The sequence below is a fragment of the Talpa europaea genome (assembly GCF_964194135.1).
Source record: "Talpa europaea genome assembly, chromosome: 9".
Taxonomy (NCBI): Eukaryota; Metazoa; Chordata; class Mammalia; order Eulipotyphla; family Talpidae; genus Talpa; species Talpa europaea.
The window spans coordinates 105935931-106043677 of record NC_140076.1 but is presented as its reverse complement, the minus strand read 5'-3'; the positions used below and the strand labels follow the sequence as shown (position 1 = coordinate 106043677).

Below are 107747 nucleotides of genomic sequence, written 5' to 3'. Positions count from 1 at the left end.
GTTCTTGTTCCAATACCATGCAGTTTTGATGATTATGGCTTTGTAGTATAGTTTGAAGTCTGGGAGTGTGATGCCTCCATTCCCTTCTTTTTTTTTCAGGAGAGCTTTGGCTATTCGGGGTTTTTTGTGATTCCATATGAATTTCATCGATAATTGTTCTATTTCTGTGGAAAGCTGTGTGGAGATTTCTGGACCTACTAAACATAGAGCTTCCATATGATCCAGCAATTCCACTCCTAGGTATTTACCCAAAGGACACAGAAACATCAATTCCAAAGAACACCTGCACCCCTATGTTTATAGCAGCACTGTTTACAATAGCTAAGCTTTGGAAACAACCCAAATGCCCAAAAATAGATGACTGGATCAAGAAGATGTGGTACATATATACCATGGAATATTACTCAGCATTCAAAAAAGATAAAACACATGCAATTTGCAGCAACATGGATGGCGCTGGAAGGGATCATGCTCAGCGAAATAAGCCAAAAAGAAAAAGAAAAATACTGGATGGTCTCACTCATAGCAGGAATCTAGAAAACTTAAATAAGGGACCAGGAAAATGAATATAAGAAAGTGAAAATCAAAATCAACAAAAAACTATGAACCAGAGACACTTTTAGGGGGGCGGGGGCGGGAGGGGAGGGATTGGGGTCAGAATGGGAGGGCTGCAATTGTATGGGGAATATAACAATAAAATTTATAAAATAAAAAAAAAAAGGACTTGTCAATCCATCCTTTCCCCCTAACATGAGGAGAATTTTCCAAGGGGAACACTATTTAATAGATTTTGAAGGCAGTTCAAAGTACTAAGGTCATGTCTTAGGATGATTTGAAAACCTGAACAAAGATTTCATCATAATTTAAATTCGTTGTGTTCAGGCCTTTATGGTGAAATATTCTGGTTGCTGAGTGGAGCCGAAGTTATTAAGGAATCTTCCTGATAATAAGAGGGTATTTGGAGGATTTGGGAACAGGTCTTTTGTCCCCTTCCTCCTGCCTGCCCCCCATCTTCCACTTAATAGAGACTTTAGAACCTCAGTGCCCCAAAGCTAGCTGTGCGGAGACCCTCTTGGTCCTACGCCACTCACATGGGCTTCTGTAATGAGAATATGACTTTGATTTCTCTACTCCCCAGCAAACCTCTGCCAAGCCAAGTCTGAGGTGTAGGACAGGGGGCTCACTGTTGGGGAAGCTGACAAGTAGAGATCCAGAGGGAGGCTTAGGAAATGGGCTGTCTGCTTTTGTTTCCCTAGGTTCATCTGCCTAGGATGTTAGATATGAAACCAGCGGAAAGGAAGTCTAGGGAACTAATTTCTGAAGAGAGCATGGAAGATTGTCTTCTAAACCTTGGGTTCCCTGAAATCTTTTGAGAGCAAGGTCTGTGATGGGGTGCTAACTGCTTCTGTGTCGTTGAAGACACTGCCAGAATGTACTGTGCACCAAGTTTCAAAAGCTGAAGACCCCACAGTGGCTCAGGGTTAGGAGCAGAGGGCCACTGGGCCTATTCTGTAAGAAGGTCACAGTGTATTTGGAAGGATGACCTTAAAGTTCTGGTTGCTCCAAATTTCCACCATTATGTTATTTGATATTGTTTTGTTTTGTTTTTTTTTTAAAGATTTATTTATTTATTTCTACAAGAACCGGGGTACAGGCCAGATGTGCGGGAGGGTGAGAGGATTCACCAGAGTCAGAGCAGGGAACAGAACAGGCAGACTGACGAAATACACTGCTGAGGGGAGCAGTGGGCAAGACAGGAGAGGTCTGCCGCGCCATGTGGGACCCTCACCAGCGGCCGGGATCAAACCAGTGCTGCAGAGGCTGTGGACAACTTCACAGCGCTGCACTCAACCTCCTGCGCCACCAGGGGAGGCCCTATGTCATTTGATATTGTATTACTTGATAAGTATAACAAATGAACATAAAAGCATACTTCACTTATCAGCTTAGAGTCTCAGCTTAGAGGATTTTTAGAGCTGGAGGTGAATCTTAACTATCTGCTAGTCTAATAATTCCTAATCTTTTCACCACCCAATCCCCCAAGATTTGAAGTATTCTTGTCTAACAAACAAAATTAAAAAAAAATAATGTTCCCTTCTTACTAATCAGATATACAAGGTTGCCAGCTAGAATTTCCCATCAGCAGGAAATGCACAGTGTTAATACTCTAAATAATTCCTGCCAGAAGCTAATACAAAAACAAATCAACATAATACTTCATACCTCTTTTGGATATGTGATTTCTGTTAGTCTTTTTTTTTTTTTAAAGATTTATTTATTTATGCATACAAGAACTGGGTTACGGGCCAGAGGTACGGGGTGGGGTGGTGGCGTGAGAGGATTTACCAGACAGATTGGGAAACAGAACAGGCGGATTGACTGAAATACACTGCTGAGGAGAGCAACAGGAGAGACAGGAGAGGTCTGCTGCGCTTTGTGGGTCAGCTCCCTGGCGGAGGATCCAACCCATCCTTCAGTGGCTGCAGATAGCTGCAGTGACTGCGGATAGCTTCATAGTGCTGAGACTTAACCCCTTGTGCCACCAGGGAGGCCGATTTCTGTTAGCCTTTACAACTAAGACTAGCTCTTGGGTGCTGCATTTGAGGACTCAGGGGTTCAAGGAACCCCAATTGGAAAAATAGCTATTCCAATCTCTTTATCTTCTATATGAGGAAACTGAGGCCCAGGGAATTTAAGCCATGGAACTAAAACCTGATTACTGCTCAGTGTCTAAGGTAGTCTTATGTTTGGGATTGTCCCATTGTTAACATTCTTTACCAGAAAACAGGGCTTTTTAGGAACTTGGCTAGAAAATGTGTCTTTTTCTTACAGGGCAGAAACCATGGGATATTGGCATCTATATCGCCACAGGACCTAGCACATTGCCTGGTAAGCACCTTAGTAGATGCTTATTATATAACGCTTATTATATACATTGCATTGCATGAGTGAATTGCAGGAATTAGACTGAGGGGTTAGAAGCTTACTGCAGGTACAGAGAGCAGAATTACAGGTGAGAAATTACCTTGGGGCCCTGGGGAGCTATTGGGAGCCCAGAGGGAATGAGTAACTGCAAGTGTTATTGGACAGAGTAAGGGGTACCCCGGGAACCCCAAACCTGCACACTCTAAATGGATTCTGCCACCTGCCACATCAAGACAAAACATACTCTAGTACATAAGTCCTTCAGTAGAAAATAACTTTAATACAAATAGTGTGCAATAGAGAGAAGAAAAGAGAAAGAATCTAGTTTCAAGTAGTTCCAAATCAAGCACCCAAAGTTACCCATCCCCTTGTGGGCAAATGCCCAACCAAATAGGGTTAGCCCAAAGCAGGGCCGCTGAGGCCCAAAAGCCTGCCACAAGTCTGAGGCACCTTCTGGTGGAGACACATAGGAAAGCAGCAGAAGGGGCCAGGCAAGTCTGGAAGAAAAAGAGCAAAATCAAAATCAAGGTAAAAACTGCCATTGTTAATCACCCACAGGTCCCTCACCCACGTCTGTTTCAAGTATCTCCTACCATGTTCCCCAGGTCCCTAGTATCAGTCCAAGGCCAAGAAGCCAACACAGCTTCTTTACATGCCTCTCTGCCCCATGTGCCTCCTCCAGGTCCTCTCCTTTCTCCCAGTCTTCTCTAGCTTCTTCTCCCTACTCAGCTCCACCCTTACTTAGGGTGCGGCAGGGAACCTGGAACCTCACCTTTCCCTATGGATTACCCTATTAAACAAGGAGGAAGCAAGAAAAGAGGGGTGCACCCAGCCATAGATGTCCTCCTCAGTTTTTACTAGCTCAGCACTGGCTGACGTGGGAAGGTTCTCTTGGGCCTCACTGCATTCTTCTTCTTCTTCTTCTTCTTTTTTTTTTTAAAGATTTATTTATGGGCCTCCCCGGTGGCGCAGCGGTTGAGCGCTGGCTTGCGAAGCCTCTGCGGCCTCTGCGGCGCCGGTTCGATCCCTGGCTGCTCCCCGGCCACCAGAGGAGGGTCCCACATGGCGCACGGACCTCTCCTGCCGCCCGCTGCTCCCTTCAGCAGTGTACTTCGGTCCTTCTGCCTGCTCTGCTCCCCGCTCTGGCTCTGGTGAATTCTCTCACCCTCCCGCGCTTCTGACTGTACCCAGTGCATGTATAAACAAACAAACAAACAAATAAATAAATAATAATTAAAAAATAATAATTAAAAATTAATTAAAAAAAAATAAAAGATTTATTTATGCATATAAGAGCTGGAGTACAGGCCAGAGGTGTGGGGGTGGGTGGTGAGAAGATTCACTAGAGACAGAGTGGGGAATAGAACAGGCAGATTGACTGAAACCCACTGCTGAGGGGAGCATCGGGCGAGACAGGAGAGGTCTGCCACACCATGTGGGCTGCTCCCTGGCCTTGGATCGAACTCATGCTGCAGAGGCTGAGGACAGCCTCATAGGTTGCGTCTCAACACCCTGGCCACCAGGGAGGCCCTGCATTCCTCTTTTTGCCTTGGATTTGGAGTAGGGTTTGTCAGTGTTTGACAAGCAAGCTCCATCCTCTGACTCCCCTGCTAGTGATGTCGTTTTGTGAAGTTGTGGGGTCCTTGGGTTCACTCTGGGAAAGGTTTCACCAGAGCTCCCGTTTCAGCAGCACGTGGCGAGTTTCCCAGGCGTGTTTCTCCATGAGACAGAGACGTTAGTTATATTTAAAGAGCAGGTTTATTAGGGAAAAGAAAAGGGACAGGTTTTGCTAAGAGAGGCCTGCATGGTTGCAGGCAGGCGGCCTTGAGGAGAGCTGCCTCCGCTGAGGGAGGTCAGTGAAGACAAGTCCTGGCATGGGACAGATCCCGGGCAGGCAGGAGGCTGCTGCCCTGCAGAGGGAGAGAGTTGGTAAAAGGAAGCACCTGCATAGTCACAGGTGGGTAGTGGGAGTGCTGCACCGAACCTGTGCGGATACTGCACTGATATAGTCCTTTTCTCTTTGGGAGGGGTCACTCCTCCGTGGAGTGGTTGCTTGTAGCTACTGTTGGGTAACAGGCAAAACTAGAAAGGGACCAGAGGGCCTCCCCGGTGGCGCAGCGGTTGAGCGCTGGGTTGCGAAGCTGCCCGCAGCCTTTGCAGCGTCAGTTCGATCCCCCTCGGCCGTATGAGGGTCCCACATGGTGCACAGACCTCTCCTGACGCCCGCTGCTCCTCTCAGCAGTGTACTTCGTCAGTCTGCATGCTCTGCTCCCCGCTCTGTCTCTGGTGAATCCTCTCACCTTCCCACGCTTCTGATTGTACCCAGTGCTTGTATAAATTAAAAAAGAAGAAGAAGAAGAAGAAAGGGACCAGAGATTCCAGGGTGGGCCCAATCTCCTTATCTTTACTCTTAGGCCTGAGCTCCACTCCCTATAGCATCTGATCCTGCTTGGGTCTCCTGCCTTGTGATAAGGCACTGGTGCCTAAGGGTCAAGACCCTTACAGCTGGGTTAATGGTCCTGTTATTCCCCTCGACCCCCACCTCCTTGTATGAGTCAGGTTTTAGTCTTGTGAGGCCTCCTTTCCAGTCTTTCTGATCTTGTTCTTCATCACTAGCAGCCCTCCATGATTACCCATTGCCCTTGATTACCCCTTGCAGAGTCCTTGATTTACCCTTACCAGTTTTGTTATAGGACAGCCCCGATATTGAACGGGTTGCCTGGCTGTGGGTCCTCACCCGCGCTCTTAAAAGGGACTTATGAATACTCTACTGCAGGCACACACAAAAGGTTAATAAAAGGTTTATTTACAGGGGAAAAGGAATTAAGGAAAATGTACAACTCAGGGAGAAAATAGGGAAATAGTCTTTTTTTTTTTTTCAAAGATTTATTTATTTATTTAAGCACTGGGTACAGTCAGAAGCGCGGGAGGGTGAGAGAATTCACCAGAGCCAGAGCGGGGAGCAGAGCAGGCAGAAGGACCGAAGTATACTGCTGAGGGGAGCAGCGGGCGGCAGGAGAGGTCTGCGCACCATGTGGGACCCGGGAAATAAAGTCTTTAATACCTCCTATCCGATCTGCTGACCTGGAAACCCAAAGTCACTCTCAGAGCTGGCCAGCTGCGAGCTGGCGGGGAGCCAAAATGGGGGACCCTCCCACCAAAGCCCACGTGTCTGTCTTTATACTCACTTGGCTGCTTAACCCCACCCTCAGGTCCCAGCCACCTTCCCTTCGGTGGTGATGGGATTTGGAGTTCCCAGTGTCTTTGGCTTTGGCCTGGGGTGGGGGTGGAGTCCACAAAGCCTGTATGGAATTAGCTTTAGGACAGCCTTTCCCCCTAACAGTTTCTCTCCCATGTTCCCTCTATCTCTTGATATCCCCCCCCTCACATTCTCCAGACAAAATATTTGTGGCTTCCCTTTCTTGCCTCTGAGCCTTGTACAAGCTCCTTCACCTGCACCTCCTTTCCTTCTCCTGTTCCTCCAAACTGGCTAATTCCCCTTCTTCCCAGAAGCTTCCTCTGGCACCCTCTTGACCCCTCCCCCAGATTGGTCTGGCATCCTCCTAGGTTCCCACAGTACAATAGCATTTATCATTTGGTTTCAGGAAGAACTGACAATCCCATGGCAGCTCCAGGCTGCCTGCCCCCTTCGATCAGAGACACAGGAACAAAGGAAGCTGACGTTGCTGCCCTTGGGCAACCAAGGAAGAATCATTTAAAAAGAGCTTAGGTCAGAGCTAGCCTCTAGGATGGGCTGAGGGTGGGGACTTTGATCTGGCCTCTCCCTCTGTTGGAAAAAGTCACTTCTACCACATTGTACTCTGTGAGGAGTTGCATTTTATGTGGAATTGCTAATGTCAGCCCTAACATGCTGTTTCTGTTCCGGAAGCTCCTCGCATAGGTTATATTACCAATAAATTTCTTTGTACACAGCCCTTCATACATCCTCTCTCTGCAGTGGTCATTGTTGCTCTGTGGTTCTTAAGTGTCTTTTTCAAGGGTTAGACCAAGTTATTAGGATCTTCTTGCCTGGTTACCTGTTAGTGTGTTTCGCTCCTTTCTGTCAGTGGTTGGGGAGCCCTGAAAATCATTCACACATTTCTTCCCCTCACTTCAAGCTCGGTCATGTTTGCTGCGTGTCTGCTGCCCTGGAACACTGCACAGTGTATGGCCGGAATCCTGTAAATTAACTGCAATGTCCCCAAGTAATTGTTTCTTCACTATTGTATCCCCATCGGTGATCCAGGGACGGTTTCACAGTGGGGTGGCTTTGAAGGTTGATTTGTCCAGTGTAAGGGAGGTGGAGGGATAGATGCAGTCAGATGCCAAGGCAGGAGGTGCTTATCACTGGGGGACAGTCATAAGTTCTGTGTGGTTATGTTGTAGGACAGCCCCGATATTGAACGGGTTGCCTGGCTGTGGGTCCTCACCCGCGAGCTTAAAAGGGACTTATGAATACTCCACTACAGGCACACACAAAAGGTTAATAAAAGGTTTATTTACAAGGGAAAAGGAAATAAGGAAAATGGACAACTCAGGGAGAAAATAGGGAAGTAAAGTCTTTAATGCGTCCTACCCGATCCGCCAACCTGGAAACCCAAAGTCACTCTCAGCTGCGAGCTGGCAGAGAGCCAAAATGGGGGACCCCTCCAAAGCCCACGTGTCTGGCTTTATCCCATCCTGGCTGCTTAACCCCACCCTCAGGTCCCAGCCACCTTCCCTTTGGTGGTGATGGGATTTGGAGTTCCCAGTGTCTTTGGCTTTGGCCTGGGGTGGGGGTGGAGTCCACAAAACCTGTATGAAATTAGCTTTAGGACATCCTTTCCCCACCACCCCTGAACAGTTAGAGTATCAGCAATGTGGGGAGAGGGGGGGCAGGCTGCTAAGGACCTTGTACATCATGTTCCTAATACTGTAGGAGGTGCAGTTTCTTCATCTCTTATAATGGGATTGTTAGGGGGAAAGGATGTCCTAAGCTAATTTCATACAGGCTTTGTGGACTCCACCCCCACTCCAGACCAAAGCCATCAGGACATTGGGAAAGACAAATCCCATCACCACCAAAGGGAAGGTTGCTGGAACCTGAGGGTGGAGTGGAGTGAAGCAGCCAGGTTTGGTATAAAACTAGACACGTGGGCCTTGGGGGGTTTCTTTTTGGCTCTCCACCAGCTCTCTGCTCTTGGCCAGCTCTCAGAGTGTCATTGGGTTTCCAGGTCGGCAGATCAGGTGCGAAGCATTTAAGACTTTATTTCCCTATTTTTTCCCTGAGTTGTACATTTTCTCATTTTCCCTTCCCTTGTAAATAAACCTTTGATTAACCTTTTGTGTGTGCCTGCAGTGGAGTATTAGTAAGTCCCTTTTAAGCGTGCGGGTGGGGACCCACAGCCAGGCAACCCGTTTTATATTGGGGTTGCTCTGTAACAGTATCATACCATTATATCATAAAATGGGTTCAAGGGCAATGCTGTGAGCATGAATTTAGATTCGGCACTTAATTTAGATGCAAAATTCCTTGGAGTTTTGGTTCCTACTTTCTTAAAGGTTTGGGCTTTACCCTGTCAGTAGGGGCGATACTTCGTACAATCCAGGTACACCCAATCAAAGCAGATGTGGGTCACAGCCAACCAGCTGTAGCAGTTCATTTTAGGGGATCAACTGTTCTTGACGAGAGCATGTTTTGTCTTGATGCGGCGGGTGGCAGAACCTATTTAGAGCAGGCAGGTTTGGGGGTTCTGGGGTGCCCCTCACCCTGCCCAGTTAACGGAAGGAAACAAACATGTGAGGTGTTTTATGTGTTGCCTCTTTGGATCATCACTGCATCTTGGGAGACAAGATCTTGGGTAACAATAGATGCATTTTATTATTGTGGAAACCGAGGCTTTGGCTGATTCTACAACAGATGGTGAGAGGCTTCCAAGTCTAGGCCCATGTTGCTCAAAGTATATTCTTTTCTTTATCATTCTAGAGACTTGGGATCCTCCTTCTCCTCAGCTTCAAGGACACAGTATTTCTCACGTACCCATTGAGCCCATTCAAGAAGAACAACTTGAAAGGTATGTTTTTATTTCTCTCTCTCTCTCACACACACACAAACACACACACACACACACAGAATGTGACATGCAATGCCCATTCCCTAACAAACTACAAACTCTTGGAATACACAGTAAAAAGGAAATCCAACCAGTCTTGAGGAGACAGAAAGCTGAAAAATCCAATACAAAGTCTCTGTTGTATATAGTAAGTCTTATCTTTAAGGTAGAGACAGACCAAAAAAACAAAAAAAAACAAAAAACAGGTCTTATTGGCTTAAGAAATCCTGGTCCTTGAATATATCCCAGTCTTCATTTGTATTCTCAGTCAAATACAGGTAATGCCCACACGAGGAATGTCACTTGTGTGTTCCTGGCCTCTAGGTGACAGTGTGGGATTCAAACATTTTCTCTCCTGAGTCCATATTCCCTCCCTCAATAGCTTGTGCAAAACTTATAATGTTAGTTTAAGGATGAAAGGCTTTTATCCCATATAAAAGCTACCATGTGTCTGTTTTAAGATTGATTGTGGTGTTAGATGCACAACTCTGAATATACTAAAGTCCATGGAATTGTACATTTAAAATGAGTGAATTGTATGGTATGCGTTATATTGTGATAGAACTGTTAGACATTATCTGACATGTGTCTAAGTTACTAGAGGGACAACAGGAGACCCCCACAGCATACCTTAGGAGTGTGGCAGGTAACAGGGATGGTCTCCCAAAGTCAGTACACTAAGGGGCAGGAAAAGAGAGATCCCAAAGGTATTATGACTAAATCAGTGGAGTTTAAGGTTGCTCTGAAGGCACCCCATTTCATGATGTCAGAATAAAGAACAGCCCTCCAGAATAGGCCAAAGACCTTCTGTGGTCTTTGTCACCAAAGAAAATTATTTGGTGGCAGGGCAGTAGCCCATAGTGATCCTGAGGCCACAGGAACTTACGACCGGAGCTCAGCCATCCCATGGGAGCACCCCAACATGGCCGCAGGTTCTGAGAGCCCAACTTCCTCAAGAGGAGGGAGAATTTGGATGTGCAAAGAAAAGGTTCTGGATCTGTTGAACCAAAGGGTCTGCCCGAGTGCTGCTGCTGTTGGCCAGAAGTCAGGCAGGGCCCTTGTTCTCAGCATTGATGAGACCACTGCCAGGGCAACGATGGGGAATTAGGTCAGCAAACCATTTTGTAGCACACAAGCCACTTAGAAATGCCATCTCCACTCTATACCTACTACCTGGTCATCAAATAGCCATTCAAAAAAGGAAATTGGCACAAACCATGGGCATCTGGGCCCTTGACCATGGAATGGTTACTTCTAGCTTGAGCTTGAGGGAGGAAGAATTGCCAGTAGTAGAAAGAAGGGAATGTAAACTCTTGTTCTGGCTTTACCATTCTGAACTTGAAGTTCATCAATTGCATTTGGTGTAGAAGTGGAGAAAAGAGTGGATATTTACTCTACTCACCCTTTCAAAAGGGGAGATGGCCAGAAATCAGGACCAGAAGTTTTTTCTTTAGTATTTTTTTTTTTTAAAGCACACAAATGAAATGAGAACAGGCAAAAGGAAGAGAAAGGGGCATAAAAGTGTGAAGTGACCCAGTTTGGTGAACACCTGGTTCGACTTCCCAAGTCTTTTCTTCTTGGAGGCTGATCTGGTTCTGCCACTGGGGTGTGGCCCTGGGAGGTGATTCCTTCTTTGGCCATCCTAGAAATTTCCATTCTGAGGCCAAGCAGGGGACTTAAACTGAGAGGCAGACATCCTGGCCACCTCTAATCCCAGTGCGGGCTGGATTCCCCCAGGATGGCTCATTAAAACTGTGGGCCCCTTGTGTTCTTTCAAAATAAGATACCTCTGCTCTGTGACACGGCCCTAGCCTCTAGGAAAGGGGCACTCAAGGCTGGGGACTTCCTACTTGGTAGGGATTGTCATCTTTGTGCATAAAGTGCATAGAGAATAAGGGTGGAATACCCAGGGCTGGGGCTTACCTGGTTCTCTGTCATGGGGAGATGCTGTGAGGCTCTGGGATAAAGGGGAGAATAGATCCACCAGGCCTTTGGGCATTTTCTCAGTGAACTTTTCCCTTTGCCTCCAGTGAGGCAAAGAAAAGGGAATGAAGCTCCTAGTTTAAAAAAAAATACCCAAAAAACCTTCTTTGTTGCTTCTTCTTGTGCTTTTCAAGTCTGTTCCTGCCCAGCCCTTACTCACCTCGCCCTCAGACAATCCTTTCCACTCAGTTTGAGCTGTCATCCAGGAAGGTGAACCCAGGCTACCATGCAGATGGGGCACTGAGGAAGAACAGCACCTACTCCCCCATTTGCTTCCCCAAATTGATCATGAGCTGAGGGAAACCCCCTGGGTTGCTTCTGCCCTTAAGTAAGAGGGTGGAGGAAGGAGTTTCTGTGCTTAAGGAGAGAGAAATGTTTTCATTGCAGAACTGCAGGTGAAGCGATGGTTCCAGCGAGTGGACCATTTTGGGAATTAAGATGCAAGCAAGGGAGTAATGTAACAAACAAAGTGTGGGTATATTTGGCAGATTTGAGGCAAGCAGAAAGAAGGGTTTGGGTACTTTCTATAAAAAAAAAAAAACAACAAAATCTGAAATTCAAACTTCTTCTGATAAGGCCACAATGAAGAGCTTTCCAGCAGTGGGTGTTGCAGGAAGCTGGCACCCAAATCGCCACAGTCTTGCAAGGTGAGGTGCCAAGGTGAGGAGGCAAGGCAGGGCAGGGCAGTGCCTCTCACAGGTCCATTTCTGGGCCTCCTGAGGATGTCTTCAGTGGTACCGAGTCAAATCCATCAGGAGTCCTCTGAAAGAGAGATGGTGACAGGAGCTGGCTGCTGCACAGAGGTATGTTTTGGGAACAAAGAAGAGAAATGGAAAATAGATGACAGAAGGAACCCTTATGGCATCCTGCTTTCAGTTGTTTTGTAGAAACACAGATATAAATTATCCCCTATTTTTCTTGTTCCCTTCAGTCAATCAGAGGAAAGAAAAGTCTTTAGCCCCCACTTTGCATGTTGGCTGAATTCTAGAAGCTCCAGGGAGATGCTAGGGTCCTGGCATGCACTGTTCTCCCAATGGTTGTGTATGTGTATACATAGCAATATCTCAGGAGGCCTAGGGCGTCACCCAGGCAGGTCAGCACAAAGAATGAGATGCAACCACCTGGACACCTCCTTGCTTCCTTGCTGCACCATCCCTCCTGTCCTCTCTTCTTTTGCCACCTTGTGGGCCCACACCTGTTTGGGTGAACTGGTTCAGGGCAGCAGTGGGGTATGGGTGCTGGCAGCATGGGACTGTAGAGGGTTGTCCCTGGAGGAGCTGCTGGGATGCTCTCTGCTGGCCCCATGCCCAGGATAGCGCTGTCTGTATTGCATTTATGAGCTTCAGACTCACTCAGTCACCCACCCACACAGAGCTGCCTCTCCCAGGTCAGAACTGCTCAGTGGCGGACAGCTCAGACTTAACTATGACTCAGCCCCCAAAGCACCAGGCCCAGACATCTGGGGTACAGCACCCTCCACTGGTCAGAGGAGAGCCTTGCTTCTGTCACAAGTTGATTTTGGACCTCGCCTCTTCCCCTCCCTCAAAAAAAAAAGAAAGAAAAAGAAAAAGAGGGCGCAAGGGTTTAAGAACAGCACTGGGAAGCTATCCACAGCCTCTGCAGTACGAGTTCGAACCCCGGCCAGCCAGGGAGCAACCCACATGGCATAACAGACCTATCCTGTCTTGCCCACTGCTCTCCTCAGCAGTGGATTTCAGTCAGTCTGCCTGTTCTGTTCCCACTCTGACTCTGGTGAATCATCTCACCCCCCGGATCTCTGGCCTGTACCCCAGCTCTTATATGCATAAATAAATCTTTTTTAAAGAGAAAGGGGAGGAGGGAACTATTCTTACAAGATGGATGGTTCACTATGCCTTCTGGAAGTTAAAAGGCCCAAATAGTCCATCAACTGGAGTGCAGGTTGGGAGAGAAGGACCCCAGTCAAGAGCAGCCTTGGGCCCCAGGGAAAGAGCGCTGGTTTGGAAATGCAGAATGCAGAAGCCAGGATTTTCAGGGTGGGAGACAGAGTAGCATGGAGGGTGGGGAGCAGAGCAGTGGTCCATGAACAGTGTGGGGCCCTTCAGTGTCTTAGGGTTGGTATCTTCTCCAGTCCTCCAGGCTGACCTCTCTGCACTGGCCAGGCTCCCTACCTTGGAGGTAAATGATTTGATCTTCCCAAAGAGTGACTTCTTGCTGGTAAAGATGAGGTCATCCTCCACGTCCTCGCCTTCCATGATGGCACAGCTGTCGGCTGCCGGCAGGTCGCAGTCCTTGAGGGTCGCGTTCATCACCAGCTTGGAGTACTTGTACTCCAGCCTATGAAGCAGGGGGTGGGAGAGACCAAAACGTGGAATCGGGGGGGAGGAAGAGGTTGGGCTATCAACAGGAGATTTATAATACAGATACCTGTTGATAGATACCGCTATCCATAAACAGACATCTGTCAGTATCTATAAGCAGATATTTCCATACAATGGGGAAGGAAATTGAAACACAGTAGAATGGTGTGAGGTTAAGGCCAGCTGTTTCATTATCTCAAAGCTTAATAGAAATATTAGAATCATAAAGTCGTTTTTAGCATTAACAGTAACAACAGATTAAGGCTACTCTTTGCTTTGCTTTTGAGACTGTCAGTCACATATAGACTGCCGCGTGGCATCACAGCTGCTCCAGAGTCAGGAGAAGCTGTACACTGGACCTCAGTGACTCCAGAGGTGTCTCACCAGAGCTGGTATCTGTGGCCCATTCCAGAAAAAAAAGCCCCATGAATTGATACTCCTTCCGGCTCAATGATCCAACCATGTCCACCCCCAAACTCCAGTACCCCACCATGTACTTTTGATTCTTTTTCCAAAAGTAACAGGTCAAGACAGTGAGCAGGATGGCAGTGCAGGTGCCTGCGGAGATGCCCACTTTCAGCCAGAAGTCTATGGTTTTGCAGATGGAGACCCTCTGCTCAGGCAGGGAGATGCCGCCCACACATTGCTTTGGTTCTCGCCATACATAAGTGGTCTTCTGTTGGGGAGGAAAACAGAAAACTCAGCTACCACATTCTTTTCTCCCCTTGGAAGCTCACAAGTAGAGAAACTTACCTGGATCCCAGCCACGCAGCTGCTGACGATGGCGTGGTAGTCGGCTGTGGAACAGAGCGGGCAGGCAGCCATGCTCTCCCACAGGAAGTGAAAGTTACAGCCATCACAGGTCCCTTCGGAGCACGTGCTGGCAGAGCAGAAAAGGAGACGGGAGCAGTCACTCGCTGGACAGACCGGTGAACAGGATCTGGGTGGAGTCCTGTCATTTCACAGCTTGCCTGACCCAGCCTCTCCTTGCCAAATGGTGAGCCCCATGGTCTGCCCAACTGGTTCTTAGCACAGGCTTGCTCTCCAAATTCTCTGCTTATGAAAGCCTTCCAGGCCCTCCTGGGTTCCCCACCCGCTGCAGATTATTTCTGCTGACATCGGTGGTGTGCAGTGCTTGAGCGTGTCTGTCTGCCCCAACTAAGGGGTCACTCAGAGGCGTCTGTCCTCCTGTGCCTGAGGGACATTCTGCAAAAGCCACTTGGATGCAGCTTCCTGGGAGTGGACATCTGGAATGGACACAGGTCGTGGATACCTGTCATGTACTTTATTGTGATATTTATGGCAAGAGTGATGATTTTACATTCCCAGACCCCTGCCAGGTCAACGTAGCCCAGCTTGCTCCTCTTGTGCCCCTTAATTAGAAGCAACATTTCTAAATCATCTTCTTCAAGACACTAGAATCCCTCGGGATGTTAGTTAGCTGGTATTATATGGGAAAAGGGAGGTGGGAAAGGGTGATAACTGTGTAATCACATTAGTTCCAGAATTCTCCATTTAATATACTCAACTCTTAAACCCGGAACTGGTTCTTTTAGTTATGAAGTCCCTAAACCTTTACTAATCCTAATAACAGTAAGTACGTGCCAGACCCCAGGAGAAGTTCTCAAGTCTCATTGTCTCATTTAATCCTCATAACACCCTCCTGAGGGAATTCATGATTTCCCCCATTTCGTAGATAAAGAAAGAAGTCTAGAAAAGGCAAGAAATGTCTAACAGAGCTAGCAAGTCTGGCCCTCAGCCCATCTCAGCCACTGTCTATAATGCTGCCTCCAAAATGGTCTGAGATATGAGGGTAGTTTTGACTCTTCCTCTTGCCCAATTCTTCACATCTGAAGATCAAGAGTCTGGAGCCATGTCTATGTCCCCAAGAATCCATTAATGGATCGCAGACTCTTTTCTCTTTTGATGGAATGAATCCAAGGAAGGGAGACTTGGTTACAGCCTTTTACCTGGGCAGTGACAGAGTTCCAGGGGCAGGCTTCAGTGGACTGCATCTGACCCGGATAGTAGTTGATCTCCCAGAACTGCAGGACTGGGTCACATCATTGGACCTGCAAAGAAAGCCACCCCCCCGTGGGGGCCAAGTCACTCATCCGTGCCACTGGAGAGCCACTAAGTGAAATCAACCTGGAGCGGTTCCCTTGCTGGGGAAATTCAGGACTTGGACTCTGGCCTGATGCATAGGGAGGTCATCCACCCTTGTTTATACCCAAAGAAAGCAGGGATCGGGAGCACTGGTCAAGAGGAAACGTGCTGGCCTAGAGAAGGCTAGCCAGTGAGCAATGCTGGAGACCTCTTAGATGGGAGGGGAAAACTGTCATTACTGCTCCCTGCCTCTAGGGCAGACTTGCCCCAGAAATACCCAAGAAGCAGGGATCAGGGAATTCCCCAGCCTTTAGCTCTCCTTGCCAGGCAGATCTTCTAGACCTCATACATGTTCTAGCTTGGTAAGCAGAGGATGGCCAGAGAGAGAGGGATACAGCAGAAATTGTGGAGGAGTTCTAGGATGCGCTTGCATTAGCCTGGCCTCTCATCTTCACCTGTAAAAGAAGATCACGTCCGGTATTCCCATGGACTCCGGGTGGAAAAGTTCAGCTGGGGAGGTGATTCCATCAAGAGTCATATCTGTTGTCACCCCTGCCAAATTAGAGCTCCTAATTAGTTCTCACCGGTAGCATTAGCTGGCAACCACTTCAATTCTTTCAATATACCTGTTAACATCCACCCTTCCTTCATCTCCTCACGTCCCTGAATGGCTCATCAAAGGGTGAGCCAGAGGTTTGTCAGAGGCCCCCAGGGGCACTTGGCAGCCCAGAATGGACTAGAAAACAGAGATCAGGAAGTGGTACCCCTCACCTGAAGCTACCTTGAGCCTGGTAGTTTTACTCTTTCTCGCACACATACATGTCTGCCCCGGCTGGCACACGGGGTCACTCACCTATAAGTCGATCCGCGAGACTGACAGGCTGCGAGGACACCCCGGCCTTGTAGCCTGTCACCTTCGGGGGAATGATGACGGCCTGGCAGACGTAGGCTGTGATGGATTTGGAGGAACCTGACTCACCATCAGGAACCCGGAGGTCGGTGACATTGTCAGTGCACACGGACATTTTCTTACCCTGGCAGGGAGGCGTGGGGAGGAAAGCAAGGTCACAAAGTCCCCAAAGGGGGCAGGGGACAGTTTTTAAGTCTCTAAAATGCCAGCACTTCAATGGTGTGTTGCAGTGGAGTGATTCACCCCACATCTAATTACGAAATAGATTTTTTTTTTTTCAGAAGCTAAAAATAAACTAGATGTCCTAGTTTCTGGAACTCTGGCCAGGGGTCCCTAGTCTTGTTTCTTTGGAGTCTCCTGGGAGCCCTAAAAGAGCAGGGTTGTGATGGTGGCTGCTGATTTGGAATCTTATCTACCAGTCTCCCAGTTAAGGGCCTTCCTTATCCTCGTCATTTCTCCAGACTCTGATGTATGTAACTGATCCCATGAGATATGTTGCACATCTGGCCCAGTTCACATTCCCTCTCTGTCTCCCTGGGTTCTGTGAACCCACCATACTTCTCCCTGAAACACCTTCTAGACAGAGACTCCCAGGGGTTAAAACAGACCCCATAACTAGCCCCCTCCCTGCCTTGAGGTGGGGTATTTTAGAACCTGTTCCTGTTTTTAAAAAATGTATCAAGAGAAGAAAGTATGCTTCTCCTCCAGTCTTTTAACAACCTACACTGTAGAGAATGCTATAAGGTGGTAGGAGTCTTTCTTTCTCCAGACTTTGTAATAGAGGAAATGTTGAGCTGTTGTTCCTCCCCAAATGTTAAATTTATAGAACATCAATACATAATTTGTTGGCTAATACAAAAATTATTTATTTAATATTTTAAATTTAAGTGGACTTAAAATATAGAATGTAGGATTTTCAGCATCATAAATTTTACTACAAATAGAGTTAAATTGCGAAATCTGGTTTCTCTATTTTCTAGATTGTAAGAAATAGATACCATGAGAACAGAAAAAAACCCTTTATGTTATCGTAAAACAAAGAGTTATTTTGTCTTTGAATTGAAATAGTATGACACTACACAGCAGGTATTTCTAAAAATAATAAAGGAACAAAGAAACAAAAAAGACATAATCTCTCCGAATTCCCCAGTTCCATCTCTTTCCCAACTCAATGACTGAAACGTTTGTTACACGGGGCTCAGGTGAGTCTCAATTCCTGACTGATCACCGTCACTTTTGAAGCTCTTTGTAACGTCTCCAAAGACTTAAAGACAAGATAGAGACATCTATGTCTGATCTTCTGCAGAGCAGTTTATAAACGCAAATCAAAGGGCTGAAATATTTCCTTTCACTTTATATAAACACAAATCTATATAAAAAAAATCAACTTTTGTGCACGCTGCAGTGGGCAGGGAAGAGCCACCACACACTGTCACAGGCTATATGCTCCAATGCTCTGTATCTTACAGCATTCAAAACTAACCTTCCCAATAAACATTATTAAAATGGCCATCCTTCCAAAAGCAATATACAGATTCAATGCTATTCCAATCAAAATTTCAATGTCATTCTTCAAAGAAATAGAACAATTATTGATGAAATTCATATGGAATCACAAAAAACCCCGAATAGCCAAAGCTCTCCTGAAAAAAAAAAGAAGGGAATGGAGGCATTACACTCCCAGACTTCAAACTATACTACAAAGCCATAATCATCAAAACTGCATGGTATTGGAACAAGAACAGACATACAGACCAATGGAATCGAATAGAAAATCCAGAAATAAACCCACAGATTTATGGTCAACTAATCTTTGACAAAGGAGCAAAGACTATGCATTGGAGCAAAGAAAGTTTGTTCAATAAATGGTGCTGGGAAAACTGGGTCGCTACATGCAAAAGAATGAAGCTTGACCACTACCTCACACCATACACAAAAATCAACTCAAAATGGATTAAAGAACTAGACATAAGACCTGAAACCATAAAATATATAGAAGGAAATATAGGCGAAACACTACGTGATTTGCACATCAAAGACATCTTTACAAACACATCACCCAAAGCAGTGATAGTGAAGGCAAAGATAAACAGCTGGGACTACATCAAATTAAAGAGCTTCTGCACAGCAAAAGAGACAATAACAAAAACAAAGAGAAACCCCACCAACTGGGAGAACATTTTTGCACCCAACACTAATGATAAAGGACTGATCACAAAAATCTGCAAAGAGCTGATGAGACTCAACAACAACAAAGAAAATAATCCAGTTAAAAAATGGGCAGAAGAGCTAAAAAGAAACTTCTCTGAAGAGGAAATGCAAATGGCCAACAGGCATATGAAAAAATGTTCAACATCACTTGCCATCAGGGAAATGCAAATCAAAACTACCATGAGATACCATCTTACACCAGTGAGAATGGCACATATTAAAAAAACTAGCAACAACAAATGCTGGCGAGGGTGTGGAGAAAAAGGAACTCTTCTACACTGTTGGTGGGAGTGCAAACTGGTCCAACCACTGTGGAAAGCTGTGTGGAGATTTCTGGACCTACTAAACATAGAGCTTCCATATGATCCAGCAATTCCACTCCTAGGTATTTACCCAAAGGACACAGAAACATCAATTCCAAAGAACACCTGCACCCCTATGTTTATAGCAGCACTGTTTACAATAGCTAAGCTTTGGAAACAACCCAAATGCCCAAAAATAGATGACTGGATCAAGAAGATGTGGTCCATATATACCATGGAATATTACTCAGCATTCAAAAAAGATAAACACATGCAATTTGCAGCAACATGGATGGCGCTGGAAGGGATCATGCTCAGCGAAATAAGCCAAAAAGAAAAAGAAAAATACCGGATGGTCTCACTCATAGCAGGAATCTAGAAAACTTAAATAAGGGACCAGGAAAATGAATAACTATAAGAAAGTGAAAATCAAAATCAACAAAAAACTATGAACCAGAGACACTTTTAGGGGGGCGGGGGCGGGAGGGGAGGGATTGGGGTCAGAATGGGGGGGCTGCAATTGTATGGGGAATATAACAATAAAATTTATTATTAAAAAAAAAAAAAACTAACCTTCCCACTGCTGATCCTGGTTGGTCTGTAATTTCCTCCCTGCAGTGATGGTGTGATTGCCCTATATATTTCTGCCTTTGAATTTTGGGTCTAACATATTTGCAGTAGCATGAAATGGTGGGTGGTGATATTCTTTCCTCACCATTGATGCCTTTACTTTCTTTTGCACTGTCATCAAAGATACATGTAGATGAACTAAGAACAGTTTATTTTATCCAGAAACTGTCTAGAAAACAAGTGCCGGGGCCTCCCTGGTGGCACAAGGGGTTAAGTCTCAGTACTATGAAGCAATCCACAGCCACTGCAGCACAAGTTCAATCCCCTCCAGGGATCTGACCCAAATGGCCAGCAGACCTCTCCTGTCTTGCCCGCTGCTCCCCTCAGCAGTGTATTTCAGTCAGTCTGCCTGTTCTGCTCCCCATTCTGTCGCTGGTAAATCCTTTCACTCCCCCCCCACCCCCCCTCTGGCTTGCATGCACCCCAGCTCTTGCATGCATAAATAAATAAAATAAATCTTAACAAAACAAAAAGCAAGTGCCAAGTGCTGTGATAGCTGAAGACTGCTACTTGGAGGGGAAATAAAAGCCACCACGTCCCTGCCTAGATTTTATATACTCATTTTGAAGGAATAAAGGCCAGGCAGGAGTAAATCACCATCTTATTTGAAGCATTTTGATTTTCCCAAATGTTTATGATCCAAATGATTGCATTTTAGAGGGAAGAAATCTCAGGGAAAATTATCATCAGGTCAGATCCCCTGTTCCTCCTCAGTACTCCCCGAAGGCTTTCTGTCTTTTCTTCATCATCCCTCCCTGGCCTCTGGGCCACTCTCGCCCCCTTTCAATTCTCACACTATCAGCACCTTCTCCCCTTACCTCGTTTCCACAGAGGCTGATGGTAAAGTGATGGAAATATTTCAGCCCTTTGGAAGTGAAGCTTGGCCCTCCGGCCAGAGAGATGGTGTTAGCCAAAGCCACAAAGTTGTAGTCCAAGTTCCTGTTGGACGTCCTGACTGAGAACGTGCAGTCGTTGTAGCACAGGGAGTGGACCTGGGCGGGAAGAGGACTGGTCAGGGCCAGGTGGCTCCTCAGACAGGAGCCAGGACCCCAAGAGGTTGCAGACGCACCAAGCAGTTATTCCTCCCAGCCAAGTCCAGCCCAATTGGGGTGAAAAAAGAGGAAGTAAGGATTGGGTGGGTAGGCAGGCATTAAGAGGAGCAAAAACAGGGAGTGTGAGGGGCTTATATATATTTGCCATTCAAATAGTAGCACATAAGGATATTTAAGCCCACACTTACTATTTTCCAGTATGGTTCAGTTGGATCCTATTGCCATGTCCCTATGCCTAGATTATAGAACCCTCTCAAGACACAAGAGAGCTCTTCACCATTCAAACAGAAGATGATGAGGTACTAACTGAAAGAAGGGGGGTCCAGGATAGCAGCAGACTCCCCTGCCCCCCATGTAAAACTCACTGAAGCCTGCCTCTCCCTTCCTAGGTTCTCTGTAGGAAACTAAATTTCAAACGGGCCTTAATTTCCCATGAACCCCTTCCTCACTCCTCTGGGCTCCCCTACTCAGCAGCAAGCTTACACAACTGTCATTCCTTCCCATGGCAGCAGGGGGAGCCCCAGGGGAAGGTTGTGGCAAAGATCTCAGGAACCCCTCAGAGGCCCCCAGGGTCTGTAGATGTGTTATACTTATTGAACAGCTGATCTGTGCAATACTTGCTGACTGCATAAATAATACCCCTGGGTACACGTGACTTTGACCAGCAGAACATGTGTCCATTTCATTTAGAAGCATTGACACCCACAAGTTTCAGTCACTGTCTTAGACTCAGACAGTACATGGGGCAACTGCCCTGTCTTCCCACTTTAGCAGAAAGCACTGAGCTAGAAGACAGTGGCACCAATTAACCATACATCCCAGAAAAGGTGGGTTACCTTCCCAAAGAGGCAGATTCCCATGATAACAGGCAGGGTTGAGGTTACTGAATTAGGACCCCTGGTCCCACGGTGCCCTCCTTTTAGGTGTCTACACAGATGGACCAGGTGACCATAGGTCCCCCTTACTCATCTCTTTAAGATGAGACTTGCCCCTGAACACTCACTGCTGTAATTAAGAGCTTGCCATCCACTGTCACAGCCTTGGAGGGGTGTCCAGCAGGACTCTGAGCTGGACGTGTGCTATGGGGAATGCTTGGGTGTGAGCCCCTCAAGACCCGAACTGTGGCTGGGCTACCCGGGAGGGGTCCAGGGAGGGAGCATGGCACATTGCTAGTACCTTGTTGCTCTTGGTTCCTGGACCGCAGGGCATGCAGGCTTGGATGCCATAAGGCTGGTGGGTTTTCAGGATTGTGTTAGGGGGACATGACTGGCAGGTACCCAAATCCCGATCGATGTAGTAGCCAGCAGGACAAGAGGTGCAGGAGGAGCCCAGGTCTGAGGCTTCCAGGGCACAGGGACGGCAGTAAGAGGCCACCCCGTCCATAACATTGGTGATGTTGATGGAGTAGATCTTGGCCATGTCATTGGTGTACTTTCTGCCCTGGAAGCAAGAGGAGAGAGGTGGGAATCTGAGGCAGCAGCAGCAATCGAATCCTCTAGAAAGACCTACCTTACCCTTTTTATCCTATGATACTTGGGAATAATCTTGAAGCACCCTATTCTCTTTGTGCATGACTGGAAGCTCTTTATATGCATTTTATATCATTTTAACCTATTTTAAATGACGTATAACATTATATAGTCCCAGGCAACCCCCTTGAGGCCCCTCTCTGTTCAGACGGCTTTCCTGTCCTTCTTATCTGGCAATAAATTTCTTACTTTTTTGTGTCATAAGGGAAATATGTAGTAGATATATGTCTTTTCCTCATCAAAGGAAAAAAAGAACTGTAGAGAAATAGAGGCTGTATGGGAGATATGGGTTACCTACGGGGAGTAGACTTAAGAGATGCTTCTTTCTATCTTCTAAGTTTCCTGTCATAAACTTGCATTACTGTGACTTAAGAACCAGAGCTATTATTATTAAAAACAATGACAGGGGCCTAGCATCACTCATGTCCTCAGACCAAGGGCTGATGGGAGCAGCAGGTCCTTTAAGGAGCCAGCAGAATCTTCTTCCCTGGGAGGCAACTGGACCAGGCCACTTGCTTCTCAGCAGCTGCCACAGCTCTCTCCTACTCCTTAAGGTCCCCTGACGCTTGGATTTAAGCTACTGCAGGGCATCCTTCCAGGCTCAGAGGGTCTCTCTTGGGAGTGTGAGGAATGGGAGGGCTTACTGTGTCATGGAAAGTGGTCCTCTGGAAGGCCCAGGTGAAGCTCATGGTGGCGTTCTCCTCAATGATGTAAGTGTAGGACTGTTTGCCTTTGGAACCTTTCCACGTCTCCACGGGAGTGTTGGTCCTAGAATTCATGCCCTGAACCCAAGACAGACAAGTGGAGAAGGCGCAGTGACTGGTGACGTGTGGGGAAAGGGTGGCCTCACCGCTGCCAGCCCCGGCTCCATCACAGCCGGCCAGACCCATGCTGGACTGCCGTTGCTAGAAGGTCTGGGCCCTTTCTCTGTGAATTTGCTCCAGGAGCGGGTGTGGTCTATGTTGATACACCAATGGGGCAGATGGAGCCAAACCCCCAAATAGTCCTGGGAAGCCCTGTAGCCGGCAGAGAAAGGCAAACGTACCACCATGAAGTAGAGCTCACAGTTCACAGAGCAGATGGTCTCAAAGACAAATGTGATCCTGGCCACCTCTTTGTTCTCTGTGTCTGCCATCTCCGACTGCAGAGATCTGTGGGAGAAGGAATGAAGGGTCAGTGACAGATCAGGCAGGGCTTATTGGAGAGCCCAGACAGCAGCAAAGGGTCTCCTGGGAGGACAGGAGTTAAGTCCCGAGTCTGTGGGAAAGAGCAGGGACTAAGCCTATGAGTCTGATTGGACCGTTTTCAGACCTATGGCTGACTGGATCGTAGCACCAACTGGCTCATAGCTTGCACCTGATCTGTCCATTCTGCCATCCAGGCACCAAATCCCCAGGCCTCTGTACTGCCTGCAGCTGGAGGAGCCAGAATACTGGAACTGGCTCCATGGGGCCCTATGCTCCGCCCTGCACCTGAAGCAGGGACTGCATGCTCTGGGGTGGCATAATAGGGGAACCATCATCACTGCTGGCCTCTGCCCGCAGCCTGGGCCCCAGTGGGGAACCTGGTGGCAGGTGGTAAAATGCCCTCCACCTGCTGCCACTTGCAGTGCCCAAAAGCAGTGCTCTGGCACCAAGCACTGGAGGGGGTGGAGGTGGACATTGCCCATAGGCAGCAACTCTGGAGCAGGTGGGAAACCACCACCACTTTTCCAACAGCTCCCGGGCCTCACTAGATTTTTGTTTGTTTGTTTGGTTTTTTTGGTTATTACGATAAATATGACTCTGAGAACAATTCTCCCAATCTTCTTGCCCCAAACAAAGACAACCTGTCTATGGGAACTTCTGGCCCCATTTAAAAGTTTTTTTTTTTTTTTTTAAATCTTCACTGATGCTGAGGAGGAAGAGTATGAGCAGCATGGGAGAAGCTGGATGGGACGAGGGAGCAGAGTCAGCGGGTCCCCAATTAAGCCCCTGGCTAGCAGGCAGCTAAGCCTGGTCAGACCATCACCATCACACTCTCTTCTGTTCAGAGGACATCCTTTAGGGGAGCCCTCTCCTGCCCGCGCCCCACCTTGGCTATGGTAAGGTGGCTTTGGCTCCTCACCTAAATCCTGACACAACCAGAGTGAGGATCATGAAGTCATTGTCCGAGGCTCCAACCGCTGTGTAAATGTGATCGCCAGCCACCTCCCAGCCTGCAAAAGGACAGGGAAGACTAAGCGTGGCATCCTCAGGGCAATGTGAAGACATGCTGGAAGAGAGGTTGTCCTCGAGGCGCCCAGAACCACCACTGCCCATGAACCTCGTTGCTCATCTGTTACTTTGGTCAAAGACCCCAGTGCTGAGAGCAAGACCTTTGGAGTGTGCCTCTATCTGCCTCTGAAACCAAGGACATATGGCCACGAGGCAGGGAATTTCTAAGGGAATGCATGGCATGATTAGCTCACTTTCCCCAGACTTTACTGTCATGAAGAAACATGAGGCTGAAGAGCCCCTGTGGCATGGAGGAGCTGACAGCTCACGTGAGGGGTGAGCACTTACCTGTCATGCCCTTGTACTCAAAGTTGATGCCACTGAGAACAGTGGTTTCCATGTTGGCAGGCAGCGTGTTCCACCATTTGTATTCAAATCCCATGGCAGGTTCAGTCCCGGCTGGGCAGTGGCTACAATCTGCAGAGACCACAAGATCCCCACCTTCAGCAAGAAGGTCCAACCTGGCCAAGCTGCTGTCATATGGTGGGTGACAGCAGTCATGGGTGGGCAGACAGGGTGGTGCTGGGCACCACAGCATGGCCATGTCAAGGAAACACCAAAACATTCTGATGGGACACGGCATGAACACAGACCCTTCATTCCAATTTTCCGGCTATCCCACCTACCCAGAGAACTTTCCATTTCACAACTTCAGTGTCTCTTCTAGAATGGCAGATGTAGTTGCAATTATTTGCCATCTTGTTGTCAGTAAATGCATTTGCATTAACAGGTCCACACGTTTCCCCCAACCCTGACTCTTTGCAGCACGCTCTCAGGTTCTGGCTGTGTCAAGCAGGCCATCCCAGCTCCCCAGACCTTTTGCTTAGCACCCTGGACACACCTGGGGACCTCTGTTTTGACTCTGACCTACAGACAGGGCCCTCCCTGACCTCTGTCTCCTGAGCTTAGTCCGCAGAGGTGTCCTGACCCTTACTGCCTCCCCTGGAAGGGCAGAGTCTACATTTAGCTGACCACATTGTGCCCAGGTGGCTCGCCCCGTGGGGGTGTGGGAATGGATAGGATGCAAGGGGTTACCAGAGCCATTGGAGTAGAAGCCATAAGGGCAAGCCTCGCAGGTGCTGCTGTTGGTCTTGAAGAAGCCGGGGTTGCAGGGTGGGCAGAGTGTCTTCACGCCGGAAGCAGGCAGCTTCACTGCCCCCTCCAGGTCCTCGCCACAGATCTTTGGCTGGGCCCATTTGTACATGAGCTGCGTCTGCAGAGATGGAGTAAGTGTAGCTTAGCCTGCGTGGGAGTTAGTGCATTGTCAGGAAGCTACCTCGAAGATGGGGGTGACAGTGGGGAGGAGGATCTAGGCTAGTATGACAAGGTGGGGAAGCTTTTTTATTCTAAGTCCCATGCCCAGTGCCTGGTACATGGCTGTGCTCAGCAACTCTCTGCAGGATGAACGCTGACTAAAGACAGAGACCACTAATGTGTGATGGAAGGAATGGGGTCAGGAGAGGTGTCTCCAGAAAAACCTCTGATTCCAATGTCGAGTCGTATTACTGCCACGGTCACAGGAAAAGCAGCTGCTGAAAACCCCAGAACACAAAAGGGCAGGGAGTAGAGGGGCCTGACATAAGCTCTGGGGAAAGAGGAGATGGTTGAGGTATCCCGGCGTGTCTTTCGGGTTGCTTTGCTTTTTCATTTATTCAGTGAGCATTTATAGACAGCCCAGTGCACCTACACGACAGACCTGGCAACTCAGAGATTACTGAGAGCAGAGTTTGGAGGACATGGCTGCCTTGGTGGTGGGTGTGGTAACATACACATGAAGGGGGTGATCTAGCACCTCTAAATCATGCACAATGTTGTAAACCAGTGTTACCCCGATGAAAAGAATAATAACGAGATTGAGCAGAACTGGGGTGGGAGTGAGGCACAAAGTGTGAGAGACTTCTCAGGCATTCCTGGTCAAGGTCATATCCACGTGCGCACCTTAACACCCGTGCTTGAGGGCTCCTCCCCTGAGGAGGCCCAACCCACATCTAGAGGCCCCCAAGGTCAGACGAGGGCAGAGGCCGGGTCACAGGCAGCAGAGCACACTGAAGATCTAGAAAGCTCGGCCCAAGTCTGGGAAGGGAGACAGAGGGGCACAAGGAAGTAAAGACAGTCACAGGTGATGGGGGTTCGGGGCTAAGGAAGGAGTGGGGTTGTCCCCTTTAATTAGTGACTCAACTGAGGCCAAGAAAACAAAAATGTTTACAAGGTCACAGAACTGAGCCTCAGATGCAATGACAAGACATTGTCCTTGGCTGCTGGGAAAGGGGAGGAGGCGCCACACACGAGTGTGGAGGGATTGGAGGGAAAATGCGATAACTATGAAAAACAATCACTAGTAAGGGCCATTCTTTATCCCATGATTAGTTAGCAAAGGGAGAATCCAGCCAGCCACCCCGGCAGCAGATGCACGTCCTAACAGCCCAGCACATGCTTAGCACTGAAGGCAGACGTCTGACTCCTAGTTCTCTTCTGCAGAGGCTCTGGGTAAGGACCAGGCATTTCAACTCAGCATGTCTGATCCAAGACAGGGCCCTCCACTTGTGTCCGTGAGCCAGCCCTGCTCCATCGCTGCTGTTCTTCCAGCTCCGCAGGTGCCGTCTTGCCCCCTCTGTACCCACTGTGCCCTCTGCCGAGAAAGTGCCATGGCTCCCTTTTCATCTCACCTCGTCAGAGAGGTCACCCCAGCCCTCTGTCACCCTCTGTCTCTTAATTCTTATTTTTTTCCTACTGCTTATTCCCATCTGATATAGTACACACCCAGTGTTGTTTATCTGTGGCCTCTCCCTCCCCAGCAAGGACTCAGCGCTGGGGGAGAAACTATCTCCTCGATTTCTGGAACGCAGTATGCCAGTGCCAGGAACAGTGACTGACAGAATGAATGATCTCCTCTGAGAGACTTTCCTGGGCCCCCAGTCCCTGTTCCTCTCCTCCCCTGCCCCCAGGCCCATCTTCCTCCTCTCCCCTCCTCTCTCCTGCAGTACCCTCCTTCCCCCTCACCCGCACCAGCTCCCAGGCCTTGAGGGCAGGCCCTGCCCCAGCCAACTGTAAGTCTCCAGCTGGACCCAGTACACCACATCTCAATTAATACTCAGAACATACTTGCTGACCCAATGATGAAAATGAAACCGCTGTTGGAAACAGATCATATATGAATGAGTGATGGAACTCATTGTGTTCTACCACTCAAATGTGGCAAAACCAGTTTCTGACCTGAAAATGAATGAGGTCACCTCATTTCGCCTCCCACTGCCCCCCCCCGGGGTCATTGCAGAAGGCTATAGGGGTTTCTCTGGTGCCAGCTCCACTGACTGCTAGAATCCAAATGTGGTAAAGCCCAAGGGGGTAAGCAAAGGGGGCTCTGAGAACTCACTACCCACCTCTCCGTTGGCATCGCAGGCTGTGTGAGTGTAGAAGTAATCTTTGTCTGTGCAGGCTGGGCGTACTTTGCAGGAGGAGGATCCTTTTTCTAAATTACAAAAGCAAAGACAAATATTTGGAGTTACATAAGAGCGCAGGGCTCTTGACCACTTGCTCAAGCCAATGGGGTGCAGCCAGACACAGACGCGGTGGGATACAGCAAATTCCGCACACCTAGCCTTCCGTTTGCCTCAGCAGCACCCTTCCCAGCCTCTAGAGCCCTGCCCCTGCCCCTGGTGCTGATAAGAAACCATCAGGCCCACAAGGAGAAATGGCTGGGCCAGAGGACCAGCAGGGAGGAGGTGCAGCACCAGCAGCCCAAGTTCCCTGAAATCTACCATCTTCCAGGTGCCTTCATATTCTTAATTCCAATTCTTTCTCTGAATTTCCTCTCCATAGACACCTAGAATGAAGGTCTTTCACTTTTGAAACTCCCCCTTCTCCATGTGTCCTTGCAACCATCCTATAAAAATAGGGTGATCATTTCCTCCACTTAAGACATAGCTTTTTCCTCCCTCCCCACCCCAAGCACCTCAGTCCTAGTGCTAAGTATACCTTGACCTGTACTGCATGAACAGTGTTGTTCACTGTCATTTTATTGATTCTGCTTTCTGCGTGTTCTCCTTATGTCTATGTAAGCTTTGTCTTAACTCGATGAGCCCCTGGATAACAAGGGCTAGTTCAGTGAACCCTCTTTAAAGCAACGGATTTCTGTGCTCACTTTGGCAGCACATATACTAAAGCAATGAATTTCACCTTTTTTGAATTACAAACCCTTTGGGGAATTTGAGAAAAGAACCTGTTTCCTTGTAACTGTGCCCTGATGGGTATTGACTAGACTTAGGGAGCTCACTTTGCAATATATACAAATATCAAATGGTATATCAAACCTGAAAAACTAATATAATGATATCGGTTGATTAGATCTTCATTTTAAAAAGACCTGTTTCCTCTATCCAGAAAAGTATCTGTAATTTTTAAGTTTTCAGTGAGTTTACTTTCTCCAGAATAACAACCAGTGCTTCATAGAGCATCAGTACACGTATACTACCACCACCACCACCACTGCTAATCTGACTCCTGTCACCTATAGGCAAGCACTTGCTAATGGTGAGGTGTACTCCATATTACCCAATAGGCTGTACAGTATAGCAGAATGAGATTTTAAGTCAGACAGATCTGGGGTTGGATTCCACTTCCTTTTTTAGTGGCTGTGTCCCCTTAGGCAAGTTACTTAACTTCTCTGAGCTTAGTGTTCTCACCTGTAGAGCTGGCTTGCTGGGAACCAGTACCTATTTGGCACATTGTAAGGAGGGACTCACTAGATACTGGTGACTACCATTGCCTGTGTTTGTGGGAATGATTTGTATTTGCTAAGTGTCACTGGATTTATGAGAAGGATTAGAAGTCTCTTCTCCCTTCCAGTTATGGGCTGTTTCTCAACTGATTCTTCTTCCCAAGGCAACAAATGAATTCCTAGATCAGACAATTTCCTAATTACAGCCTTGTTGGCCTGCCCTGGGGAGTCCCCTCAACTGCACATTTCCACACCTCTTCTGTCCCTGTCTTATTACCCTGGGTGAGAGGGAGCTTCCGGCTGAGAAACAGTTGGGGTCTTCACAGCTCATTTACTTGTTTAATAAGCAGATAAGGCCTCCTTCAGCATGGAGGACCCAGGGACTCCTGCTCTTGATGGACTTGACAGGGAGAAATTTGGGCAGAGATGCTGAAAACACACCCGTTCTCAGGACCTTGCATATTGGGTCTAGCAAATTGCAAGTTACGAGATAGACAACACATTCCTCACAAGGACCTTTCTCTGTTTAGCAAATATTTGCTTAACCTGATACTGTAGGTCCAGGTTTCAGCAAAAAAGGTCCCACTGTTTACATGCTGACAACTCCTAAGGCATTGTAATAAATGATTAACCCAAATGCTGAAGCAGACCTCACTTTCCTAGCTCAGTTTTCATCAAGGTGTTTAAGTTGGATTCGAGTCAAGTTTGAAAGATGTTGGCTGGGGAAGTACAAAGTCCTTGCAGGATTGGCCGTGGGCAAAACTGTAAAGAGATGAAGTTTATTTTGGGGACTCCAGCTCTTATTTCAGTACCTCCCTCCTCTTTCTAGCATGGTCTCCCCACCTCCAGCAGTACAAGACTCTCATTCTAACCCATTTCCTCAGAGGACATTTCCCCTGGGAATTTAAGTACCTACTGAACATCAGGCTCACCTCAGACTCTGGGAAGATCCTTTAATGTTTTTGAGCTACTTCTGTTCATTTGGGAATGGAGACCTCACTCTTGTGCTCAGTTATGAGTAATCCATGAGCTAGTGTGTTGTAAATGGCCAAGGGCTACACAAGTGACTTGTTATTGTAACTTATGGCAAGAGTATTTTCATAGTAGACGAGGATAGCTGGGGTGGGCCTCGATGGAAATGAATGGAATGGTGTGTAGTGCTCACCACATGCCAGACATTATTTGAATCCCTTTACCTCTATTAATCAATTAATCCATATAGTCACACTGCGAGGTAAATACAATTATGGTCATTCCCATTTTATAGATGAGGAAACTGAGGCACAGAGAAGTGACTTGCACTTGTCTAGTATGGGTAAAGCAGGGATTAGCACCTTGGTGATTTAGTTCTGACGCTCATGGTATCTCTCAGGTGTATCATGGTATCTATCAGGTGAAGCAGGGATTAGAACCTTGGTGGTTTAGTTCTGAAGCTCATGGTATTTCTCAGGAAACGGATCCCTTGCATTAAGTGGGATACAAAGGAATCAGTCTTAATGACCCCATTTTAAGTATTAATGGGAAAGATGCTTTTAGTCAAGGCTTTGTGTTTAAGCCTCTACCTCCACCAGCTCTGCCTTAGCTCCAGCACTCGGTCCCAGCAAGAGTCAGCTGCAAAACCTCCCAGTTGAGGCCTTCCCCTCCAGCTGTTCCTTCCCTCGTCCATTTTCTAAAAGGCAGTCAAAATAGTTTTTTGAAAACGCCAGCCACATGATGCCACATCCCAGATTAATATTCTTTAATGGCCCCCACTACAGATAGGATCAAGTCCCATTTTTTTAAGCAATGGTACAGAAGGGCTGGTCTCAGCCTGGCGTGCTACTTCTCTCTGTTTAAGCTCCAGCCATCTGAGTTACTCCACGTGCCTATGCCTTCTGCCCTTGGTTCATACTTCTTTCCAGAACATCCTAACTTACCAAATCACTAACTCATTTTTCAAAACCCAGTTCATCTTTTTTTTTTTTTAAGATTTATTTATTTATTTATACAAGAACTGGGTACAGGCCAGATGTGAGGGAGGGTAAGAGGATTCACCAAAGACAGAGAGGGGAACAGAACAGGCAGACTGATGAAACACACTGCTGAGGGGAGCAGCAGGCGAGATAGGAGAGGTCTGCCGCGCCTGGGATCGAACCGGCGCTGCAGAGGCTGTGGACAACTTCACAGCATTGCGCTCAACCGCCTGTGCCACCAGGGGAGGCCCCCAGTTCATCTTTTAAGACCATAGCTAGCAAAGCTTTTCCTTTTTTGCCTCTACTTCCCACTCCATTCAGGGCTCCTGTCCCAGCACCTGCTGCCCCATGGCACAGGAATAACAGCACTAGGGGCTTCTAGAACCATCTTTTGACTTTTTCACATAAGCTGCAAGGCAGGCCCCAGCTCGAACCCTAGCAGAAGGCCCAAGCCCTGGCACCAAGTGGCCCTCAGAATGTACTTATCAATGGATGACCAAACAGTCCCAGGGTCTTCTGTCACTGCCTCCATGCTCATCCCACAGTAGGCTCTCTTCAGGCTCTTTCTGCATTTTCCAACCTCCCACTGACCCTGTATTCTAAAGGAGTCAAGTCCCAAAGAAATGTGATTCTCTGTGAATCCCAAGCTGGAGAGGTGGTCGATATGCTGGCTGTCCTCTTTCTAATAAACACTCACTTCCCAGTCCAGGATTAGACCGAGAAGCTGGTAGCAGATGGAGAATGGGCTCCAAGAATTCCGACTTCCAAGCTAACACTTCCATAACAGTCTCTGGATAAAAAGAGTCATTCAGCTGACACAGAATTGATTAAAACGCTTCTAGGCAATTTTTCTAGAATAACCACTTTACCATTCAAACATTTGTGCCACTGCTGGGCTGGAAAGAGCTTAAATCTTAGACTAACAAAGACAGCCATTGAGAGAGCAGGGATGAGAAAGAAGGAATTCAAGTGGAAAACAGCAGTGTAGACTTATAGATAAAAACTCTCCACAAGACCTAAACATTCCTTGTTCTTACTGGAAACAATACCCATTTGGCAAGACCTGTGTAGATAAACAGGACTTCTGTTTTAGGAATAGTGTAGAAATAAGCAGTTCACTAGGTCAATGGCTGGTGTTGGCTGAGCAAACACAGGCTACAACACCTGTGTGAAGGGTGGGTGTGTCTGTATAGACACATGAGGGCCTGGTCTGCTGGAGAGAGAGCCTTGAGCTGGGTTTGTCTATGGTTCTATGTGAGAAAGGAAAACTGGGTTGGGTGTGAGTGTTTGCCGGGGAAGGGAGAATACTTGTTCTTTCCACACTTGTTTGTTTCAGAACCTGTCTGGGCGACCTTTGCTGTCCTTGAAACCCCCTCAAATGACCAGGTCCTTTTCCCCAAGTTGGGGTGCTTTAGGAAGCTACCAAGAGAACAGGTTGTTTCCAGTTGTCCTTTTATTTTCCTCTAGAGAGTATTTTTCAAACTGTGACCAGGGAACACTTTCATTTCCTGAGAATGCTTGCTTTCAATTCAGTGGCTGCTCAGGCTGAGAAAAGATTTTAATTTCCATCTTCAGCTTTTGCTACCAAAGTGTTTCACTCAGCAGCACAGCCTCATGGCTCTCCTAACTTAACTTGGATAATAACATATATTAAAATGTATAAATGTATACCCTTTTAGCCATAGTTATAATTACAATATTATAAGATTTTGTTAAAAAATATCACTGCTTAAAAAAATTGCAATTTCTTTCCCTAACTTTCTTAATCCCTCTAAATTTTGGGTTTTTGTTTATTTTTTTTTGCCACAGCACCACACACTTTTTATCAACTAACATACTATATAATTTATTATCTATTTATTGCTTATAATGCTTATTGTTCATTGTCCGTCCTTCCCCCACCAGAATGTAAGTTCTGTGGACAGAGCCTTTCTCTATTTGGTTCACTGATGATCCCAAGCACCTGGAATAGGGCCTGGCAGATAGTAGAGGGTCAATAAATATTTATTACATGATTTAAGGTTTATTTTTAGAGTGATTGATAAAATGTGCACTGGCAAGGCTCTTCCAGGGTCTAGGAAGCAAGGGTTTAAGAAGAATTATCATCAGCTTGGTCAGAAAGATGCCTCTCCTTCCTGTTTTACATGGTGTGTGTCTACACCGCCCCCACCCCTCCCATCAAACCCTCCTGGTCCCCCGAAACATCACCTGAGTATTTGTCAGCTTCACACTGGTGGCAAGAGGTTTCTCCCTTATTCGAGTAAGTGTTGGCCGGGCAAAGTTTGCAAGAAGAGGCGCCCGGCTTGTCCGCATAGGTGCCAGGCTTACAGGGGAAGCACTCAGAAGTGTAGGCCACTCCTAGGGAGTAAAAACAACATACAAGGGCAAGAAGTGAGTCTAGAGACAGAGGCCCTTAGAGACCAACCCCCGTGCTCCCCAGAGTCAGGAGGCCAGGGGCTCAGCAACCAACCCCAGCCCTGACCCTGCTCCCTACCTGTTATGGCGATGTTTCTCACCAGCACAGCATTGGAAACCTTGGCCCACACTGAGAATGCAGTGGTCCTCCAGTAGAGAATGTTATTGCCTCGATTTAGCTCAACCTGAAAGCCACAAACAGGAAGCGAGTCCAGTTGCAGAGACACCCATCTCTAATGCACTGGGTGAGCCTCTTGCTGAAAACCCTCCTGTGAGTGTCCACGGTGCCTATTCTGATCTCTCCCTCACCTTCCTCAGCTTTGCCCGCCCTCGAATATTGGCTTAGCTCCTCTCTCCTAATCCTTCTCTTCCAGCCTCTCCTCCCTCTGCTGCTTCTCTCTCAGTCACCTACACGTGAGGGACTGGAGGGTAATGACATCAGAGTGACTGGCGTTCCCTTCTTCTTCCCTCACTCTGTTTATCTACCACCCATACTCAGAAGCCCTGGCCCTTCAGGCAGCTGGGAAGATGTTGGTCCTTGTGGATCAAGACAGTGGAGCAAGAGGTCAGCCCCCACCCATATGTCAACTCGAGGAGAGGAATGATAGCATCCTTCTCCTGGGAGTTCCCGATTCTCTAGGGACATAGGAGTAGAGGCGCCCAGGTTGGGAGGGTGGGTCATTGCTCCCTCTTTTGGGGTCGCCTTGAAGGCCAGTGGCCTACTCACACTATGGAATTCCCATCCTTTATCCGTGGTTTTCATCCACCTGGAATCATCGGCGTTGGGCTGGCACTGGTCATTCTGAACCTGGGGCAGCAGGAGTGGGGGATCAGCCTCAGCTTTTTAAGGAAGCAAGTTCCTTACCTGGTCCTGCACCAGCCCTCCAGATGGTCCTGATTATGGAGAAGAGCTGCCCATTTCCTTGCAGGACGAGCTCAGAACACGATGAGCCTTGAAGTAGGGCGGGGGCTAGTCACACACAAGTTAGTGCGTTGATGCCACTGCAGTGATTGCAGCTCAGAAGCTATTTACGTGCTATTTCAAGACTGAGCAGCGCGAAACACCTATACTTTCCCCCAGACTCTCCCTTTGCATTTTGATGCTCAGCTCCTTCCCCGCCTCTGCCGCGCCCTCCCCCCCCACCCCCCCACCCCACCCCCAGTTCTCTCCAGTGGGAAAACCGCTGTGGAAATTTCCAATTCAGGACTATGTTTGTGATTCCTGTAAATGAATCTGAGTCCTCAGTCTGGGACAGTCTTTACCTCCCACCCACCTCCCCCAGCTTGGTTGGGGACTTACAAAAAACTCAAAGATGATGCTGGAGTCTGCGTAGTAGTACTCGAAGCTAACAGTCCCAGACTGCTTCAGGTTGACGGCATACATCAGCGTGGACATGCACTCGTCTGTGTTGGAGGAGATGTAGTCCCCTCGAGGAACCCACTTGGACCTGGGGGAGACAGGAGGTGTGGTCATCCACAGGGTGTGTGACCACGCAGGTCTGTCCTGCTAGGTCTCTGGGGGATACCAGGCTTGTGATTCATAAGCAGAGGCTCAGACCTGATAACTCTCAGTGAGGAATGACCCCAGATCAGGGTGCCGGGGGGTACCACCACCAAGACAGGGAGGTGGGTGCCCCTCCCCCACTATGCAGATCTAGCCAATAGATAGCAAGAAGGTGAGAGGAGGTGGATAACATTTATTAATTGCTCACTATTTCCCAGGTATTCTAGTACATGATTTCTTTTCCTTAGTGACAGGCTATTTTTTTTCCCCATTGAATGGGGAATGGCATTGAGGCTTGGCAGGTACCTTTCCCAAGATCACACAGCCAGCAAGTGGCAAGGCTGAGATACAAACCCAGGTCAGCCTGACTCCAAAGCTGTCATGGAAAGTCAGTAAATGAAGCTATTTTTCAGAACACGGAAGTCCAGCCAGCCTAGTACACTTGTTCTTCTGACAATGTCCACTTTTGGATGCTGGGCATAGCTAGCTGGTTTTTATGGGAAGGGGCAAGAACAGAGGATCCCAGACAACCAATCTAGTCTTGTTCATTTTATGTCCCATTATCAACTCTGGGTACCCCTGCTCAAGGGCCCTCCGTACGCCTCACCACCACCCCCTCAGCTCTGAACTGCGTCCTGAAGGTGTCTCACCATCCTACCTCCTCTAGTCCCTTCCCCCAGTGTGGCTCTAGAAACCCTACAGGGCCTCCAAGACTCCCTGGTGCCCTCAGGATGAGGCACAAATTCCTCACCCCATCTCTACTTTCCCCAGAATGTCTTTTATTTTCTCTGCCAAACTTTCTCTCACCCTTGGTTCTTCCCACATTCTGTTCTCCCTTGCTGGAACAAACATGCTCCCTCAGTTCAGTTCCTATTCTTGTCTGAGGACAAATGTCACCTAGCCTAGAAGTTCCTCTGGACTCCTTCCCCTGCCTCTGCTGTGTGCGCCCTCTGGGCAACCTGTTGCCCTTCTCCTAACCATGGTCTCACTCTAGTTCACTTGAATATATTATGACATTCTTAAGACCCAACACCCTGATTAAGACACTAAACCAAATGATGTTATTTGAGGACCAGAGTCTGTCTCTCTGAATAATATGCTGCTGTGCTTTGCATGTCTCAAAACTTGATGTAAATGCATCCTACTGATGTGTTCTGAAACTTGCCATTTTTTACTTCAATATAAATAATCATGGAATTCACTCATATTCATACATGTAGCTCTTCCCCTTTCATTTTTACTACTATATAATATTCCTCTGAATGGTTCTACTTTGCTTACTTACTTATGCATTACTTGTGGATGGGCATTTGGATTCCAGCTTTTTGCTATTGAATACACCCTATAAGAAACATTCTTGTTCCTGCCTCCTTTATCTGTATGTCTAAGTGGAATGCCTGGGCGTACTGGGTTAGAGGGCATGTGAGCCTTCAACTTAATCAGCTGCTGCTACTTTGTTCTCCAAAGTGGCCGTATCAGTTTACCCCAACCCGCAGCATACAAGAGTCCCCACTGAGCCATATCCTCCCCAGACTTGAAATGGGCAGACTTTAAAATTATTGTTAGTCTGATGTGGTAGGAAAGTATAGTGCATTGGGCTTTAAATCTTATCTCCTTGGTTATTAATGAGGTTGGGCATCTTTTCTTAGTGTATTTGGTTGCCTCTTCTGATCAGACTTTAATTTTTTAATTGTCTGTCTTCCTGGTTGGCTTGTAGATGGCATGAGGGCAGAGGCCAAACTTATTTTGATAATAACTTTTATATCCCCAGCACCAAACCCTGGACCTGGCAATAAAAGGGACTTGGGATTAAACAGATGAATGCAGGAAATGGGTGATCAGAACATTCGTATTATTTCACAGTTTTGCCTGAGACCAGTCCAGTTCGCTAATTGTTAATAATGACCCGTTCAGGGGACCTCTAATTAGCCCACTGGTTTCCTCTTGTCTTTATCAGAATAATATGGCCCTTTCAGCTCTTCAATAGTTAGTGTTATTCTCAAATGGAAGCACATCCAAAATACTTAAGCTGAGCTCATCCAAGATATCCCAGCTAACCTAATGGTATTGATTTCTTCTTGTTAATAGAGACAATACTTAATGCTGATGTACGCCATGGTGTCAGCTATAAATAACTTCTGAAGTTGGATGAATAATTAAAAGGATGCCATAAGTGGGCTACATTTGCAAAATGCACTACAATTCTGATTTTTGTCAGAACAGTCCCTGGCGAGGATCATTTCACATTCAACAATAACAACACAATTGATTTCTAGTGCTGGGCATCCCTCTAAGTTCTTTAGCAGTATCTCCTCATTTAATCCTCACCACCACCTATAAGAAAAGTATTATATTTATCACTTTTTTTTTTTTTAAGATGAAGAAACTGAGGAACAGTTTAGGAAACTTGTCCCAAGTCATCTAGTAGCGATTTGTTCATACCCACTGCTTTACCATGGCTCTAGGAAGGGAGACAAGTTTCCAGAGAAATCTTCCATGGCAGATACCCATATATCCTGCTTAGGGCCCACTATGGGGCAGTAATAAGTTACATATAAGTTCATGAGAGCAAGAAGAAACTGTGCTGGGAAACTTGCACATTTCCAGTGTTTGAGGCCCCTTTTCATGTTTATATCTGTTTCCCATTCTCGTTTCACTTTCACAGTATCTGGGCATCTGTTCTTTTTTCTCCACTAATACACAACATCCTTTCTATCATTCCTCTTCATACCCAGCCCCTCCTGCTCATCCTGTCTCTGATCTTAAGGCTGTTCCAGTGTCTTAGTCCTGGGACAGCTACTCAGCAACCACGGATGTGCCCCTGAAGGTTCAAGATCCTGTTACGAAAATGCCATCATTTGGTCTGTTTTGCTCCCAGTTATTTATTTTGGGTCAGTTTTATGCTGGGTGTTAGATGCTGGAGATGCAGCAGAGAACAAGACAGACCTGATTCCCTCCCTCTTAGGGCTTGCATTCTGTTTTCAGTTGTGGAGACAGAGACTTAACAAATCATAAAATTCATAGTGTGGTAACAACGGCGATAAACACTACAATGAGATGATGCAGGAGTGTGTAGTGGCATCTACAGGGTCAGGGATGCCATCTCCAGGGGCGTCTGGAGCACAGGAAGCCACAGGAGAGGTAATTGAGAGGCTGGAGGAGTGGGCAGAGGGCAGAGGCCATGTAGGCAGGGCTCTGTGGGCCATGGCAAAGTCCTGGGTTTTATACCAGAGCGACAGGACCAGAGAAGCGAAGGTTTTCAGTTGGAAAGTACTGTGATTGGATTTGTGTTTTATGAAGATCCATCTGGTTGCTGAGTGGACAGTGGAGGATGTGGGAGGGGAAATGTCACTGACTCGGGTCAGGATGGAGGCAGTGGGTTCAGGTAAATACATAGCAGAGCCAGAAAGTCAGATGCCTGATAATATTGTTATCAGCTCAATTATTACCTTTCTGAGGGGCAGGGGGAAACCATGAAACACTCTAGATAGCCTTTTCCTCTCCCTGTCCCTGTCCCTTAGGGATGCCATGGGACAGAGGAGAAACATTTTCACTCCTCCCACCCCCCAAAAAAGATGTCTTGTGACACCTTAAGATCCAGGCCCAGAAGCAGTATGTGCAGTGGAAATACACATTGTCATTAACAGGCCAACATCCTGCCTTGCTGAGAGATCACGATTTCTGAGCTCATCGAGGTCCCCAGAGAAGAGAAAACATTCCTTTGCATGGTTAGGCATTGATTAAATGAGCCAAGACCCGAACCTTTGCTGGAGTCAATCACATTCTCTGTTAGGACTCAAATGGGGGTGGGGGGTCTTGACACTTCCCCTCTCCTTCCAGCTATAATCCCCTCTGGCTTTACCTCTGCCACCAATGTTGTCATGCTAATGATTTGAGACATCCGCTTGTACTCTAAAATAACATTAAAATTGGATGACTAAAGGCCTGGCTCAGACGATGGGACTTCTAGGAGATTTGAGCACAGGAATGGCGATGCTGCTCCTGGTTTTAGAAATCCAAGTGTAATACAATCATTAAATCCTTTTTATCCTTTGGATTGCTTTACCAAGAGCAGGGATGATTGCCCTTTACATCATTGCACCTGCCCACTTTTTCCTCCCTGGGGCCCACCGTGACTCTACACCCCTAAAATGTCACATGGAGGTAGTTGCATGGGGTGGCAGAAAGCACAGAACTGGACTTGAATTCTGCCTTTCCAGTTGTAAGCAACAAAGTTGACCAATAAAAGACAATTCATGTAAGCTCCCTGGGCCTCCATTCCTTCATCTGTGAAATGGGTACAATAATACCTATTTCATGGAGTTCTTGAAAGGACTATTTTGAAAATAATCTATGGGAAACATCCAGAAAAGTGTCTGACCCATAGAAGGCATGGCATTTAATTCCTGCCCCTAGGATGGGATGTCCAAAGGGAAGATAAGGATAGTTCACCTGGGCTGAGCTTTTCAGTTACTAGAAAGAGCTCCTGAGCTGGAGGACTTTCTCAGCATCTGGATCTTGAGGGATTTGGAAGATCTCACCACTGCGGGCCAAAGCTCTGGTCCTCCTCAGTTTGCACTATTATAAACTCAGGCTGGGCAGGCCAGTTTTAGCAGACCCCCCTCTGAATGGGGGGGGGGGCAGTTTTAGCAAGCCAGGAAGTACCCAAAGCTTCGCACATTGTGTTGCCACCAAGTTTCAAGGTTTTGGCCAATGCAGAATTCCATGGTGGACAGTCAGTTGGGCTCTGTTTGAAATGGACTGTCCCAAATAGACAGGGAATAGCCAATTTATTCCCCTATGTTTTTCACCTCTCATGGGTCACTGGCAAACTGAGGTCAGGAAGCTCTCTGGTCACTGGCCATCTCAGCCCAGTGGGCTGAGACGGGCATTATGTTCAGCGGTCTTGTGGGGACCTGAGCAGCCCTCACCCCGCATGCATGTGGCTCCTCTCGTCCATCCTCCCTGCCCAGTCTGAGGAGCAGGAGAGGAGGCTGGCAATAGCTCCCTGGGTCCCTTCCCTGGCACAAAAGTGGAGGGAGGGAAGGAGAAGGGTAGCACTCACGAAGTGCAGTTGTCAGCGGACTCTGTGGTGCTGTCCTCTAGCTCCATGTTGGTTGAGAGGCTGGCGAAGCCGTGGGGCAGCTCGTCCCACTCATCAAATCGGATGCCTGTGCCAAGGGAGTAGCGGCCCTCTGCACACGGCTTGCATGACTGGTCCTTCATGTCCAGAAACTCCCCGGCTTTGCAAGAGAAGGCTGGAACACAGAGTGGGGGCAAGGGCCAGTGGTGAGGACATTGCCACCCCAGAGAAGTGGGTGGCCATGGCACCCTAAAGGGAGGAACTGAGGACAGAGATACAGGAGTGTAGCCACTGAGTTTTAGAGCCACGGCATGTCCCTGTAGGGTTCCATTTACATGGAATATCCAGAAAAATATGCAAACCTACAGAGGCAGAAAGCTGATTTGTGGCACCAGAGACTTGGGACAGGAGCAAGGAGAGGGATTGCTGATGGGTAGGATGGGGAAGATGAACATGTTCTATGATTAGATAGCAGTGATATTTAAGCAGCTCTGTGGCTATTCTAAATCCACTGAATTTTATACCTTAAAGGGGTAAATTTTATGACATGTAAACTATATCCCAGTAAAATTGTTGTTCAAAAAAAAAAAAAAAAAGGACTTAAGGCTGGGGAGGCTCTGCCCTGTTGTGGGACATGGCTTCCTTGGCATTGGAGAGGTGCCTTGGGCATCCTAGAGCCCTTGGGGAAGAGCCCACCAAGGCCTTTCATGCTGACCCCTCTGAACAGTGCATGCCCTTCGGCCCTAAATTTTCCCTTTGAGTCTCTGTCCTGTGTCACCTCCTCTCTACCCACTTACCACCATGCTAGTTAGGATTCTCCTGAGCTGCTAACTCAGCCGCTGCAATGTCCTAATCAGTTCCTTGCTTCTTGTTTTTGATCATCCTGTGACCAGAAATATCTTTCTGGGCTTCCCTGGTGGTGCAAGGGTTAAGTCTCAGCACTATGAAGCTATTAGCAGCCACAATAGCAAGAGTTCGACCCCCAGCCAGGGAGCTGACCCACATGGCACAGCAGACCTCTCCTGTCTTGCCCACTACTCCCCTCAGCAGTGTATTTCAGTAGATCCACCTGCTCTGCTCCCCGCTCTGTCTCTGGTGAATCCTCTCACCACCCCCCACCTCTGGCCTGTACCCCAGCTCTTGTATGCTAAATAAATAAAATAAATATTTTTTAAAAAGTATCTTTCTAAAACACTGATATATACTATTCTCCCCATTATTTAAAAAATAAGCAGGCACCCTCCTTTGCTTATAGAATTAGGCTCTCAACCTGGTATTCAAAGTCTTCTACAATTTTCTCCCAACCTAACTTTCCCACTTGATCTCCTGCTATAGGCCTTTCTCTACCCCAACCCCACCTGGAACCCGTGTCTCCACCCCAGACCACATGTTCTTCCCTCAAAGTGTCAGCGTTCTTCCACCTCCAGACTTTTGCCCAGGTGGCTCCTGATCACTCAACATCCTTAACTCTCTTTCCTCTTCAACTCATACTAACACCTCACATTGTGTCCTTTCACATAGGGTCTGAGTTCCTTCAGGGATGGGACTCAGTGACTGGCACATACATAGCAGGAGCTTTGTAAAGGTTTGATAAATGAATATTCACACTGCCCACCAGCCAGAAAGCTTCTGAAGGCAGAGCCTGTGCCTCATCTATCACTGCATCTCACCAGCTTATAGCAGGAGCTCAGAGAGCAGGCCAAGTTAACTGAGGTGACTCATTTGTTTCCATCAGACACATCTCAGACCCTAGGTATTTCCACTCATCAATTTTACAAATATTTATTTGCTCACTTAATGAATCAGGGTACAGTTTTAGGATTTTAATACCCTCAGTCTACTTTCCAAATCTTCAAGTATTCCTTGATTCTAGGCCCTGATTTTTATGGTTATCCCTTTGCATTTCAAGTATCTGTCAAATGTGGAGAACTTGTGACTGACTGCAGAGGTGGGGATGGGAGTTGCAGGCCTTTCCAATTGCACAGTCAGCTCCACTGCCAAGGAAGGTTCTAGTTCCCTGAAGTGATGCTCAGTGCATTATAAAGTTCCGTCCCTGCAGAAACTCAACATCTCTGGCTTCCTTTTCAAGAACAAAGCAAGTCGCAATCTTTTCTAATGACTGATTGTGGCTGCTGAGTATAGATTGGAGAGAAATACACAGCCCAGATGAAAATGTATTTAAACATAAAAATATTTGATTAGCACACAGTTGGGACCACTTACAATTTATATCCTGATGGAATTGAAATTTAAAAAAACCACTTTGCATCCTTAAAATAATACATCTGCCCCAAATCCCAAAAGGGTTGGTGGGGGTGGGTACGAGTAGGGTGAGGGAAAGGTCTGATTTCTCCAAGGCGGCTGCACTGCCGGAGGGGCCTAGCTTGAATGGTGGGAGGCTCAGGGCAGAGGCCACACTTTGTGCAGGGCAGCCCTGGAGCAGGGTGGCTGCTTACAGCACTCGGTGCCTTTGACAGGGTCTGGGAGGCTGGTGCACAGGCCAGGAGTGTGCGGGACGGCGACCCTCCACCTGGAACCCGTGCTGTCACAGGCGGTGTACTCGTAGTGGTACTCGGACTGCAGGGGGAGAAAACAATGGGTACAATGGAATTAGCAGCGATCAAACATTCACAGCTCCCACCCACTTTCTGCCCAGCACCATGGTTACTGACACTCATCAGTACAGTAGTCCTGCAAGCCCCCTGCAGGGAGCAGGGCATCTCATACTGAAATGATCGTTACTAAGTACAAGAGCTACAATAATGTGGGTCATTCCTCTCCACCTGGCCATGGTCTAGTTTTTAAAAATCCAGTGTGTGTGTGACTTTCTTTGCTGTTGTATATAAATAATGTCCTAATCCATCAGAGGAATGTGGGGAGGTAACTAGAGAACAGGCTAGACACAGGTGGGGTGGTTTTCTTACCCCAAAGTGTAGACTTTATGAGCAAGGATGATCTAAATGCAAGGGTTGGTGCACAATAAATTTAGAATGGATTGTCACCGAAGCTGAATTTCTACTTTTCTGAGTTCTTCCTGTGCCCTCTGCCCAGAAAGACTAAGACTTTCCACCTTGCATTTTATTTTTATTTTTTAAAGATTTATTTATTTATACAAGAACTGGGATACAGTCAGAGGCTTGGGAGGGTAAGAGAATTCACCAGAGACAGAGTGGGGAACAGAACAGGCAGACGGACTGAAGACACTGCTGAGGCGAGCAGCAGGCGAGGCAGGAAGGGTCTGTCGTGTCATGTGGGTTGCTCTCTGGCCAGCTGGGAATCGAACCCACACTGCTGAGGCTGCAACAGCTTCACAGCATAGCACTCAACCCACCGGGGAGGCCCCCCCACCTTGCATTTTATGAAAATGTCATTTTTAGTCCAGGCAGGGGGTGTGTTCTCATCACAGGGGCCTGTTCATGCCTGATTTCTCTGTGCAGTGGGAACTCACACTTCAACTGCTTTACCTGAGCTAAGAATAAGCAGTAACACAATCAAACAGCCAAATCAAGTATGAAATAACAGCAGCAGCAACAAAAACAATCAGAAGCACTAGTTGGGAGAAAGAGAACATGACAAGCCAAGCCAAGTGAACTTAAATATTTATTGCTCTTTCAAATTTGGAAAAAAACAACAGACCCCAGAGTTACTATGATTTTGGCTCTGACAAGTATTTCCTAATCCATGTTTACCTGAAACGATATTCAAGCCCAGAGTTAATGTCCACCTTCCATCCCCATGAAGGCATGATTGTATAACATGTAAAAAATGCAAGGGACTGAGACTAAAAATGAGACAGTTTTGAAGGCTGCTAATCTAAGACAGCACTGAAACCAAAAGGAGGATGCTTTAGGTTCTAGAAGAGGCGAGTGAGCTGCAATTTTGTCTTTTCCATGATGCACATTTCTTTCACGTTGTAATGTCTGAAGTCAATGACTTACAATTGACACAAAGGGAAATGCGATGCTGTATTTTAACGGGTAGAGCTTTTTCTTTGTGGCACATTAAAAAAAAGATGACTTAGAAGCCAAGGTATCTCACACCTGTGCATATATGGTAAGTTTGTTGTCTCTTGACCTGTACTTTCAGAAATTTAGGAAGCTGGAGGAACAATTTGAGAGTTCTGTTGCTATTTCCTCCGTTATAAATATTTGCCAGATATACTGCGTTGTCAGGAAAGTCATGACATATGTTTTCATTGAAAAACAGGAAAAAATGCATTATGACTTTTCCAACAACCCAATACTTTGCATGCCTGATCCTTAGAGACCTTGGTGCTGGGCCTCAGAACAGCTGCACATAAACTCAGCACTTTCACCTGGGGGAGAAGAAGCAGAGATAGTGGAATTTTAGGGAACTGTGAGTCTGACTTTCAGCTACGAGCTTTGCCTTTGGATTTAGATGTCAGTATCACCTTGGAAAGAAAACCACCAGGACAGGATGCTTGGTGTCCTCAGGCTACCATCTGTCTGGGTCTACTTTTCCTCATCATTCCAGTCTTTTCCTTTCCCCAGAGGACTACGAGGATAAATAGGGCAACTACAGTTATTTCAATTGCATTCTAAAAATGACACTCTCTGAAAGCTTCTGGTGCAAGAATAAGGGGTAAAATCCTCAGTATGCAAATGAAGTGACTTGAGGGAACCAGGCAGAAAAGATTCAGTGTTCTCCCTGTGAACAATGTAATTATGCCAGTCATTTGCATGGAGCTTTTGCAGTTTCCAAACACCATCTCATCTGATCTTCAAACTCCCATGATACAGGCAGAGCAGGGTGTCTATTTCGCTGTGCAGACACTGCGAGGGGGTGAAATGGCCTGTCCCTTTGTCACACAGCTGGCAGGTCACCGAGCCAAGATCCCAGGCCTTCCCCAGGAATTTTCCACTCTCCTATTTTTGATCAAACACGAACTCGAACTCATCCAAATTTAGCTGCCAACCCTGAAAATGAAATAATACTGCCAGCAGCCAGGTTCATGGGGAGACCAGAGAACGGGTGTTCAAGTATCTGATGCGTTTGAGGAGATAATTTCCGTTCCTTTTGACAGTGTTTGGCCTTTGGGAGTCACATAGGCCAAGTCCATTTCCTTTCATCATCTTTCATTTGCTGTCCCTGGGCCCTCTCGGGTGGGAGTTTTGCAGGGAAAAATGATGGTTCTGAGCCTTGGAGATTTTCCCTTTCAATATGTGCTAATTCACTGCATGTCACTTGACAGTATTTATGCCCTCCAAGGAGGCTGGCTTAGAGAGGACAGTTCAATTGGAGACCTCCTCAGTTATAGTCAGGGCTCTGTGAACAAATCAATTCTCCAGCAGCGCTGCCACTGGCCAGTGATCTGCGCCATGGGCAGGGTCACAAAGGAGACACACAGGTACATTCAGTATAGACGCTCAGCACACTGCTCCACACACACGGTGAGAGACCCAAAACCTCATCATGATGACTTTGAATGATGCGCAGTAGGTGGGCTGCTGCCTGGTCAACATGTCACAGTGTGAGTTCCCTCCCCACCCTAAGGAAGGTGACTCTGGGCAGGGAGGTGAAGCTGGGAATGGTAACAGTATGAAGTATATAAAGACTGGGAACAAAGGACTGAGAAAAGGAGCAGCAGGGGAAGAAGAGGAGGGAAATGGAGGAAGGAGACTGGAGGAGGCACATGGAGCAGGAGATGTGAAGAAGAAGCTGCACTGGCTTCTTGGCCTTGGACTTGTGCCAGAGACCTGGGGATGGGGAAGGAGATGCTTGAAAGAGAGGTGGATGAGAGACATATGGGGAACCTGACAACAGCAGCCTTTATCTTGACCTGCATTTTGATTCTGCTCTCTGCCTTCTAGACTTGCCTGGCCCTTCTGCCCCTTTGCTATGTGTCCCCACCAGAAGGTACCTTAGCCTTGTGGCATGCTTTTGGGCCTCAGCGGTTCTGCTTTGGGCCAACCCTGTTTGGCTGGGCATTACCCACGAGGGGGTGGGTAACTTTGGGTGCTTCATTTGGAAACTATATTCTTTCTCTTCTCTTTATTGCACACTAATTATTGCACACTAATTGTATTAAAGTTCTTTTCTGTTGAACGTCTTATGTACTAAAGTATGTTTTCTCTTAATGTGGCGGATGGCAGAACCCATTTAGAGCAGACAGGGTTGGGGGTCCCCTGGGTACCCCCTCATTCTGTCTGTTTACAATCAAGGAAAGAAGGGAAGGGTTTGGGCATGAGGGGTGGGCATGAGGGATAGGCCCTCCTGATCCACCCACCCTACCCACCCTCTCCCTCGTCCACATTCTCCTCAGCACACATAATACTGCTAAGAACACGAAAAAGAGGAAAACCACCTGACGTTGGAAACTGCTTTGCCTAATATCAAGCCAGCTGTTGGTAACCATGATCTTTCAGCTCGGGAAGAAGGATTCATTCAGACACACAATACTTCAGTCCTTGCTGTGTAGGGATTAAGTGAACTGCTGAAGTGACTTTAAAAATTGCCAAGTCAGGATGATGCCTGGCTGGGACTGTGTCCTTTCTTCATCTTCCCCCTCTACTCTTTCAAATGATGTCTTAGCTTTTTTTTTTTTTAAAGACTATCAAAGTACAGTTGGCCCTGGAGCAACATGGGTTTGAACTGGCAGGTCCCTTAGACGTGGAATTTCTTTGGTTAATAAATACATAAGTGTACTTTTTCCTCCCTTATGATGATCTCAATAAAATTTTCTTTTCTCTAGCTAACTTTATTGTAAGAATACAGAGAATGCACATGACATACAACACATGTGTCAGTAGACTGTTCATGTTATCAGGAGGTTTCCTGTCAACAACAGGCTATTGCTGTGTTTTGGGGGAGTTGAAAATTGTATGTGGGTTTTCGACTGCACAGGGGGTTACACCCCCGGCCCCTGAGTTACTCAAGGTCAACTGTAATAGATTAGAGGTTAGAGGCTGGTGGTGAGCTAGAGATGAGGTGTCAGAGAGGCCTTTGGCTGCCATTCCCTGTGGTAGACATATAAGGTGACAAAGGAAGGTGGGCCACAGCACAGGTAGCGGGAGGACCACAGGACCGAGCTGATCTCTTCGGGGTGCCATAGGAAGGCAAGTTAGAAATGATTCCATCACCCTATTACCCCTCAGCACTCAGCTTCTCTAAGTCGCAGTTGCCTCGTCTAGAAAATGGGGAAATACATACACCTGCCTGCATAGAGAGTAGAGAGTAGAAGCCTGAGGATCAGGTAGTCTAAATTCAAGTCCCCAAATAAAATTTTAACTATAAATTTAAATTATCATCCTATTGGTTGGTATTAGAGGGAGGAGGGGAAGCAGGGGTGCAGGGCACAGACAGAGTGGGCATGAGCACAGGCTCACTGGATATGCCCAGTGGTAGCCTGGCGCTGTACCTGCTATTGACAACTCTTGGACTGCATGCAGCTGTGCAAGCAAATATTAAGTGCTAGGGCTTCCCTGGTGGCATAAGGGGTTAAGTCTCAGCACAATGAAGCTATCCGCAGCCACTGCAGCATGAGTTTGATCCCTGGTCAGGGAGCTACCCATATAGCGCAGAAGACCTCTCCTGTCTTGCCTGCTGCTCCCCTCTACTGTATTTCAGTAGATGTGCCTGTTCTCCCCACTCTGTCTCTAGTGAGTCCTCTCACCCACTACACCTCTGGCCTACACCCAGCTCTTGTATGCTTAAATAAATAAATCTTTAAAAATAAATAAATATTAAGTGCTAAAAAGATTTTTTCCAGTCTGCTCTTTGGGTATGAAAATGTTTAAACTCTGGAACTATGGTTAAATTTGGACTAGATGAATCTTCTACATTCTAGGAAAACATCCATCCATTTCATATTCAGCAAGCTTTTATTGAGGGTCTATTATGTGCTGATGAAGCAGTGGTGTCCAACCTGCCACTGTTTTCTACGATTGTCATTGTATGCTCATGCTTGCTCCCACCCATGTGGGCTGCTCCCTAGCCGACCGGGGGTTCAAACAACACACAAACCTTTTCAACTAACAATGGTTTGGCTTGGCTTTAGCTCAAGTGGTTATTTTGTCGCTTCGGACTTCCAATTCCAAGTGATAAGCCTTTACAACCATCACACACCAGACCCCACAAACATGTAGTCTAGCTTCTTAGAAGTAATAGCTGCTACAGCAGCAGAGCTGAGAAGACAGAGTGGCCAACTAGGACTGTCAGAGGGAGAAGCGCCATGCAGTTGGTGGAGGTGAGGTCTGCGTGCCTTCTTCCTGCTGGGGTGCTTCTTTGGCCAGCTGGCCACGGATGCTGGCCACAGTGGCCTCGTCTGGCTGGGGTACCAAAGGGCTGCTCCCCAAACAGGGCTTCCAGGGGTTATCATAGGTATGTCCTGGGCTGCAAAGGTCCTAAGGGAAGTGAGGGCTCAGTGGGGTGGTAAAAGAAGTAGATTCTGAGACCAAGGACAAATGCCTAGGTGATCTTCCACTCCTCGGGGCCTCACTCTTCACATTTGCAAAATGAGAAAGTTGGACTTAGGCCACGTCTGATTCCTAAGATTCCTCCCAGTTCCAATAACTTATAAATTTATGGCTGATACTTGCATGGAAATCTGTTCTTCCTTTCACCCTTTTCTCTCTGCCTTTAAAATGTCACATCAGGGCCTCCCCTGGTGGTGCAGTGGGTTGAGAGCCACGCTGTAAAGCTGTCCACAGCCTCTGCAGCAACGGTTCAGTCCTGGCCGGCCTGCGAGGGTCCCACATGGCGTTGCAGACCTCTCCTGTTGCGCCTGCTGCTCCCCTCAGCAGTGTATTTCATCAGTCTGCCTGTTCTGTTTCCCCGCTCTGGCTCTGGTGAATCCTCTCACCCTCCTGCGCCTCTGACTGCACCCCGGTTCTTGTATAAATAAATTAAATAAATCTTTTTTTTTAAAGATTTATTTATTTATTATTTTTACAAGCAGTGATTACAGTCAGAAGCGCGGGAGGGTGAGAGAATTCACCAGAGCCAGAGCGGGGAGCAGAGCAGGCAGAAGGACCGAAGTACACTGCTGAGGGGAGCAGCGGGCGGCAGGAGAGGTCTGCGTGCCATGCGGACCCTCCTCCGGTGGCCAGGGAGCAGCCGGGGATCGAACCGGCACTGCAGAGGCTGCGGGCAGCCTCTCAACCCAGCGCTCAACTGCTGCGCCACTGGGGAGGCCCTAAAATAAATCTTAATAAATAAATAAATAAATAAATAAATAAATAAATAAATAAAATGTCACATCATAGTTTTTAAAATAATTATCAAAGTCATAAATGTTCGTTGAAGAAGATAAACTACAGGCTGGGATAAAAAAAGACAACAGAAATCTGCCAAAGCCCAGGGCAGCAGAAATAACTACTTTTAACATTTTATTGTATGGCTTTCCAGATTTCTTTGACATGTGCATATGCATTTTTAAAAACAAAATTAAGATCATATGATATGTCATTTTGTATTATGACACTTTCACGACAATTTAGGTCACAAGCACTTTCACGTGTCTTAAATGGGTGTGTTAGGGTTTCTTTAATCATTTACCTATGGTTGGACAGTAGTTGTGTCCAATTTTTCCTTATTTTTAATAACACTACAGTGAAACTTTCTGTGTGTCTCTGATTATTTCCTTTGGGTAGATTCCCAGAAATGGAATTACTAGGTTAAAGAGTTTCTTTAAGATTCTTGACCCGGAAGGGAGATTTCTAAGAGAAAGCAGATTATCTCTAACTCATAAAATTTTTTTTGTTATGGTTAATTTCAAATACATATATTTAAAATATAATGCCTATAATAACAGTACAAAACACAACAAAGCAAAAACAGACAATTACAAACCAGAGACATCCTGCAGGGGAGGAGAGAGAGGGATCAGAGGGAGGGAGGTAGGAGCACAGGGGACTGTGGTGATGGTGCACGGGTGCCTTGGGGAAGGAGATTCTATGGGGACTCAATCTGAGGGGGTGGGGGAGAAGCAAATATTGTCTAAAAAATGATAAATGTTAAAATAAAAAAAATGAAAAAAAATATAATGCCTCCCCCCATATTCCCATCATCTGCTTCACAATTGATAAATTTCTGCCATTACAATTTGGATAAATGGATGCACTGGGGTAAAACATTGGCAGGTCTGAGAACCACAGCACAGGCACTGCTGGAGGGGGCAGAGGGTAACTCCCCAGCCACAACTGCCGCACAGACAGAATAGACAAAGGCAACCAGGAGTCTCACATCCTCAGTCTTAGAATCACCTACTGTAAAAAGTAGGAAGCAGGGGATCAACATGCCTTGGGTTTGTCTTGGCTGGGACAGGGCTCACGTCAAAAACACGTTCTTAAGTAAACCCGGATTTTGATTAGAGCCAGGTTTGTAGTAGAGGCCTTGTGCTCCGGAAGAGGCCGCCTCCTACTCTTTGCCCAATTGCAGACTCACCCCTTGTCCTCTCATTGTCCCTGAAAAGCAGACAATCCTTTAGAGAGAATCTTTAGATTTAGATTTAGATCTGTAGAGAGATCCCTTAGAGAGAATCTCAAGGTGGGGGCAGAGAAGACCAGGCAAATGCCTGAGTTTGGTACACTGGGGTCAACAGGTATTTACTGTCTCAGTTGCAGACACACCTTGGTTTGGATAGCACCTGACCCAGACGGGAGCAGATCCCAGGAAACACTCAAGGAGAGAGACTAGCCTTTTGCTGGGAGGGAGGAAACAGCTCTTCATAGCACAGAACATGGAAAGCCATGGAGAAATGTCTTATTTTGAAGATCAGGGACCCAGATGGGACTTTCTCTTAGGCGCATGGTTTCACAAGCTCCTGTTCTTTGTTCATTTGGCTTTGGCGTATCCTCACTCTGGGTTTGGGTGGATGATCCTGCTGAGGTTCTGGGGCACTGCAAACTCACTTTGTCCTTTTGTGAAGAGGGGAGTGGAGGCCACAGGACTTTTCTTGTTATTCTCTAGTCTACCTTCTTCCTCACCTTCTCTCCTCCCTTCCTCTGGTGAGTGCTGACTCAGGAACAGTGTCCCCCGCTTTGGCCATTGACACGGCTCAACCAGTGGACAATGGGTCTCCACGTGCAGCTGGTGCAGCTTGTGCCACCACGCCCAGGGCCTGACAGGGCCCGGCAGACCCTGACCCTGCTGCTCGGCCTGCCTTTAAGTCAAGCTGCTTGTCCATTTTGGGCACGGTAGTAGCCTGGTGCTCCTGGGAGACACTGACAGGCTAATGAGGAAGAGAGGTCTGGGAGGGGCGGAGGCCACCATGAGTGAGCAGGCTCTGGTCAGGCACTTTACACATATCTTCCCTACTAAACTTCACTGCCCCCCCATATCCCTATTGCTTTGACCTCCCTGCTCACAACTGCCATCTGCTCCCCAAATTCTCAATGATGTTTTTTTTTTTCTATAGCACCTACCACCTTCAAACACACTTTATAATTTTAGTGATCCATGGTGCTTACTGTCCCTGCCTGCCCCCGCCCTAGCTCCGCATCAGGCGTGAGCTCCATAAGAACAGGCATCTTTGTTTCTGCTCTCTGACGTAGCCGTGCCCAGAACGGTGCCTGCCCGGCAGCAGCTCTCAATGAGTCTTTGTTGAGTGACTGAATGGTGGGGCAGGGACATGGCACTCGAGCGCCTCTGAACTGCGCCTGGCACTCTGGATCAGAACCAGAAGATCTAGACTCTCATCTTGTGCTGCCACCCCAAGCACCTTATGATCGAGGACAAATCATCAAACCTCCCCCCACACCAGCCAATAAATTGATTCTTCCCCTCCCCCAAACTGAGTAACATGAACCTCCTGGGACAATTAGGAGACTATATGCAGGAAAGTTCTTTGTAAACTGGCTTAAGACACACACACTAAATGAACAGGTATAGCTATGACCTTGCTGGAGGGAGCTGCCAGGGGGCACAAAGGCCATTCTTTCCTCATTCTGGCGAAGGGAGCAGGAGGAAGGAGCCCAAAGACATTTCAGGTCTAATAGCCATGAAGACAGCAGCAGCTCAAGCCTCCCCAGTCCCCCTGGTGTTTGCCGCCCTGACTCACTCCCTGCTCCCATCAGTCTTCTCATACATATGGAACAACATCTGTCCCTTTTCTAGGTTTCTCCCCCAGAGTTAATCTCACCAAGGGAAAGGTTGGTCTCTGACATTTATGACACTGGGTTACTGCAACCAGCCCATCAGGTGCAGAGGGCTTTTCACTATTGCTTATAATTATCCTTAGGATTGAAATGGCTTTGTAGCCAGGAAACAAAATGTCCCTTTATAAATTCCAGTCCCTTTCTGATAGGTGAGAGTTTGGTACACACATCTGTCTACAAGGCAGGGCTTTATGAGATTATATTTCAAAGGTGTGCTTCTTTTGTTTTTTAATGAGATCAAAATGTTCCACTAAATTTTTTTTCACCTGAGCTTTTAATCATACATGAAAGAAAGAGGCCAACTAGCTCCTGGCCTATGCAAAGGTCTCCAAGGACAGCTTAGTGTTTGGATGATAGCAATTTGTGATGGAGAACTTGACCCTGGAAGACGAGGATGGACTTGGGGGCTATTATAACTATGATTACAATAGCTTCCATAACTCGAGCGGAACAAATACAAATGAGTGACTGCAACACTACAATCTCCTAGAATAGTTTCTCAAACTGGGGTAAGGAGTCCTCAAATTCTCACCCATTAGCAGTCGGGTGGGAATGACTCTCCATCTTCTTCTTCCCTAGTACCTGGCAACCACAAATCAATGTTCTGTCTCCATGGATTTACCTACTCAGGATATTTCATAAAAGTTGAATCATATACTCTGCAGACTTTTGTGCCTGTCTTAACGTAGCATGTTTTCAAGGTTTATCCATACTGGGGGATGGATCAGTTCTTAATTCCTCATATGGCTATATAATATTTCAATATCTATATGCACAACGTTTTATTTAATTTTCCATATATCTTTTCCTTTTTAACCCTCACCTTCCCTCTTCATATCCCTGCTATCTTGACCTCAATGTGGGTTGTTTCCAATTTTGAGCTGCTATAAAGAATGCTGCTATGTATATTTATGTTCAAATTTTGTGTGAACATATATATGCTTTAGTCCTCTTGGGACTATATTTAGGAGTGGGATTGCTGGGTCGAACGATAACTCTGGTTAACTCTTGGATGAAATGCCAAACCATTTTCCACAACAGCTGTACCATTCTATATTCCTACCAATAATAAATAAAGGTTTCAATTTCATCCAAGTCAACTATTTTTTATTACCTTTTTTTAAAAAAGATTTATTTATTTATACAAGAACCAGGGTACAGGCCAGATGTGCGGGAGGGTGAGAGGATTCACCAGAGACAGAGCGGGTAACAGACCAGGCAGATTGACTTAAATCCACTCTGAGGGTAGCAGTGGGCAAGGCAGGAGAGGTCTGCTGCACCATGTGTGTTGCTCTGCTGCCTGTGGGGATCGTACCGGCACTGCAGAGGCTGCAGACAGCTTCACAGCACTGTGCTCAACTGCCTGCACCACCAGGGAGGACTTTTTTTATTACCTATCTTTATAGCCTCATTAGTGGTTCATTTTATCACTTAAGCATATCCTCCACTTCTCCCCGACAAAATACTGGGTTTCCATCAGGACAACATCCAGTTGTGAGCTGGAGTTCCCTTGTATGAGCTCACAAGAGCTGAATATGCTCATCTCTGCCCAACTCCATACTCACTGACACTGACAGCTTGAAATTGACTATGGTGGGAGTATTTATACCATGGGCATTGGCAAACACTTTAAAGCAGAGCAACCTTAACTTTTCTAGATAGTCAGTTGTTAAACATTCACCGTACAACACAAACAGTATAATTGTACCCCTAACTCCTCAGTTTTCTTCCATTTTCTCTTTTCTTCAGCTTGCAAATCCACCATTTTCCTTACATACCTTCTAGCTTAATTAAAATTCTAGCCTTTTCCAAAGCTCGATTCAACTCTTTTACACAAAGCTACTACCACAATTTCAATTGCCTTCATGATCTGATGATTCTAAGTTTCTATTCTGAATCCAGCCCTTACTCTTGAGCAGCCAGTCCTTATCTTTAACTGCCTATGGATGCATTTCTCAACTACATTAGATCCAACATTTAAAAACGGTTCTCAGTTGTCCTCTCCTGTGGTGGTCCATATCTAACTTGCTTTGTGGTGGCAATATTGGTCTTCAGTAGTTTTTGAATTCTACACTTATCTGCTAACAATTTGTGTTACAATGATAATAAGTAATACTTGTATTTTTATAAATGTACATTTTACTTGATGTGTATGAAGTACATTTGAAATGTTTTGATATTTATTTTTACTTATTTTTTCAAAATAGTTACTAAGTCTCAAACACTTAAAAAATTAAATACCAGTCTTGGCATTGACCTTTTGCTCTGATATTAATACTGCAACATTCAGCACCTCCTCAAGCCAAAAACTGGCCTTGACATCTATCTCTTAGTCCCCACATGTAATCTACAAGACCTACCTATTTTCTACTTCCAAAATATCTCTTGAATCAGTCCACTTCTCTCCATCCATACCACCAAGAAATAAGTCAAAATACAGTAACTTCTTATCTAGAGGAGTCTACTCACTGATCTCCTAGGCTCTGCTCCCTCTTCCCTTCTAAGACATTTTCCAGGGTACAGCCAGTGACCCATCTGAACTGCAAATAAGGTTGTACCACTGATACCCTCAAAGCAAACACCAGCTTCCCTGCAAAGTTTATAAGGGCATTTACTCCCTGGCCTCTGCTTATATCTCCAATGTTTCTCTCTTTATTCTGACCTTATGCCCCAGCCACCAGTTTACCTCAAAGTAATTCAATTAAAAAATCTTCACTAAGGGCCTCCCCTGGTGGCGCAGCGGTTGAGCGCTGGATTGCGAGGCTGCCTGCAGCCTCTGCAGCGCCAGTTTGATCCCCTGCCACCGGCGAGGGTCCCACACAAAAAAAAAAAAATCTTCACTAAGTATAATGTGAAAGAATACAAATATGATTGTGGCAAGTCTGGCATATACAGGGACCACAGAGTACAGCTGCATAGGTTGTATGCTGCACAATCCCTGGGAGTGCCACTAACATGCTAGTATAAAGGTACTATCTTATAAGATATATACACAATATAAGAATGCTGCAAATATATACATAGACATGATATCAGGTAGAAAGTGACAGATGAAAAATAACAAACTTTAAGAATGAAATACATCCTTGATTTCTTTTTACCTCCAGTCCATATCTCTGATCTCCTGGTTTACCTAGTTTGAAATTCAACACCTCCACCTCCAATCCCAGTCTGAATAATTAAAATCAATTTAAAAGAATTCCTCATCATGGGTGCATTATACTTTGATTTTGGAACAAGCATGCTGCTGCATGAGCATCTTCCTACTTGGCTTTTGGTTTTCCCACAGAGAGAAGCCCACAATCAGGACTCTCACCATGTCTTCTGTACATGTACAGCACCTACAGATGCCTTGGCCGTGCAGACTAACTTCAGTAGTAAATGTGATGGCAACGGGCTGTATCTTGGCAGGACAACTTGGTGACGGAGGATGAGGGTAAGAGGACACTTATGCTTTTTGAATTGATTACCACGTAGATGAATTACCTATTCAAAAAAAAAATTTTAAGTATTTTTTTTTTTAAAGTGAATGCCTCCCTGAGAGTGAAACTTTTTTTTTTTAAAGCAGGATTCTTGGAGCTGGGTGCTCAGGGAGTGCCATGTGGGGGGAGGCGGCCACAGCATTGTGCCACCCTGGCCAGGAGCTAGCACTGCCATTGTGCTTCACAGATGACTCCCAACCATAGGGAAATGTTCTTTAGAGGATAAATTAGGAAATCAGGAAGCCTTAGTCTGCTGGTGGAGGAGGGGGTGACAGAAACAGTTTCTCTTATAGTCTTATCTCTGCAAAGGGACATTATCAGCTCTGGGTACTGATAAGTATCAAGTGTGAGTGCTATGAGCCAGAAAGGCTGAAAAGACACCTGGGTAAATGCCTCTTTTCCCATAAAATGAAATCTGCATTGATGACCAATGGAGCTATTAATGCCAGCTTTGCGACTCTAGAAGTTCTGAATACAAATCCCAGCCCATTCTCTGGGACAGTCCCAGCCTCGGCCACTGCCACGTGTCACGAGCTGAGATTTGAACCCACCCTTCTGCCATCACAGGGGAAACTGAGGTGGGCGAGTACAGAATTAACTCTAGGACACCAGGCCTGCTCTGGCCAAACTCATCCTGATGGCAAACAGAAGCCTTGCTCTCGCTTAAGTCAGTTCTGCTGTGGCCTGGGGCCAAGATCTGGGAGCAGGGTTTGGGGGGAATGTACTTGGGCAGGTGATTTTAAAAAAGTTTTCCAACAGTAGAACAAGTTCCTGCACCAGCAGAGCCCAACCACTGTCCCATAAAGTTGAAATCTAGTCACTCTGGGCCTCAGCTAACTTGACCTTCATTCTAGAAATAGCAAAGATACTTTTCTTTAAGTCTCTACACTTGTGAAGGAGCGCAGCAAGCAGATCCTCTTTGCTGCCCTTTACACCTTTTGAATTGCTTGCCTGTTTGTATTATCTGTTCAAAATATAAATTTAAACAGTGTCATCCTGCCCATGGCACTGATTCCTGCAGAGTGGCACACATTTGTGACTGATCCTCTAAATGAAAGGGTCAGAAGAAAACCCAGAACCTTCTCACCCCACATGATGCCCCCCCAGCCCTGCACCACTTACATCTCCCAGTCCCTACTGAAACACCCTTTCCCAGGGCTTCTTGGAATGGTCCCTGATCCTTCTAGAACCTCTGTCCTCCACAACATTCATGGGTCGGATCATAAACCACCTTGTTTTGTTGATACCTCCCGGTTCTTCTCTCCAATTAGGTGGTAAATTCTCTGACTTGCATCTGTGTGATAGACAACCCCATGTCTAACTGTACTTTTCCCACAAACACACTTCCCCGCATGTTTTAGAGGATTTCCTATTGTTTATGAATTAAAGCAAGGTCTTATAATCCAAGCTTCAACCAGGTACAGCAATCCTGATAGACCTGACAGGTGGTTAAAGCTGTTGGTTAACTAAGAGATTAAAAGATCCAGAGACAGGGGAGTTTACTCTTTTAAGAGTGCTTAGCAGTAATTATACCTACACTTATTTTTTTTAAATTACAAACATGTTAGTAAACAAATTCAAGTAGTGATGTATAAGGTGGAAACTGAAAATTCTCCTTCACCTCTTGAAGCACCCCATTAAACGATGTGCTATAATCATGTCCCAGTACCTGTATCAGCCATAACAGCCCTAACAATTACTATACACAGGAATGCATTGTTGAACAAAAAAAAATGTTGTCTCCCAGTTCTGGATGCCAGAAATCTGATGTCAAGTTGTGGATAGGGCTGATTCCTTCTAAGCTGTGAGGGAGAATCTGTTCCATGTCTCCCTCCTAGTTTCTGGTGATGGCCAGATATCCTTGGATTCCTTGGTTCCTGCTGGCCCAACTCCACTCTTCACATAGCATCTTTCCTATGTGTGTGTCTGTGTCCAAATAGCTCCTTTTTAAAAAAAAAATTATTTGTTTATGCATACAAGAGCTGGGGTGTAGGCCAGAGACATGGGGAGGTGAGAGGATTCACCACAGACAAAGTGGGGTGCATAATAGGCAGAGTGAATGAAATACATTGCTGAGGGGAGCAGCGGGCAAGACAGGACAGGTCTGCTGCACCATATGAGTCACCTCCCTGGCCTGGAATCAAATTTGTGCTGCACACTATTTACAATAGCTAAGATTTGGAAACAACCCAAATGCCCAAAAATAGATGCCTGGATCAAGAAGATGTGGTACATGTACACAATGGAATATTACTCAGCGATCAAAAAAGATACACACATGCAATTTGCAGCAACATGGATGGCGCTAGAAGGGATCATGCTCAGCGAAATAAGCCAGAAAGAAAAAGAAAAATACCGGATGGTCTCACTCATAGCAGGAATCTAGAAAACTTAAATAAGGGACCAGGAAAAAGAATAACTATAAGAAAGAAAATATCAAAATCAACAAATAACTATGAACAAGAGACACTCTATGGGGGGTGGGGGGCAGGGAAAGGAGGGCTTGGGGTAAAAATAAGGGGGTTGTAATTGTATGGGGAATATAAAAATAAAATTTAAATTAAAAAAAAATTTGTGCTGCAGTAGCCGTGGATAGCTTCATAGTGCTGACACTTAACCCCTTCCGCTACCAGGGAAGCCCTAAATGTCTCCTTTGGATAAGGAGCCATGACTGACATCGTCTTAACTTGACTATGTCTGCAAAGACCCTATTTTCAAATAACATTTTGAGGTGCTGTGTGGTATGTCAGCGGTGGGGGCGGGGTGGGGGCACGGTCATCTCAGGTACAAATGAATGTTTGGAGGACACAATTCAACCCATACAGCACCCATTCCTCACATTTTCCATTTGGACTAGGAGCTGCTCATAGCTTGCTTGTAAAATCTGAGAATAACTTCTTTCGACAAACAATAAAAAATGTCAAAATAGAATCATGTTACCTCCTGTGCGGGAAATAAAATTAATGTTTATTAGACATCTCTCGTGGTTCTGAAACCTTGTAAGTTTTCTCCCTTTAATCTTCACAACCGCCTAAAATTCCTTGAAATCAAAGACTATTGTGTCCATTGTCACCACCCCCCTTCTATAGTAGACCCAGCCCAGAGCTGCAATAGTCAGACAAGAAGCATTTGCTGAATCAATGAACTCCGTGGGGTAGATATTATTTCCCCCATATGAAAGGTGAAGAACCCAATTTGGAGTTACCCAGGCTCATGCCACAAAGTCACATGGCTGGTAAATAAGCTGCCTGTTTGGGAGTCAAGTCCAAGCCCTCCTGACTTTCAAAGCTCCTGTCCTTACCCTAAACTGAAACCAGAGGTTCTCCAAGTGTGGTGGCAGGACACCAGCAACAAGAAACATAAGAAAGGTGAAGACACCCACAACTGGCCGGCACCAGCAGGGCCAGCCTGCGAACTTGTCAGAAATGCAAATCTTGGGCCTCTTCACTAACCACTAACCCATGAATCAGAACCTCTAGGGTGGGCTCAGCAATCTGGGTTCCAGCAGGTTCCAGCCAGCCCCACCTGTGACAGCTTGGAAGCACCTGTACTAAGCTGGGAAGCTGGGTGGGTGAAGAATTAGAGATTGGCTTAGTCTTTTTTTTAATTTTTTTTTTGAGTCTCCTATGCTGTTGCAGGATTTCCAGAAAACCCCTTCTGCTCCAACCATCATTGCTATTTCTTTATGCTTAAAAATTATATTACCCACTGTTTTTGAAAAGTAGAAAAGAGAGAGATAAGAGTGCCTAGAGGTAATTATTGAAATCTGAACTCTTTCTTCAAGTTTCTTTTCTCTGCGGGAAAAGATGTGGCATTGTGTAAGAAGCCCTGGTGAGCCACCACTGGTAACTCCTAAATTCAGCTTCAGCTTTTCCACTTAGCAAAGAGGACAGACAGTCCTCTCGAGGGTAAGAGTGTGGCTGGAGAGCACAGCTGCTTGCTCTCTAGTATAGGACTGGCTAGATGCTTTGAACGCTGCCAAAGGACTGAGGATCTTGTTGGCAGCTAGTGCCTGCCCAAGGAGGGAGAAACCAGGACCCCACCAGGTGGAGGCGGCCTGGGCAAGCTCCCACACAGGGTTCTGCATCTGGTCTTTGCCAGGACAGGGTTATAAGACTTAGCAGTGGAAAATCTGGAAGCACCCAAAACTAAAGCAAGTGGCAGGGGGAGAGCAGTGCCATTACTGACCCACAACATTTTCCTTTGGGAAACTTTAATATTGTTCATTGTGAAAAGGGAGGTAGGATCAGCAGAAGGGGAGCTAGAGAAACGAGTGCCATCTAAAGCAGGTTGCTCGATCTCAAGCCATTTGCCTGACTTCACATTCTCAGATGTCTTCTGCTGCAAGGCAGAAGGTGGAGAGCTCCTTTATTTGGAACTAAAATTGGTAGTAGGGTTCCTTTGTCCCTTCCCACACCCCCCACCCACGCTGCACCCAACAGTGCCTAAGGCACATTAAGACTCAAAGGGTTCCCCTGGGGCCAGCCTGGAGCACCACATTGGGAACTAAGTCCACAGCAGCCTTTCACTCTGCCAAAGCAGAGATGGGACCTGGGACCAAGCATGAAACAAAGGCAAAATGCCATTCTCCTGAATATTCAGGAAGGCCTCAGATGATCCTTCTGCTCGCTAGCAGTCACAGGAGGAAAGGAGACAGCTCTTCCTACTTCTTTATTTTTATACTTACTGATAAACAAACAACTTGCTCTTTCCTCCCACTCTAAGCAGTGCCAGTGTCTGTAAAGGCTAATAGATAGTAATTAACATCCTATCCTTGCTACTTCAATTGGAGACCAAAGGAAATTACTCTAGATGAGAAAATAAAATATATTTCACTTCTACTCTGTGTGTGTGTGCGTGTGTGTGTGTATTTATGGACATCATCCCCCTAACCCAATAAGCTGCAAATTCCTTGAGGTTAGTATTGGGTCAATTTGTCCCAAATTCCTAGCTGCATGTGCAATACCGGCATATTATGAGTGTTCAAGATGATTATTGCATCAAGAAATAACATCCTGGAGATTCAGGGACACCAGATTTAGGGCACTGATTCAACATCAAAAGGATTGGGTGATTTTATGATATGCCCTTATGTGGAATTAAAAAGTATGTCCACATATTCTTTGATGTTCTTCCTTCAAGAGAAAGTTTAATTCTCCTCCCCTTGAATGTGGGATGAACTGAGGACTTGCTTCTAATGAATAGAATATGGTGGAAGTGACTAGGTCCTAAGAGGTCTTGTGCTTCCTCCCAGCTCTTTCTGACCTACCTGCTTGGAAGGAAGCTGGCAGCCACGTCATAGGGACACCTAAGCAGCCCTATGGAGTGACCCACACATGAAGACCTGAGGGGCCCCCAATAGCCATGTGGGTAAACATTTGGGAGGCTGATCCTCAAGTTCCAAACAAGCTTTTGGGTGACTAAAACCCTGATGGACAACTTGACTGTAACCTGTGAGATTCTGAGCCAGAATCTCCCAGTTAAGCTGCTCCTAAATTCCTGACCCAGCGAAACTATGAGATGATAAATGCTATTTTCAACCCCTACTTTTCAGAGCAACTTATTATAAAGCACTTGATCACAGACAGCAGCGATAATAGTGTATCCAGTCTGAAAAAGATGATCGTTTCGAATTCCTGTTGCACCAAGAGATTTCTATCTCATTAATAGCCGATTTTACACGGCTAAAATTCTACTGTTAAACTTAACACTGACAATACGTTCTCCCCACCTCAAGGGCCCTGCTACATCTTCAGTTCTTACTAAAATTTACCACTTATGTAAAGCCTGGTTTAGACTCTTAGCCACACTCATCCACACTAAAATAACTTTCCTGTGCCTATTTGCACTTTGGCATTGGATTGGCATAACCAGTTGCGCCTACTGAGCCCAGGCTATGTGCCAGTGTACTGGGTGGGCCTGTTTCCCTTCAGAACCCTTGTCTTCCTAGCACCTTCCAATGCATAGCATTACTTAAAAATGGGGTCTTTAGGGATCTCCCTGTTGGCTCAAGGGGTTAAGCACTGCATGATGAAGCAATCTGCAGCCTTTGCAGCATGAGTTAGATCCCCAGCCAGCCAGGGAGCAACTCACATGGCAAAGCAGACCTGCTGCTCCCCTCAGCAGTGTATTTCCGTCGATCTGCCTGTTCTGTTCCCCACTGTCTCTGGTGAATCCTCTCACCACCACCACCCACGCCCCCACATCTCTGGCCTGTATCCCAGCTCTTGTATGCATAAATAAATAAATCTTTAAAAAAAAAAGGGGGTCTTTACATATTTACTGTAATTAGATGATGAGGTTATAATAGAGTTGGATGGAGCCTAAAATCAACGACTGGGGTCCCTTCCTATCTGGCCCCTGGCATCATCTCTAACTGCTGTTCCCTTCAAGGCTATGTGTGCTGTCAGTGTTGGTTTCATGTCATGTAATTCTGTCTTTTTCAGTTCATTACGTTCAATAAATGGTGAATGAATTACTTTAAACTTCAGGGAGTTAAAAAGTTAAAAACAGTTAAAAATAAAAATAACTAAAAATAATATTTAAAAAAAGTTGGAAATAGAAGAGGATAAATAAGTATTCAGTGGAGAAAACATGGCAATGGCCCATTATCTCCAGAGAAAACCTGTTGTTGGTGTTTTCAAGCTCTGAGGACCTGCTTTCTGGAATCAGGGACCAATATGGATAGCAATGGTCAACATTCCTAAGAGAGATTAAAAGCAGAAAGGGGGCCTCCCTGGTGGTGCAAGGTGTTAAGCTCCGCACTATGAATCAATCCGCAGCCTCTGCAGAATGAGTTTGATCCCCGGCTGGCCAGGGAGCTACCCATATGGCACAGCAGACCTCTCCTGCCTCGCCCGCTGCTCCCCTCAGCAATGGATTTCAGTCAATCTACCTGCTCTGTTCCCCACTTTGTCTCTGGAGAATCCTCTCACCCCCCACACCTCTGGCCTGTACCCCAGCTCTTATATGCATAAATAAATAAATCTTTAAAAAAAAAAACAGAAAGGACATAGGGTGGAGGATACAAATACTAGAAATAATGGGGCCATCAGGCGACCACTTATTTTGCTTAACAATTGCAAATGTTTAAAAAAGAATAATTTTTATCCCTGCGGTATGGATTTACTTTAGAAAGAGTGAACTTATTACACAAGGTAAAAAGTATTCATTTTTAAATATCTGTAATGTTAAGCAGTGCGACCCAGCTGAGGATAAGCACCCACCCAGCTACTGGAGGCGACTGGTGAAGATGCCCAGGTCGGGATGACCACTGAGGTCCATGCCAACAACAGCATTTTTGAGGTGACAATTTTACCCCTAAATGGTACTCCCCAGAGTGACGCAACCCATCCATCTCTGATGGGTTTTTTTAGGTTATCTAGAAATTAAAAGGATGTCTCCTTTTGCAGAGAAGCACCTAAAAATCTACTTGCCTGCATTCAATGGTATAGTGCTCACACTTCTTTATGTCTACTCCCTTACGTTACTCATCATTTGACCAACATGAGGATGTGTAAGCAATTGTCTGCCTAAAACCAGTGTGTGGTCACAAGCACATGTTTCTCTGAAAGCTTACATAAATCTATTGCACATGAGGAAAACTGGCTGGCAAATATAAAATCCGGGGTAGTCTTGTAGATAACATGACTAAATGTTATATATGTCCTTTTAAAAATCTGTCCTTTCTCTCCACCCCATTTTTTCTAGTTCTTTGTTTTATCTGACTTCCTGCTAATTTGTTTCTTGTTTTATATTTGGGTATAGCCCCTTCTTTTCTTTTATAGATGATTCACACAGTTGAATTAATATGTACAAAGGGAAGTTTTAGCACTAATTTTAAAAGTATTTTTACAAGAAAAACAAGTTGACCCATCAATTCAAAGTTTATGGAACAGCTAGTCGCCCAGGTCTTGACATATCTGACTTCTCCTAAGAGCTAGCCTGGGCCACAACCATCCTTGCACTAAGAATTTGAACTAAGTCAGACGAATAGATATAACCAGTGCTTGTCTCTTGTGGGTTTTCTAGTCTAGAAGGGGTTGGAGATCAAAGCAACCAATTTCAAGCAAAATCAGATAATTTCAGTTTCCTTTCCAATTCAGAGACAGCTTTCCTTTATTGTTTTGGGAAGGAGAGGGGTTCTCCAATGAACATGCAGGTTTACCTTCTTATATTAAAGCCCATTTTTTTCCTTTTATTTTGTATCAGTGGTAAGATTCAGATTTTAAAAAAAAATCAAATTCTAGGCCTAAGAAACTCAATGTATTTATTTTTCAGACTGCATGGCTCTGTGGGTCTTTTTAAACGCCTTCAATAATCCTGACACATCAAAGAAGAAAAAGAGGGGGTAACTTCATAGTAGGTTTCTCAGACTTAAAGGAATTTGAAAAGCAGAGAACCTAGGAAGTATAAAAAAGATACTTTCTTCCAGCAGCTGTCAAACACTATAATTATCTGTTCTGTGCTTTATCTGGTGTGACATAGAAGGAGAGCTTAAGAAAAATGTGACAAATGGCACAATTTTTATTACTTACCAGGGAGCCAATGCCGACAGAGGAAAAGCTCAGAGTTTGGCTAATTATTTCAGAAAATTTGGTAATTTAGCCATCAGGCCCATCTGCCCCGACCGGGAAAAGCAGGCAACTATATGGAACCAACCAACCAGTAGGGCACTCCGTGTCTCAGGGATTCTCTTTGAGAATAAACTCTGATGTGCCATCATGGCCAAAGCCTCCTTCCTCCGTCTGACTGCATGTGGAGAAGGCCAGCGTTATCTTTAAAACTCTATCTTACCAGAGGCCACCCTGGTGGCCTTGGGGTTGAGTCTCAGCGGAATAACCGCTGTGGCCAGGGTGCTGACCCACACATGGCGCAGCACACCTCTCCTGTCTGGCCCACTGCTCCCCTTGGCAATATATTTCAGAAGATATACCTGTTTAGCTCCCCACTCTGTTTCTGGTGAATCCTCTTATCCCTGGGAAACTCTGGCCTACACCCCAGCTCTTATATGCAAAAATAAAGTAAATAAAAATAAAACTTTATCTTACCAACCTGACACACAGCTACTAAAATGTTAAACACTTGCTGTTTGACTCACTACTTCTACCTAAAAAAATTTACCCTACAGATGGACTCAAACGAGTTTGCATCAATACATGGAGGAGGAAGCTCGCTGTGGCGCTGTTACCATAGAAACAACTAGACTCAACCTAGTCTTCAAGTTCTGTTTCAATAAGCTGTATTGAAACAGATATGCATACATATAATGAACTAACATTTAGTTGTTAAAAATAAAGACACAGAGCTGTCATCATAAAAATAGTAAAATATAGGACAAATATTCTGATCTGATTTGTACAGAAAATAAAAGAATAGACAGATGTGCCTGTAGAGGCATTGAGATTTCAAAAAGAATATATTTAAGCAAGTATAGACAGAGGTTAGTCTTTGCGGTTTTACAGGGAGGAGAGGAAACTTTTATCAGCTTTACTTTTGCTCTGGATTTTGAGCGTGGATAGGCAGAAAACAGCACAGTGATTAAGAGCCCAGTTGCCTAAGACCCTGTTCTTTTACCTGCCAAGTAACCTCAGACAGGCTAATGTCTCCGTGTCTGAGTTTCATCATCCACAAAATGGGGGTTTATTCAGGAAATCTGTTGATGTATGATGTGTGAAATCTACTATGTGATAGTCACTAGAAACAGAGAAAAGAATGTAAGAATACTAACCCTCTGAGAGTTTACCCTCTAAGCAGAAAAGATGAACAATTAAACATACATATGTGAAACATATGCCAGGTGGTAGAGTGTTTTGGAGAAAAATAAAGCAGGAAAGAGAAGAAGCTGTGGGTGGAGTAGGGGTGGGGTATTAATGGTACCTGCATCACAGAGTTATTGTAAGAACCAGATGAGTTAATGCATATAGCTTACTTAGAACATAAATGGGAAATATTATTACAAAGATGATGCACATGTATTATTTTTATAATGTAAAAGTAAATGTTAATTTTTAAATGAATCCCTGCCACCGGGACTTTGATCAAAATCTCAGCTTTTTTTTTTTTTTAAAGATTTATTTATTTATGCATATAAGAACTGGAGTACAGGCCAGAGGTATGGGGGGTAAGAGGATTCATTAGAGACAGAGTGGCAAACAGAACAGGCAGATGGACTGAAAACACACTGCTGAGGGGAGCAGCAGGTGAGTCAGAAGAGATCTGCCACATCATGTGGGTCAGATCCCTGGCTGGGGATTGAACTCATGCTGCAGTGGCTGCGGATAGCTTCATAGGTTGCCGTCTTAACTCCCTGCGCCACCAGGGAGGCCCCCAAATCTCAGCTCTTTTAACAGTTTTTGAAGCTCCAAAGTAGGAATATATTTTTCATTTTACAAGTGTTAAATGTCACCCAGCCACTTTGGCCTTCTCCATCCTCAAGCACTAGATCCTTTCCTAACTACAAGCTGCCCCCTCGTCTTCAGCAGCAAACTCCTCCACATCCTCCTGTTTGTCACTTCAATGTACTCCTCGGTGAGGCCTGTTCTAACCTTCCCCATCTAGATAAGTCTCCTTGTCTTCTCTCATAATATCCTTCACTTTTCTTTCATAGCACTTAACCAAATTTAAAAGTCAGTTGGAGTGATTATTTTTATATCAGCTGTGCTCTTGAAGTGAAAAAATCTTCTCTCCAAGAACCACTTGGGTGGGGGAATGTGAGAAAGAGGATGAAAAGGCTGGGAATTTTCACTCTGGGCTGGGTGGAGAGGCAGGCAACTGAGAAGGGATTTAGAACAAGATTGATGAATAGAGCCTCCCTGGTGGCTCAAGGGGTTAAGCATTAGCATTATGAAGCTATCTGCAGCTACTGCAGCAAAAGTTCGAACTCTTGGGCCTCCCCGGTGGCGCAGCGGTTGAGCGCTGGGTTGCGAAGCTGCCCGCGGCCTCTGCGGCGCCGGTTCGATCCCCAGCTGCTCCCCGGCCACCAGAGGAGGGTCCCACATGGCGCGCAGACCTCTCCTGCCGCCCGCTGCTCCCCTCAGCAGTGTACTTCGGTCCTTCTGCCTGCTCTGCTCCCCGCTCTGGCTCTGGTGAATTCTCTCACCCTCCCGCGCTTCTGACTGTACCCAGTGCATGTATAAACAAAACAAACAAACAGACCAGCAAACAAATAAATAAAGCATGCCTCTATACAAAAAAAAAAAAAAAAGTTCGAACTCTGGCCAGGGATCTAACCCACATGGCGCAGCAGACCTCTCCTGTCTCGCCCACTGCTCCCCTCAGCAGTGTATTTCAGTCAGTCTGCCTGTTCTGCTCTCCACTCTGTCTCTGATGAATCCTCTCACCCCCTGCACCTCTGGCCTATACCCCAGCTCTTGTATGCATAAACAAATAAATCTTTAAAAAAATGAATGATGAATAGGGGTCTTGCTTTGGTAGCACAAACACTCTAGAGCGATGCAGAGAAGATCATCATGGCCCTTGGGTAAGGTGGACATGCAAATTCATGAAGCGTTCCGCCTATTTTTGTTTTAAAAAAGGAATGATGTAGAGGATTTTTTATACTCTTTGCTGTAGAATGAGCAATGCTCTATCTCTTGGTTGCAGTAACACACTGAAGTCATGGGGAGCTTCAGGTGGGATACCTCCTGAAATACACCAGGATGCCTTACTACCCACCAAGCCAAGAATATGTGTACTGCCTACAAATGTGTCAAAGTCTAGAAGGACTGATAGACTTGCCAAGGTTGTGAGGTGAGGTGGAGGCGTGCAAAGTTAATGGGAAGCAAAATTGCTGTAATTTCTCCAATAGAGATTCTGGATAAAATAATGAAGCAATAAAGAATATATGTGCCCTTTAATTGAGGAATGCCCATTTCTAGGGACATAATCTAAGGAGTTAATCAAATGACAGCTGAACAAGTGTTTACAAACATGTATGAATAGGTGTTCATTTCAGTCTTGTTTATACTAATAGAAATGAGACACTATCTGAATTGGTTGGTAAATAAATTATATTACATGCTACAAAACTATGGAATCTTCAAAAAGAGGACCTATATTTATTACCATTTTTTTTGGTATAAAAAAATAGGTTCTGAAACAGCATTGTGATAGGATCCCATTTATGGAGAATTATATATTGACTTCTATACATATAAGTATAGAAATTCTACAAGGATAGAAAGAAATGTACATCTGGAAAAATGTTTGCCGTGTTTTTAACAAGATAAAATTCTGGGTAAGTTTTGTGTCTTTTGGGATTCTTTATTTCTTGATTTTTAGAATGCAATGTATCATTGTTACAAAAATAATGCTAATTAAGCACTGTATTCAGAAGACAGTACAGCACTCTGGTATTCAATCCCATTTCAAAATCAATATTTTGCTTTGAGTATGCTATATCTGTACTGTACTATAGTTTTCTTGTTGTATTTCTTGAGCAGCATTCTATACCAACACACACTGCAGTTAAAAATTCTCAGATGTCATCTTCCAGCAAGATGCTGAAGTATATAAAAGTCCACTGGTACACTGTAAATTAGTTATCCTGAGATAATATCTCATCATGTCCTTGACTTATCTTAGCACTGAACCTTATTTAACACCATAAGAAGACTGGAGTGGTTATTTGTACATAGCAACCCTGATTTTCAAGGTGACAAACTGAAAAGATGACCACAGATTTTTACCCCTATATGAATATAACTTTGCAATAATATATAATTCCACTAAAAATCTACTAACATTATTGACAATTATTGAGTACTGACTATGCACTAGTCTTCCACCTTCTTTTTATTTACCTTCATTTCCCAATATTTCTGCAATTGGAATGTGTCTTTTTTTTTTTTTTGAAGATCTATTTATTTATTTATACAAGCACTGTGTACAGTCAGAAGCACAGGAGGGTGAGAGAGCTCACCAGAGTCAGAGCGGGGAACAGAACAGGCAGACTGATGAAGTACACTGCTGAGGGAGCAGCGGGCGCAGCAGGAGAGGTCTGTCATGCCATGTGGGACCCTTGCCTGGCGGCTGGGGATAGAACCAGAGCTGCAGAGGCTGCGAGCGCTGGGGCTGTACCACCAGGGGAGGCCCTGAAATGTATCACTTCGGCAATGTTTAAAGTCAGATGTTTGCAGGCTGGTTCAGTTTTAATATACCATTACCTGACACAGGGGAATGGGAAAAATTACTTCTTAAAGGTCAAGAATCTACTATAATTTATTCCTCCCTGATAGTAAACAAAAACAGTAAATTTTGCTGCCCTAAAAATACTTCATGAAACAGGGACACTTACTGTTTTTCTCATCATCATATGTGGCAGGCTGTTTAAACATCAAACTTTGCAGATTCCCAAGCAGAGAAGTCATTTTCAACTTACACTTACCCTAAAATAGTTCCTAAAAGCCCAGGGGTCTTTAATGCTTTCTAGAGAAACCTATTTTCCTGTAAATTCAAATTTTCAACACTTGTGTAGGGTAAATGATTCTCAGGCTTTTCTGCCCTCTGCCATTAGGAGTGCCCTGCCTGATGGGGTACCTGCATTTGTTACATTGTTATAAGTTATGTTGTTTACTTCTGTGGGCCACAGCAGCAGTATTTTTTTTTTAAAGATTTATTTATTTATTTATACAAGCACTGGGTACAGTCAGAAGTGTGGGAGGGTGAGAGAATTCACCAGAGCCGGGAGCAGAGCAGGCGGAAGGACCGAAGTACACTGCTGAGGGGAGCAGCGGGCGGCAGGAGAGGTCTTCGTGCCATGTGGGACCCTCCTCTGGTGACGGGGAGCAGCCGGGGATCGAACCGGCGCTGCAGCTTCGCAACCCAGCGCTCAACCGCTGCGCCACCGGGGAGGCCCAACACAGCAGCAGTATTAAGATATTTGCCAAGAGAAGCAGAGGCAAGAAAGAGGGACAGGAGAGAGAAGGGAAAAAGAAGGCCAGAGAACCCATAGTGAAGACTTGCAGGGGCCTTGGAGGTCTTTTGGCCTCCTTGCACTCCTGCCTGCCTTGTACCTGGTTGCTGCACTACATGTAAAAGCTCAATAAAAGTCTGAGAAAGACATCAAAGGCTCCAGGACTCTGTTTTCCCCTTCTGCTCAGATCATAGAAATCTGCTCTGGCCCATCCTGTCCCTACAATGTGTTAGAAACAAATACAGGAAGAACTAAAAGAGCATAGAAGCTTTGAGTGACAGGGAAGCAGCATGCAAGGTCTCAGGACTCTTTCCTACCTAGAACAGGGGGTAGCCTCAGGGGAAGCATTTATTGTGTTCCTTATAGCTGTTCTTTCTGCATCTTGGCTGGTTGCTTCTACTACATAATCCTGATTAAAATCCTTGATTCAAGGCCTCCCTGGTGGTGCAAGGGGTTAAGTGTTAGCACTGTGAGGCAATCTGCAGCCATTGCAGCACGAGTTCCATCCCAGCCAGGGAGCGACCCACATGGCATAGCAGACCTCTCCTGACTTGCCTGCTGCTTCCCCTCAGCAGTGTATTTCAGTACATCTGCCTGTTCTGTCCCCCATTCTGTCTCTCGTGAATCCTGTCACCCCCCCTCCCATACCTCTGGCCTGCACCCCAATTCTTATATGCGTAAATAAATATTTAAAAAATAAAATAAAATCCTTGATGCACCCTCTTCATCACCCCACGCCTTCAATAAGTTGCCAAATCCTCTAACTTCTACCCTCACATTTTTCTTATTTATGCCTTTTCATTCAACCCACCGCCACCACCCCAGCGCCATTCCTTGGTTAACAGCCTCCTTGACCTCAGTAAAATCTTCTCCACTGGTTACCTGGCCCCCAGCTCTCTGTTCTCACCTTTTGGTCTGCCTGCTTCCACCATGTTACTTTGTATTCATGCTAATCCACTCCACTTGGCTTTTCTGCCAGAGTCCTCAGGGATTCTCCATCTAGCTACTAACTCTCCGACCTTGATTTCCATTGTATTCTACACCTGCTTCACATTCCAGCAACTTGCAATCCCCAGGATCTTTTGCATCTTCCATTTGTGGATCTTTCCTCAGGCACCTCCCTCTATGGAGAGAGCAAACTTTCTCCCTCTCTGCCCACTGAAATTCTACTGGTTATTCCAGAAGCAGGTCAAGTGCCAGCTGTTCAAATACATTTCTTCGTTTCCTATCAATAGCTATATTGCTACTCGGGCATTGCTTTCCACACGTTAACCTCATGTGATCATTTATATGCCACTGTATACCAATATTTTTGCCTACCAATACTTCTTAGCACCTAAGAACCACCAAGGATATATACTGAGCACTTTCTATGTGTTATCTAATCCCCACCAGAGCCTGTGAGATAGGCATTAGCATCCGCATTTTACAGATCAGGAATCTGATGCTGTCACAAGTCCATTAACTTTCAAGTGACAAGTCCATTAACTTTCAGAGTGACATCCTTACTAAGTGGCAGAGTCCTCGCTTATTCAACACATTTTATTCTACTCCACGTCTGTCAGATTCCTAAACCCTATGGACTTTTCAGTACAGACTGGCAAGTCCCTCTGAGGGCAATTAACACTGGAGCCTTAAGACAAGGCAGATTAGTTAAAGGCAGTTGCGTTTCTCTCTCATCTGATTTTAATGCATGGTGTTATTGAAATGCTCCTTCTGCTCTCAGTCATCACTTAGCCTGGGTGCCAGTGACTCATGAAGACAAATACTATACAGGATGTTTAGTTCCACTGGTGACACTGATTATTGTAAAACTGTGAAAGGAACACCCAGCTCCAGCACATGGGTAGCCATCTAGAATTCCCAGACCTCAGTTTAGGCCTCATGGCTAAATCTCACTGTTTCCTGATTAGATCCAGAGGGCTGCCTCAGCTTTCAGAAACAAGGTTGGGACATCACTGTGCTCATTAGGTTGGCCTTGGCCTGATAAGAGTCCCCCCCCCCCATTCATACCTCACAAGAAATTTATAGGAAGATAAGAATAAAGAAGGGGTTTAGTCTACCTTGAATTGGCTCTCCACCATTTATGACTGGAAACTTCCAAACTTGTTAGGTCAGTTCCTATTGCCAAATGAAGAATACTATAATAATTCTCTTCCTTATTGTTTTGGAGTTGCCAGTGTTCAGCAGTCATTGTTTGCTCACGAAGAGTGTAAATAGGACTTGGTGACTCTGATGGCCACTAAGCATACATATCTCCTAAGCCACTTTCACTCCTGTGTAGGGTGTGGATCTAAAGGTTAAAAAAAAAAAAACTATGTGGAAAAGGACTAGGTGACTCTAATTTGTATTCTATTTGTATCTTCTCTTTCAATCCTCAAAGCAATCTTTTTCAAGCTAGGGGTTATTGGAATACCCATTCCACAGATCCCAAAACTGGAGGGTAACAGGCAAGGTATGTTGAGCCCCCCAGCTTTCCACTGCCTGAAGCTCATGCTCTGTGGCCAGATCTTTTGCTTAGGCAAATCCAGTCATTTTAAAAAGACAGAAAGCAAAATCATACACAAGTCAGAATTCTCCAGTATCAATATCCTGTCCGCCCTCCAAACCAAGATTTTATGAAGTGTTTCATTTCTTAAAAGTTTCATACTTTCCATAGTTGATAAAGATCTCAACCACAGTGGTAGTTGAACTAGAAGATTCTTACCTACCTAAACCCAGGGGCTTCCTAGAGAATTGTTACGCAAATGGGCTTGCTTGGGAGGGTTATCTCAAGTTTGTTAGACCACAGGCCACCAGAGCCAGTGACCCAGTCACTGACAACATCACCCTATTCTCAGTCATCTTTGAAACAGGACATCAGATGGCTGGGTAGAAATGCCTCAGTGGGACTGCTCAAAGTCAGTAAAAGTCCCACTGACAGTGGTGGTGGTGGTGGTGGTAGTGTCATTTGCATCCCATGAATGAATGAAGCCAAACATCTTTATTCTTCTCTCCCCACCCCACTTCAGCATGATCTGTTACACTGTATAGAGCCTAAAGGTTAGGACATTTTTATGATAATATATTTCCACACAGGGCAGGGAGGGACTTGTTATTTCTGACAACTTATCAAAACAAATATTTTGACCCTTCAAAACCTGAGCCAAGTATGACCTTTGGGATTACTTTTACAGGACTAGACTGTTGATGTGTCCTTCAGCCTTTCACATTTTATAGGGATAATAAAACAACTTGTATTTGCCTCCCCCAATGTAGTTTTCACAAATAATGGGTTGCTGCCTCTGCCATATGGTTTTAAAAAGTTACTCGGAGCAAAAAGACAAACAAAAAAGTTACACAGAGCACAACTAAATACTGTTATTTCAATAATATAGAAATTACTGAGTTAGCTACCCCCTGGTATCTTTTCATCCCCCCCAAAAAAAAAACAAACGTTCAAAGGGCGTTTTGAGGTGGTAGACATGCACTATCTACTGTCTTTTAAATTATATTGGCGATACTTTAGGAACACCTTGCAAAAGACTGATGGCACGTGTCAGAAGTCCAGAGACAGAAAAGAAGACTTCATAGATCTCAAAGTCTGGACAGAGGTGGGTGGAGTGCTCTCAGGTACGTGAAGGAAGGAAAGCGCACCCAAGGGAGATAAAACTATAAAGAGGTCCCACCACAGCAGCCTGCGGGCAGCTGGGGAGCTGGATGTGCACCAGCGAGGAAGAGAGGTGACAGACCTTCACTCTCTCCCCCACCTGCGTCCACCACTTTTCTTGCCCTCCCTAACTCCTTTCTTATCCTCTTTCTCCCCTTTACCACTTTCTACTCGCCCCTCTCTTCCTAATCTTCGGGTTTGAACCACTTTGAAGGTAATTAGCCCCAGCTGGAAAACAGCTCTGCTCTTCCTCCTCCCTCATCCCCTAGTCCGGGTTCCCGCTGAGCTCCCCGCAGCTGGGACCTTTCTCCCCGAGCTCGGCAGCCCCAGCTGGCGGGGGTGATCTACTTCGCGAGCCTACAGTGGGCTGGCCTCCCCATGACGCCAGCCGGCTCCCCTCCCGCCTGCTCTCCGCCAACCGCACTCCCCCACCGCGCCCCATCCCCAAAGAAACCCAAACTCTTGTGGCCTCTGAAACTGTCAGTGTCCCCAAGGTCTCTGCCGGGATCCAAGACTTTCCCGATCCATGTGGGGCCGCGTCCGGGGGTGGAGGGGGGACATTACCTCTTTGCAGGCGTGAAGCTCCGGGGCCGCTCCCCGGGTCACCTGGAAGGCGGTCCCGACCCACAGCAGCAGCCGCAGGAGCCGTAGTGCGCGCTGCTCCGCGGTTCCGCCGGCGGCGGCAGAGGGATGGAGCCTGCGCCCAGGCTCAGCCATAGCGTCGTCCTGAGCGGGAGGCAGCAGCGGCTCAGGTGCGGTGGCTGCTGCTACAGCTGGCGGAGGCAGGGAAAAAAGGGGTGGGAGGTTCCCAAGGGGTGGATGCAAGGGGCTGGGCTCGCTCCAGTCACCTCCCTGCGGCTACGCCAAGGCCGCCCATCCTACCTCCTCCCTCCTGCCTCCTCTCCCCGCCTACCCGCGTCGCCTAGGCAACCGCCTCCTCTGCTTCCGCGCGGATGGGGTAGGGACCACGCGCTCCTCTGCCGCTCACCTGCCGGTCGCCATGGCAGCCGCCGCCGCTCGCTCGCGCGGCGGGGAAGTGCGCGCGCCTGGAGGGGGGTCGCAGCCTGCCCAACAGGCGGGTGCGCTAAGGAACGCGATGGAAACATCCTCCAAGGCATCGCCACCAAATTCATATTTTCCACTGCCTTTCGGGCCCTGAACTCTTCAGGAGCATCTTTCATTTTTCAGACGCGGCGTTTGACAAATACTTATTAAGCCCCTTCTGTATGTGAAGGGACCGAAGGAGACGGAGATGTTCTCTCCTGGAGAAGTTGTAGTCGAGACGAGCGGTCTCCTCCGGTGACTGTCAGCTGCTGCAACAGTCGCTTCAGGAGCTCCCACGTCCACTTGGTGAAATCCATCCGTGCCTCTGCAACCACCTCTGTGCGGAGCTTGGAGAGTCGCCGAGTTCAACTGAGTTTAACCGAAGAGAGTTTGCTTTACCCATTAATTTTCCAAGCAAGACAAATGGGTTCCCCTGTACCTTGACAGCCCCGTTCTCTCTTTGCTTTGGAATATTCATTTTGTTAAATACGAGGAGAAAGTTCTTGAGTTCTTTTGAGTACTTCTTTTTTTTTTTTTTTTTTTTTTTAAAGATTTATTTATTTATTTATACAAGCATTGGGTACAGTCAGAAGCGCGGGAGGGTGCGAGGATTCTCCAGAGCCAGAGCGGGGAGCAGAGCAGGCAGAAGGACCGAAGTACACTGCTGAGGGGAGCACTGGGCGGCAGGAGAGGTCTGCGCGCCATGTGGGACCCTCCTATGGTGGCCGGGGAGCAGCTGGGAATCGAACCGGCGCTGCAGAGGCTGCGGGCAGCTTCGCAACCCAGCGCTCAACCGCTGCGCCACCGGGGAGGCCCTCTTTTGAGTACTTCTTTCCTCAACCAAAGTCATTTGCAGAAGTTCTGTATCACACTTTCCTCAACCAAAGTCATTTGCAGAAGTTCTGTATCACAGAATGTGACATTTTTCTTTCCTTTTTTTTTTAAGATTTATTTATTTATGCACGCAATAGCGGGGTGTAGGCCAGAGGTGCGTGAGAGGATTCACCTGAGACAGAGCGAGGAACAGAACAGGGAGACTGGCTGAAATACACTGCTGAGGGGAGCAGCGGGCGAGTCAGGAGAGGTCTGCTGTGCCATGTGGGTAGCTCCCTGGCCAGCCGGGGGATCGAACTCGCGCTGCAGAGGCTGCACATTGCTTTATAGTGCTGTGTTTAACCTCTTGCGCCACCAGGGAGGCCCGGATGTAGCATTTTTCACAAAGGCTCGTGAATGCAAATCCAGGCTTCCTGGTACCCTCAGAGGCGGATGCTCCGAGTTCCCGGGAGCTTCCTCCTCCCGAAGGGCCGCCTCGTCCGACCGCCAGGGGGCGCCGGTCCCGACGAGCATCCACCTCAGTCACAGTTGGCTGGGCAGTTGCCTGACGACCGAAACTGGGCATTCCAAACAATTGGGACCCCGGAACCGCAGCCGCAAGGTTGTGAGCGGCTGCTTGGGCCTCCCATCCCTCGGGGGAGCGCCGCCTTGGGCATTTTACCATGGCTTACACCCGAGAGTCTGTCCAGAACCCTGCGTTGAATAACGCTGATGCCTTCTTGGGAAAAGTGCAGGGTACCAAGGTACTGGGGCTTAATGAACACATTCCCCAGAGGGTCGACCCTCCTCTTTCTGTAGGCGTGGCGGGCAGAGGTGGTAACTTAGGCGACTGCTGAGGACACTGAGTCAGGAACTGGAGAAGTCTGTTTCCACCTACCTGCATGTCCCCATACTCAGGTCTGCTGAGTTATCGAGGTGCCTTCGGAAGGTGAAGTAGAGTTCTAGTCTAAAGGTAAAAGGGACTTTCACAACCCGGAGTGGAGATCTGAGTAAGTAGTGGAGCTGTAACAGACCTGGTAGGATTCCAGGTAGCCCTTTACAGTGTTTGGAAAATTGTTCTCTGAAGAGATGAGAGATGGAGTGGGAGAGAATCCTTTGAGTGCCCCCATGCCATGCTTTGTACACGCCTCCCTTTCTCCTGGTTAATACTGGTGTGTCGTGTGCGTGTGCATGTGCGTGTGTGTTTTTAATGATTGTTGTCAATAATTTGGACATTTAGATCATCTTTTTTGGTAGAAGTGTTTGAGATGTTCGAAATGGTGCAAAATAAGGTGAATTAAGCAGTAATGTGGCTTAATAACAGAATCAAAGCACCTCCTTTTGTTTATTCAGTATTTATTATTTACTATATGCCAGATACACTCCTAGACACTGAGGATATATAGACAAATTAGATATAGTTCCTGCTCTCAGGGAATTTGATTTAAAAAGACAAGAGGAACAGCAAAAGTGCTTACACAATAGTAATGTGTTGTGAGAGTGACAAGTACAGTGTGATGAGAACTGGAAGTTCAAAGGAAAACTTACTGGAGCAGGTGAGTTTTGACATCCAAGTATGAGTTAGCTGGGCCAGGTGAGGGAGACAGTGAAATGTGACTTAGGAAGAAGGAAAATAGGCACCAGACATTCAAGGTAAAGGGAGAAGCTGGGCTGCATGTGTGGAAAGGATGAGAATGACCTGTTTGGAGGTGATTCCAGAATGACTGAAAGGTGAGTGAGGAATGCAGGAGAGAACTGGAGCTGGGGAAGCTTTTTTTTTTTCCCCAAAGATTTATTTGTTTATGCACACAAGAACTGGAGTACAGGCCAGAGGTGGGGGGGGTGAGAGGATTCACCAGAGACGAAGTGGGGAACAGAACGGGCAGATTGACTGAAATACACTGCTGAGGGGAGCAGCGGGCGAGTCAGGAGAGGTCTGCTGTGCCATGCAGGTCAGCTCCCTGGCCAGCCTGGGGATTGAACTCGTGCTGCAGTGGCTGAGGACAGCCTCACAGTGCAGTGCCCAACCCCTTGTGCCACCAGGGAGGCCCCTGGGGAAGCTTTACCCTGTCGGGTGTGCTATGTGCATCATGGCAATGAGCTTGGATTTCATCCTGCAAGCACTGCGGAATCATGTTGGGATTTTAAACACTGGAGTGACACAGTAAGTGGGTATTTCAGAAAGCATAAGTACCAGTGGATTGGACCGGATGGGAGTAGGATGAGAAGGATCAGCTAGGAGTCAGAGATCCCAGGAGGCAGCTCTGAAGTAGTGATGCTTTGTACACATCATGCTTTGTACACGCCTCCCTTTCTCCTGGTTAATACTGGTGTGTCGTGTGCGTGTGCATGTGCGTGTGTGTTTTTAATGATTGTTGTCAGTGATTTGGACATTTAGATCATCTTTTTTGGTAGAAGTGTTTGAGATGTTCGAAATGGTGCAAAATAAGGTGAATTAAGCAGTAATGTGGCTTAATAACAGAATCAAAGCACCTCCTTTTGTTTATTCAGTATTTATTATTTACTATATGCCAGATACAGCTAGGAGTCAGAGATCCCAGGAGGCAGCTCTGAAGTAGTGATGCAGGAGAGGGCAATAAAATGCAGACATTGAACAAAATGTTGAACAAAATATGCTGATGTCCTGCCCAATATGCATTTCAGGCGCATACTATAATGATTCTGCATATGCATATACACTCCAGTTTTCTACCTCTAAATAGCATTAGCATATCTCACCTTTTCCTCAAACTTAGGATGTCTAATCTGAACCTGAGCTCCTCATCTTTCCTACTGCTCCCCACCTTTCATCTGCTTTGTCCCCTCCACTCCTTTCCCTGCATCTCTGGTGCATTTATGTCAATTCTAAGATTGAAGATTTAAGAGGCTCAGAAGTCTAGGGAGTCTTGCCCAGTGTCTTTCTTCTCTTTACAGATGTTCCTCTGAGCTTCAACTGAAATAGAAGGGAATAAGGGGGTGGATGCTACCACACCAGCAAGGATCCTGTAACCAGATCTTTGGTGTGCTTTCTCTTTTGCAGAAACTGCCCTATATGAAGACAATTTACCTTGCTCAGCAACAGGAACCCTGGCGTCGACTCAGCTTAATTCCCACAGCCACCTCCCTGAGGAGGGATATTTATTTTTTTGATCCTAAGGTATCCAGTGTTGAAGTGTTATTTCTCTTTATACCCACCTAAGATTAATATCCTTTTTGTAGCCTGACCATGACTACATCATCTTCTGTTTTGTTCCAACTCAAGATCCATCAAATCGAAAAACAATTACCAATTTGTCTTGCCTCTGGGAAGTCAGAAAAGTTGGGTTTTGCTCCAACCAGTGATCTGGAGCAAATAATTTTTTTTTTTTCACCAAACTTCTTCCTCTCCCAATTTTAAGGACGTGTGAGTTAAGGACCATTAAGCCCAAGCCTGGGACAGCATAGTGACTCTCAGGGTTCCAGTGGGAGCGCATCACTCCTTAGACCTACCCATTGAGAGACAGTTCTACATTGACAAGAAGTCAGCATGTACAGTTTAGTGTGAAAAGAATTGGTGTATCTCAGAAGCCACAGGGTACACCCTGCTTTTGGGGAAGAGTAGAGTCCAACAGAACCAGGCTGGAGAAAGGGGCAGAGGTGATAACTTAACCTTGGGGGGTGGTTGACCTCCTGTGTAGATTCCGAAGGATGACCTGGATTTCCGCTTATCAGCCTTGTACAACCAACACACTGGGATCTTCAACAACAAAAATGAGATACTGCTCCACCAGGAGACCATCAAGGATACCCACGGGTAAGCGGTACAGGAGGAGCCTCTCCACCTAAGGAAGTTTGCCAGGGCAAACTGTCACCTGGGAAATAACAAATCAATAGGAACTCAATTGTATACATTTATTTTTTTTTAACATCTGCATCTGTAGTGCAACTTCTGTTTTTGGTTTCAGTTCAGCAACCTTTGTTCATTTCTGGTGGGGGGGGGCGAATAATGCCTCCCTTTTCATGCTCCTACCCCTCCCTACCCCAGGGCACTGTCAGTGTCAGTGTCCTCTGTTGGGGAGGGTCCTGGTGCCCAGAGGCATGGTCTGCAGGCTTGGCAGGGCAGCTTGTCCTGTGATGGGGGCGCTAATCTCCTCTATAGAGGGACTAGAGAAAGGTGGTCAGGACACTGCCAGTCAACACCCCACTCTATTATGTCCTCAGTGAGAGCTGCAGTGTAGTAAGGGTGGGAGTGTCCCCAACCTCAGCAGCCAGAGGGACCCACGTTCCCAGGTAGTGCCAGGGAAGCAAGTTGGAGAGCAGGGTCCTGATGGAGGGCAGAGCTGAGGGAAAGCCATGTTGGGGGGCTGCAGTAAGGGCGGTCATTTTGCAGGCTGAGTTGAGAGAAGTGGGTGGCCACAATCTCTTTGGCTGAGAACTGCTGGTGTAGGGGTTCCCTGGGGAGACAGACTGGCTAGAGTATTCAAGGACACAGTCTGATAGGCACCTGGTGTCCAGACCTGGAAGCACCCCCATTCATGCTGGGCCAGACTACTGGTGGCCTGACCCCAGTGGCTGCTGCAGAATCACTGGAGTTCAGGGTCCTTTCAATTTCTGTATCGTTGTCTAAAATGAATATAGATCCTCCAAGATTGTGTTCATTTGTATAAACAAACAAAATCTCCAGTTAAATCCACAGAAGGGCTTAAAAGGGTCTTCGGCTGCATTATTTTTGAAGTTGTATGCATCTGTCTTTCCCTCACCTTTCTCCTGATTTATTTCACTCCCCATTGTGCTTCCCCACACCATCTTCTAGAATCGTGGCTCAGTTCCCTGAAGAATGTTTAGCCCCTGCCCCACCACCTCCCATCACTTCCCGAGCTAACATTAGACACTGGATCAACCCTAAAAAGGAATCCATCCACAGCATCCAGGGCTCCATAGGTAAGGGTTAGAGGACTTGGTGGGCAAATGGGTGGTGCATGTTTCTGACCCAGGAAACAGGGAGTTGATGTGATTGACTTCAAGGAACATCAGCGATATATAAGGAGCTTGAGAGCGAACATATGGGACTAAAAACAGGGAACATGCTCACTATAGAGCCATAAAATGAATTAAATTCCAATTGAGCCTTGAGCCTGGGGAACAAAGATTCCAGCAAAGGGCAGAAACCTGGGAAAGGAACTATAGCTATCTCACTCTGGTTCTTTATATGCCCATTTCCCCAGCTGTTACAAGAACCTTCTCCATAAACGTGTGGGTGATTAGAATCCTTGAAAAAGCAAAGGATCTGAAATTCACAACTCATTCCCTCTTCTCTTTTCTAGTGTCCCCTCACACTGCAGCCACAAATGGAGGCTACTCCCGAAAGAATGATGGTGGCTTCTTCTCTACCTAATGTTGACAGGCTCCTGGACTAAGTAATCATACGGCACTCTCCTGCCGCTCACCTCATTAAATAGATTTGTGCAAGATGGAGCCTGAAGTGTCTGTTACCCATGAACTATGAGTTGCCATTGACTACTTTTTATTTTCTTAAGGATTTAAAAAAAAGATTTATTGGGCCTCCCTGGGTGGCGCAGTGGTTGAGCGCTGGGTTGCAAAGCTGGCTGCAGCCCCTGCAGTGCCGGTTTGATCCCCGGCCGCCAGGCTAGGGTCCCACATGGCGCGCAGACTGCGCGCTGCTCCCTGCAGCAGTGTACTTCGTCCCTCTGCCTGTTCTACTTTCCACTCTGGCTCTGGTGAATTCTCTCACCCTCTCACGCTTCTGACTGTGCCCAGTGCTTGTATAAATAAATAAATCTTTTAAAAATAAAGATTTATTTATTTATGCATACAAGAACAGGGGTACAAGCCAGAGGTGTGTGCGGGGAGGGGTGAGAAGCTTCACAGAGACAGAGTGGGGAGCAGAACAGGCAGATGTACTGAAATACACTGAGGGGAGCAGTGGTCAAGGCAGGAAAGGTCTCCTGCACCATGCGGGTAGCTCCCTGGTGGGGGTTTGAGTTGGTGCTGCAGTAGCTGCCGATAGCTTCATAGTGCTGCATTTTAACCCCTTGCGCCACCAGGGAGGCTGGCCATTGACTACTTTTTAAAACATGGAAGGAAAGTTTCCAAACTTCTAGATCTAGTCCTGTTGGGCCTTTTTGCAACTTAGAAAGTCATCTTGCAGAAAAGATAAGAATTTAGTACAGAACAGCTCTGCTTTGCACAGGAGGCAGGTATTTATATTTTGTAAATGGGAGTCATTTCAAACATACAGCTGCATCCATTCAACATTTCCTACAAATCTTTTGTGTATCAGACACTGAGTTAAATGTTGGGGAAACAAGAAACATAGCCCATTTTCCTATTAAGTTTATAAACATTATAATGTTAGTAGGTGTAAGGTAGCACAAATATTTTTGCTGAGGTCACACTTAGCAGATTTCAGACCTGGGTTAATCATCTGTTGCACTTTACTTTTCTATGTGGGTCCCACTTCCCTGCTCTTGGCTCCAACTCTGCTACTGTCTCCTTGTCTGGGAGTCAGGTTCCTTTTTTGTGTGTCAATCTGTACATTTGTTGATTGACCCTGGCAATTGATATATAAACCTGGTTCTTAAGGAACATGGTCCAACAACCTGGTGCTTGGGTTTGAAGGCACTTAAAAAAATAATGCATTAATAGGTTCGTAATATTACAACTCGGATATGGTAAATTACCATGTTCAAATTTGGACACCATGTGCATTATTGAGTAATCCAGGGGCTTGAAGGGGCGTTTTCCTGGTACTGAGCTGCAGGGTCTTAAATATCACCCAACTGTCATAGCTTCTTCTCCAGATACCCCAGTCTATTCAGATAGTATCTGCTACCCAGGGACAGTTTCAGTTTTTCATTATTTAGAATGGCTGAATGGCAGAGGGGGACTGGATAAATCACCTCATGCAGGTAGTTATTTGAAATCCTGATCATTAAAAAATATATCACCCTGATCCATGCATTCAGACTTCTAAAATACGGGTTTTTAGACTCCCTTCTAATTCTGATTCAGTAAACCTGGACTTGGCCCCTGGAAACTGAATTTTATGTTTTCCGGGTTCTCCAAGACATGTATGTCCATATACAGACGTGCGTGCATGTGTGTGTATAGAAAGAAATAAGCTGTGTATGTCATTTTGCTGTAAATTACCTTCACCCTGTGCACTTTTTGGTACATTCTGTTATGAAAACGTCTCAAAACTGAAGTGTTCAAGAGTTTAGGTCGGGCTAACCCACTCAGTAGGCTGTGAAAACTGTACACCCACCCACATACATACATATAACCATTGGTAGCAGACACTACGCTATCGCTGGGCCTAATGGCACCAGTGCCGGCACTATACAACAAATCAGCATGGCAGGCAGGACCATAAGAAATCTAAAAAAAAAAGAGGCGGGGGGGGGGGGGAATTAGGGGATTACAAGCTGCGGCAGCGCGAAGCAGGCCTCGCGACCTGCGACCTCCCAGCCCCCGCGGGCGGGCGGGCACCGGCGCTTCGCCCCCCGCACCCGCCCCCCTGCCCGGGGTGGGGGCCGCGCCCTGGGGCCGCGCTCAGATCAGAATCGCCTCGATAATCAACGGCCCGGGACGAGCCCGGCCTCGTCTATCTGATCAATTCATCACTTCTGAGCGCGGCCCCGGCAGCCGACCCCGGGGCCGCGCGCCCCGCCCGGAGGCCTCGCCGCACAGCGCCCGGGGGCTTCGCGGGAGGCGCTTCTCACCTCGGGCCGGCCCGGCGGGCGGGCGCCCGGCCCGATCAAATAAGATCAAGGTGTAGGCGGGAGGGGCGCAGGGCGGGCGCACGCACTCTCCTCGCACGCCCACGCGCGCCCGCTCACACTCACACTCGCACGCCCACGCACACACTCGGCCCGCACGCGCCGCCACGCAGCACCCGGACACACGCGCACTCACACTCACACTCACGCCGCCCGGCCCAGGCCCGCTCCGCGCGCGGGCGGAAGTGCGCACGCGCCTTTAAAGCCTCCGCCCCGCCCCCGCCCCGGAGGATTCTGGGAGGAACCGCGGACCCCGCCCTCGCGGAGAGCGAGCGCTGCTGCCCTCGCGCGGCTGGGCGGGGAACCGCGGGCGAGGAGGGACAGGTTCCGGGAGGACAGGCTGCACGGAGGTGGTGGCTACGTGTCTATACACACATCTTTATTTCTTTTGATCTTTGACCCATATGGGTTTAGGTAAATACACACACACACACACACACACAGAGCTGTCTGTATTTAGCTGAGTATCTGCACGCACCAGCGCCCCCAAAGGGGAGAGGTGAGTCCGCGTTGATTCTGAACTATGTAATACAGTCAGCATTCAGGGGAACTTAAAAGGTAAACTATGGGCAGAAACAAGGGGAGTGTTGAACTAAGCTCAGGAAATTCAACATGTGACCAATAAAATAGACAAAGACAATAGGGATAGAAATTTTATTTTCAAGGATTTTGCAGACAATGGTGAATTAAAAAATTGTATTTCAATTATAAAAAGCTGATTTCTTTCCACTCTGGCATACAGGTGATGACAGTGTGAGTCTGAGGCAATATTGCTGTCCCCATTCCTCTACCTCTGAGACTCCCTCAGAGGAAAGCCTCCTATACTTTCAGTGGAAAATAGATAAGACACAGCAGCCAATAATGAGTTAAAAAGGTCTGGCTTATCTGCATACATAAAGTCAAGAAATGAAATAAGCTGTGCATTTGTTTCTTGCTGTAAATTACCCTCACCCTGTGCACTTTTTGGTACATTCTGGTATGAAAACGTCTCAAATTGAACTGTTCAAGAGTTTAGGTCAGGATTACCCAATCAGTAGGCTGTAAAAACTGAACAACTTGAACTGTGAAATGGAAATAGTTTAAAATATGAAGGATTCCTAAGCACCAAGCTTAGACACTAGCCCTATTAGAAAACAAATCATTAAAGCTACAAAATAACAAGTGCAAAACATGCTGAGCCTGCGTTTCCAGGGCATGACATTCCCCCTGGCCAACAGGTCCCAAACACACCCACAAGGTGTAACTCCTCTTCCTGTTTCACTAGATTTCCTTTCTCTCATGTGAAAGATCCATAGACATGATGGTGGAAAACATCCAATCACTAAAATTTACCCTGTGGACCAATTCCTGAAGAGACAATAGTCACAACTCTGAGATGACTAGACATGTAGTGTTTACTTGATGACTTTCACAACCTAAACTTCTAGCAGCTTTTGTTCCTTTGGAGTAAAAGACAATTTGCTGCCACACAGGGGTCAAGCACAACTAACTAGCCCAAAGTTTTACTTTACCGGAATTTTCAACCAGTAGACCTATGTCTATCCTTGCTTGTTACAATAATTTTAAACCAACTTTTTTTGTTGTTGTTGGTCTTCAGAAAAGCAACAACTGATCCTTTTGCAGATATAAGGAGGGAATGGCAAAGTCTTCCCTTTCAATGCTGAGTCATCTAAAATGATTTGCTCAGGAATTATCATACTCCATGGAAAAGCCTATCATTTTCAATTGCAAACCTGTCTCCTGATAATCCTCATTTTATTTATGAACTGTCCAACTGTGGCTATGAATATTAGCAACTTCGTTCTACAGTCTCATGTTCTTACAATAAATAGAATTTCCAAGAGATAGCAAAGACTATAATATTTAGAAAATGAAAAATTGGCCAAGAAAAACAAGGAATCAACTAAAAACTGCCATAACAACACCAATTTAAACATAGAATACAAAGCTTGTATCTTGGATAACATGACAAAACTTCCATCTAACATCACAATAAATTCTTATACTAGATGAATTTACTTGTATATCAACAGATATACTAGACCTATTTATATCTTCTACCCTAATGACAAATATATTAAACAATTATTTCTTCAATACTTTCTCTTTCCCCTAGTGGTAGCACTTAAAACTGAGTAACAGTATTTAGTACTCAGTAATTTAGAAAATATAAAAGTCTTTAGGAAAATAGCAACAGTGGATTAATTTTCCATATGCCATTTGATTGGGGAAAGTCATCTTTTGGGGATTCTGGTGAACGAGACTTTTTTTGTCTAAGTTGCTGCTTTCTGGTCTCATAACAGACGAATAATTTGCAAATCTTATGTAGATGTAGGTTCTCTTGGCAAAACTCTCAAGCTACCAGTATGCGCACAGCTATTTCATATGTTCTTTTTTTGCAGAGAGGATCATGCCTCTCTTGTGTTCCCACATGGGCATATGAAAGACAAATTTCCAGAGGAAAAAACTTCTTGGCATCATATAACTTCTGTTTCCTACCCAGCACCCCACAAACCCCAACTGCCAAATCCAAATCAATGGAAAAAAAGTCTTAAAAATTATCTCTCCTTCCAAGAGGTTTAAATTATGTCCTATCTCCTTTCCTAATGAGTCTCTTTGAAAAGATTCTGATGAAGAGCTGAAAGAAAATAGGTGAGAGGTTTTAAAAGCTGAAGGTATGTAATCTTATCATCGAGGGGTGTAATTTATCTGGATATTATATACTTTCTGCCATGGATTGATTTACACAGATCAAAGGAAGTTGGCTTTCTGGAGTCCCCTGAAGCATAAATAATGTTCGTAGCCATGAGGAGCTTTCCCCCCACATATGGTGGGAGCAGATGCCGTGGTGTCATTCTGGGGACTTTGATGTTTTTAGCTGAACTCTCCTACACTGGGCCCAGGCCCCTGATAGGTTCTTCAAGCTTGTCCCCTTGGTTGGCAGTTGATGAGATAGGTGCTTTGAAATTCATTTTATGAACAGGACATAAAAGGCCATTACAATGCAGGCAATTGCCACAGCAGCATGCAGTCTGGTTCCAATCACAGCGGCTAGCAGGCAAAAGTAAAAAGAGAAATCACACTCTATCCTTCATGAAAGTTCTCCCTTTCAAGGTGATATTGTAAAGTCTCTAGTCACATATGAAGAGATCTCAAGAACCCATAGGAATGCAGTTAAATAGTGCCCTTAAGTTCTAGATTCTAGGTGAAAATACCACTTATTTATATTTTGCCCTATTTTGAATAAAGATTTAGATAGGTTAGATTCCAAATTAAAGTGTCAAAAATAAAAAGTAAAAAGGCATGTGAGTTAATGAAGTCAACACTGAAAAAGAGACTAGTGTATTTTTTCCAGAAATTAAGAAAAAATTTTCATGTTTTTAATCTTTTTAGGTCAGGGAATACATTCCTCCAAACAATTCCAGTTTAATCTAAAATTTTTTATTTTTATATTTTTACTCCATGGAAAAATAATAAAGTCATCTTTTTTAAAATTTTTGCATAGAAGAAAGGCGGTTTAGGCTGGAGCTATGGGGGCGGGGTGAGGGGATTCACCAGAGACAGTGTGGGGAGCAGAACAGGCAGACTGAGTTCAATACACTGCTAAGAAGAGCAATGGGTAAGACAGAGAGGTCTGCTGCACCATATGTGAGTTAGCTCCCTGGGCAGGGATTGAACTCAGGCCGTAGCAGTGACAGCACTGAGAATAAACCCCTAGGTCACTGGGGAGGCCCAATAAAATTATCTTGATGCTAAAATAAGCAATTATAGAAAATCAAAACCAAATGCAATCTCGGCTTATCTTCCCTCCCCCCACTTTGTAGCATCTTATTGTCCAGAGATTATCTTACCTTTGTAAAACACTCCCCAAACTCCCTTCTTCTCTGATAGCAGCCAGGTTTTGAGACGAGGTACTTTCTTGAAGTAGGCACAGGTGCATACAAAGAGCAAACCAAACACCAGAATCCCATCCAAGGAGTACACTATTACAGAAAGAGAAGAAAACCTTTGATAGTAATCTAGCTTGGGACAAGTGACCCCACTTTCGAAAGCTCCAAGGAGAACAGAGTATGATATACTATCAAGATAACCTCAACTGTAGTGCCAACCTGTGACAAATGGGGGCCCAAGTCCTTAGACTATCAAGGTTAGCTTATCCCCAAATTGCCTGCAGACATCCCCCTTGCAACAATTTCACCACCCCTTTACTTTTCAAGACTTCAAGTCCCAGTGAATCAATTTATGCAGAATCAGCTTCCCAGGAATGGCTAGTGTTGGCAAATGGTAAAAAAAGAAGAAAGAATTGCTGGAGCCTCAGAGGAGAGAATTATTATACACCAATCCTGTGACAAAGGAGAGCTAAACATTTAGCCAAACCTGTCAGATCTGCCTCTCTTGGTGAAGAATATGTTATGGCAAAGAGTAAAACTTAATGGAAATTGCAAGAGTTATAATCCACATGAGCACAATTAATTTTCCTATGCTAATCCTATACTTCAAGCATGCTGCTGCTGACATTTCTGCCAAAATAAGAGATTCATGCCAAAAACTAAAAAAAAAAAAAAAAAAAAAAAGGCAGAAAGTTTTGAAGTTATTTCTTCTACATGTGAGCACAATCACCTAAATGCTAAAAATAGTAGACCACAAGAGAGGCAAAGGGGACTTAAACTTATTCAATAATCACTGTGTCAGAATGCTCTTTTATTGCCTAGTCCAGATGATTTCTTCCTCTGCATTCTGTGGTTAGTAATGTCAGACCTCTGACTGCCCAGGAAGCTCTATAAGAATATTTTAGATAACCAACATCTGCCAGTTCTGAACCACTCTATTGCCCTTTCTTCCCCCAGGAAAACTATCTCACACAACAAAGATCTGGCAAATGAATATATAAACCACATTTTTAGGATGAATACCTTTATGTGCTCGTCTTTTACTCCCATAAGTTCTACCGACTGTCAAAATTCAGGAAATGAAATTTAATTCTTCAATAACAGGCCTATGGAGAAGGCACTTTAAAGAAATGCTTTCCTGTGCCCCTCAAATCATAAGGCCTAAGAGGCCTTTTCTTTCCTTTAAGGCTAACTCTTAAGATCATAAAGGCAATGCGTCCCGATCTTCCCAGGAATCACAAATCATGTCTATAAGGTGCTTTAAGATTAAGACCTGGAAAATTAGATCAGATAAACAGAGTGGTAATTGTCTTATCTTTTAAAAGAGGCAGTATCTGACGCCAACCCTTGTAGCAAGGGTCTCCGTTTGGCATCACCTATGCAGAACTTCAGAATTAAACAAACACATAAAAAGGCTACTCAGCATTATTTTCAAAACGAACTTTTTTCCCTGGGGGTTGCGGGTGGGGGTAGGGCTTGAGAGCCTCTGTGACTTCTTGGTATTCCCAAGTCTACTGTGAGAAAGATCGAAAACACAGGCGACTAAGAGTCCCTTTTCCTTGGGGCTAAAGCAGTAGTTCTGCCGGGACCGCCCTCCCCTTCCAAGGGGCAGATCAAACATCTAGGAAGAGGAAAGAGAGAGGCTCAGGGTAGGTACCGAGGCCTCGAGGTGTGGACACAACGGGCTCTGCTGGGCCTAGCTGGGCCCAGAACGGGAGAACCGGAGGAGACACTGGGGGGCAAGGAGTTGGGGGCACCTGGAGGCCAAGGGGGGCTGGGCCGGGAGGGGGCGGGAAGAATGGCCACGTCAGTCCCGGTCCCGCCCGGCACGCCTCCCCTCGCCCTTCTCTCCCATCCTCCATTCTGGGCATTGGCTCTCACCGTTCGTCATGGCGGCTGGGCCCAGGCCTGACTTCGGGGTCTGGGTCCGCAGTGGTAGAGGCGAAGGCGGGGGAACCCAGCTCCCGCTTGACACTTCCGATCGCGGCCGCGGCGACGGGCAGGGGTGTCAGTGCGCAGGCGCCAGGACAGAGAGGCGAGCGCCGATCGCGATCAGGCGCGGCTAGCGGATTGCCGAGATGAGGCGAGGGGCCTGCCTGGGTGGTCCTTGGATGCTTAGGAGGGACAGAGAAAAGCTGGCAGGGAAGGCTTCCTCAGTAGCCTTAGTAACCAAGACTTTTGGGGGCGTCCCTGCGGAGGTAGTGCTGGCGCATAACTCCACCTGTCCGCGTCGGTGTTTTGGCAAAGGCAAAGGCTTTCAGGAGGGTGCTCGCCGCGCGTGGCCTCCGCACTGAGGAGAAGTCTGACACCTGAGGTGAAGAGGCGGCCCTCAGGGCCCCCAGGACTGCCCTTGCAATGCCCCTCTTCGTTACTCCTTAGGGAATTCTGGGCTCGTGGGCTGCGTGTGAGCTTTCGAATTGAGGTAAGGTATACTACGACAAAAACAAGCCTCATATTTCAGGTCCCACATCTCCACTTTATTGGGAAAATTCAGATAATTGCCTGTTTGTGTGGGTTTTTTTGTGGGTTTTTTTTTTAAACTCTGAGGACAGTCTGTTATCTCCGGTATTTAATCAGTGTTGGGGTCAATTTGACCGCTTTAACCAGAAATCGGTGATAACTGGACAGCGCTTCTCACAACACTTTCGCAACCTCAGATGCTGTCAGTTTAGTGGTGGGGGTGGTGTGGAGCAGACAAAGCCAATGATTCCATTTTGTAAAGGGAAACCTTTAATTGCAGACAATTCGATCAGCTTTTCAGTGTTCCGGCGAAAGTGAGACTCTGAGTCTGCCCAGGTTGAAATGTTAAGATTAGGACCGACTCTGCCCCCTTGCTTCAGTGCCATCTGCTGTCTGAGGGTTGTTATGCAAAAGAAGGGGAAAATGACCACAGTCGCCTTCTAGGAACCTAAGTTGAGAGGTAAGCCAAAAAATTATAATGCAAAGCAGATGCCTTGCGAAAGTATACATAAATACAGAAACAAACAACTGGAAGGTTTGGAAGGCATGCAGGGCTAAACCTAAGAGAAGTCCAGGTATATCAGTGCATATGCACACACAAACCTCCTTATCATAAAGAGCTGTTCAGGTTCACTCAAAAACAAAGCAAAGCAAAACAAATAACTCCTACTGAAGAGTTTTGGCCTTTGAACCTTTTAATCAATTATTATCTAAAATAGCATCAGCATTATCATCCTCACAACTGACTATTAATTCTCTGTACCAGGGCTGAGTAAAGATCCCAAACCATTCTAACCAGGTTCTAAGCAAATTCATGTTCAGTAATTTAAACTATCATGTGGCTCATCTTCATCTAAAAAAAAAAATCTCCTTCTTGGAGACTATGGAACTATGCTCTCTTCACTTGCCTGTGAAAAGACTTATTCTGTCTTCTTCAAATGTACTCTTTAATTTCTTATTTTTGCTCATGCTATTTAATCTTTTGGAGAGTAAATCAGGAGTGGTTAGCAGACTATCAAGATGGGAACCTGCTAATCAGAAGGGAATGAGTTTGGCTATATCTCCTCATTTTTCACTGGCGGAAAACTTCTCCAATTTCTGTAATGTTCTGAAAAAAATATATCTTCCCCCATCACTCTCTGAGCTTAAGGATAAATCACAATTGAAGAGTTGGGTATACTGATTACTTGGCTAGTACAATATCTTACTTTGATTAAACTTTTATTTTTCTCAGAATTTACCCTTTTCTTTCTTTCTTTCTTTTCCCATTTCCCTCTTGTCTTCCTACCCTTTCATCCCGCTCTTACATTTATGTCCTTTTTCTTTTTTCATCACCATACTTTATCCAGATCGCAGAAAACATTTTACCTTTTTTATTGAATGAAGTGAATCACACCAGATTTTTATTTCAAAATTTTAGTTTTAAAGATTATATTTCTCTCTGTAAAATTGGGTTATAACCCTTTCTAGGGTTGTTGAAAGATTAAATAAATTACTATTTGTAACAAAATCTGGCATGAAGTGCTCTGTGTTAGCTACTTTGTTTTTGATTTGTTTAAAAAATATGTAACAGTATCTACTAAGTGCCAGGTACTGTGTAAATTTTGCAGGAGTAGGGGCAAGAATGAGTCCTTGCCATCAGAGAACAAACTTTATTGGGGAAGACAGATGAATAAGCACATTTTATTAGAGTATAAGCATAGTGTATTTAAAGACATTACCTTTGATCAACTGTTTTACAGCATATTTTTTACTGTACAACATATTTTTTGCTGCGGTAACATTGGTTTATATCACTGTATGTGATTCAGAAGTATAGGATGTGTGTCACCAGACCGCACCTACCACCGAGACACCCAGAATCCTCCACCATATTCTAACAAGCCCTTTCCCCATCTATTCTCCACCCTCCCCTTCCCTGTCCAGTAGCCTCAATTTTACAGTCAGATTTCTAGGGATTGTTTTTGATTTGGTTTTGTCTGACCCTTTGTTTTGTTTCTATGTATTCCACATAGGGATGAAACCATCCAGTCTTGTCTTTCTCTTTCTGGTTTATTTCACTTAGCATACTCCAGAATATGTTTTAAATGAGCAATCTGAGGCCCAAAGGAAGCACATGGCTGAAATCACATAGCTAGATAGGATCCAGACCCAGGTTTGTCTGAATTCAAAACTTCTTTCCCTTTGTTACCACACTGCTCAAATTAGGATGCTGTTCTCTGATACTGATCTTTGCTTATTTTGTTCCAAGCATTAGTGTTTCTGTCATCCTGGAAAGTGCTATAGTCTCACATAAGGCCAAAGCCTGGGTCGCTTGCTCTTGTAGCCCAACTACAAGGAATAAATAGAGCCCTACTGGCTGCAGACTCTATTCAGACAGTCCTTCCTTGGTTCATGTCAGCCTGCACTGGCTGATCGCAGTTGTTGCCAAATGCCTGTCAGTCAAGAACAGTGGCCTGTTTGTTAGGTTTGTATTCACTGTGGTGAATGCTAATCAGTCAATGGGGCCATGACTATGGCATTCTGGTTTCACCAAAGAGAAAGTTCAGTCCCAAAGGCACAGCTTGCAATAATAGCTTCATTTGAATTACAACATATTTGAAAAGGGATGTCAAATAGGCATTAATTTATGCTACAAATATTTGTTCCAGAACGCCTAAGTCTAAGAAATGAGCTAGCCTTGGGGAGATCCAGGATGAATAAGAAACAGACTCTGTTCTTAATAAGTTAAAGATTTAGTAGACAAGATAAGCTGTGTATATAAATATATAAATAACCAGAAAATGCAGTAGACAGTGAAATGTGTGAATGGAAAATGAAAATGAAGTGTTAGGAGCGTAATGGAGCAAGTGCTTTTCAGGAGGGCTCAGGGAAGGCATTATAGGGGAGCAGCCATTTTAGCTTGGCCTCACAGGCATGTAGATTTCAATAAAAAAAGAAAGGTGTACTAGTGGGAAAGGAGTAGAGTGATCAAAGGCACATGGATGGGAAAAATAGAGATATATATATTGGGGCACAGCACACACTTCCCTCCTCCCAATACACTCTTCCTCCTTCACTAGGGAACCCCATTCATCTATCAGGTCTCTTTGCAAATCACTCTTGCTCAAGGGAGGCTTCTTTTGTCTTCTTGGTTTCCCTTACCCCATCTTTTTTAAAAAGATTTATTTATTTATGCATACAAGATCTGGGGCACAGGCCAGAGATGGGGGGGGGGTGAGAGGATTCACCAGAGACAGAGTGGGGAACAGAACAGGCAGACTAACTGAAATACACTGCTGAGGGGAGAAGCGGGCGAGACAGGAGAGGTCTGCTTCGTCATGTGGGTTGCTCCCTGGTGGACCAGAGATTGAACTCATGCTGCAGAGGCTTCGGATTGTTTCGTAGTGCAGTGCTTGACCCCTTGCGCCACCAGGGAGGCCTCCTCCCTTCCCCCATCTTAAGCTTCCAAAGCATAAATCACTATTGAACTCATGTCCCTCTCTTACACCATAAGAATCATTGGCCCTGGGCCTCCCTGGTGGTGCAGGGGGTTAAGCCTCAGCACTATGAAGCTATCCATAGCCATTGTAGCACAATTTCAATCCCTGGCCATGGAGCTGACTCACATGGCGCAGCAGACCTCTCCTGTTTTTCCTGCTGCTCCCCTCAGCAGTGTATTTCAGTCAATCGGCGTGTTCTGTTTCCCACTCTGTCTCTCATGAATCCTCTCATCCCCTGCACCTCTGACCTGTGCACCAGTTCTTGTATGCATTAATAAATAAATCTTAAAAAAAAAAGAATCATTGGCCCTTATCTAGCAACACCTGGCAACAACCTAGCAAAACCCTAAAAGTAATTAATCTAACAATAAATAACAATTCCACAAAAGAATGAATTCCTCTCCAGGGCCTCCCCTGGTGGCGCAGGCAGTTGAGCACCGTGCTGTAAAGCTGTCCACGGCCTCTGCAGTCCCAGTTCAATCCCTGCCGCCGGTGAGGGTCCCTCATGATGCAACAGACCTCTCCTGTCGCACCCGCTGCTCCCCTCAGCAGTGTATTTCGTCAGTCTGCCTGTTCTGTTCCCTGCTCTGGTGAATTCTCTCACCCTCCCGCACATCTGGCCTGTACACCCAGTTCTTGTATAAATAAATAAATCTTAAAAAAAAAAGAATGAATTCCTGTCCAAAACAAGGACACTATCTCAGTACAATTTCTGCATTGGCAAATGCAGCTCTTTGTACGTGCTTGTGTGTGTGCAAATGTCTTCTCCCTTCCTTTCTTTTAATAACCTTTAAAAACCTTCTAATTATCTAACCTTTTAAAATGTAACCTTTGCCTGCCCTTGTCTGTGTAAATGTTTTAATCTCCCTGCTAAACTGCCAAAACTTTTTGCAGAGATAACCTGAGGACCCCACTCACTAACCCCTACATCCCATCAAAATGACATCAAGGAATTGAATCCTGCTGACAATCATGTGAATGATTTTGGAAGTTAATTTTCCCCCATCAAAACTTTAGATGAGTCTACAGCCCCATCCAACATCCTAATTGCAGCATAAGGAACCTTGCATCAAAGGCACCCAATTAAATTGCACCCAGATTTCTGACCCACAGAAACGAATAAATGTTTAATGTTTAGGGATAATTTGTTACACCACAATAAATAACAAATGCAGCTAACTGCCCACATTAACTAAAAAATAATATATAATGTTCTAAATGTAATTTTAGGGTAATACAAAGATAGCTAATTATAATACATGTTTATTTTAAAGATTTTTTTTTTTAATTTATGCATACAAGAGCTGGGTATAGGCCAGAGATGCAGGGGGCGGTGTGAGAGGATTCACTAAGACAGAGCAGGGAGAAGAACAGGCAGATCTATGGAAATACACTGCTAAGGGGAGCAGCCGGTGAGATAGGAGAGGTCTATGGGCCATGTGGGGTCAGATCCTTGGCGGGGGATGGAAATAATCCTGCAGCAGCTGCTTCCTTGTGCTGTCTTAACCCCTTGTGCCATGAGGGAGGCCCCCTATAATAAATGTTTTAATATCTAAATGCTCAGGCATAACTACACTAGAGATCATAGCGAAGATTTCTGATTTTGCACCTATATGAAATGCAGACTGATTCCAGTGAGTATTAGCTACTCAAATTATTACAAGTGATGTGGCCCGTGGTGACATAATTTCTTGAAATGATTCACAGCTTTTGCTAAGTTCCACACAAAAGTAAGTACAATAACCCATCAATTTCAGGGTGGTTTCATTCCTAGAAAATTCAATGTACATTAAAAGGATAGGAAAATACTTTGTGTTTATGTTAATGAATTGCAGGCTCCGATAATTATAGACATTTTTCACCCACATGAATATATAGAACATTCAGAAATAGTATATTTGGGGATAATTTTCCATTCTGTGGTATCATCTCTATCATCGCAAACCATCTTAGCTCCCTAGGTGTAGGTTCTAATGCCCATGGTTTATCCCAATCATCATTGTGACCAAAAACTCCCACAGAACTTCACCTTCAGTCTAAGGGGTGGTTCCTTTGGGAGCTTGGCATTAAATAATAGGGGAACTGTAAATTGTTGTGGTTGTCTAGATACCCCCTTCAGCAGTCGAAGGACGTCTGGCTAGCTCTCCAATGAGCCATAGTGTTGCAGTTCCAGATCACGAATAATGGTTCCATGAATGGAAGCAAATTTAGGGTGACAACAAGATATATGCCGTTTAGCCCAGGGCGTCCTGCTCTTTGCTAATCTTTAAAGGTTTATTTATTTATGCATGCAAGAGCTGGGGTACAGGCCAGAGATGAGGGGGGTGAGAGGATCCACCAGAGACAGAGTGGGGAACAGAACAGGCAGACTGACTGAAATACACTGCTGAGGGGAGCAGTGGGAGAGTCAGGAGAGGTCTGCTGCGCCATGTGTGTTCTCCCTGGCCGGGCATCGACCTCGTGCTGCAGTGGCTGCTGACAGCGTCAGAGGTTGCGTCTCAACCTTTTGCGCCTCTAGGGAGGCCCTCTTTGCTTTTCTTTAATTCCTTCCTTGGGATTGCAGAGCTGAGCACATCCCTTTCTTCTTAAGCACCTTCCAGGTCTCGCCGCTAGGGGGAGACACACTCTACTCCCCTAGCGGGATCCTCAGCTAGGCCCCGCCCCCGCCTGGCTAGGCCCCGCCCCCGCCTGGCTAGGCCCGCCCCCGATCCCACCCCGCCTAGGTGGGCCCCGCCTCGGCGTCGCCGGAAGTGAGGCAGCGGAAGTAGAAAAGCGTGGCGCCGGGAGGTCGGCCGGGTGGGCGCGGCTGTGGTGGGATGGCAGATGAGGAGGAAGACCCCGCCGTGAGTTTCATTCTTCTCTTCACTCCTTCGGGCGCAGCTAGCGGGGGCGGCGCGCAGGCTCGAAGCTGTTTGGTGAATTCAGCCGAGAGGGTCCGGAGCCCCCGCGCCGGCGCGTCCTCGCTGCCGCTGTCCTGGGGGGCCCGAGCGGCGGGGCGTCGCCTCACGGGCCCGCGGCGGCCGGAGCCGGGGCTCCCGGGCGCGCGCTGTGCAGCAGCAGCTCGTCTGCTAACGCAGCTGCACACACTCGGGAAAGATAACCGAAAACCAGGGAAGTTGGGGTGCAAACTGTACCCCGTGACCAAGTTTTAAAAACCTGGGAGCCGCGGTTTTCTTGCCGCTCACCGGGTTAAGGCTCACGTCAGGGAGTTCCTGGCGCTGTGTAAGCAGGGGTAGTAAATAGTGATTTTGCTAACTTTTAAGATTTTATTTACTTTTGCGTGGAATAACGGGTACACGCCAGGGGTTTAGCCAACTTAATATTCATATTGCCTAGCAATAGGCCTACTTGGTTGGTTAAAAAAAGAAAAAGGGAAAAAAGAACAGATGGTCATTGACTGAAGGGTTATTTGTGAGGGACATTGTGGAAGTCATTCCTGAGCGTCTTGGAAGTTGGACTGAAAAGTCTTTAAGGCCCCTAAAACGCCAAGATTTCACCATTGTTTGTTGCTTGCTTTACAGTTTCTGGCATATTAGTGTTGAAAATGGAAAAAAGTGATGATTATTTAAAAAGCAAATGCAGTGCTTGACATTTCTATACGTTTTAACTTCTAGTTTGAGGAGGAGAATGAAGAAATTGGAGGAGGTGCAGAAGGTGGACAGGGTAAAAGAAAGAGACTTTTTTCTAAAGAATGTAAGTAGTATTTGACAATGTTTTTATAGCTAAAAGCTTTTGGACATGTCCTTTCAAAGTTCATTTCTTGTTCTAAATGTGTTTCCCTTTGAGGACAGTCCTCTCAGACTTGATAAAATTCTGTTTAACTTGTGAATCGTAGATCGTAATGGTCATAACCCCTATTTATATATGCTATGTGTACACGTGCATTTGAATGTGTGTGTATGTGTATACACATTTTTCATATGACCTTTTGGCCTTCTGGATATCCTCTTTGGTGAAGTGTTTGTACATATCTACTGCCTATTAATTGGTTATTTTTTATTGTTGAACTGTATGAAGCTTTTATATGTTTTGGATATTAATCCCTTGTCAGTTACATATTGTATGAATTTTTTTTTAAAGATTTATTTATGCATACAAGAACTGGGGTACGGGCCAGAGGTATGGAGGGTGAGAGGATTCACCAGAGACAGAGTAGGGAACAGAACAGGTAGATTGACTGAAAAACACTGCTGAGGGGAGCAGCGGGTGAGACAGGAGAGGTCTGCTTCGCCATGTGGGATTCTCGTTGGCTGGCTGGGATCGAACCCGCGCTGCAGAGGCTGAGGATAGCTTCACAGTGCTGCTCTCAACCACCTGCACCACCAGGGAGGCCCCTTGTAGTATACGTCTTTTACCTCCATTGTTAGGTTGGTTCCCAGGCATTTCTTTTTTGAATCAATTATAAATGGAGTTATTTTCACCATTTATTTTGCTTCTTGTTCATTGTATATAAGAAGCTATGGATTTTTCATACGTTGATTTTTGTGACCTGCTACTTTGCTATATTCATTTATTGTTTCTAATAACTTGTTGATGGAGTCCTTAATGTCTTCTCTATATATTATTCCATATACAAATAGTGATAGTTTCACTTCTTTTCTGCTTGGATACCCTTCATTTCCTGTTTTTCTCCAATATCTCTGGTCAAAAAATCTAATGTCAAGTTAAACAGAAGTGATAACAATGAGCATCCTTGTGCTGGATCTTATGGGTAGAGCTTTCAGTTTTTCACCATTGAATATTATGTTTGCTGTAGGTTTGTGATATATGCCCTTTATTATATTGAGGTAGGTTCTTCCTGCTCCCGTCTTGTTTAGCATTTTTATCAAAAATGGGTGTTGAATCTAGCAAATGGTCTCTCTCTATCTATTGGATATTATATAATTTTTATCTTTACTTTTGTTGGCATATATTACATTAATTGACTTATGCATATAAAACCATCCTTGAGTCCCTGAGATGAATCCCAGTTGATCATGGTATATAATCCTTGAGATATGCTGTCAAACTTGATTTGCTAATATTTTGATGAAAATTTTTGCATTGATGTTCATCAGGGATATTGGTCTATAATTTTTTCTTGTGCTCTCTTTAGTTTCAGTACTTAAGGTAATGTTGGCATCATAAATTGTATTAGAGGGCATTCCTTCTTATTTTAATAAATAATTTGAGCAGTGTGGGCATTAGTTCTTAAAAGTTTGACAGAATAGGGCCGGACAGGGAGATATCCACATGGCGCTGCAGGCCTCTCCTGTCAGCAGTGTTTTTGGTCTGTCTGCCTGTTCTCCCTGCTCTATCTCTGGTGAATTCTCTCACCCTCCCTAGCCTCTAGCCTGTACCCCTGTTTTCGTATAAATAAATCTTTAAAAAAAAAAAGTTTGACAGAATGGGGCCTTCCTGGTGGCCGATGGGTGAAGACTCAGTGCTACCACCATGAGGGCCCACTGCAATGGCCTGAGTTCTATCCCTGGCCAGCCAGGGAGCTAACCCAGTGGCACTGCAGACCTCTTCTGTTTTGCCTGCTGCTCCCCTTAGCAGTATATTTCAGTAGATCTCCCTGTTCTGACCCCACTCTGTCTCTGGTGAATCCTCTCACCCCTCTCACCTCTGGCCTACACCCCAGTTCTTCTATGCCAAAATAAATTTAAAAAAAGAAGTAAAAGTTTGACAGAATTCATTTGTAATGTTTTCTGGTCCTGGGCTTTTGTTTTTAGATTATTACTGTTTCAATTTCCATGCTTGTAATTGGTTTATTTGTTTGTTCAATTCATCTGTTTTTATCTGGGTTAGTCTCGGTAAACTGTATTGACCTAGATCCATTCTTTCTTGTTTATTGAATTTATTAGTATATAGTTGTTTATTGTAATTGCATATGATCTTTTGTATTTCTGTGCTATCTGTAGTGATTTCTCCTCTTTAATTTGTGATTCTGTTTATTGATCTTTTCTCCTTTTTTTGTTAGCCTAGCTAGCGATTTATATGTTTTGTCTTCACCAAGAGCCAGCTCTTAGCTTCATTTATTTTTCATGTAGTCTTTCTGATTTCTATTTCATTTATTTCTGCTTATTTTTAGTAATTTACTTCCTTTCACTAACTTTGGGTCTTGTCTGTCCCTCATTTTCAAGTTGCTTTAGGTGTGATATTAGGTTATTTGGGATTTTTCTTGGTTCAGATGAACCCTGTAGTTATATTGATGTAGGTAATGAAATGTTAAGATTCTGTAGAGTAAGCACTCTGCTTTCTCTCTTCTATACCTTGTGACTGCCTATAAAAACAGTTGGAGCGCTTTCTTTCATGTCTTTTTTTTCTGTGATCGTATCAGAAAGGATTCTGCCATTCTGCCTTCTCTTTTACAATGTCCCACTGCTCCTTCCCCATAAAGACAGAAGGTTGGTTTTGGTAGATAATAGAGACCAGAGAAAGATTATTGACAACAAGGTTTAGTAGCTGGAAGGGAAGGGGAATTTTGTTGGTTGAGATTGTCAAGGTTTAAACATTTCACACCAAATCCATAGTTGGAGACAGCTACAATATAAATATGTTTATATGTCAATATCTTCTATAATTTGATTGAATTCTACTTTTTAATAACTATTGGACAGTTTGTTTAATTTGCTCAAGTAAACAAAAGTAATTGTTCTTTCACAGTACGATGCATGATGTATGGGTTTGGGGATGACCAGAATCCTTATACTGAGTCAGTGGATATTCTTGAAGACCTTGTCATAGAGTTCATTACAGAAATGGTAAGATTCTTTTGTAATCGGTCTTGAATAGATTTGAAATTCTAACTTCTAAATGAGACTTAGAAGTATGACATTCATTTGAAATATGCTCTCTACTTAAGTGACTGTTTTATAGAAGTTTCTGGTAATTATTACTAAGGATAGAAATATATGTGTATGTAAAGTGCGTGTATCTATATACACACATATGTGTATGTTTATGTGTACACACACACACACACACACCATACACATAAAGTATGTCCTGTCCCTTCCTCCTGAATTTTATTTAGGAGGGTGTAATTCTAAAATCCTTGAATAAAATTTAAAATATTACCATAATCCCATCATCAATCCCATTTATAGCATTTACAAGTGTACATACAGTGTTTTACATAGTGATGATTATAGTAAAAATTAATTTTACTCCAAATGTGTATTTGCTATGTTCTAATCACATATATTTCAGTTGCTACATAAAATTCACTCAAGTCATTTTCTAGTATACTTAATTCTCATATTATATGTTATTTACAGGTGGTTTTATTTTTAACTAAATGGATAATTTTGTATAGCCATATTTATAAAGTTTCTGTCTTGGATTTATTCAGAGATGGAATTACTGTATTTAGTTGTATCCAGTTCATATGAAATTTTAGCCCTGTGTTTTAGCTTATTTTTAGTACAGAATAATAAAAGTAAAATTCCAGGGTCAGAAATTATACATTTTGAAGAATCTTTTTTTCTCCTTACAAAGTAATTATTAATTTGAGAAATTATAAAAACGTAGAGGGAGAAAATAAATTGTATTCTTTCCACATAGAGACAACTAATGCTAGCATTTTGGTGAATTTTTTTTGTCTTTTTGCATATTTTTAAACTATAAAATTGAAAATCTTACATTATACAATCTAGATTCTGCTTTTTCACTTAAATCTAGAACATTTTCCCCATGTCATTGCTTAATGCTCTAATATTTTTAATGGCTTCATAATATTCATTGAGTGAATGTGCTCAAATTTGTTTACACAGTGCCTTATTAAATGTTTCCATTACTTTAGTCATTAGAAGTAATCCTTTGATGAGCCTTCATTTTTTTGCATAGAATGAATATATAACGAATGATAGTGGATCAGATTTATGTGATTTTAAGAAAACCTACTAATTTTAATCAGTTATTAAGATGTACACAATGCATAAATTGTGTTTTCAAGTAAATTATAAAATGATTTTATACAAATAAAGTTAAAACCGGGCCTCCCCGGTGGCGCAGCGGTTGAGCGCTGGGTTGCAAAGCTGCCCGCAGCCTCTGCAGCGCCGGTTCGATTCCCGGCTGCTCCCCGGCCACTGGAGGAGGGTCCCACATGGCGCGCAGACCTCTCCTGCCGCCCGCTGCTCCCCTCAGCAGTGTACTTCGGTCCTTCTGCCTGCTCTGCTCCCGGCTCTGGCTCTGGTGAATTCTCTCACCCTCCTGCGCTTCTGACTGTACCCAGTGCATGTATAAACGAAACAAACGAACAAACAAACAAATAAATAAATAAAACATGCCTCTATAAAAGAAAAAAAAAATAAAAAAAACAAATAAAGTTAAAACCTACTTTTAAAAGAACAAAAAAGGAACATCAATAAATTTTACAGTTTTAATATCTTTAGTATTAAAAAATGTCTATTAAAAATGTCTATAGGGCCTCCTCGGTGGTGCAGCTGTTGAGTGCTGGGTTGCGAAGCTGCCCACAGCCTCTGCAGCACCAGTGCGATCCCTGGCTGCCAGGCGAGGGTCCCACATGGTGCGCAGACGTCTCCTGCCACCTGCTGCTCCCCTCAGCAGTGTATTTCGTCAGTCTGCCTGCTCTGCTCTCCCCTCTTGCTCTGGTGAATTCTCTTACCCTCCCGCGCTTCTGATTGTACCCAGTGCTTGTATAAATAAATAAAATCTTTAAAAAAAAGAAAAATAAATAAAAAGTCTATAAAGCATTAAGAGAAACATTGTTAATAACAGTAGAAAGTGGACAAAGGATGTGAGTAAAAAGATAATTCACAAATGCATAGCTATAGTAATTAGAAAACCTTCAAACTCACCAATATTAAATAAATGCAGATTAAAAGAATAAAATTTTTAAAAATTAATTGAATTTAATGTTTGTTTTTTTTTTTTTTGTAATAGACTCACAAGGCAATGTCAATTGGAAGACAAGGTCGAGTACAAGTTGAAGATATCGTCTTTTTGATTCGAAAGGACCCAAGGAAGTTTGCTAGGGTTAAAGACTTGCTTACTATGAATGAAGAATTGAAACGAGCTAGGAAAGCATTTGACGAAGCAAACTATGGATCGTGATACCATTTGTACTCTGCAGTGTTGTTACCTTCTAGGGAAACCCTTAACAATAACTATATTTTCCACAATGAGGTCCTGATATCTAGCCATGGAAATGAAAGAGAAACACAAAGTTTTTAGCATTTATTTTCATATCTTTGATTTTAGAGTGATATCTGAGCCTTTACTTGCCTACCTTTAGAATACCATACTTGAATTACTGACTAGGTTTTAATGACCACACAAATTGAAGTAACTTGCAAACCGTACTGTTCTCTCTGACTTTCGGCTATCTAACACTGTAAAGTAGTATTTGTGTGCCATTTTAGGCTATACAGTAGTTCTTTAACATGTAAGGTCTAAATGGCACCTTTGACTTTATGATAGCTGAGACATGTTTTTCATATATTCTAGAGTTTTGAGACTACAGCAGTTGAGGTAATTAAAAGATAGTGAACTGGTTTGTTCCTTTTAAAGGAAGAAGATAAGAAAATAGTCTTCTGTAGGAATGTTTCTATCACGGGATAATATTTTTAATATTCCTTTTTTCAGATGAGGGATTTTTGGAGAAACTTAAGTTTCGTGTGAAAGCTTCTGTGTTAGAGGACTTCTTTGATTTAAAATCTTTTGGGTCTATAACATAATTTGTCAAGATTTAGGATAACTCATTTTCCCAGGTCAGAATAGAGCTTCTAAAAATGAATGTTTTCAGTATCAGGAATGATAATGCTTAAAAAGCTGATGGCAGGATAAATATTTCAGGTAATGTTTTTTTAACATTTGTTAGTACTTGTTCAGTGTGGAAATGTGTACTTAAGTAGAACTCTATGTGGCTATGGAAACCTCATTTGTAGTTCAAGATATACAGGTTTTGTGTGTGTCTTTAGCTTATTAAGTTATTATTGCACTTTGCTTAAAATGAGGATTAAAATTGCTTTTAAAGGGATTACTGACTGTTACTAGTGAAACTGAACGTTTTGTCTGCCACTTATAAATATTATAAATCAGTAACTAAGAAAATTTTACTTTCTTAACCTATTGGTACAAAGAATAAAGTATGCAAAATTAAACAGGTCAATACTTGAATTTGGTTATGTGATTTATCAACTTCCTGCCATAACTGGAAATATGATTTTAGCTGCTTAATCTCAATAAAAGCTTTTTTTCTATATTACTCTTATAATTTTTCTGAATTGATAATGAGATTCATTAAATAGCTGGCTTGATCTTTTTGTTATTTATAAAAGTTAAAAAAAAGAAAAAAAAGATTGTAGTGTAAGCTGAAATCAAGAATGGGAGTGGATTATAACAGATTGATAGATAAATTGGGGACTGCTTCACCCTAAGAAGAAACTGGTAATAACTGGCACTAGGATGACTATGTTAGTCAGCTTGGGCTGCCAAAACAAAATAGCATAGACTGGGTAGCTTCAACAGAAATCTACTTTCTTACAGTTCTGGAGGCGGGAAGTCTGAGATCAGGGTGCCAGCCTGGTTAGATTCTATTGAGAACTCTTTCTGGGTTGCAGATAGCTAGCTGCCTTGTCCCTGTACTTCACATGGCTGAGAGCGAGCTCTGTTGGCTCTTCCTTTTCTAAGGGCACTAGTTCCATCAAATCAGGGCTTCACCCTTATGTCCTCGTTTTACTTTAATTGACTCCTTGAATTCCCTATCTGCAGTACATCAGATGTAGTATTAGGGCTCCAACATAGGTGTTTTAGGGGGACAATTCAATATATAATGCTGCCTTTGCTGTTATCATTTTGTTAATGACCCTGCCTTCTAAGAAATTTTTTTTGGTGGAACTTCGTATTATGACTTTCTTAGGTTGCAAGTAATAGAATTAAGAGCAGTATAAGCAAAAAAGAGGCATTAATTTATCTAACCTGAAACAAGGAAAGGAGGGATGGAGTTGACTCCAGGATTGACTGCATCTAAGAACTTGAGGACAATTAAGATTTCATCTTCTATCCCAATTTTGTTTTTATTCTCAGGAACCCCAGTGTATCAAGGGAACTTGATGGCCCTCATTTCTAGGTTTTCATTCCTACGGCTTGTGATCAAGGTAGCTGCTTCACTTCCTGATACAGAACATTCCAAGCAAGGATTTTCATTGTCTTGACTGTGGTCATTTTTCTTCTTGGACCTGTCACTGTGGCCAGGAAGAAGTTGTGTTGCCTAGATCTCAGGAGTGGAGGGGCTTAGTGTGGGGGTGAGCAATGGGAGATAGGTATAGCAAGAAGGGGAAAGAGGCTGAGCAGACAAAAATAACAAATGTGCACTGACTTGATTTGTGAGTTTACTTTGAATTCTGTACAGCTGCACTGTGTAACACGGTATTTAAATTCAAGTAATTAAAATCAAAATTTCAGTTCCCTTGGTTGGACTGCCTGTACTCCAAGTGCTTAATAGCTCCTTGGCCAGTGGCTGCTGCACTGAACAGGGCTGATACACAACATTTCCACCATCCCGGAAAGTTGGATGGTACTAATAGATAGTATTCATGAGCTCTCTCCTGAGTTATTTCACTTTTTAAAAAAACATGATATGGAAAATCTTAAAATATACACAATAAGAAAATAGTATTATGAAACCACAACTCCAACTATTAATCAACTTTTTCTCAATAATCTATCCTCCCACCTTAATTTAAAAAGTATCCCATATAACTATCACACTAACAAAAAATACACTAATGCCTCAATATTCCTCTAATATTCACCCTCTATTTGAGTCTACTGATATGTCTCAGAATATTTGAGTTTGCATATTTTTCTATTGCTGCAGTAACAAATTACTACAAATTCTGTTACCACAAACTCACTCTTACCTATTTCTAGGTCAGAAGTCTGCCTAAAATCAAGGTATCAACAGAGCTTTGTTTCTTTCTGGATGTTCTAGGAGAGAATCTGTTGACTTGCCTTTTCCAGCTTCTAGAGGCTGCATTCTTTGGCTCATGCTCCCCTCCCATCTTCAGAGCTAGTGTCACATTTCTCTGACCCTCTTTAGTCATAGCTCTTCTGACCCCAGCTGGGAAAGGTTATATCCTTAAAAGGCTCATGTAGTTATATTGAGCCCACCTGGATAACCCAGGCGGCTCTCTTCATATCAAAACCCTTAACAACCAGGAAGCTCTTCTACCATATAAGGTAACATATTCACAGTTTCTGGGGATTAGGACATGGCCATCTTTAGGAGAGTGATTATTTTGTCTAGCACAATTTATTTCCCATAGAATCTAAGCAAGTGTCACCTATTATATTTAGTTGGTGTGTCCAAATTTCTTTAAATCATTAATAACTTCCCTCCTCCACTTTAAGCGAAGCTCTCTTTGAGATCATACCTTTTGTTTCTTAACTAGCATGTTTATTAGAAACTAAAAGAGCATCTAATATATATGATTCACTTGATGTTGGTTTTACTGTTTTTAAACTGGTTTTCTTAAGTAAAAACTAGCATTAATTCTAGGTGTAGAAATTTTTAAATGGGAGAAATAGTTCACTTGGCCTCTATCAGTGAAGGGAGGTGTGGTCTGGCAGAGTTATTTGGCTGCTTTTCAAGAGGCCTCAGAAGCTTGCATTACTAGGGTGAATGTACTATAATCCAGTGTTTGCTTTACAGCATTGCAGACTTGGAAACTGATTTCATCAGCAAATGGTGAGCACACCAAATTCTCAGGGTGGACTCAAAGAAACCAAACTCCTAAGATGAGTGTTTAAAAAATGGATGCCAATTTACAGATGCAGGTAAAACAGCAAATTCTTCCTTCTCTAGGGAGACAGACACAAGGGAAACTGAAACATAATAATGGGTGTGAATCAGAATGAGGGGAGTTAGATGAGTGCGTTGCCTAGAGCATCAGGTGAGATAAGGATACAGTTATTAATAGAGAACTAGGAAAAATGGCTCCCTGGGGCCTAAAGCAGTGCAGAGGGGTTTGTTGCCTGGGAGCTTCCTTCAAGATTCTCTTGTTGACACCAGAGATTTGACCGGAGTTTTTCACATCTTTGACAACCCATCCAAGCATTGTCTGGTGTCTTCAAGTGACTTTGCCTGTTTCTACTCTCACTCATTTAAATGTAGATCTCAGGTAATTCAAAGAGGACAATTTTATTTCCATATGCTTCAGGGAATCTTCATAGTTGCTCCTAAGTGCTGATAATACTGAGCTTTGTGCCTGAAAATACAGAACTTTTTTTTTTTTTTTTTTAATAGAGGCATGCTTATTTATTTATTTGTTTGTTTGTTTTGTTTATACATGCACTGGGTACAGTCAGAAGCGCGGGAGGGTGAGAGAATTCACCAGAGCCAGAGCGGGGAGCAGAGCAGGCAGAAGGACCGAAGTACACTGCTGAGGGGAGCAGCGGGCTGCAGGAGAGGTCTGCGCGCCATGTGGGACCCTCCTCCTGTGGCCAGGGAGCAGCCGGGGATCGAACCGGCGCCGCAGCGGTCGCCGGCAGCCTCGCAACCCAGCGCTCAACCGCTGCGCCACCGGGGAGGCCCAAAATACAGAACTTTTTAAGAGCATTGTCTGTATTCCAGAACATTCCCAGTTCTCTAGGTTTGATTATTGTAGGGTAAAGAAAATGTCAGGCTTTTCTGCCCTTCTGCCATCAGGATAGATGATGGATCCTTGTCCTGAATGCATGCCTGATGGCGGGCACCTGGAATAGGGTGTGGGCATAGGTAGATGGGATTCAGCTGAGCTAAGACTGCTTTTTAAGGGCAGCGTCACGGGGACGCCAGTAGCAGCAGTAGCAGCAGTAGCAGTAGTAGCAGTAGTAGCAGTAGCAGCAGTAGCAGTAGAAGCCGAAGCAGAAGCGGAAAGAGAAGCCGAGAAGCAGCATAACCAACGCCAGAGAGTCCAGATAGAGTGAAGACTTGCTGGGGGCTGGGAGGCCTGCCAGCCTCCCAGCCCCCCAGCCAGCACCCCTGCCTGCCATATGCCTGGTGAACCCCAAATAAAAAACCTGCAAAACCACTGAGGACTCTGACTCCTCCTTTACCCGGTCTGCATGGGATCAGAAAACCTGCACAGTGCCCGGTCCTGCCCTTACAATTATCTTAGGGTCTCTATGCTTTCTTTCTTACCACAAATAGAGGCTGAGAGATTGATGGCCATCAAGGAAGGTGTTAGTTGGAGGCTGTTGCTTTTCCTGGGCCCTGTTAACACGTGACTAGTCATACTTAAATTTATGGGATGGGATCAAGGAAAACATTTTGATATATTAAGTAACTATCTGAGGCATAGCACAGGCACCATTTTGGTTAAAGTTATCTGGATAAATGGAATTTAAATTTCTAGGGAGGAGCAATTTCATGTTACCAGTAGGGTGATAAGCATTTTCATTTGAACTCTTACACAAAAATCCCAATTCCTGTTATTTGTAGCACTGGGACTTCTGTGCACATGGTCACTCTATTATATACTTATTACTAGAAAGCCTGGCAAACTGCCTTGAAATCCTTGGGTGTATTCTTTTAGTATAGAAAGAACAGTTGCTAAAAGACAAATCGTTTCTTGTGAGTAACCATTTTAGATTAATAGTAGTTTATTAGAAAATAGCCTACTTAAGTTATAGATCAAATGCTAACGGAAATACCAATACTATAATTTTTCTGAAATAGTAGTTTTATAAGTATTTTGGGGGAACATGAACTTACAAGAACTACTGTTAAAAATTATATAACAGCCCAAAATGGAGTGACTCTTGCTAAACCTCACTTCAGAAAACACAATATTTAAGCTAAAGGCAGTTCTAGTTTCTCCTAGAAATGTAACCTTTAATCATGCAATCTGGAATCTTGGTCAGCACTAATCAGGTAATCTGCCCCCCGGGCCCCTTCTGTCCCTCACAGGAAGGTGATCTTGCCTGAAACAAACCTCTCTTCCTGTTATCCTGTGCCTCCTTTCTGTAAAAACCTTCCATTTTGTAAAGCTCTTTGGTTCCTTTCTGTTTTTCTAGACGGGATACTGCCTGATTCATGGATTGTTTAATAAGTGAATTGTGATATTGACTCAGATGAATTTTGTTTTTTTTACCACTATATACACTAATTTTGAATTTCTAGG

The 107747-nt window shown here is 45.1% G+C and overlaps 4 protein-coding genes across 8 annotated transcripts; 2 read left to right on the top strand and 2 right to left on the bottom strand.

Moving 5' to 3' along the window:
* Positions 1-11693: 11693 nt before the first annotated feature.
* On the bottom strand, positions 11694-73884 carry ELAPOR1 (endosome-lysosome associated apoptosis and autophagy regulator 1; the record flags this gene model as incomplete). 5 transcript variants are annotated; one of them, XM_084243972.1, is made up of 23 exons in its annotated part: positions 11694-11793; positions 12854-12909; positions 13151-13316; positions 13837-14015; positions 14093-14219; positions 15310-15411; positions 15901-15997; positions 16299-16479; positions 20317-20490; positions 21727-21990; positions 22724-22861; positions 23125-23230; positions 24186-24276; positions 24623-24751; positions 25370-25547; positions 27715-27803; positions 33212-33361; positions 33498-33603; positions 34146-34226; positions 34719-34866; positions 39988-40180; positions 42462-42582; positions 73732-73884. In XM_084243972.1, the coding sequence occupies 23 exons, from the start codon at positions 73882-73884 to the stop codon at positions 11694-11696; spliced, it is 3129 nt and encodes a 1042-aa protein (XP_084100098.1). The 5 variants fall into 5 exon arrangements, with proteins under 5 accessions (XP_084100098.1, XP_084100099.1, XP_084100100.1 ...); XM_084243973.1 differs by lacking the exon at positions 12854-12909 and having other exon boundaries at positions 11694-11807; XM_084243974.1 differs by lacking the exon at positions 12854-12909 and having other exon boundaries at positions 11694-11762.
* Positions 73885-75707: 1823 nt separating this feature from the next.
* Positions 75708-80398, top strand: CFAP276 (cilia and flagella associated protein 276; the record flags this gene model as incomplete). The annotated part of the gene is made up of 5 exons (XM_084242448.1): positions 75708-75788; positions 78038-78181; positions 78702-78817; positions 79817-79944; positions 80328-80398. 5 exons carry the CDS (start codon positions 75708-75710, stop codon positions 80396-80398), a joined length of 540 nt encoding a protein of 179 aa, XP_084098574.1.
* A 5372-nt stretch (positions 80399-85770) lies between these two features.
* TMEM167B (transmembrane protein 167B) lies at positions 85771-88583 on the bottom strand (the record flags this gene model as incomplete). The annotated part of the gene is made up of 4 exons (XM_084242447.1): positions 85771-85853; positions 86654-86854; positions 88350-88424; positions 88574-88583. The coding sequence occupies 4 exons, from the start codon at positions 88581-88583 to the stop codon at positions 85771-85773; spliced, it is 369 nt and encodes a 122-aa protein (XP_084098573.1).
* A 6867-nt stretch (positions 88584-95450) lies between these two features.
* Positions 95451-101694, top strand: TAF13 (TATA-box binding protein associated factor 13; the record flags this gene model as incomplete). The annotated part of the gene is made up of 4 exons (XM_084241807.1): positions 95451-95477; positions 96249-96327; positions 99283-99380; positions 101524-101694. The coding sequence occupies 4 exons, from the start codon at positions 95451-95453 to the stop codon at positions 101692-101694; spliced, it is 375 nt and encodes a 124-aa protein (XP_084097933.1).
* Positions 101695-107747: the final 6053 nt, after the last annotated feature.